At 37.8% G+C, this 144,179-nt stretch overlaps 9 protein-coding genes and 1 long non-coding RNA gene across 14 annotated transcripts in view; 7 read left to right on the top strand and 3 right to left on the bottom strand.

Annotated features, from left to right (window-relative positions):
* Positions 1 to 1,190: 1,190 nt before the first annotated feature.
* On the top strand, positions 1,191 to 2,096 carry cdc42ep2 (CDC42 effector protein (Rho GTPase binding) 2). Its single transcript, XM_056237830.1, has one exon. The coding sequence runs from the start codon at positions 1,332 to 1,334 to the stop codon at positions 2,079 to 2,081; it is 750 nt and encodes a 249-aa protein (XP_056093805.1). The 5' UTR covers positions 1,191 to 1,331; the 3' UTR covers positions 2,082 to 2,096.
* A 14,276-nt stretch (positions 2,097 to 16,372) lies between these two features.
* dpf2 (double PHD fingers 2) lies at positions 16,373 to 37,040 on the top strand. Of its 2 annotated transcripts, XM_056237833.1 has the most exons (12): positions 16,373 to 16,477; positions 26,444 to 26,604; positions 27,256 to 27,363; positions 28,262 to 28,440; positions 28,544 to 28,636; positions 30,943 to 31,027; positions 31,550 to 31,591; positions 34,534 to 34,671; positions 35,079 to 35,210; positions 35,295 to 35,407; positions 36,107 to 36,188; positions 36,654 to 37,040. In XM_056237833.1, the coding sequence occupies exons 1-12, from the start codon at positions 16,446 to 16,448 to the stop codon at positions 36,734 to 36,736; spliced, it is 1,248 nt and encodes a 415-aa protein (XP_056093808.1). In that variant the 5' UTR covers positions 16,373 to 16,445; the 3' UTR covers positions 36,737 to 37,040. The 2 variants fall into 2 exon arrangements, with proteins under 2 accessions (XP_056093808.1, XP_056093809.1); XM_056237834.1 differs by lacking the exon at positions 31,550 to 31,591.
* Positions 37,041 to 37,044: 4 nt separating this feature from the next.
* LOC130072643 (uncharacterized) lies at positions 37,045 to 39,730 on the top strand. Its single transcript, XR_008804147.1, has 2 exons — positions 37,045 to 39,421; positions 39,460 to 39,730. It is a non-coding gene; the product is annotated as an uncharacterized LOC130072643 (long non-coding RNA).
* A 70-nt stretch (positions 39,731 to 39,800) lies between these two features.
* Positions 39,801 to 43,154, bottom strand: chrm1b (cholinergic receptor, muscarinic 1b). The gene is made up of 2 exons (XM_056237832.1): positions 42,859 to 43,154; positions 39,801 to 41,715 (listed from the first exon to the last, which is right to left on the bottom strand). The coding sequence occupies exon 2, from the start codon at positions 41,600 to 41,602 to the stop codon at positions 40,124 to 40,126; it is 1,479 nt and encodes a 492-aa protein (XP_056093807.1). The 5' UTR covers positions 41,603 to 41,715; positions 42,859 to 43,154; the 3' UTR covers positions 39,801 to 40,123.
* A 9,056-nt stretch (positions 43,155 to 52,210) lies between these two features.
* myo1ca (myosin Ic, paralog a) lies at positions 52,211 to 85,755 on the top strand. Its single transcript, XM_056237831.1, has 32 exons — positions 52,211 to 52,558; positions 57,147 to 57,305; positions 57,897 to 58,012; positions 66,946 to 67,144; positions 67,224 to 67,304; positions 67,579 to 67,761; positions 68,076 to 68,174; positions 68,315 to 68,428; positions 69,335 to 69,406; positions 69,545 to 69,664; positions 69,837 to 69,919; positions 70,100 to 70,205; positions 71,100 to 71,180; positions 71,277 to 71,368; positions 71,481 to 71,575; positions 71,663 to 71,709; positions 71,781 to 71,861; positions 71,944 to 72,049; positions 79,156 to 79,273; positions 79,353 to 79,466; positions 80,088 to 80,164; positions 80,313 to 80,381; positions 80,469 to 80,553; positions 80,676 to 80,835; positions 81,453 to 81,536; positions 81,621 to 81,714; positions 81,813 to 81,871; positions 83,615 to 83,750; positions 83,987 to 84,057; positions 84,150 to 84,247; positions 85,212 to 85,311; positions 85,576 to 85,755. Exons 1-32 carry the CDS (start codon positions 52,541 to 52,543, stop codon positions 85,594 to 85,596), a joined length of 3,138 nt encoding a protein of 1,045 aa, XP_056093806.1. The 5' UTR covers positions 52,211 to 52,540; the 3' UTR covers positions 85,597 to 85,755.
* A 1,046-nt stretch (positions 85,756 to 86,801) lies between these two features.
* On the bottom strand, positions 86,802 to 89,254 carry LOC130072642 (uncharacterized). The gene is made up of 5 exons (XM_056237835.1): positions 89,242 to 89,254; positions 88,545 to 88,706; positions 88,291 to 88,401; positions 87,993 to 88,208; positions 86,802 to 87,430 (listed from the first exon to the last, which is right to left on the bottom strand). Exons 2-5 carry the CDS (start codon positions 88,704 to 88,706, stop codon positions 87,017 to 87,019), a joined length of 903 nt encoding a protein of 300 aa, XP_056093810.1. The 5' UTR covers positions 89,242 to 89,254; the 3' UTR covers positions 86,802 to 87,016.
* Positions 89,255 to 97,657: 8,403 nt separating this feature from the next.
* Positions 97,658 to 99,847, top strand: epd (ependymin). Its single transcript, XM_056237840.1, has 6 exons — positions 97,658 to 97,793; positions 97,950 to 97,984; positions 98,764 to 98,898; positions 99,024 to 99,210; positions 99,303 to 99,387; positions 99,527 to 99,847. The coding sequence occupies exons 1-6, from the start codon at positions 97,709 to 97,711 to the stop codon at positions 99,648 to 99,650; spliced, it is 651 nt and encodes a 216-aa protein (XP_056093815.1). The 5' UTR covers positions 97,658 to 97,708; the 3' UTR covers positions 99,651 to 99,847.
* Positions 99,848 to 112,248: 12,401 nt separating this feature from the next.
* On the top strand, positions 112,249 to 119,734 carry panx1b (pannexin 1b). 2 transcript variants are annotated; one of them, XR_008804146.1, is made up of 8 exons: positions 112,249 to 112,496; positions 115,295 to 115,431; positions 115,549 to 115,748; positions 117,860 to 118,065; positions 118,222 to 118,532; positions 118,666 to 118,816; positions 119,252 to 119,447; positions 119,501 to 119,734. XR_008804146.1 is itself a non-coding variant. In XM_056237829.1 (7 exons), the coding sequence occupies exons 1-7, from the start codon at positions 112,316 to 112,318 to the stop codon at positions 119,323 to 119,325; spliced, it is 1,260 nt and encodes a 419-aa protein (XP_056093804.1). In that variant the 5' UTR covers positions 112,249 to 112,315; the 3' UTR covers positions 119,326 to 119,499. The 2 variants fall into 2 exon arrangements, 1 of the variants encoding a protein (XP_056093804.1); XM_056237829.1 differs by lacking the exon at positions 119,501 to 119,734 and having other exon boundaries at positions 119,252 to 119,499.
* Positions 119,735 to 121,439: 1,705 nt separating this feature from the next.
* Positions 121,440 to 123,350, top strand: ins (preproinsulin). The gene is made up of 3 exons (XM_056237812.1): positions 121,440 to 121,610; positions 121,741 to 121,925; positions 123,078 to 123,350. Exons 2-3 carry the CDS (start codon positions 121,748 to 121,750, stop codon positions 123,224 to 123,226), a joined length of 327 nt encoding a protein of 108 aa, XP_056093787.1. The 5' UTR covers positions 121,440 to 121,610; positions 121,741 to 121,747; the 3' UTR covers positions 123,227 to 123,350.
* Positions 123,351 to 136,876: 13,526 nt separating this feature from the next.
* arhgap35b (Rho GTPase activating protein 35b) overlaps positions 136,877 to 144,179 on the bottom strand; it is an 18,163-nt gene continuing 10,860 nt past the window's right edge. For all 3 annotated transcript variants that reach the window (XM_056237866.1, XM_056237865.1, XM_056237864.1), the window contains exons 2-7: positions 142,373 to 144,179; positions 141,900 to 142,041; positions 140,441 to 140,518; positions 138,865 to 138,996; positions 138,568 to 138,673; positions 136,877 to 138,476 (exon numbers count right to left, since the gene is read on the bottom strand). The exon at positions 142,373 to 144,179 is cut by the window's right edge and continues 2,161 nt beyond it. In XM_056237866.1, the coding sequence (XP_056093841.1) occupies positions 138,110 to 138,476; positions 138,568 to 138,673; positions 138,865 to 138,996; positions 140,441 to 140,518; positions 141,900 to 142,041; positions 142,373 to 144,179 (2,632 nt within the window). In that variant the 3' untranslated portion in view covers positions 136,877 to 138,109. The remainder of the gene's footprint in view (positions 138,477 to 138,567; positions 138,674 to 138,864; positions 138,997 to 140,440; positions 140,519 to 141,899; positions 142,042 to 142,372) is intronic.

Raw genomic sequence — 144,179 nt, forward strand, 5'->3', positions numbered from 1 at the left:
CACACACACACACCAGGATATAGTTAACTGATTCAACTGCAGAAGTATGATTTAATGCTAAAGGTATGCGTTACGAGTCATGCTCTAGAGCCCCTGACGTATTGTCACACACATACAGGTCTTACGGTCTGTTAAACCTTTCAGCACACAAAGAAACACACTAACACATGCACTCAAATGTTCCCATTATACCGCTGCTGTACCTTTATAAGTTTTGACTGCTGAGTCCAGTATCACCAGAGACATGATAGCCTATTAGACCTATGTGTGCAAGTCAAACATGCCAAGACTAACAACAAACTCTGATTATTTGCTCTGACTCTTTGCCAAATTATAGTTTGTTTATCATCTCTCACTTCTTATTAAATTTTGTAAAAAAAAAAACTTTCTTTCTAAGTAAATCTCACTTTTAACTTTGACCTAAAGAACTCGTGTTGTAAGATGTGCCGCTCACTTTGAATTTGGATGGGTTTCATCTTTGTGTAATTTGATATAATTGTTTTGTTGTGGTTTTTTACTTTGAAGTAGCCTAAGTCTCAGTTCAGTTGTAAATAAAAGGCAAATGCCAAGCAAGCAAGCAAAAAGATCAGATTTTTGGAGCAGATTTTAAAATGTCTTCGAAAGTGTCTTAAAGCATATTGAAAACACCACATAGACATATAAACAACATAACAAACTTGATTTTCACCACAAGGAGAATTTAATAGATTTCAAAATGTCATTTATTCTTGTGAAGGGAAAGTCTATGATTAAATCAATGCTTTGTGTTCAGTTAGTATGTACTACAGCAGTGGTTCTCAATCTTGGTCCTGGGGAGCCACTGCTCTGCACATTTTATATCTGACACACCCACTTCAGTTAATAAAGCTCTTTCCTAATGAGCTGATGATCTGAATCAGGTGTGTTAAATGAGGGAGACATACAAACTGTGCAGAGCTGTGGCTCCCCAGGACCAGGATTGAGAACCACTGCACTACAGTATGTGCTAAACACTCTTTCTCTTTCTCTCCAAAACTGCAGGCAGACTGGACTGGGAGTGTCTATAAGGATGTCAGAATTGTTGTCCTGATACTGTCTTTCTCCATGTGGCCTGCCGATGTGGATTTTGGGCTTTATGTATAAAGAGACACTCTGAACCAATGAAGAATTTTTCATGAGAAAGAATCAAAAAAGCATCCTGACTCTGTCCAGTTGGATTGAATTTGAATGCTAAGTGCATTGTGTTTTTTTTTCTTCTTCAGTCCATTTATTCTCTTCGCCTTTCCTCTTGTCCGTTCACCCTGCTGCAAGATCTGTCTCTCTGTTGTGCTGGAGGACGCAGTGGGTCAGACATGTCGGCCAAGGCTCCCATATACCTTAAGCGACGAAGCCGTAAAGGAAAGAAGGAAAAGCTGCGTGACCTTCTTTCATCCGACATGATCAGTCCTCCGCTGGGAGACTTCAGACACACCATCCACATTGGAAGTGGAGGAGGTGCCGACGATCTTTTCGGTGACCTGTCTTTCCTACAAGGTAAATTTCACCTGTTACCGGGGCAGCAAAGTCATCAAGGGTCCTTCCAACTAAGTCGCACAGCAAGTGTAAGCAGTCACCCGCCAGCCAGCGAGAGCTCGCCTCTGTTGAAAAATGCCCTGTCACTGCCTATCATTGGAGGGGTGCAGGCGCTCACACTTCCGGCTGTGACTTCAGCAGGAACGGTGAATGCTGAGATCCCAACAGCCCTGATAACAACTCAATCGCCCCCAACATCTCCGTCTCTCGCTCCACCTCCCAAACCTCCCAGACTGCACCTGGAAGAGAGGAACTTGTCACCGCATACATCGCTTCGGCATACATCTCCAAACCGCTATCCACTTAATCTGCACACATTTGGGCAGAGTCCAGAGGAAGATGAGAAATTTGTAAAGGATGGGGATGGGGGAGAAATGCCGTATTTGTCCAACGCCGGCTCTATGCTTTCCCTCCATCTGGACTTGGGGCCATCCATCCTAGAGGATGTGCTTCAGATCATGGACAATGAGAGAACAGGGACGTTCAGTGGGCGACTTACACCCAGTGGACGACAAGAGATATATACCTGAAAGTGAACAAAGAGATGTGAGATATATAAATGAGCTAATCACATTTTTCTTCATGCATCAAAACATTTTTCCATCTGAGAGAACTCATTTACCTGCTGTACAATGGCATTTCCTGGAGACTTTGTCCTTTTTTTGCTCATTATGCATTTAATCTTTGGAAACTACATGATTTGAACCAATCAAAATTGAATCGGTTTCATCATTGGATTTCTCTGTTGTTCAAATGGATTGTTTTAATTCATCTCTGTTATTTTTGGACTACAAACAATGCAACAATTCTGGCTTTAGATCTACTCTTAGATACATTTTGAAACATTTGATCTGAAAGCATTTTAGTAAGCACATCTCAAACTTACCTGCATTGAGTGTACAGTATGTACTATTACAGAGCAACATCCTACATGCCTCCTGGATTCACTACAGGAAAAGAAAAACTGACATTTTCCTCTTTCAGAGCAGCGATGACATCATCTCCCCCCTCTGTGTTGTTGCAATTTGTGTAATCGGGTAAAAATGCGCAGCTCCTCCCTAATGATCTGGACACGCACACGCGCCAGGAGGCCTGTGCGTCTACACCCTGGGATTTTAACGTTCTCTTTTCTTTTTTTTTATGGGGAGTAGTCTTCATTGTTCAGAAACAGAAACCCAAAGGCTGGCTTTTCACTGAACAGGAATATGGAATGTTTTCCTTTCATAAAATACTCATTTTTTCTGTGTTTGGTTGTTATTGAGGTGTCTGCGATCCCTCAGGCATTGACAGATGATCACTTTTCATGCAGCAGTAGTTTTTCCTTTCTCCGATTGAGCATGAGCGATGGGGCCAAAAGAAGGGCTTGTGTTACCTTGGTATCCCCCATGTAACCCACCCCACAGGGGTTGAGAACGCTCTATGCTTGCCGTTCACAGATTTAGACTGTAGTATTATTTTCTTGTTGAATTAAAATAAATAACTCTTTACTTTTTTCTAACTTACCTTGCAAAAAGTGCTTTAAACTGTCAACGAGGTGGGCTTAAAAGAACAAATACTAACAGAAACAGTCATATTGCAATCAGCATTTTGTGATGCTATCTTTGCACTGTAACAGCACTAAGAAAACCTACTGTATTCATTTAAACTCATCAGTTCTCATATTAAAAGGTACACTATGTAACTTTTGATGCTCTAGCGGTTAATAAACAAAACTGCATGCATCTTGAGGCGTCCAGAGCTACTTCTCCGTTTATGTATGTCTGCAGCAGTTGTCGCCCCGCTCAGTCTGAAATAGTCCAAATATAAACACTTATTCTAGGCATACCGTACCATACTCACTATATACATTTTGAACAAAAAAAAAGTTACATAGTGCACCTTTAAAAAAAATCTATTTGAGATGTGAAACAATGTACAAAGGTTTTTTGTTTTTGTTTTTTGTCTGAAAAGTTTTGTTCTAAGTAGCCATTGTTTCTGACACTGTGTCTATACCGGACGCAGCCGTTGTTGTCACGCCGCTAGAAGCTGTCCGCAGTGGACCATTGCAAATCCATTTGTCCTTTGTAGCAGAAGTAGTTCGAGCGCTTGGAGTACATCAGAAATATAAAAGGGGAGCAATTTTCTGTTGGAAATTTGTTGCATCTCGTCGCACTGTATCCAGTGTCATCAGCATCACTGATTATAATGGGTTCTACTTGCTTTTGTCGCATCGTGCCACTCGTGTCTGATGTAGACACGGTGTCAGAGTATTTAGTGGGTCTTTCTTTAGGATTCTTGGTTCCTTTTTTCGTTACTAGTGAATTGTCTTCCAATTTTATCCTTACATTGTGAATTCCATTTCCAAAGCTGAATCTATTTACGAAGTCATAGTTCCGTGCACTTAACTTTGCTGACATACATCTGATCTAAAGACCAATTAAATCCACTAACAGATTAAATCCTATGGTGTACCTTTCTAATTTCAGTATTTATTTTTGTAAGCTTAAAGACTAATTTCATTACATTTATTATTCTCCTACTGAACAGGGACCTGAATGTTAGACATAGAATTATTGATCAAAACTCTTTAGTATTTATTCTGGATTTACTAAAACTTACCACTACATTAACCAGACGTATGTGAATTAAGCAGTTCTCACAGCCACTTTACTCAAAGGATTTGAAAGAGACAATATGAAAATATCTTCACATGTCATTTTTATTGATTACATCAATGTGTGTTAGTGGTTTGTGCCACGTGTATAACTCATATATGCAGTTATATTTAATTAAGACAGATGATCTTATGATTTTGCTTCACTGAAGCACAATTACAACAAGAAAAAAAAAACAATAAGTAAAAGTACAATAGAATTTTAAAGGTTAGACCGTTTAACAAGCAATTGGGTAAATATAGTAGATGTAAATTTAAATGATGCATTACTAAAAACCACACATGCCTTAATAAATATCTCTAAAATACTTTTCTACTCCACCACAGCAAAATACTGTGATCATTCATGTTGACTAATATTAATGCTATTTTTAGTTCATGAAAAATATAAACTTGAATTATTACTCGGAATTTGACGATTAAACTCAAAATTGCATAAATATATGACATTCCTGACAAAGACATTTTACCATAAAAATGCATCATGGTTTTAGTCTGAAGGGGAAACAGCTGCAAATGTTATCTCTATATTGTAGCGTAACGTTGCTGCCTTTCAGTAAAAGTGAATCATTAATAACTTTTTCTACACATCCGTAGAAAAATCATATGCCTCTAACACCTGTTCAGATTTGCACCAGAGGACATTTTTCTTATTGGGCTTTGTCAGATACTATACTGTGGATGTTAAGTGGATCTTTGCTGCTGCTGCTGCTGTACACACTACAATAGACTTACAGGATAAGATATAGAGACAGAAACATAATGGTGAATAAATGCTGATTCAAGTCTGGCTGTGTTTTTTTTCTTCTCCATATAAGCACAAAGGCAGTCAAACAATGGATGGTTTATGTGGATTATATGTGAAACTATATGGATTTGTACTGCCTTACCCTGCCCTATTTCATTGCAACCGAACTCTTTAGCTAAGACTAGAATTTATTATGGGTGAAAGAATGAGCAGAATTGCAGGTCAGTGCATGAACGACTCTGGTATTACTGCACTTACCTGTGAGACACTTTTTTCATCGCAAGTCTTATAGCATGCATGCCTCTACTTGAATCTGTTTTGAATACAAGCAATGTCTTGAATTTGCAATTTTGAGCCTCCTTTGGCTGGGAGCCAGCCTCGTGGTTTTGTGTGTGTGTGTGTTCAAGGCACTTTAAGAGTTTGAGAGTGTGTGTCTGTGTACTCTGTTTATTTGCAGTAGCTCCTCTATTTTTTGCACAGGCCCTGGGAATCCTTCCAACTGGCTTTATTAACAGAGCAGCCCGAGTCCCTGACCTTACGATCACAATACCATGGGAACACCAGCTAGAAAGAGGGGAGAGGTTGGAGAGAGTAGGAGGAAGGGAGTATAAGGAAAAGGGTTGAGGGAAGGTGAACAAGGGCCAGGATGAAGGAAAAGAGGAAGTGAAGAATTGCAGAAGAGCAGATATATCAGAAAGGAGACCATAGATCACAGTCTATGATTCATTAATTTGACAAAACGCATTGTTGCACTTTCTTCATACACATTACGTTAAAGAAAAAGAGGGTGAGGCTCCTACAATCAACTCTCATAAACAGCGGATCTGCATTCTGATTGTTATAAATCTATAGGAACTAATGTTTCACAGCATAGTATTGGGCCACGCTTGGCAGGCTGAAGCTGAATGAACCAGCTAATCAATGTCTTCAGGATCACTAGAAAGCTACAGGCAGTTGAGTTTTTATCAGGGCTGGAGCTTAACTCTGCAGGACAGTAGCCTCTCTAGAACAAATTCTGCCTATTTTAGCTCTGTTCCTCTATTGCTTCAGTTTAAAGGTGTTTTCACACCTGGCTCGTTTGGAGTGTTTGTTTCGGAACCTGGTGCGTTTTCTCCCTTCGGTTAATTTAGGCGTATGAACACTGCAATCGCGCTCAGATCCGCAGATCGCCTGGATGAGGTGGTCTCGGCCCTAATGAAAATTAACTCTGGGGCAGTTCATTTGAGGTGAGAAAGCAATTTGACCCAACGGACTAACAAACCAAACAGTATCAAAATTCATAACGGTAAATGTGTATAAAAAACCGCAAAAATCAGGCTTGATTTATATATGATATTTAGTGAAATATTAAATGATTAGAGTTCAGTTATCTGAGTGAGTAATTTTGCAGGTAATGTAGGGGACAGATAGGCTTGTGCGCATTTGTGAATCAAGGCCGCTGAACGACCGTCTTACAAGATTCCACAAATACAAAAGTGCATATTCATGGACATTCTTAGGGCAGAACAACCCTGCAAAAGACTCGTGATTTGTTGTGCATGAAGTTACAGTTACAGATAAAGCATTTATGGATTGAGAGCAAAGACAATAATGTATAATCATTTGTAGATTGGTGTGTGCACGTGTGTGGATCTCTTGCGTGCATTTGTGGGAGGTTTTGATACTGTTTTCACCCCATAGTTTTCAATGTACAGGGTGTGTATGTGCATCTTTGTGTGATCTCTCTAACCTAGGAGGGAATTACAGCCCTTATATCATAGCCCTTGCTATAATGTGTTCCTTTCTCTTTCCTCACTCCCATACTAACAGAATGTAACAGATAATAACCACCCAGGCAGCTTCTGCAAACACGCACACGCATATAAAAACATTTCCATGGAATATTCTGAAAGTGCTCCGAGGAAGGGAGGATACTGAAAAGTATTCACCATGTGCTCTGTTACTTCAGTGCAGCCTTTGTGAACGTGTCAAAGGCTTTGCTCTGTGTGTGGCTACTATTCACAACCTGTCAGTTGGTATTGAGCAAGACGATTAAAGGAGGGAAAGCGAAGGAAAGAAGAGAACATATGAAGAGGTTTGGAGAGGCAGAATGAAAAGAAGTTTGTTGTATGATATGGCCTATAGGCCTACCTAAAACTGGCTGGGTTATTTTTTTTTACCCAGACTGCTGGGTTATGGCTGTTTGTTGGGTTATTTTCAAAGTGTTGGGTAGTTTTGTGTAACCGACTGCTGGGTTATATGTTTCACTGATGGTAGAAATTATGCACCTCCTCACAAACTCCCCAGCCTGCTGGATCATGTAGAAACTCACATGGATCAGGTCAGAATTTCCTAGAATTGGTGAATTCAGAATTACAAAAGTGATTTACGAATGCCTATGGTGAACTGAACTAATTCTGACATCCTTTCTGACCATATCCTCTGAGCAAAAAGCAGCTGAGAGATGGGCTGAGACGTCATTGGCTGCGTCCAAAATGCTGAATTCATCATGACGCGTCTTCACCTCCTGTCTCCTGAGAATAGTTGTGTTCATAGGCGGAGTTTGGGGGGGGCTAGGGGGGGCACTGCCCCCCCAGACCAGAGCCAATTAATGCCTGCCTTGTGCTTTGAAAAAAAAAAAAAAAATACTGTATTCATATTTTCTCATTTTATTTGTCTTATCTTATCATTTTTGCGGGTATAATGAGTAAGTTAAGGCTAAATTATTTTTAATTACTGTATTGAAAAAGAAGCTAATTTTCTCACGACTGGCGGATCTCAAAGTATCGCGGTAAGTGAGGAATTTCCTGTGTGTTTTTCGCGTACAGACACGTCCGTTCACATGGATCCCCAAAAACGACTAAAACCGCTGTATTATTCATGCCAGGCCGACTCTCCATGAGAGGATAAAGAACAGGCTGCGGTTGACGATGGGAGCAGCCAGGTTTTCTTCTCTTGCGATCCTTCACATCGAAAGCGACATTACGGCCAAGCTCTCACCTGAGACCATTATCGACGCAGGACGCAAAAAAACGAAAATTACTGTTGCACTAGTCTGAGCAATATCTAGGTCTGTAAGTTTTATTTCTCTGCCAAATAACTGCTTAAGATGGAGAAAAACTCAACACACTGCTTTCAATATGCTGTTCAATATGTTTCAAAAGTGGAGAGTAGGCTATGTCCCACACAGCAGGAGACTCCTAAGCGGATCCGCGTTCAAGTCGCCAAACCCGCGTAACTGTCACATTCGTTTTGGGGCCGCCCAGAGGATCAGCTCCGCCTCCGGGAGGCGCCGAAAATTCTACTGTCAAACAACGGATCCAGTGCGGACCCATGTCGGATCCTAGGACGCGGACGCGCCTTTACTGTAGCTGCTAACGGTTGAACTAACGTTACAGCACACCAGGAGCCGATCATCAGTCGAGCCTTTCTTTGCTGGGACACGGTTGCGCTGAACCCTCTTTTGAGTAAGTAAGTTATTTATATATATAAGTTATATATTGCGACATTGACTGTAAACATTGTTTTTTTTATCATCATGTAAATTATCGTAATGTCGTTGTTTGAAATTATTGACAACTTAAACATGTTCACTCGTGGATAATGATTTAGCGCTAGCTTCTAGCTAGCTGTGCATTACATAGTTTAACAACAAATCAAAACGCTAAGTGAACATTATTAGCTAACGTTACGTTTATCATGTTGGTTTTAAAACAGTATCGTTAATACAGCGTGTCGGAGCAGCGTCTCCTGCAGCGGGGAGTCACAGGCAGAGGGTCCCTGCAGCGTTCGCTAACGTTAGCTTCTTGTCTTGGGACTGATAGCAGTAAACACTAAATTTATCAAATTCATAAATAAATTTATTTTCCAATAAACTGTAACGTTAGCTGTCATATTTCACGGTAACGCTACCCACGTGAGTGCGGATTTCAACGCTGTTCGTTACTTTGCCTATAGGCAAATATATTATAATATATTATATACACTATAAATAAGATTCAGTGACAAGTAGTAGGCCTACTCGCCCTGTTTAATTTGGTTGCCATGACTTCGCGTGGGACGACGTCCTGTCAGTTGCTCGAGAGGGAGGGATGACAGCTTATTTGACACATAAAAGTCAAGTCTTGTTCCGTATTGAACTGATACGGAACGCACTTTGTTCCGTATTTTTGAGAATCAATTCAGTGCAAATCCATGACAGACACATAGCTTCTAAAATATAAATGTCAGACAGACTATGAATGAACGAAGACCTGCTATAATGGAAAATTCGGGGACTTGGCGCCCCCTTGGCGGGCTCTGACGTGTAATGACGTAGAGTTGGCTCATTGGTCGCACGCAGCTCGCACGTCAGAGGCGCCCGCGCCATTGGATGTGCAGTTGCCCCAGCACAGCCAATAGCCGCCTTTCCACTGCACACGACATTCGCATACGATTGTCGCATTTCGCCTCCTAGTGTCACAGTCGAATGGAACTTTGAAATTAGTCGTGAAGCAACCGTTAAGTTACCCTCGGATATTCACAATGGTTAAATTAATGATTTTAATGAATGTGCTGTAATGCATGCATGAATATCCACACAAAACAAATTACCCTCAATACATCTAAAATAAAAACAATGTAGATTTTATAGAGCTAATCGATATAATTATTGATTTAATAATAATTATTTTTTTTAAATCTGCCATAATTATTAATAACCGTCATTTGACAGAAATAGCGTTTACAGAATAAAAATGATGCACTTGTTTATACAAAAACAGGTAATTAGTCAAATGTACTGTCAGTTATTAAAATGGCATATTACATGTGCATCAGATACCTGTGTGTGTTTACAGGGGATTCACGAGAGATACCTGTCCTAACTGTATTACATGTGCATCAGACACCTGTGTGTGTTTACAGGGGATTCACGAGAGATACCTGTCCTAACTGTATTACATGTGCATCAGACACCTGTGTGTGTTTACAGGGGATTCACGAGAGAGACGGACATTTTGCAGGCCATGCAGCAGTGAAGAAATGGACCAAAACAGTGGATCTCTTCCTCTATGATCTAGTTCTTGTTCCTTTGCACCTTGACTTGGCTGTAAGTAATTTATGAATAGTAATGCCTTTGTAACAGATTGTTTCCATATTTATACTGTATGATTAAAAGTGTAAAAAAATTATATTTACCTTTACACTATTTTTTTTAACCTTTGACCTCCATTGCTTATCACCAGGTAATTTATTTCCAGTGCTATGACTCCATGGTCAGAGACATGATGAGATCTGCCAGATATTGTTGTGAGTTATGTCCAATTACAACTTTGGTTTTAACCTCAAACGGCTTTGAAGGCATGTATGTATGTCTCGTGTGATTATTTAACAGGAAATACCTCATGGAGGAGAACAAAATCAAAAAAGCCTGCTGCTTTGAGGCTTCCAGATGGACCATCGGCCGAATAAGAACCAACGTATGCATGCCCTCATATAATAAGTTATACAAATATTCTTTAAACTGTGCCCATTTGTTTACCGTTATACTTACTTGGAATTTTGTTTCTAGGCAATTCCCAAACAGCCAAATGGAAATGACTGTGGTGCTTTTATCTGCAAATATGCAGACTTCCTTTCTCAAGGAAAGCCACTTACTTTCAGACCGGTACATGACCAAGCTACAATATTTATATTTCTCAGAAACCTGATTCTTAACACTTGTTTGACTTTATGGTAACACACTTTAGAATACTGTTTCTTACTTACTGCATAACTAATAAGGAATTAGGTGATTCTTTATTAACACTTAAGTCACTACTGTTAACTACTAAGGAAGATGTGTTAACTAATCAGTATGTAATATAATTTTATGATTGTGTTAATATCTGTCTGTTTGATTACAGGTGCTGTGAGAAAAAACTCGGTGACGCGGTCAGCCACAGATGCGGAGATGCACAGGTCACCAAGCATGCTATCAGGTGGTTCAACCTGGCTACAGATCGGGCAACAAGGAGACGTGTCCCGCCTCCATCCACACAAACTGAGTAATAGGAGTAATAGGAGAAATGATTAAACATTAAACCATCTTTTTATTGAACTTCTTGTTGTTCACCAGTTATTCATTTTCTGATATTTTAGCTGTACATAGTGCAGCATTTCATTGAAGTTGTAGCCTAATAGATAAAATATGTTATGTTTACACCGACCTAGGCCTATAAAGCACTAAATTAGGTTTTGACCACAAAATGAATGTAGATTAGCCTGGCCCACATAGGCTACTTAACAAACCAGAATAGGCTATAACCTATAACTTTCCATAAATGTAAATGTCAGTTTTATATTTCCATTGAGTAGTGATTACTTTTGTACAGTAAATTGATGTCTTGTATCGAAACTTTTATGTTAGGCCTATTTACAATATTGTTAGGTTAAAAATACAAGGCGATGCAGATTTAAGCTTAGGTCTATATTGCTGTAGTTACTAGCCTAGGCTAGCCCTATAGTTTTTGGTTTTATCCTATAGTTTAGTTTATCCTATTTTATCCTACAGCAAGAACAGAAGGGATTTTAAAAATGAGATAAACGGGTCCAAAACGGACCCGGGCCAGATGAGCCAGAATTGTATGAGTCCGTTGCGGGTCCGCGGCGGATGTATGTATCAATTTGCGGGTCCCAAACGGACCCGCCGCAGAGGTAAGGTTTTAATGGCGGATGCGGAGCGGATGCAGCGCGGAGCCACGGCGGGTCCGCGATCCGCCTTCGTTGCGGATCCGTCACTGCGAGCAAGTGGACGCCGATACGGGTCCGTTTCGCGGGTCCGTTCCGGAAGCCGCGATACCTCCGCGGTAGATCCGCCGCGGAGTCCTTTTGCTGTGTGGGGTGACCGTTAATTTTTCCCGTGTCTCAATGTTTTAAATGTTTCATGAAATGGCTACAACAAAATGCGAAATAACTTCTTTTTTTTTTAATCGCTCTCATTGCCACAATTGTGTTTCAAACGTGGAGAGTAGGCTATTGTGTGACTGTTCATTTTTCCCGTGTCTCAAAATGTTTTAAATGTTTCATGAAGTACAATAAAATGCGAAATATAACTTTAATCACTCTCATTGCCACAATGTGTTTTGAAAAAAGGAAAGAAAAGAAAAACTAAAAATCTTTTTGTTTTGGTTGAAGATAATATTTTAACAGTGCAAAAGTGGTCCACATTTCATTTATCCTAATTGTGTCCGAACGACAATGATTGCTACATGAATGAATGAATGAATGCTACAATGATTTTTTTTTTTTTTGCCCCCCCTGGCTCGAATGTCAAACTCCGCCTATGGTTGTGTTCGACTTCATGCAGCTCTGCGCAGACCGATCGGTGGCTGACTTGAAGCAGTGCATGCCGGTTAGAAATTTTGTCCGACTTGATACAGCGCCGACGACACTGTCACATGACTGTGACGAATGCCATCAAAGTACCGCGAGTCGCGAGAGACATGCTTAAAGTCACTTACATTTACAACCAGTCATTACTGTGAAAGAAAAGTGATGCATGCACTGATAATATAATGTACTGAGTATTTTTTTTATACATGTATGATTTTATTCATTCATTCAGAGTAAACACGACGAAGCTATCACTGCAGCGCTCGTGTTAATTCTTTATCAATCTTTTTATACTTCTTCAGGGGTAGGCTATTACATTTTCATGTAGTCGCGATGTTATATTGTGTCATGTTTATCAAAATAAAATGATTAAACAACGTTGACTCCACTTCATTGATATAGGCTTGAACTTTATTCTTGTTCAAACAGATGCTGTAGCCTATGAAGTAGTAAACTATTGAATGAAAATGTGTCTGAAACATCTGTGTATTTGGCAAATATTGCATTTATTTCACTTCAGCTGTGGTAAAGTATGCAAACACCACATGAGCGGTCACTACGGGAACCAGAAAGTGTCCGACTTCACGTCTCCGTTTGCAGCTCCTCCCCGCCTGCACGCGGCAACTCTCGCCGATCGGTTACATCCAGCCGCAGCCGATGTCGAACACACCTATAGCCTACCTGAAGGTATCACGTTTGAAAAATGTTAACAATTATGTTAAGTTTGAAGCATAGTATATATGAAGTCACCTGAAGTATCCTCCTCCGCTGCCGTTGTTCAGTTGAACTAGAAAAATAAAGATGCGGTTGGTTGTCAGTTTTTTGTGTAAATGTACTTTTTTGGACAACGTTTTCTACTTCTGATGTCATTTCTAGCGAGAAATTATTATTGTAGTAATTAATTATTTGTTTAGTTATCACCAAAGCTCGCTCTATTTTTGCTGTAGATCAACTTAGCGCTGCCTCAGAAGTCTGTCTGAACTGTCATTGCTTGACAGGGCAGTGAGGCAACAAGTTTTGAAGCGGTCACGTCACTGCACTGCAGTCAAATGACGTCCAGCTCCACCTCCTGGTCTCGTCAGATTGACCACTAGTGCCACATCGTGTCCATTCGTGAACACTACAACAATAAGAGTTGGAATAATATAACGGGTTTGGTTCTTTCTTATTGAAGTTAATTTCGCCTGTTTACACGTGTAGTACATACGTATATTCTTAATATATTATTTTTATTAGTTATTCATTATTCAGTGAAAAGCACCCCTTGCTAATTCATGAACGAAGCGTTCTTTTGAGTTGGATCTTGTCAAAATGATCTAGTTCACAAAACCCATATAAATAGGTAGTTCGGAACTTCGGACACGAATCGGTCAGATCTGGTTCTCGAATTCACTGCAGAGGTTGAAGTCTGCTGTTTTCCCAAGTGGTACTCACTGCAGAATCAAATGACATGATCCAGCTCCTCCTCTCTGGACGTCTAATGTGGAGGGATAGGGGGTGCTTCTCAATATCCCTCCTCGTCTCCTCGATCCTCCTTCCTCCATCCTATGACCCGGAAACCGATCGAGCTCAGCCATCTTGAAGGACATCTCAATTCTCTAATGGGCTATATGCACGCATAAGTTCCGCGTTTGACGCAAGGATGCTCTTGCGTTTCCGGTTGGGGAGATTTAAAGCGGAGGAAAACCGAGGAAAACGGGATTATGGCAGAGTCTTCAAAATTTACTGTCCTCTCGTCTTTGAAACGAAACTTTAATACGTTTAGATGTAATTTTATATATAGTTATGTTTATTTAATATAATAAACAAAGAAGCATAAACAAAATGAGGGGTGTCTGTTTTTGTGACTAACGTTTCTTTAGTATAGAAATAGAGTATAAAAACCAATATAAATTCTCGGAATAGCATTGGACTCTACGATCGGCGGAAGTAATCCAGCATCCTTAGACCTTCACCGGAAATACCGCCGTGCATAGAGCCCATTGCACCGCGAGGAGGCGAGGATCGAGGAGTGAGGAGGCTTCCAGAGGAGTCATGAGCGAGGATGCACAGTTGCATGCTTTGCGGAAGTGTTTTACCGACTAAACGTGACGCACGTATAAATTCTCCTCCCCCTTCACGTCGGTCACAATCATTTTAATTTATACTTTACCATTGCAGTTTAAATAAACCACACATCTCACATATTTCAACAGGGTATCTTGCTTTATTATTATTTATTACTAATTTCTTAAATAACCAAACTTCAACAACATAAGGGCAGATCCTTTGAGCGCTGCTGATGACGCAGTGAAGTGACGCTCGAGTGATCAAGTATTCCAAAGTATAAAAAAAAATTTCATTCGATTCCTCTGTCCTCATTTTCTTTCCTTGCAGCCTTCCCTCGCATCCTGCAGGGGGTGGAGCTGAGACGCGAGGAAAGGAAGCGAGGAAAGGAAACGAGGATGCACAAATAAGAATTGAGAAGCACCCAGGGTGTTTCTCAAACGGAAGGCTGCACCCTATACGAAGGCTGCATATCTCGGCTGCCACGTCATCAAACGTCGCCATCTCAATTTGAAGGATCCTTGGAAGGCAGCGTTCGTTTCACGTCCTTCATTCAGCTCATTTTGAAGGATGCATCAGATGTATCCTTGGGTGCTTCTCATTTCTTATTTGTGCATCCTCGTTTCCTTTTCCTCGCTTCCTTTCCTCGCGTCTCAGCTCCACCCCCTGTAGGACGCGAGGGAAGGCTGGAGGAATTGAATGAAAGCTTTTTTATACATTGGAATACTTGATCACTCGAGCGTCACTTCACTGCGTCATCAGCAGCGCTCAAAGGATCTGCCCTTATGTTGTTAAAGTTAGTTTATTTAAGAAATGAATAATAAATAATAATAAAGCAAGATACCTTGTTGAAATATGTGAGTTGTGTGGTTTATGTAAACTACAAAAGTAAAGTATAAATTCAAATGTTTGTGACAGATGTGAAGGGGGAGGAGAATTGATACGTGCGTCATGTTTAGTCGATAAAACTCTTCCGCAAAGCAGTACACCTGTGTATCCTCGCTCATAGCTCCTCTGGAAGCCTCCTCACTCCTCGATCCTTGCCTCCTCGCGGTGCAATTAGAGAATTGAGATGTCCTTCAAGATGGCTGAGCTCGATTGGTTTCCGGGTCATAGGATGGAGGACGGAGGAGCGAGGAGACGAGGAGGGATATTGAGAAGCACCCCTTCTTGGCCTTAAATCACCCACAATCCTTTGCACACACAAATTCACGAAAATAAACCAAATGGAAAATGAGTCGGTACTGAGCTTGTCTAAGTTTATTATTAAATGTAAGACAAAAATAATGTTTTCGGACATGAATATGTTGATGTTATCTTTTGCTTAGTCATTTATAATCAAAACTGCCAATAATGTAAGCCACTGGGAGCCACTCAGATGGCTGTCATTCACTGTATCGCATTAATAAAAGCCAGTTAATATAAAGATTTGTAATGCCAAGTATTTTCCAAAATTAAGTTTTAATAGTGTTTCCGTGTTGTGACCGTGGGGGGGAAACATGAGTGACGTAGCCATGCGCACTTACTAGACCGTCTCATTCTAGCGTTTAATTGCTGAGGAGGACATTAGCCTACAAGCCGCTAGAATAGACCTAAGCTCCATCCATGTGTTCTGCAGTGAGCAGACTCTCGCTACTTTTAAAATGTTGCAGTGGGTTGATTGAACTGTTGCAACCCTGGTAGCAAGCAGCACCATTTGCGAATTCAACTCACTGGCTCGATTTGCTGTAAACGGAATAATGATTTAAATTCAATTCTCTTTCTCAAACGAGCTTCAAAAGACTTTTATTATAGCGCACGAGTTGTATGAACAATTTAACTTTTATGATATTTTTTCTCTCTCTTTTGAATAGCAACCAGTACAGTATTAAAAACGTTCTCCTTTTGTGTTAATACAGTCGTACGGGTTTTGAAAGACAGCAGATATTTTGTTTGATTGAATAGACAGATTATTGTATTGTAGCCTACTGTCTTTATTTGAACATGAAAATAACCCTCATCTCTGCCTTCACGCGCACGCCTCCTGAACGCCCATGACCCGTGACCTTTCTCTCTAAGGTCCTTCATTCTGCGCAAGCGCAGATCACCCGCTGCAAGCAGCTCAGTAGAGCCAAGATGGCGGCGGTAGTAGAGAATGTTGTCAAGCTGTAAGTATTTTTCATACTTATTTGACTACATATGAGCTTTTCATGTTGAAATTTGATATGTAACTGAAGTAAAAATGCAACGTGATGGGCATTTCCATTATTTGCTGAAAGAGAGCTTAGATACACGTGTTTGACAAGGTTATCCGAGCTCTGGTTAAGTTAGCTGTAACGTTACTAGCAGCTGCTGTGTCCCGCTGGTGTGAATGCTTCATTTAGCTTCCGTCTTTCAGCATGATCAGGGAGCAACGCATGTAGGAGGCTTTCTCTGTTCCTCTAATGAGTGTGCTAATGACATTGTGTCATAAAGTTTTGCGGGAACCATTTTAAGCGCTCAAATGTTTGTTTCAGTTGTTTGTCAGTGCTGTGGTTGGTTATTTTGGTCTTCGGTTGTGGAAGCACCAGCTGTTTTATTTGATTTCACCTGTCATATGTGGATCTGAACATAAAAGACTGATTTATGCCACTTATTTTGACGCAGGTTACATTTATCTGACCCTTTCATATAATACTGTCGTTAATAATCAAATATATTGTTCTGACTGAAATGTATTTTTAATAAGGAGCTTTTTAGAGGAAGGGAAGTTGAAATGGTGAGTGAGTTATTCGCGATGGTTTCAGGTAGGGCTGCACGATTTGAGGAAAATGTCATATTGCGATTAATGAGGTCAATATTGCGATTGCGATATGCGATTGCGATATAATAAACAAATGGTTTCATGAGTCAACTTGCTTGGTTCTAAAGTAAAATGCACACACAGATTAGTGATCATTATGTGTATTAATGTGTATTTCTCAACTCAAACTAGCAACAACAACTAAATGATTGATAACACCTATAATGATAAATAAACCATTGATGTCTGGATAAAAATGACGACACCCCCCACATTTTAAACGTTAATTATAGCCATCCAACATTACAGTGATTCCATCAATACAATTGAAAGCTATCAACTTTTAAAATATTTATTAGGCTTAAAAAAAAAACAGCTTTTAAATTAAGTGAACTTCAAACAATCCTCACATAAACCCATAATAAATGCCATATTTACCTGTGCCCTTCCTGTCTTAAAGGGCATATTGCAGGTTAGAGGACCCAACGAGTCAATGTATAGAAAAACAATGTAGTAATTAGATTTTCTTTAAAATATACTAAAAAAAACGTTACATTGGCTTCTGGAGTCGTTTTTGTGAGAGAATTTTACTTCCGCATCTGAAAATGGGCGTGACGGGCGTGACGTAACGGGCGGGAGAGCGGTCGATTCAAACCATTCAAACAACAGGAAAACAATGGATCGCAATGACATTTCGGACTTACTCCTATGACAGACCACGGACGACAGCCTTACAATTATGAGCCTGCTATGATGCTGAGAGAGCAGGGACAGGCCAGGATTAATGTTAGACAGAACAACGGTCAGAGGAGACACACATTATTGCAAAAGTAGGCCTATTATTATAAAAAAAAACTTGCGTGGAGTGAGTGTGCGCAGCCGCAGTTTATTGCATCACTTAATCACGCTATTTTTGATTAGCCTAGCTGTCAGATACTGAGTAAACATTAAAAGAACAGGCCTTTTCAATCTTCCCTGGATGTTTTTTTAACGAAGAAATTAAATAATAGCAATCAGGAGAATGGAAGCAGCAATAAAAAAATGAGGACTGTAGTGCTGTCGGCAAAACATTATCACTGCAATAAAAACTGCACTGCAACAAAAAGGTAAGGCATATGTGTTTTTATATTTAATGCTGTTCACTGTGAGTTTTAATTAATAGTGCAATAGAGTTAATAGTGCATCGTTCATTCTGTTTGGTAAAATGTGGTGTATATCGTTCGATAATGTCGTTGTTCTACATGCACAGAGGGGAATGCAGGCCTATTTAAAACGCCGCCACGGCAGGTGTCGTGGTGAGAGACCACCGCTAACTTATAGATATATATAGCCTATATACACGTTCGCTAACGATATACATTGTGCTCACAATATTGTACAGATTATTACCATCGTATATCAGTTAATAGCAAAGCTATTATTGGTCATCTAGGAGTATTGGAATTTACCAATAACAGAATAAACTATAAGCTTTGATCAGGCGCGTATGTCATGCTCATTAATATCCATCCAGACTAACGTTACATGATATAACTTAGCGTTTTCTCATCGAGAGACATAGATATTTTTATTCCTGATATAGCCTACACGTTTTTGTTCCTCAGATCTGGTGTACGCTACACACGATCGCGTTTTTCGAAGCCGATGCGGAAGAGAAATCCTGTCTCGCAGCTGCACAAACCGCACACAGGCACGATAGATAGACAGCACCGTCCCTTTTCTTGTTATGAAACCTGTGGACTCGATGTCCTGACAGGCCGGAGTTTTTGCAACCTCCACAAACACAATAATTTACCATGACGATGATAAATTAAAATACAAAAACTATACCGAAAACACTGATTCACGACCGCTCTCACTGACTTTTTTTTTTTTATTCGATGCCACAAGAACAAGAGGTTTTACATATTCACAATATCACATTAACATTACCTGCCAGGAAATAAAAAATACAAAAAAAGTTTTACATAAAATCCAGTGCTTTCAAAGCATTACATGTTTTCATTGCTTTTTTGTTTTTAGTTTGTTCCAAGAGATGTAGCCTACATATAATGTGAAGTCATTTATAAAATGTGAAAAAAAAACGCCCAATTCTTTTTATGAATCAGTGTATGGTATTTTCCTAATAAAACAAATAACTGTATAATATGTTGTTCTTTACATTCCAAATTGTCATTCTGAGAATAAAAAAGCAAATTTACCCGCTTGTACATACAAACCTATCTGCGCTACTGAGGCTCCCTCCCTCTGGTGACGTAAAATGACGCGATGTTTAAAAAAAAAAAACGGTTTTTACGAGCAGTCAAAGAAATGCTCACTTTATCTACTAAATTTGTGCCCTTGTGTCGTTTTAAAACATTTTAAATCCTGCATTACCTTTTCATATGGTATTTTCATACAAGGTTATATATTAATTTAGATTTTTTTTTACCTGCAATATGCTCTTTAACAGGTAGGATTGAGGATTTATATACAGATTTATGTACAGAAATTGAATAAAGTTATCAAACAGTCTGCGCTGCATGAATTATAAATTATATATAGACTAATCCTTATTAAAGCTACAAAACTTCTTTAGTCAAGAGCAGTGAGTAATTTTCTGTTCCCTTTGTTCTTTGATTAACTTTACTGACGGAACGCTTTATTCGCTGCTGGCCCTTTAAGAGCAGCCGTTGCCGAGACGCGTATCTCACACGCGCCTCATTCTCTCACAAGCACAACTCTTTTCGTCCATCATAAGACTGCTCTTATGTTATGAAGATAATCGACAAAACGACATTTTGGCATAATTGTGTGTGTAATTGTTCGTTCAAGCTCGAAAGAGAACTGTATTCTGGCACCCGGTCTGTTTTTGCGCATTATACTGGCGCGCGTTTTTCTGAGTCACATTCAGGACATTCACAGGCAGCGCGCTCTCTTTTGACTTCTTGTCGTGCAAAATGGTTTTAACTTAAAGGAGCTGTATGTAAGAAATGTATTTCAATTAATCATAAAATGGCCCTGATATATCACTAGACATTAAGAAATCATGTACATTTCAAATACTTATATCACTGACAACAGTAGTCCGGCCAGGATATTGTCATTTAAAAAGTGCAGTTGCAGCCCTCAACTGATGTTGATGTTGTCATGTTGTGTTTTGGTCTGATGCTCCACCCTCCACCTATCTACCAATTACGAAGTCAGTAGTGTTGCGGGATCCGGGGTTGCCAGCTCTGCTCTAGTTACCACAGCTGCAGCTCGTCACGTTCCTGCTGGATCCTGCAGCCGATCTGGCAACCTCGAGTCAGGGGGGAGGGGGAGGGGATACACCACTCTACAGTAATTTGAAAGTGATTGCAGTACCAGTTTTGGCCACAATCTTACATACAGCTCCTTTAAGGCATTTGCACGAAGAGCGGGATCATGTAACACTAGTCAAAGGATGACAAAAAAGAAGAGATGCTGCGTTAATAGCCCTAATTTGTTTATTTCATATAAAATCGCGGCATTTTGCGTTATATAATCGCATAGGTTTGACATCGCGATTACGATTGCGATACGATTAATCGTGCAGCACTAGTTTCAGGCGATGCCGATAATTGCGAAGAATTCAGATGACACCAACTTTGGATTGACATAAAAAAAACTATAAAATATTATCCTTATATTTTAATACTATCCTTAAATTGTATACAAGTTGTAACTGCTGCCTAAAGGCTCGTACACACCGGGACGAATATCGGCGTGCGTTATTCGCCAGCGTTTTTCAACGCGTTTTTTGTGTTCACACCCAAGCGATTTTTGCTGACGATGAGCGGAGTGAACATGCAAATTCATTCCCTGACATTCCCATTTGCTCTGCAATACCACTCCATAACAGTTCTCTTTTATCAAGATTTTTGTAGTCGCTGTCGCGTTTGTCATATAGTTCTTTATGTTCCGACACCAACGAGACCAGCAGCTCTACATTCATCTTGCCTTGCATCTTCCTCGTCTTATTTCTTCCCGGCAGTGTAGACGCTACTTGGCGTATATCTTCTTCGCGTTACGTATGTGTGCTCGGCAAGACCGTTTTGTGTTTGAGCGCCCCCAAGTTGTGTTTTACTGTAACTTCAGAAGATCCAGACACGTGAGCAAAAGCGCCAATCTCATTGGTCGGATGGTTTTTGACGCAGCGCGTCAAACTATAAAAACTAACCCGAGGCGTTTTTTAAAAAATGACGCTTTTACGTGTGGCATTTTTCGCGTCGGTGTGCACACTTACATTGGCGTGCTTTGTTTAGTCACAAGGCGTTAAACGTCGGCGAATATCGCGCGCGAAATTCGTCCCGGTGGGAACAGGCCTTAAAGGGTTAGTTCGCCCATTTAAGACATGAAGTTGTATGCAATCCTTACCAGCACTATAGTGCATACACACTGACCCACTCTGTTGTCACCTCCCTGGTCAGAGTTCTGGCCGCTGGAAGTTTTGCAATAAAGTACTCCCGGTTATTTTCCGGTGCCACAAAACTGTGCGTTTTTACGTGAAAAAATTATTTGCGTTTCAAAGCTTGATTAATTTACCACACAAAAAACACGCCGGTCAAAATTCATACTTCAGTTTTAATCGGCACTATTTTCGATCCATTTCTATCAATCCGCGCTGCTGTCAACGTCAACAGTGCGCACGTTCCGATCAGCTGTTGATAGCGCGACTCGCTGACAACATGTCTGACTGCGAAACTTCTGATGATGAAACCAATTTTAGCACAATGTCAGACGGATCAGATGATGAAAGTAATTTTAGCACAACGACAATGTTATTGATTGCAACACAAAACCTCAATTGTGTGTGTGTTCAATCAAATAGTTTTCTCAGCAAATTGTACCAATATCCCTATAGCTGGCTGTTTTTATATTAGACATCTTTTCACGTGTTTTATAATGGAGTCTAAACATCAGTTTAATCATAAAGTTAGTAAATAGAGCTTACCCGTGGTACTGGTACAGCAAAACTCTTTAATTTTCCTTTTCCTCCTTGGTTGGGGATCGTCTTCGCTGAAGTGAGCACTACACACACGAAAATCCTTTATTCTGGATATTTTAGCTCCCGCAGAGTAGCCGATGGCAACCAGCCAAAGCTGTCTCATAGTTATATTCGAAACAGGAAAACGATGGAATCTGAACTTTGATCCCGGCACAATTGTGGTCACAGCCTGGGAATTTACAAGTTCGCACCATTGTTAATTTAATACTTTTTACGTCGTTGTCAATCGATTGTGTAAACACTATGGAACAGCTGATCGGAACGCGTGATTTTTTTTTTTTCCCCCAAACCACGAAATCCCGCCCTGCAGCCGATTTCATTGGTTTAGGTTACAGTGACGGGTAGGTTTAGGGATCAGTGTTTGGTGTAGGCAATCTGTACAGTGATTGACATGACCAATGACAACTTTAGAATCAGCTGCAGGGCGGGATTTCCGCTGAAGTGGTTTGGGAAAAAAAAATCACACGATCGGAACGTGCGCACTGTTGCCGTTGACCGCAGCGCGGATTGATAGAAATGGATCTAAAATAGTGCCGATTAAAACTGAGGTATGAATTTTGACCGGCGTGTTTTTTGTGTGGTAAATTAATCAAGCTTTGAAACGCAAATTATTTTTTCACGTAAAAACGTTTTGTGGCACCGGAAAATAACCGGGAGTACTTTATTGCAAAACTTCCAGCGGCCAGAACTCTGACCAGGGAGGTGACAACAGAGTGGGTCAGTGTGTATGCACTATAGTGCTGGTAAGGATTGCATACAACTTCATGTCTTAAATGGGCGAACTAACCCTTTAACACGTTCGTGTCTGCTTAACTGAGTACGTACACAACTTGTATTATATTATAGCTGTATATTACTGCCATATGGACATTATGTTGACAACTCATCTCTTACTGATAAAATAATATTTCCTAAATTATTGAATTGAATTAAACTTGATTTAGTAACCTCAAACCTGAGTTTGACAGTCCTGGTAACTCCTGGAGACACATTTCCTTATTCAGTCCTAAACGTGTTTCTATGAGTTTAGGACACTGTAGTAGCCAAATCCACAACATTGCATAACTGTTTTTGTCACACCTTTTACATTAAGGGACAAATTAGGGACAATTTGTTCTGACGTGCTCGGCGCCACTGCGGAAGAACGCGCTGATAACAAGATTAGCGAACACGAAGGCTTATCACAAGATTGAAATGGAGAAAACAGGACAGAGTAACACGGCGGATATCGCTCATATCATTTTTTTTTGACGACGTAGTTAAGGCGGCAGGCGTGTGTTGCTTAGGCGGCCGCCTTAGTTTCAAAGTGCTGCGGGAAACCCAGTAATCTATCAGTTATTTTTTTCTAGTCGTATGTTCACGTTTTCATAGACATGTTTTCATGTCATATTTCTATTTGTCAACATTAATTTTCGTAACAGTCTTAAAATATTTTCATTATCTTCATGACGGACACGCCCCGCCCCGCCCCCCCCCCCCCCCGAGTACTCGTTTATTGAGACCTATCACTGACTACGTTTACATGCAGCCAAATTTCGGGTTATGGTCGGGTTAAGGTCACTATTCGGGTTTCTGAAACATTAGGGATAACCCGTTTACATGCGTGAGCAGAGAGAGTTACTCCTGTATACATGGAATTGCAATATCCCGATGTAAACGCGACGCGCGGTTAGCGTCTGGACGTACGGACAACCTTAAGACGCAATATGCGTCATTTCCGATTCTTCTTCCTGTATCCAAAGACAACAACAACAGCAGCACGCGGATAATGAATAGTTCGGGGCAGATAGCGATCGCCTTTGTTTGCGCTTTGGTGCTGGTAACGTTACTGACCTCGCTCCAAAAGTATGCTGTGCTGTGTCTCGTCATGTTTACTTCCGGTATACTGCACGCGGGGTTTTGTATGCGCCGAGAAGTTTCTCTACTCAAAAGACCAAGATTCCTTGCGAATAGAACATGCGCAGAACACACATCACTATGGGGACATGCCGATGCGCGTTTACATGACCAAAAATTCGGGTTAGAAAAGGGGTACCCCAGGTATAATATCCCGGTTTTTAAAATCCGGGATATGAGCATATTCGGGTTTTTGCCGGTGTTTACATGGCCGTTCGCGACCGGGTTATTGCTAATATCCCGGTTTTGAACGGGTTATTGGCTGCATGTAAACGTAGTCACTGATCGAAATGAGAAATTGACAAAAGTGCCCATCCGTAGTTTCTTTTAAATGGTCTGTGATTAGAAGAACAAATCGAACACCAAGCAATAACCTACACGTCTTACTCAATTTGTCCACTAGTAGAGTTAATTTTGCTGTATCAAACGCTTACTCTGATCTATCAGGCACTCTTATTTTAGTATTATTCATGTACTATTATAGTGTTTCTTAATAATATGAATTGGCTTTTTTTTACATTTTAGTTTAGTTTTAATTTTAATTTTAGTTTGTCATTTTGTTGTGCTTTTTGTTATATTTTTTTATTTGGCTTTAATTTATTTTATTCAGTTTTAGTGATTTTAGTACTTCAACTTATTTTATTTCAGTTAGTTGCCAAGGCAACATTTCTTTCTTTTTTTTTCAGTTGAAGTATAATTTTTTTCATCTAATATTTATTTTATTTCCAGATTATTTCAGTTAACTAAAACAATTTTTAGTCTAGTTTTATGTTACTGTTATGAGTGCTTTAGGATTTAGGGTTAGTAGTAATTGTGTTAGCCTCATGTGTGCAGTCTTTTTTTTTTTAAGGGTCTGGTGTCTGACTTTGAGCCTGTTTACACTTGGTGTTATCTGCCTCGGGTGATAACTTAGAAAATTGGAAAAGCACATGCAAGAGCTGCACAATTCTGATTAAATTCAGAATCCATTTTTTTAACAGAGATCCTGATTCTCCTATGATAATAATTAAACAAAATAATCATTTTTTTACTAGAGGTTCTGACAAAATGTTAGTTGCTGCAGTTCTGTAGTATTTAAACACTTTTTTTTGTTTGAATGAATGATTCAACAACTCACTCATAAAGACTTGTTTCATTACTGCATGAATCAGCGTTTTTGAACAATTCTCTTCAAATACATTTTTTAAAAAGTTGATTGTGGACACCTACTGGTGTATCGATGTAAGCAATACAATCTTTATTTGAAGCATCAAGTTACTTTCAAAAAGTGATTTTCTCTATTTTGACCACTACTGTAGACATCATTGTTTATATCTGAACTATAAACTTTTATCCCAGTACTTCTGTGATCATTTGAATTATTGTAACCGAAATACTGATACTGTCTGTGAGGTTGAAATGCCTTTTTTGTGAAGCGGTTTCATATCTAATACATGACAACTGCTCTCTCTGGCTCAGCGGCAGCACAAATGCAGATTTGAATGTTCTTTGTGAATGTGATCGTACTTGTCAAAGGTTCAATAGACTTGGTGATTGTGAATCGTTGTGATTTAGGAATTAGATCGCATGGTGTTTGAATCGGGATCGTGGATCTGTTGAAGATTAATCGTGCAGCCCTACTAGCACAATAGCACATGCATACTTTCACAGCATTCATGGCTGGTTATGATTATACGTTTCTAGTTATTTTTCAATGTGGCTCATCCAATATGAAATTGGACTTTTAACATTTTAGCAGGTTGATGGGTGTATAGGCAGTCATTTGCTGTTAATGTTTACACTACCAATTCAGTGTGGTCACATTTCTGATTCATTGGTTCACAAAACACTGGACCCCATTTACACCTATATTTAGTGCTGCCCACAAGGTGGATCTTAATAGCAGGTATTAACGTTGTCCGAGTTGCTGGTTTGTGGAATATGAATCCCTTTTGAAGCTGTAGCTCTGTGATTTGGTGTCTTGGAGGAGGCAGGCAATCATCCCAGGGCTGTTTTGTTGTCTGGGCTCTAAACCCCTCAGAGCTCTTGGTTCTAACACAGCAAAGCTTTAAGCTTTTGTTTCATCCTCTGTGACATCAACGCCCGTCTGTGCTCTAATCTCACAGGCTTTAGCTGGCCTGTGCTCTCTCTCCGGGGCTCTTAGCGGTTGCCGGGGTGACGGGCGGGATCGGCACCTGCTAAGTGGCTGGAGTGAGAGAGTTACACTGACTGGGCTGCATGCCTGCAAGACCTCCCGCTGCATACAAACACTCACGGGCGGGTAAGCTGAACAGAGTTGAGCTGGTTTCAGGGTGGCAGTGCTAGGGTTTGTGTTGTTGAGACACTATCGCTTTTGCCCAACAGAAGATGGCTTCTCTAGACTCTGTGTGAGTTTCAGAAAGCCCCTCTGGTTAAACTTAGTTTTGGTTCAAGCTGTTGCATTTATTGTCTCTCTTGCTCTGTCTGAAGGCTGGGTGAGCAGTATTACAGGGACGCTATGGAGCAGTGTCACAACTATAATGCCCGTCTGTGCGCAGAGAGGAGCGTGAGGATGCCTTTCCTCGACTCTCAGACAGGTGTCGCCCAGAGCAACTGCTACTTCTGGATGGAGAAACGACACAGGGGACCAGGTGGGACACACTCAGGCACAGTGATCAGTTTACAGAACAGGTTTTCTTTTCTTTTCTCTGCTTTTTCAATAGAGTTGTCAAAATACCAATATTAATTGACCGAAAAAACTCTCTCTCTCTCTCTCTCTCTCTCTCTCTCTCTCTCTCTCTCTCTCTCTCTCTCTCTCTCTCTCTCTCTCTCTCTCTCTCTCTCTCTCTCTCTCTCCTCTGAGTGTTGTTCTGTGCTCGATTTTTAACAAAAAGGAAACGTTTAAATCACTTCAAACAGATGCGATAGCTGTTTCAAACGAGTGATGTTCGACGGATGCGGCATCCATCTTTGTAATGTAGGCTAAAATCTGCTTCAAAATTGGCTACCGGTTAAGTACAGAATTGATTTTAAAGTTTTATTTGTTTTTAAGTCTTTGCAGAACCAGGCTCCACAGTACCTATCTGAACTACTACATCCGCCCACACAGTCAAGATCACTCAGATCGGGGGACTCTGATCTACTATCTGTTCCTAGAACTAGACTTAAAAATAGGGATTGGATTGGATGTTTAACCCTCATCCTTCCCTCGGGTCATTTTGACTTCGAAATCTTTTTTTTTTTAGCCGAAACATAAGACATGACTGATTGCATGTATCTTTTTCATCTCCCTCTCACCAAAGGTGTTGCCCCAGGTCAGTTGTACACTTATCCAGCACGTCGCTGGAGAAAGAAGAGGAGAGCTCTCCCTCCAGAGGACCTTCGTCTAGCCTTCCCATCTCTAAAGTCCGGTATGCAGCCACTCTCTTCCTCTGTGAGAGATCGTGTTAATAGCTGGGTTTCAGTCACGTGATTATGATGACGCGCGAAATTCAGATGGAGGGCAGGGAGTGAAGAGCGCAATGGAGGAAAGTCCGTACTGTACTACTTTACACGCTATTACAAGAGAAAGAAATAAACAAAAAATCAAACATATGTTGGACGTGATCCTTACGTTATGAAGAGGAGCGATTTTTCAACTGAATTTAAAGATTTTCCTGCTATCGAGGTGGTAGATATCAGCAACTACCTCGTCTTACAGACATACTTTGACTTTACAAAGTTTGGAAACGTTACACGTTACACAAACATAGCCACTTAAGTTGTATTAACTCACCTTTGACGAAGTGATCACTGCACACACGGGTATTTTCCCATTCCGCGCTTCCCAACCGCAGACGTAGGTTTGCAAGCCGTTTTTCCGGAGTTTTTCGGTCAATTTCTTGCACCGAAAAGAAATTTTCGGTGCAAGAAATCCCCCCCCCCCCCCCCCCCCCCCCCCTTATGAACAACAACTTTTGGTACACGATAAAAACTCATCGTAGTTTGATCGATTTAAGTAACCATAAACGTCGCAAAACATAGGCATTTTGAGTTTGTTATAGTGCTTTCTAAATACAGCAAATCACTTCCTGCCCTCCATTTGCATTTCGCGCCATGGCAACGCAGTGGCGTGACGTCATATGAAAACAAGCTATAACATTGAAGAGATGTTGTTTGTAATTCCCTGTGTGTAGCCCGTTCATAGATTTGTGTCTAGGTATTTGTGTTTCACTTTCATGTAATTTAGATTTCTGTATGTTTTGGTGATATTTCTATCCATCTCTATGCAGTTGCCTATGGATGTGAATGTGTGTGTGTATGTTTCAGAGCTGGATCTGGGGCTTAAGAAGGAAGTTTTCTCCAGTGATGGAAGCAGCTTAGAGGCTCTTTTGAAAGGAGAGCCACTGGATAAAAGGTCAGGGTTGGAGCTCCGCACAGGGGAGGAGGAGCCCAGCTCTATAGAGCTCTCCACTGGGGCACTAAACCCCAGCAGCAGGGTCCGAAAGGTACTGAGAACAAGTGATGATTTGGATTTAGGGTGTTTTTGTTGAAATCTCACCTTGCTTGGTTATTCTGTCTGATTTATTTATTTTTTGTGTGTATGTGTAGAGAATTTTGGAGCCAGATGATTTTCTAGATGATCTTGACGATGAAGATTATGAGGAAGATACTCCGAAGAGAAGGGGAAAAGGCAAGGGAAAGGTGAGATCTTGATCTTCTAAACTTGTGCTTGTAAATATCATGTACACATACATAGTCTATGTCAGGGATGAAGAACGTCTGTCCTGGAGGGCTGCTGTCCTGCAGAGTTAAGCTCCAACCCTGAAAAAAAAAAAAACCTCACCTGCTTTATGCCGAATTCACACTGCACCATTTTCAAAGTAGTCGGGTCACTGTTCTATTCACACTGCACGATGGATCGGCGACAGGAGGTTTCACACTGCATGACTTTACAAAAGAAAGAATCGCTGACAACTTCTGTCTGGTCCAAAAACTACGTTTGACAACCAAACACAGGCGAGAAATGATAAGGAAATAAAACAAGATCACGTGTGTGTGAGACCGAAATTGTTATTAAAAATGATAGCCTGCAAGAAGATTTGCGATCCTAATTGTCTGTGCGCTGATTTGCAGCGAAAAGGAGAAGAAAAACAGATTATGTAGGAGGAAATGGTTGGGGAGACGAGGGGAGCAAGGATTGTGTGTTCTGTAAAGAGTAAATAAATAATTTTGCAATGTGCTGGTGGTCAAGCAAATGTTTGTGCTTTGTTTCTGTTTGATATATTTGTAAATATATCTATTAAAATTAGGGGTGGCACGGTTCACAAAACCCACGGTTCGGTTTGTATCACGGTTTTCGGTTCTGTACGGTTCTTGTTTTTTCTTTTTCTTTTAATCTTTAACACTCCAGAAATGTACTTCAGCATATGATATATAGCTTAATTATCCACAATTTAGGATACAGTATTAACAAAAATGTTATATCATGCAATCATGCACAAACTGAATTTGACTGGACTTTAAGCGCATTATTGGGACCATCTCCGAGGAAAGCTATGTGAGATTTTGATACAGCAAGAGAGAAGATATTGATGACATGCTTTTCGTTTATTTGGCAAAAGAAGTAGAATGTGTATCACTATCTCTACAGGAACTTATGTGCATTTTTAGCACACAAAGATTGAAATTAACTTGCATTTATCAAACTGCCAACTTAAGTGTAGCTCTTACAAAAATTGTATCTTTTAAAAGAAAAAGAGAGGAACTCTTAAAACTGTCTTTTAAATAAGTCAAAATACATGAAACATAATTGCCTGTAATTAGGCTATAGCAATAGCAAAGGCCATAATCATAAAGTGAAACATAAGTTTAACCTCAACACAAAAACAGTATCAACAATGCTTCTATTCCCTGAGAGTGAGGATACACTTTTTTTCACTTGAAATTAAAGTGCAGTATTTGGAAACATGACTGGAGTTCTTAACTAAACTTAAAGTGCCACTGTAGCTGCTATATATTTAAATATCATAACATGAAATCCAAAATGTTCCCACACACCGGACTTATACGACGCTGGCGCATCCTCCAACTCCGGTTAGCCTTCCTTATCTCTCCCACTTGCCACTTCTCCGCGTGACATGACCTGCAGTACTCCATACTCCACTTTTACTGGCGTGTTCGACTTGAACCGGCGCTGCACAGAGCGATCGGTAATGACATCAAAGTACCGCGAGAGTGATTGAAAAGCATACGGAGCCGTCCCGCTCGCTGTACTTTGATGTCATTCACCGATCGCTCTGTGCAGCGCCGGTTCAACTCGAACAAGCCTCATATGACTGTATGTCCACACACGTCTTATTTCGCGCGAAAAGGAAACACACGTCTGAGGTCACATACGGGCACGAGGCTACATTGCACATGCGTCGAACCGTGAGACACACACACACGCTGCGAACCGAACGGTTCGGATGTTTTTTCATGTACCGTGCCACCCCTAATTAAAATACTGATATTCTGGTCTATTACTCCTCCCCAAACATCCCGCTGTCCTGTTTCTTGCTCTCTCATTGGCTGTCGGTCATCGCCGATGTAGTTTTCAGTCAGAACACATTCACACAGCAGGATTTTGAATCACCGACAGGTCCAGATATTTAGCATGCCAAATAACTCACGGGCGTCTGTGATTCTCTCAGATCGCGTCTTTGATAATTCACACTGCGTGATTGTCACTCACGTGAACGAGCACCGATTTGCCTGTGATTTCGGGCATTTGTCGGTGATCTCACAAAACCTGTCGGCGAGCGAAAATCGGGCCTAAACTCGTTCAGTGTGAACTCGGCATTAGTGATCCTGAAGACATTGATTGCCTTGTTCAGGTGTGTTTGATTAGGGTTGTAACTAAACTCCGCAGGACAGCGGCACTCCAGGACTGTCGTTCCCCATCCCCTGGCCTATGTTAGGCACAACACCTGTAAAAGGTTATAGTTATGATGATAATGGTTACACAGGGTCGTGGTGGTGTCAGCAGCGCTCGGAAGAAGTTGGAAGCAGCAGCAGCTTTGGAAGATCGGGACAGACCGTACGCCTGTGACAGTGAGTCATATATGGCATTCAGGGGAACCACATGACTCAACCCGCTGACCTCTCGGTGATCTCATCTGGAGATCGACTTCTCTTTGCTATAAAAAGGCTGAGCTGTACTGTATCTGACTGACACACTAAACTTGAGAATCATTTCACAATCAGCTCGCTCTTGTCTATTCATGAAAGCCAGAAGTACAAAAAAATGCACATTTTTATTGAAAACATCTCAAAAAGCCTACTATTCTGTATGCTTTGGTTTACCAATCGCACATCTAGCCTGATTAAAGTAGTTATCTTAATCTTGTAAACCAGAGGACAATTTATACTTGATGTCCAATTGATTTCAAGTTTCATGTTGTACTTTCGTAGTTCTGGATCTCTATTCTCTGCATTTGTGTCTCTTAAATGTGTCATGATACTGTGATGCAAATGTTCTTTGAGTTTATTTCTCCTGATTTTCTGATATTTGTTTTCAGTCTGTGAGTCTTTCTCTTCTTTCTCTCTTTTTTCTTTCTTTCTTCTCTCTTTCAGACACTTTCAAACAAAAGCATATTTCAAAATCTTCCGAAAGAGGTATATTGCTCTCTTTCTCTCTCTCTCTTTCCATCTACCGGTAGTTCTCCTTCCCTGATTCTGTCTTTTTCTTCTCCTTCCCCATCCGCTCATGTCTTGGTTTTCCGCTTTCTCTTTATTTTGTGTGCATTGCAAACATGATTTGTGCCTGACAAGAATGTACCGAACTTTTTATTTGAAATTAGGTTGTTGTTTTTGGGGGGGGGGGTTTAAGAAAAACTGCCTGAACAGCGTTAAGTGTGACAGCAGATTCAGATGAAGACTTTTTCCACAGAGTTAATTTATTTTCCCCCCCCTAAACAAGCTGTACTGCCTTCGGGCCAGGTGAAATGTTCAGACACGTCCAAGCGGGTTTTTCTCGGCAGCATGACTCAATATAACTTCCCAGTCTGAGGAGTTCTAATTGTTAACTGTTTGAAAAGCACTTTATACTTACAGCAACTCTGTTACTATTTACTTGCATGCATCTTATGATTCGGCATCAGCAGGGACCTGCTCATACAATATTACACCACTGTTCAAAAGTTGTTTTTTATAGAAGTCTCTTATGCTCACCAAGGCTGCATTTATTTGATCAAAAATACAGTAATATTAGTAAAATATCAACAATTTAAAATAACTGTTTTCTAAGTTAATATATTTAAAAAATGTATTTTATTCTTAGGAGAATTTTATTATGCTGAAAATGCATCTTTGCATCACGTCTTCAGTGTCACATGATCCTTTAGAAATCATTGTAATATGCTGATTTTATGCAGTCCCCGGGGGGACTGCATAAAATTAATTACTGAACATTTCTCCTCCTACACTTTCTCGTATCCCCTTTTTCCCCAAAATAGTTGTGGGAACCGGGGAAACCACAATCCTAAATTGGCTGTTCTTGTCACAAAAAAAAATCACAATACTTTGAAATATCCCATCCCCGGTTAATACTTAGAAATTGTTTGACATGTAAATTGCTGCTTTTTATATAACCTCTATTCACCTCTTTACTCTTCATTACTTGTTCTGTGTTGTCTCTGTTTTTTAGTTCTTTTCATCGCTGCTTGTAATACTCATTCTTCTCTTCACCTCGAGGTTGCTCCCTGTTTTTCTCATTCCTTTTCTGATTAGATTCAAATAGTGCCTCTATTTTTAAGTTGCTTAAGGATTGATCAATCCTATTTCCCCAAATGTGTGATGCTTACGGTTTTAAAGGGATAGTTCACTGAAAAGTGACAATTGTCATCATGCCCATCATGTCGTTCAGACCAAATAACTTTCTAGTGTGCAACAGTAAGGGTGTTGTCTAAAGCTGCGGTGCACACTGTACAATTTATAATAGTCCTTTACAATTATTGCTTGTCAGACTGTACGAACATGATCCCAGTATAAGTCATTCCAAACTATGGGATCTCAGATGTCATTAATGTCAGACTGTACGCCAGTTAAGTAAGCAATACGGTACGAGAGGCTGTGCTGTATCGTGAATAAGTAAATAATTGCCTGCGTGCCTGCAATGCCCTTCAGCCGTGACTTACTCACGATACATCACAGCCTCTTGTACCTTAATGCTTACTTGACTGGTGTATAGTCTACAGATGATGGCTGAAATGGTGGCTAGCAAAGAAAAACTAAAATCTTGAAAAGACAAAAAAAAATTGTGTGTGTGTGGAGCAAGTGGTGGTTTGTTGTCGCCAGGTTCGGCGCTCCTATTGGTTTTTGATTTGACAGTGGTCGGAGGAGAACTCATGCTGCATGACTGTGCCTTGACTTCTGACACTGCCAGAATTGAATTGTAAACTACAATCAGGAATCTTTTAGGATTTGCAAAATTTGTCTCCGAAGGCAAAATCATGGCCAAAATCGTACAGTGTGAACCTGGCTTAACAGAATGACCAAGCTTCTCTTCTTCATACAATGAAATTGAATTTGGGGACCAATCGTATGGAAAAAGGCTACTTGGTTGTATGCAAGGAAATAAGTCGTACCATTTCGGAACGACGTGGCTAAATAAATAACAGAATGATTATTTTGTGGTGAACTATCGCTGTTGTTTACAGGGTTCCTACGCAGGAAAAGTATGGAATTTGAGTCATTTCTAGGTGTGGAAAAGTATGGAAAAAAGAAAACAGAATATGGAAAAATATTTGTGTTTCCAGACTATTGGCCCGTTTCAGTTTTCTAAAATATAAAATTAAGAATTTCTAAAAAAATGTATCATACATGCATTGGTTTCATGGCAAAAGTTTAGTGATTGTTGAACACAATTGAATAAATTCAAGGCACACATTTTCATTTTTCAAAGCTCTGTCTTTTAACATAAGCGAGTCTCTTTTGAACTTCACTAATCGAATGTGCATGTGCCACTCAAACCAGCAACAGATAAAGGAACAAATGATTTGTACTTTGCTGTTTGGTGATCATTCAACATCAAACCACGATTATAGTATCGAACTGATGTGTCAGAGGTGAATATATGCAGGTTATAAAGTGCTTTCGGTTTCTTCTCATTTAAGCACATCACTTTGAGAAAACCAATGGAAAAAGAGGGAAATTAAGAATGTTTACAGATGACTGTACTATACCAAATGAAATGCTGAACATAATGCTGCATGATCCATTTATTTTAAATATGGTCTGAAAAATCTACAGAAAGGTTTTTGAAATGGAAAATGTGTAGGAACCCTGTGTTTAAGTGATCTTTTGAGTAAACATATTAACATTTGCCGTGGTGTTGAAGAATGAGAATTAATGAAGATCAGAAGAGCCAGGAGCGGTGGAATGATCTCTCAACTGTCCAGTAGCAAGCATGTGGGCATGATAATGGTGCATGCATGAGAGAGCTTTTGGTGTGAAGCAGTCATGCCCCATTTGCTGAAGTACAGATGATGTTTCGGTGCATATGACCACTGAGGGCACTTATAACTGTCATTTTGATCTCTGTGTGTGTGTGTGTGTAGTCTGTGGGAAGCGCTATAAGAACAGGCCTGGTCTCAGTTATCATTACGCCCACTCTCACTTGGCTGAGGAGGAGGGGGAGGAGAAAGATGAGATGGACATTCGCGAACCAACTCCACCCCAACAGGATGAACCAAAGAGTAAGCAATTGATCATGCTTTGTTGTTGCACAGACTCTGGTAGCCAAAGAAGCAGAGGCCATTTAACTTTGTCACTTGGGAGTGTCATGAAATATTTTAGTCAATATATATAGCCAATAAAACCTATTATAGATTAAACTCTTAACTGGTTGGCAGTGTGGTACACAAGTATTGATAGAATGGCTTATTTTAAAACCTAGTGGGGTACCTTGCCTGCCATCTTAAATGGAATGCTGTACATAGCCAGCATCTCGTAGTCCCTTCTACAAGGCAGCTAACTAGATTTTGAATAGATGTTTTAGCTTTTAGGGACAGTGTTGGGTTGTATAATTTTCAATGAACACTGATTGGTGTGTTTTGAAGTAATGTTGGGTATTCTCTGTTCTCTTTCTCTCTCTCTCGGGCAGCTCCAAAAAAGGGCCCAGACGGTTTGGCTCTGCCGAACAACTACTGTGATTTCTGTTTGGGAGATTCCAACCTGAACCAGAAAACTGGCCAATCAGAAGAGCTTGTGTCCTGCTCAGACTGTGGTCGTTCTGGTAAAACAAACACTCACACTTTCTCCTGCTTGCTGCTTTTAATTTTCTTGACCAAATGATTATTAATCTGTTCTTCGTTTTCAGGTCACCCTTCATGTCTGCAGTTCACTCCAGTGATGATGGCTGCTGTGAAAACCTATCGCTGGCAGTGCATTGAATGCAAATGCTGTAACATATGTGGAACATCAGAAAATGATGTGAGTTCGTTTACCACTGTGTAGTAGGGGTGTAACGGATCATCATAGTTGACTGCTGTACCTGAATACTGTTAGACCTACCTGAAAAACTTAAAGCACTTTTTATTTTATTCATATCTTTGTTCTATTGTATTTATCTATGCTTATATTTTTAGGCTAGTAACTTTTGCTGTGGTATTCAAGTACTCAGTGTTCTGTAAATAATAAATAGAAAGCAAAATGAAACGTAACACACTTTTTATTTGTTGCTCAGCTGAGAAACTATCCGATCCATGACTCAAAAACCGTAATAAGATTTGAACCATGAGTTTTATGACCATTTTTGAGTTACAAATAAATTTACTTAACCTCCTTAAAACTGCACTATGTAACTTTTGGCACTCTAGCGGTTACTAAACAAAGCTACTTCTCTCTGTTTGTCTATGACGAGGCACGCAGCTACTGGGCTACTCCGCAGTGGTCTAAAATAGTCAGAATATAAACACTTAAAGGTATACCGCAGTGATTCAGGATAAGACAAAACACGGTTTGGAAAAATGTATTCATGATGTACTCGCTCATATACATTTTGTAAATTTTGAACACAAAAAAGTTACATAGTGCAGCTTTAAGGAAAACTAGTCTTGTGTTGAAATTGCTCCCTCCCTCGGTTTATGATGCCTATGTGGATTCTCAGTAATGTAGTATGCTTTTTCACAGGACCAGCTATTGTTCTGTGATGATTGTGACCGAGGTTATCACATGTACTGCCTCTCGCCCCCCATGTCTGAACCTCCTGAAGGTAAAGTGCCATGCACTAATGGCTCATACACGCATACTCTGCCGTTTAAGTTTGGGGTCTGTGAGATTTCAAAAATAACAGTAAAACATTTATAATATTTCAAATAATTTATATTTCAAATAAACATAATAATAATAAGAAGAAATGTTTCTCAAGCATCAAATCAGTGTGATTTGATTTCTTGTGACAAATGATTTCTGAAGGATCATGTGACACTCAAGATGAATTATGGCAGCTGAAAATACAGATTTATCATCACAGGAATACATTAGATGTTAAAATATATTTAAAATTGTATTTAGTATTTTGCAATAATACTGTTTTTGCTGTGTAAATGCAGCATAAGGGACTCATTTTTAAAAAAAAACCTTACTTGCCATTCATTTTTGAATGGTAGTGTATGCTCAAAGCACATAGAGTTGACTTCCATAGTGCTAAATCACAGATTTGGGCTTTGCTTTACAGGAAGTTGGAGTTGTCATCTGTGTTTGGCTCTCCTGAAAGAGAAGGCCTCCATATACCAGAATCAGAATGCTCCGCCCTCGTGATGGTCCTTTGGGAAAGACAGATCCTCGATCACATAGTTCCTGCCAAGATTTGTTTGTTTGATTTAAGCAAACAAAATAGGTGGAACAGAAGTTGTAGTGGAACAGAAAAGGGACAACCACCTCGCCCAGGCCCTCAGACACAAATAGCAGGAGAGAAAGAGAGAGGGAGTGAGAAAGAATGGCCTCCTTCTCTTATTCCTCATTTACATCTCAGCAGGTTTGATCTCAGTATGACTGTTACACAGTTCCAAGTTTCAAACTACCCTTGCTCTTTGTTTTCAACTATTGGCCCCCCACAACGAACACACAAACTCTTCTGACCCTTTCAGCAGTACATACTTGGAGGAAGTCATTATGAGAATATTATGACTCTGTTTTGGAGTTCCTGCTCATATTAGACCTGATATTTCCACCTGTTTCTGCAGACACTGTTTAACAGAAAACAAATAATAAAATGCAGCTTATATCAGCCAAAATAAATATTGCATACTCAGCCATATTCAAAATACTCTGACAAGATGTGCTTATCATGGAGAGGAATAGTTGAAACCAATCAGCATGCCAATGCTTGTTCATAATAAGCGAAAAAGAAACTATGTGTTTTTGTATATTTATATATTTGTATAGCATATAAAGGTGTGTTGTATTTAAGATCTTAAACAATAGAAATGGTTCATTATTATGATGGGAGTTGCTTGGGGATTTTTGCCCCCTGTAATGATAGCGTCTGCATATGCCACTGAAGCACAGAGTCTAGCAGTCGGTGTGTGAGCTCTTTACTAACTAATGGGTTAATGGTGCAGGTAAAGGTAATGATTTTAAATTATATTTTTATATTGTTATTATTTTTTGTTGCTTTTTTTAGGGTGCCCTTAAGGTGTTCAGAAAGCAGTTCAAATTTAATGAAAGATGGTTATTTAAGATGTCGGGTAAAGCAATGAGAAAGAGGGGGCTGAAAAAGAAAAAGTGCAGTTTAAAAGAACGTCCAGAAAATATAATAATTGTTGGCAGTTAATTGAGGCGTAGTTAGAATAATGTATTACATACCACGCTGAAATCAGTTTGTCAGGTTTGATAGATTCTACTAAGACTGTTAAATCCCTTTCCATGTAATTCCGGAAGATTTGCTGTTGAGTAAGAACATGAAACATGTATCTAGTTTAAGGAAATACGAGGACAAAAAACTTTAATGCCATAATTATCATCTTTACTGTGATTACATTTCATTTATTACAGCCATACATATATTACATGGGCATTTTACTCCTATGTGTTCATTAATCAGATTAATGTTAAATTGCCAATTGGTTGGAGTGAGCAAAGGTTCTTCTGGCACTCAAAAACAAAAAAATGCTCTGCCTCTGGATGTCTACTGTAACACGTTTACACAAATAATTTTTCTAGGAAAAAAAACAAAACATTTATACCCACAAACCACCACTGATGAAAAGAGATGCCAGAAGGACTTTGTGAGTGTCACAGGCTTGGTTATCTGTTAAATTGATTTCACTGTTGTTTTACTGAAAGTTTACTTTCAGTCCTTTAATCTGGGGTCTTTATTGGCGCTTTATGGCATCAGATGTGTGCCATTTCATCCATTTTTTTTAAAGAAAATTGGATAAATTATTGGTCCCTTAAAGGGATGGGAAAAATGAAATTATCGTCATTACTCTTAAAACTGCATGACTTTTTCTTCTGTAGAACATAACAGAATATATTTTGAGGAATGTCTCAGTTTTGAGGACGATTGGCTTCCATTGTGTGGACCAAAAAAAAAAAAACTACCCAACATTCTTCAAAATATCTTTTGTTTTCCACAGAAGAAATTTAGTCATAAGCCAGGTTTGGAACAGCATGAGGGTGAGTAAATGATGACAGAATTTACTGGTTGAACTGTCCCTTTAACTTATAGGATTGACTTCCTAGTAGTGAAGGAAGGTTGTTCAAGTGATCCAGTGCTAAATTCAATACAACACAGATGTGCAAGTATGGTATTTGCTAAATTTGCCAGAGCTTAGTTTGACTTCCTAGAGCAAGCTGAGGCAGATATACAGCCTGCTTCAAATGTTCCCCTATTTTCCTGTCTTCTATTGCCATTTCGCAATCCAGCCAAAACTTCCTTTGTTTAAAGAATAAATCTAGAGCAGTGTATGCAGCTGGCTCTTTCAACCCTGTTCTTTGTAAATGTATACTGAATGAAGAAATGAATTGACCTGAGATGAGTTCTGTGTACTCTGTAAGTCTTCAGTTTCAATATAACGGCAGACCTCCATAAAGGTTTAGGCTTATATCAGGTGCTGATACATTAATTATTGCTCATTCATAACATGTACAGGATCTTATCGTTGTTTTATTTTTCATTCTCAATTTAGTTACTGCATGTTTACCTTACATGGTTGTTGATACATTACGCACAACATTTAGCTTAAACTCACTCTGTTGTACTCTCACAGTGCAGGCATAGTAAAGGATTATGGGATATTTGATAATTTAGCTTTATGGTATCAGCCAACTAACTATTATTAAAATATAACAAATATAAATATACCAGTTTACCTGAATCTTTCTAAAAACTACACAGTTTATCTAGAGAGAAAGTGGCCATTTATTGTTTTGTTTTTTACCCCTTTTTTCTTTTTGTTGTTTGTTAGGTTGCTTTTGGGGGATTCATTCATTTTGTTTTTGGTGTATGGTATTTTTTTTTTCTTTTTTTTTTTTTCTAGAAAAATAAAGCCTTCACAAACCATACATGTTTTGTTTAGAGTATACTGTTCATCACTTATTGTTTGCTTGTTCAGTGTCTGTATTGTGTGCACATTTACATTTCAATAGGTACACCACCTTTTTGATTTACAGAAATTCGGATTGTCCATAGATAAAAATACATAGCTAAAATAAACGTAATTAAATTGTAGAATTCCAGATGTTTGGGGGTGAATTAAAGTGTTTAATAAAAGAGACAAAATCTTTACAATAAACTAAAATTCTAAGACATCTTGAGGCCCCGTGAATGAGAACCATTGCTCTAAACATATGTCTGTGTATTTACGAAAATATTAATGATTTACAAAATATATATTCCATGCAAATTTTTTTAAAAGTACCATTTAATAAGCACAATGAAAATGGCCAAAAATTATTTTGATGTAGCCAAAGAGCTATGACCACCAGGTTAAGTAATGACTTCTCATTAGTGTCTGACAAGATTCAAATTGTGTAAAAGCAGAGGCACACAGAAATGTAGTTATAAAAGTTGATTCAGGCCTATTCAGAGTTAAAACAAACCCTATGTTGTTCCTTAGTAAACTATTGTCTGCCAATTGAAGCACTGTATCCTGATCTTTGAAGGCACCCATACCACGGAATGACAAATGGTAAAGTGAAAAATTACACTGTACAAGACTTATTCTGCCTCACAGAGGCATGGCGATTCCAGCTGTTTGTGTCCCACTTTCGTTTATCTCCACGCCGACAAAGTAGCAGAGCCTTGAAGGTGACCCGGAAGGACTCATTGCAGAGGGCATAGCACATGGGGTTGACAGTGCTGTTTACGTAGCACAGCCAGTATCCCAACTGCCAGAGTTTTTCAGGAACACAGTATGAAATGGAAGCTAAAACCATGATGTTGTATGGCGTCCACGTGAGGATGAAAGCCAACAAGATGGCGCTTAGCGTCCGGGCTGCTTTTTTTTCTTTAATGATCGCACTGATGCGATGTTTTGCTCTGAGCTGATGGCAAATGCTTTGTTCTGACTTTCGAGGTGTTTTTAAGTGGCACTGTCTGGTGGGATGCTCCGCTGATGAGTTGAATTGTTCTTGCACACCCTCGGTATCCCCTGATCTACTGTCCAGGTCCTTCAACTTAATTGCTGCTGGATTGGAGGAAGGTGCTTTTGCCCTGTTGTTCTGCTCATGTTCCTCGTCTGTGGAAGAAGACAAGGTGCTATCATCCTCATCTCCAATGTTCCAGCTGCTGTTGCAACTCTCTTGAGCTGACTTCTGCAAAATTGCTGCTGTTTTGTTTCTCGTTGTATTGAAACACCCAACTGACATTCCTTTGGCAAAGCCTTGTCCCTTTATGGAATTTTCTTCCTTTGAGCGACTCAAGTTACTCTTGGTACTGGTTTGGTGCATTGATTGTTTGTCCAACCCATCCAGAACACCTGTAGTGCTTTTCACAGACCCAACTAAACTAGCAAGTCCTTTCGCTCTGTTCTCAATTTCCCAATAAATTTGCCAGTACAGAATGATCATGATGCTGACGGGTAGGTAGAATGCAGCGATGGCCGTACCGTACGTTAGTGGAGGTACCTTCAAGAACGGGATGGAACAGGTCTGAGCTTCAGCTCCCGATGGTCGTCCCATTACATGAGGCCAAAACAAGATAGCTGGCCCCCATAGCACAAACGATACCACCCATGCTACAGCGATCAATACCACTGCTGTCTTCGGAGTTCGCTTTGTCCGATAAGTCAGTGGTCGGGTGACTGAGAAATAACGGTCAAAGCTTATGACCAGCAGGTTCATTACGGAGGCGTTGCTCACTACGTAGTCAAGTGTCAACCACAGATCACAAGCTAAATGTCCCAATGTCCAGCGGCCCATGATTATGTATACAGCATATAGGTTCATTGACACCGTACCCAAGATCAAGTCTGCCACTGCTAGACTCAGAAGAAAGTAGTTACTGATAGTCTGTAGCTGACTGTTGACTCGGATGGAGATGACCACCAGGGAGTTGCCCAGGATGGTAATTAAGGAAAGAGGTCCAGTCACAAGCACAATCAGAACCACCTCCCACACCTGATGACCCCCGAGAGGGTCCGTGGTAAGGTTTGTTGCCGGAGAGCTGCAAGTGTGGTTCATGTTCCCAGGGGAGACACAACATCAGATCCTTGAAGGGCCAAATACATTCTTCAGGGGGAAAACCAGAAAGTGTCTCCTTCATTACTGATTGTGAACACCAACACTCTGTGACTCTGTTTTCAGGTAAGAAAGACAGAAAGGTATGTTTAATTTAAAGCACCTTCAGTAAGTTCCCAGACCTGTTGAGATTGACTTTGATAGTTCTATAATTTTAATCGGTTCTCACTTAATCCTTCTCTTAAATATGGAGTTAATAACTAGTTTTACTGTTTACCGGTGAGCCTCGTTCACCATTGAAGGTTTTATTCCTGAATCTTTACATTTTGCATTCCCTCCATTTTAGTACCAACATTTAGTAGTAAATATGTTAAATGATTAGGGCCAAAAGTCTTTTGCCCTCAAACCACATTATTTGAAAAAATAAAATAAAAACATGTAAAAGGTTTTCATTTACTTTATTTTCTCAAGTGTATTATATATCTAATATGTGTTGTTTGGAGACACATTTGAGTTGACAATGTATGTATGGCTTATGAGCTATATAAGATGCCTGTTAATAACTTTAATGCCCATCTGTTTCAGAACATCATTTTTTCATTTAACACAATTTAGCAAAGCACAATGAAAAAAATTATTAAACTCTCAGTAATGTTGCTTCCTGCCTGCCGTGTTTACTCTACGGAGTATAACAATATATTTGAATTTAAATAAAATGGATAATGATTCTAGTTTAGGTTCTATTGTATAAAGTATTAAATTCTTGTCTTTTCATTGTGTTTTCAGATAATTATAAAGAGTTTTTAAACTTCTTTGTCATGTTCATTAACACTGCAGAAATTGATTGTTTGCTTTCTCCTTGAAGTCAAAAGAGCACAAATGAATTGGCTGTTTGGCTATTTAAAATGTTTATTAGGCCTTCAAAAGATCCCAGCTGTTTCATGGTGGTAAATTTGTGTTGCCATATACAACTCACAGGTTAAATTTGAACTTTCTGAATGGTGAATGAGTATACAAGTACAGTTCCTCAGTTTCTTTTTGGATTCTCTGATCATCGTCATGTTAAGTCATATTATATTAATGAGCTGGATACAGTCTTCTACATGGCTTTCCAGTGAATGTAAATACAGCAATAATTCCCTGTGTTTGACCTGAAACTCTTCAGAAAGTAAGTTTTTATGCATATGATAATTCAATCTAATGACCATGAAATGGTTGACAATATGAACATACCAAGTGCATGATAAATGGGCACTTACCTTTTTGGAAACGGCTTTTAAAACTTCTTTTAAAGTAAGATGTGTATTTATCCGTTTTCTCCAGGTGTCCACTGTGTGATGATGATCATTAACACCTGATGCCATTTGGAATCTACTTTACACTATTGGATTTGATGATCACCAATACTCAAACGACAGCTACATCCACAGGAGTGTTTGACTTGTAAGATGTCCTAGTAATAGAGAATAATTTTTGTAGTTCATCGTAACACCACACCCCACTGGCTCATCCACCTCTTCTGGCTAGAGGTGGCAATGTGTCGTCCTCTTGCTCCAGCGGCGGAAATAGGCGACTGTCATAATACGTGTAAATACTGAATGAGAGTCTGCCAACTGTTCATACTCAAAGCCGGTGACGATGTGCAGACACCTCTCTCCATGTTTACCTCAAATGAGCTCTGAACTGATGAGCTAGATGGGATGGTGACCGTTCACCCTCATTTATAAACAAGAAAATGGTGTATTATAACAATTGCGAGCCACACTGTTCTCTCTCTCTCTCTCTCTCTCTCTCTCTCTCTCTCTCTCTCTCTCTCTCTCTCTCTCTCTCTCTCTCTCTCTCTCTCTCTCTCTATTTATGTATGATACTTGATGTACAAATGACCTGGGTTAAATCTCAGTGATGGTTTAATACGTACACTATGAGGTTTACAGTTTACAGTTGGTGAGGGATGTAATCCACAACCATAATTAAAGAGAAATAAAATAACACAATAATGATAATAACAATACACATTTCATTTAATGTTTGGATTTATTTTACTTCCCATGTGGTTTAATTTAGGGATACTTTATCAGTCAGTAAGTCGAAACACATGTTTTGTTTCTTTTATTTAGTTTGTGGGTTTTATGTGTAGGCTACTTATTTGGATAGAATTATGACATAAACTGATAATACAGGTGAGAGGAAATGACTTTATTAAGCATGTTCATTGTACACTTAGCAAACATTCTATCTGCTTGTTTTATGTAAAACAAATGAGCAATTCACAGTTTTTGTTTGCACAATTTTTAATTTCCTCTGTTATAGTTAATATGACGCTCTGTGAGTGATTCAGTATAAGTGTGTGTGTGTGTGTGTGTTTGCCTTTATAGACGTATTACAGACCAAAACACCTTTGAAGTTAATGAATAATCATCTCTTTCTCACACCCCAGTCACTTCTGCAGATTAGAGGAGGTAGGATTTACTGCATTTAATTAAGGTGCAGGTGAGGAGAAATGAGACAGTGGTAAAAGATGCATTTATAACACTGGGCCACCTGTTGTCAATTGAATAAAAAAAGAAATTTCAGACAAAATATGAAGTGTAAGTTTTTATATTTTTTATATCAATTAACCATTAAGAAACATGTTTAATATTGATAGTGTTGTGATGTTTTACATTTTGATTAAGTGAATATCACCCAGATTTTTGGACAATGAGCAGGTTTAGGAAAAAAAACCAAATTCCATTTCTTTCACTTTTGTAACGGGTATCCATGTGTATCTGTTCACTAATCCAACCAGGAATGAAGGAAAGTATACCTGTTGCTTCCTCCTTGCAGTTTCCTGGCTTTGTAAGAATGCCATGTCTTTTACTAGCAACAACTGACGTTTGTGGAACAAAATATAATGCATAATTTCCCTTGAAAAAAAAGTGGCTAATTTCACCTAGCAAGTAGTTTGTTCAATATAACCAAGTCATTAAGTTCTTTTTTTCTTCTTTCTTCATTGTAAGGTAAATGAAAGTATTATGTACGAGAAAGAATCATTTTAAAAGCTGAACCACATGCACCGATTTTGGGGACCGTGCCTTTTTAAGTAATTCTAGCTAATTATTAATTAGGTATTTTATTTTATTGTGTTTACACATTATTTCACCTTCAATTATACTTTGACATGCAAAGAGCACAGAAAATGTTTACCAAATCCCAAATCTGCTGTCTGGTAACTTAAAAATTGTGCACTGCATGCTCCAGTAACCACCGTTTCATCTCACTCTCCCCCTATGCATTAATGAAACTTTTTTTTTTCTTAATGTATTTCCAATGAAGACTAAAAGATGCCTACTTGTAGACTGGGTAAATGACAATAAAGGTCTGCTGCTGCTGGAACTGTGTAAGACCATATGAACATTGCAAGGAAGAGATGAGAGCAAAAGGGAAAGGTAAAAAAAAAAATGTAAATAAACGTATGCTTAGGATGTCTGTGTTTTGTCTCGTAAAACAGGCTCGACAGTTGTGTGGCTGGTCACGCGAACTCTAAGGTAAAAAATTTACAGTGTTTCCATTAGTTTTTAATAGGTTGTCCAACCCGATCTCACGACCAATTCCGCAATTCGTCCGAATTTGACGAGTGATTAAAAGATGGCTAATTCGTAACAATTCGTACGACCTCACTCGTACGAATTAGTACGATTTTTGCTAAAACGTAGGCTACATATTTGACGAGTTGCCCAATTCGTACGAGTGACCTACCCCTGACCCCGCCCCTAAATCTACCCATCACGTGGGTTTAGACAAATCGTACAAATTCGTACGAATGAGGTCGTACGAATTGTTACGAATTAGCCATCTTTTAATCACTCGTCAAATTCGGACGAATTGTGTCACGTGCGCAATGCACATTACAAGGGTAAGAAAAACTGTTTTGGAGGAGAGATGGATTTCACTATGTGTTTTCTCACCTGTGTGGTTGGTGCTTCATGCTTGTATATTCCCCCAAAAACTGCTATTTGAATCAATAATGATCAAATGAGCTAGTTTGCATAACGTATAGGCTACCTGTTCTGATTCATCACAGCAACTTACAAGCCAAGCAGCAAGCCACCAATCTTTGTGTGTCCGCAAATGTTCAGGCCATCAGATTATTCATTGCAGGGCTTTTGGGAGGTGCCATGAACCATTATGATTAAACCCCGTCAGACCTGAATTTTTTTCACTGAGCAAAACTTATTTCCAACTCATTTTTTATTAGTTTTTTTACATGTCCACTGGACACCACGACTGAAGCAACATAAAAATCCTTATATTTTAACCAGTTTAATCATATGTGAACTATAGCGTTGACGATTTTGAAATATACATAGGCCTACTGTAATAATAAGCAATGCAATAAGAATGTAGAAAAAAGGTAAGATGATAAAATGAAGTCTCAAACTTGTTTAATTCTTGTTCAATTTTGTTTGTTGTGTCTATCTGTGGGTGTGTGTTTTGATAATATGATTGTGTGCATGGCATCAAAGCATGCATCAGTGTGTGTGTTGCTGTGTATTCACTCATTTCACATTCACTGTTGGTGTTTTTCACTAAAACTACTGAAAAACTGAATGGCAGTTTGGTCATATTAACATGTTTCTTGTTTTTGACTGGCATATGTCTCTTAGGTGTTGTGGACAAGTGCATCTTTGAGCCTATCAGTGCGACTGCGAGTAGGCTACTGTTAAAATCAGATACTCTAATAACTGGTTAATAAGGTCAGACAAGACAGACAAACAAAAAAATAAAATCCTAATAATAAAAATTAATTTCACAACCTGGCACACAACTAGGCCTACGTTATGAGGTTCCTGAAGTTATTCAACACCTGATATCCATTGCGATTGACTTTTAAATTTTCAAAAAAATCCTGTTTTACAGCTCTAAAAGATCTTCAAATTAACTTTGAATATTATCACTTGATTCTATTAAGAAAGCGTGCAAGTTAATGACACACACACACACACACACACACACACACACACACACACACACACACACACACACACACACACACACACACACACACCGATCTGAAGGGGTTAAAACACTGCGCTGTATAATCTAGCCACAGACAGCAGGGGTCGCTAGACTCTTTCTCCACACGATGAGACATTCTAAATAAATTTTTGATTGTTTTGCTGTCCTCTTTTGAGCTCGATATTGGCCTATTATACAGGCTACTGTAGTAATCAGTGCAGTACTCAATATGTGTATTTTCATTCTCGTCTACAATTTTTTATTAACCATTGCTCTCTGAACATTAACTGGACGTTTGAGTCCTTAGGATGTTCTGGGGCGCCAGAGGGGCTGGACCGAAAATGGAAAACCATCTGAGAAAACTATTTTGTGGGGTGTGTGCGCGACCATCGGCATTTTCCCATTGTTTTAACCGCTCATATGCGGGACAGGAATTCCACAACGACTCCCGCCCACGGTGTCATGTCATGTTCGTAGTAGTAGCCTATAGCTATTGAAATGGCTCATTAACAAGGTAATTTGTTTCTGCTTGTCTTCCCCTTTCATCTATTTAGTCAGGTATGTGCTCGAGCCACAGGTGGGCTGTGCTTTCTACACCGTTCTACACCTGTCTGGAATGACATGTGATGCCCGTGAAGCATCACTGAAGCGAAGCGGACCGTGCGCGCCTTCTCTGCATTGCGCGAACGTGACCTTTGGGAGACTTGACTTGAGGCTGCTGTGCTATTGAATCCAGTTCGGAAATCTTACAGGTAAGACAAATGCCTTCTAAATTTAGATTTTTATTTTGAGTGATACCTGAATTTGATTAATTCAGCCATTTTAACAAAACTTAGTAGATTGTAGTTTGGCGGCTGTCAGTTTTAACTTCTCTCACGGTGTCTCAGTTTATTTTTAATAAGAGTCCTGTGGCATTAGGCTACACCTCGATTGAATTAGGTTAGATTATGTTCACCAACACTCTGCGTGCTCAAATGACTCTTGTTGTTACTAATGAAAAAAATAATCCTAATATTTTAAACTGTAATGCCTTGGGATTGGTTTGATTGAAACATTTTTTTTGTTGTTATGTGAATGTTACATTTAAACTGCATGTCGTGCAAACTTTTTATCATTTATTTTTGCTTCAACCCTTTAGTGAAATAATCATAAACTATTTCGATATTTATAATTTTATTTATATTATTGTATTTATGTTATTTTATATATATATATATATATATATATATATATATATATATATATTCAAACATTGACTATCCCACAATTGTGGCATAATTTCCAACAAAATGAAAATTTTTACATCCATATTCTTAGTTTTTTCTAAAAGTAGCGTAGGTATTTTTTGACCAATTGGATGCAACAGTATTAGTGAAGAGAATGTATTTAGGATACATAACATGCTATTTGAAATGTGGTGATAATTGACATTGTGGTGTAAATCAGAAAGAGTGACAGAAATCTCGTCATGCATGTCCACTGTTAAAATGTTTTAGCTGGTAAATTAAATAAGCTAGTGATAATGTGAATTGTGTTTTAAGAGTTTCCTCTAGAATTGTCTAACAATTCACAAACATGTTTGAAGAAACACCCATATGACTATTCATACCCTGTACCCTCCCACCTCATTTCAGAACAAACAAATTTGTTCATAAGTGATCTATAAAGTATGATCATTTACATGTTAATGTACACACAATTTACATTGCTTCAAGCTATAATGTACCCCATTACCCATAGTGAACTGTTACAAAACTGTCTAGATCTCAGTGTTTCAAAGTGTGACCTCTGTTGCATTATTATGTGTTTGCAGCCTAAACTAAGCTTCAGTGATTACATTACACATATGTGTCCTTGTCTCAGTTTCAATCTACTTCTCTCATATTTCTTTTCCCCATCATAGCTGGTCTAATGATTTTTAAATGAACATTCTTATAGCATTGACTATTGTGACAATGGAAACGGTAGGTATGGCAATTGTGTGTGACACTTTTTCAGTCGTTTTATGATTTGTATCCTGGTAACTGCCTAAAGCATCTCTGAATGGGAGTTTTCATCAAAACTTACCCTAGAACTAATTCCAACTGTTTTAAATATTCTAAGGGTGATGCAAGGGATTGCAGTTTGTTGAGCAAGTTCACAGTATTTGCCTAATAACAAAAGCAGAACCCATATATCAACTTCTTCGGAGTCAAATATAACAAATATATGTCAAACTAATGTGTGCACTTTGAAATGTAATATGAATATTGCATTCGAACATAGGAAGTATTATTTACAATGTCCTTCTTTATTGTCAGAGAAAGCAGGTTTCTCCATCAACATGTGCAGTTTAATGGAATGTAGCACTTTTGCAACTCTTGCAACAGAGTATTTCTGCATTGCTCTGTTCAAAGCCTATGATATTACCAGGGGTCATGTCTTCATTCCCAAATAATAGAAGTCTCATGTTGGGACAGAGTGGAATGCAATGTAATTGGCTCCATGAAGCAGTCAAAGCAGGGAGCATTTGTAAAAAAGCATTAATACTTATCCATGCGTGATGGGTCAAATAGAAGAAGAAATGAAATATTGTCCTCTTGCTTTAGAGAAATTCTTGCAATCATGATCAGCCGTAGTGATTTGACAAATTACATTATTTAGAGCAAGGAATTTGTTAAGGTGTTCTGGGATTGAAGCTGTTCGAAACAAACTGTACACTTGATCAAGAATCCAACAGCTCAACAGTGTAGTTCACCCAAATGAAAACTCTGTCATCATTTACTCACCCTCATGTTGTTCCAAACCTATACGACTTGCTTGTGGATCTCAGAGATGTCTCAGTGGGGTTTTTTTGTCCATACAATAACAACGATCTTTTGGACCCCATTGACTTTCATTATTTGGACAAAAACAGTTGAAGCATTCTTTGAAATATCTTCTTTTGTATTATGCAGGTTTGGAACGACATGAGGTGAACTATTCCTAGAGCATAAATAGCAAGGGGACAAAAATAATTTACTGGCAATTATTAAATAAAGTCATGGGCCTCTAAGAATATCCACAAAAAGTATATGAATATATATATATATATATATATATATATATATATATATACTCAAGTTGATTATTTCCATTACAGCATTTCTTCTGTGTGGTCTTGTGGTCAGTTCAAATAAAGACAGATCCCAACCTTTGCCTTTATTTTGTTTAGCCTGTATTTCTGTCATCCGTACAGTGAATCTAAAATTAATTCAACGAACATACAAAGATGCCATGTCTGCTCAGAGATGCTTTCAGTTAAAAGTGTGATGAACACTCAAGTTCTAGAAGATTTGTTGTGTGTTTTATGTGTGTCAGCGTGTTGAGATCTGTTTTTCAAGTGATCAGTGATGTGATGATTCAGGTGGTCAGTACAGGATGTTTGTGCATGTGTTCTCATATGTCTACATGTTTGCTTTTAAGTGAAAGACACAATTATGTAGAGAGGGGAAATGCCAAACCATGCTGAAGCAAAAACAAGACAGCAGTTCTGAAGTGAACCTACAGTGCACACACAAACTGTTTGTTTATGTGTGAGTTTGAAAGGGCATTGCATGAGCCTGAAGGGGGTTGGCATGAGTTTGTCTTTATCATGTGTTCATCACCAGATTAATTATGTACTAGATGTGTGTGGGCGTGTTTATGTGTGTTTGTTGTCTGCTTCCATGGTTACCATGTCCATCACTGCTCCATGTTTTCTATGTCTGATGCAATGAATAATTCATTTAGCTCTTCAGATGGCAATATGCATGATCAGCTCATTGATATCCATTTTGCATTTAAATTTGAATAGGAGATTATGAAAGTGCCTCTGTATACTTATTATAAGTGGCACGCTGGATTGATTAAAATCTGATCTTCTTGTTTCCCTCCTGCTTTCCACAAGCCTATAAACACAACGAATGAGATTGTAGGCTACACCAGGCCTCCTCTACACAAGCCAAGTGTTTCCAATTGTATGATGGTTTGGCTAAACGCAGGCAGTCAGAAAGTTTGGAATGATTTTCAAAATAGAGAAAAGGAGAACAGAGGAAGAATTCTTGAAACTCGATCTTGTTTTATTCCCCATGATTTTAAGCAATGTCACACTTGCAGTTTCACTCTAGTACTGAATATCAGCATGGCTTTAACTTGGCCACTGGTAATCACAGCTGTACTTCTGCATACAGTACAACAACTGTGTGATTAAAGTGTGATATCAATTAAATATCAAAGAAAATAAGTTAATATTGAGTCATTTACAGACAAAATTTGCCAGGTCATGTTTTTCTTTGCTAGTGGATTGCACGATTGCTTCCGCTTTTGGCCTCGGTGGCCATCGCAACTTCCAGTGCAGAACAATGCATGGCATTTTCTCAAAAATTAAGCATAAAATTAAAGTAACACATTTTTTTATATATATATATACTAAAATGTTATGTTTACTATGTACTATATTGTAATGAAATTTGTTGTTAATTAACAGAAAGAGTTTGCTAATTTGACAAAGAGTTTGCTAATACCACAGTTCAATGGAGGAATACTATACAGGAAGGTCACATATAGCACTAAGAAAAGCAGTAGGTATGCATAGAGTCCATTAAAATAGTTCCAAACGAATTATCAGTCTTTGCATGTTGCTTAGAATAGAACACAGTTGAGAATGGAGTACAGCAATTTCCCTTCCCTGCTAAAAATGTTCAAATATACTCTTTAATCCACTTTAGTTTCCCCCTTTCCTGTTCTCTGCCCGCTCTGAACCTGGTGTGAGAAAACACAGAGAAAACTCTGCAGATACTTGCACTAAAAACATTGAAATGTCCCAGTGCTGTTGTAATCTGTATCAGCACTCTGTAAGCACTGCTTGTCCTATGCAACTGTTAAAAAAAAGAGAAGCTTTTGAAAGGCTTTGTTGTGTTCGCAGTGTTTCTGTGCTTCATCTGTTTGTCATTTTAAGAGAGAGAGAAAACAGGCAAAAGAAAAGAGACAAATACCGGTAGTCTTTTGCTGACGAATGATATTTGTGCATCTGACAGCTATTCAGTGATCATTTGTTACGAATGTGCCTGAGTGTGTGAGGAAAAAGAGGGAGGGACTGAAGAGGGAAAGAGCGAAAGGGAGGAAAAAAAATGTTTTGAGGTTGAATATATGACGGTTCTTTTGTTCATTTTAATAGCCTATAGTCAGGTTTGCGTGTCGTGTCAGCAATCAAATGTTAGACTATTTTTCCTGACTCTCTCTCACTGTTTATTTGCTTCATACTAGCACAAGTTAGTTTGTGCAAAAGTTAAATGGGAAACCCTTTTTCTCTTCCCTTCCTTAGTAAGGGATGACTCAGCCCTGCTTTTTTTCTGTGTGCAAAGGGAAAGAGAAGGATGGCAGATGGTGGAAATAGAAACTAAGAGATCCTACTGAAAATAGGAAAAAGTGAGGGAGAGTCTGACATGGATTGACTTACAAAGTAATGCAAGAAAGTCTGATAACAGGAGTGTGAGTGTGAGAGCGAGAGAGAGAGAGAGAGAGCGCGAGTGAGAGAGAGTATTTTGTTTGTGAAGTTTTTAAAGTGGTCTTTTGACTAATCATCTGTGGGTGGGGCTTTGGGTGTGGGAGATTGTCATCAAAGTTTTCTCTTCATCGACTTCTAGAGCAACAGAGAAGAAGAGAACGAATACATTTGTTTTAGTTAGAGAGAGAGAGGAGAGGAGAGCTCTATTACTGTGCAAGCGTAGCAGATGGACCGTGAGCATGTATGAAAATGGATGTGCGTGTGCTTCAGAATGACAGTGTAGATTTTGGAGCGTCACATGATGAACCAAGGAACTACCTGCATATGTGATAAGATGCACACACAGACTTGTCAGACACACCCTGAAGATTATTAGTGCATAAACACCAGGAGTGAGGGATTCCCTTAAAGAGCAATAGAGAGAAAGAGGAAGAAGGATGAAGTACCGCCGCAGGGTAAGACTTCTTGTTTTAATTACATCTGTCTATGTGGTCGTCGTGTCTCTATTCCTGTGTTCAAACAGTGATGTTTTAGTTCATAAAGATGAAAACCAATGTCACACTTGGTATTTTCGATGTAAGTGGTGGATTACAAACATATTTTTCTGATTGTTTGAGTGAGTGCAGGGGATTTGTTGTTGATTTGCCACTCCTTTATGCACAGCATGTCATGCATAGCTATGGTGACACATATCTCTACGAGGCCAGTCTGCCTATCTTATTGTCCTAGCCAGAGATCACTCATATGGGCTGCAGAGCACAAAACGGCCCTTATATGGAAGAGCTGGAGGAGACATATAAACTCAGAAGCCCAGTGAAACGGCTCAGTGCCAGATTATACAGCAAAGCTGTACACCTCCCTCAGGGAGTACAGTACCCACATTCTCAGCTGTAGGAATGGTGTCCACAGGCTGCTGCTTTTGAAATACAATATAGAGCACTCAAACTTAATCAGAATTCTTTGTAGGATAGACAACGTGTGACACAACATACAGCAACTGGTGATTTGAGTCATACAAGCAACTTGAGATCTGTTTTGCATCTGGTACTTCTGTTTTTTTGCAGATGTAAAAGGGGTCTAAAATGTTTTGTGATCCAGTCACTCAAACTTTATTTGGAGGCAGTTAAAATGCATGTGGCCATATTGTATCTGTAGTGTAATGCTAATCTGTCCTGATGGATCCTAGGTAGCAGCTAAGGACAGTCTACTTAATTTTTGTAACGTTTATTAATATGCCCACTGTAAAAAAAAAGTTGAGGCAGCCAGCTTCAGGACTTTGAGTACACTCAACTTATAAAAAAATTTGTTGTATAAACGTAATTAAAATTGGTCTGTACTTTCACCAAACATAATATAATAAATTCTATAAACTCAAAATAATGTTTTTTACTTCTGGAAGTTCAGCAAGCTTGCATTTTAAGTTAAGATGAGCATTAGCTTTACATAAATATGTAGAACTTTTTTAGTTTAACTAAAAAGCTTGTGTATCAAAGAGTTACTTTCTACAGACACCATTACAAGTTGTTAAACTCATTGAAATGGAAGAAACGTCACTGAAGAGAACACTGAAAATAATCACTTAAACATAACTTTTAAAACAAAATATAATCAAAAACACTACATAGAGCTAAAACATGTAGTGTTTAGTATTTACATGGTTCATAATAAATGGCATAAAAGTTAGCTTTAAAATAGCATTTGTCTGATAGAAAATGGAAGTTGGAATTTTTACATTAATTGATACACTATTGTAGAAAGTGATGGATGCAGTCATGAATTTAGAGACCCTCCCCTTGATAACCCATGTAAACAGGTGTAAACAGTAATGTGTCTCGGCTGACCACTTGCGATTCGATCACCGGGACGGATGTTAATACCAGGTGTAAACAGGCTCAGATCCACAAGGAGGCCTGTGATTGTGAGCTTGGCCCTCCCTTCCAGACCTCCCACTCCCTTTTTTTCCGCAACTAAGCTGGAGCCGAGCCTGGGTGTAAACGGGCCCTGAGATAAATAGAATGGCAAAAAAGATCCTGAAACTGCATGTAGTATACACTTTGTCATTAGTTTCTATCTGCTGTTCAGCTGTGTGTTGCCATCTTCAGTTGGTTCATTAATATTGCTCTATTAAAAAGTTGCTTTCTCTAATAATCACTGCCACCCATCAGCTCTGCATCTTTGAGCAGACCTGCTCAATACATTCCTCCAGCTGAATAGTTTGTGGTATCTGGCTGCCTACTTGAAGTCTTTGCTGTGATATCCATGCTGTTTTTATAGAGAGGTCCTGTAAGAAATCCTTCATTCAGGCAAAATCTGAGAGCCTGTACCCCTGAGCTGTTTGAGCAATCCTCACTTTTGGCTTAGCAACAGCTTGCATTGAGCCCCTTTTTAGTCATGCAGCCTTAAACTCCAGCAGCTTGGAATCTGTATTTTTTATCTATTGCAACATTTCTTTCATGTCGAACATTCATATCAGTATTCTGTCCATGTTTATCGATGGTATTCAGTTGACTAGTTCTGGGTGCCTATAGGGCGCAGCAGGATGAGAAATCTTTGAAGTCCACTTTTATGCTCCATTTCCAACAGTTAAAATAACAAATGCATACTCAGAGCGCTCCACAAGATATGTTTGAATATACCATCTGGATCGGGTGAATGCCTGTTTTAAACAGCCTATTGTACACGTATGTTAATCTGCATTCTAAACTACTGCAAGTAGGGCTAGCTGCATTTTCCGGTGGACATCCAACTCCGTCCACATCCAAGTGTGACGTCAGAAGCTGGAAACCCGATTTGTTGTATGTAAGTTTCCGATTGAAAAGGTTTTTTAGGTGTAAAGGTATAGGTTTTGAGTTTTTTTTTTTGGTGCAATCTGTTATAAAAAGAGAAAAATAAGTAGTAAATAAGAAAGAATTAGGTGAGAGGGTTGATGCTACCTTCATGTGCTATCAGAAATGTCCTACTTCCCAGTTCTGAAGTCGTGATTACAGGTTCATCGCATTCAAATTTTGACTTGAGAGGTCGTTAATGTCCAATTTTTTTACCTTTAGGAAACTAGTATTTACGATAAATCCGATAGCATGTGAAGGAGGCATAAGTCTTCTCGATGCTTCTTCCTGTTTCAAAGTTAATGAGGAAGCACAATTTTTTTGCCCCCAAACCACTTCACCAGACATTGACATGACCGATAAAATCTTAAGAATCGGCAGCAGGGCGTAGTTTCCGCTGAACTGGTTTTGGGGGGGAAAATCACGCTAATGACAATGTGACGTATTTGGACATGGGCGTGGCTTATGACGTCACACTTGGATGTGGGCTGGGTTGGATGTCCACCGCAGGCTGCAGTGAGACGCTTATCAACGCTGCTGCATTGTAACGCTAACACACAGTACTGTTGCTCGCACATCACGTGCAGGTATCGCGCACAGAGAAACATTCAGTAGGCCAGAAATGTTGTCAACACTGTTCTTTGATTTATCAATAAAATAGCTTTTAGTTCAAGCATATTTTCAAGCAAAAACAGAACAGTGTATACGTTTTTATAAGCTGTCGACCCAAATAAACGAGCGTTTAAGGACACAAATGTGTATGCAATTGAGACAGAGCGCAACTTGTCATATACTCTGAGAACTACGTCCACTGGAGGGGAATGTAATTGGCGACAGGATATGCCAAAAACCCCCCAAAAAACATTCATTATTTTTAACCATGTCAAAGGATTATTTCACCACCCTATGTGAACCTGAGAGGAGGACTGAGGAACTTAATTTTATTGGTCTATGTCAGTGCCCCTTTTCCTTACCTTCCTTTTGTTGGAGAAATGATCCAACTGCTACAATTGCTCACAAACCTTAAACGAACAGAAGTTTTTTTTGAGTTGTTAGGGGTTGTTTTTTTTTATTTAGAAGCAGTCATAGACTTGTTTGGTATTAATATACGCTTGGCCAAATTAAACACCACTAATGGAACAGAGAAATCATGAGGGACACAATGAGGAGAGGAATTTATTTTAGGGACAGATATCATTATCTGCTGGAGCTTGTTATTGAGTGTGTACAGTATGTTTGCATCCTACTGTGAAGTGTACATAAAAACACACACAAAAAAAAAAAAACACACAAGACTACGAGAACAATGGCAGGTGTCTTAAGAGGGGGTATCTGGTGAGTCGTTAAAATCTTGTTAGGCATTTTAGGCGACCCTTATCACCAATTCATTGGAAAAGAATCTGTGGAACAACAGTGGAGCAGAGCCAAGGAAAGTGAACATCCACTCACACTCCCAGCAGGTTATTGTTCTTGCATGAGCTTCCACAGGTGACCTTCCTGCCTCTCTCGCAAACACACACACACACACACAAAAACCCCCTCTCTCTTTCCTCACTCCAAAGACACACTTCCTCAAACACTTAAAGTCTTGTCAGATTTTCCACTGGATTCACATGCAGAGTCACTAACTCTGAAAAACAGACAACTGTGTTTGTATGTCAGGAACCAATGCCAAATAGTTTCATGGCACCCTTTCTTAGGGAATTTGTACTTGCATGAATGTGTGCGGTTTGTCTTTTGTTGAGTTGTGCTTATTCTGCCATTTGCTGTGTATATCTGTGGTATTTACTTATAAACAGGTCCATAAGGAATCTCCACACTTTTGTGTGCATTTTTGCACTGATTTTGTGGGAAAATCTGCAGAATTCTGTGAAATTGGTTCAAATATTTAAAAAAAATGTGCAGTACTAGATTCTTAGTTTAAATGGTTAACTAATTACCCAAAGCATTTAATAAACAAAAACACAAGGGGCGGGGATGTGTACAATTTTGTGATTGACGTGCATACCAATTCTGCGGAAATCTGTGGAACTTTCTTCTGAATTTCTGTGGCCGCAGATTCCAAGTGGGCCCGGTTAAAAGTCTACATACACACACTCTCAGTTCCTGTACTGTGACTCTGCTGCGTGTAAGTGTTTGTATCAGTGTTCTTTTTGTGTTTTTTCACTTTCTATCTCTCTCTCTCTCTCTCTCTCTCTCTCTCCCTCTCTCTCTCTAGGCAGTTGATGTAGAGGGGGGTGTACGGTTAGTGATGGAGAGCACTCTCTCTGCAAGAGATCGGGTCGGTGTCCAAGACTTCCTGCTCTTGGAGAACTACAACAGCGAAGCTGCTTTCATTGAAAACCTGCGCCGACGGTATAGAGAGGGCCTCATTTATGTAAGACATAGCCTACACAAGCACCAGCTTAACTACACTTACACAGAATATACTAAATATGACAATGTACATAGTTTAGTATAAATATATAATGCTATTTAAAAGTTTATGGACTGTAATATTTTTTAAATGTATTTATTTATTCAGCAATGACATAACTATTTCAAATAAATTAAATATTTTATTTATGAAAATATGATGGTTTTCAACAAAAAAAAATTAAGCAGCAAAGCTGTTTTCAACATTGATAATAATAATAAGTGATTTTGAGCAGCAAATCAACATATTAGGATGATTTATGAAAGATCATGTGACACTGAAGACTGGAGTAATGATGCTGAAAATTCAAATATGCCATCAATGGAATAAATTACATTTTAAAATATAAAATTCAAATAGAAAAGTTATTTTGTAACAGTATTTCTATTTCACAATATTACGTATTTTTGATTAAAAAAATGCAGACTTGGTGAGCAAAAGAGACTTCTTTTTAAAACCTAAATCTTACCGAACATTTGAACAGTAGTTTACATTATGTGGTTTTCTGCTTTCATCCACCTTTCTGTTTCTTTGTCTCTCTCTCTTTATAAGACGTACATTGGGTCAGTGCTGGTGTCAGTGAATCCTTACAGAGAGTTGGAGATTTACTCTAAACAGAATATGGAGCGCCACAGAGGAGTCAATTTCTATGAGATCTCACCTCACATGTGAGTGTTAAGTGTGTGTGTGTGTGTGTGTCATGGCCATGAGAATCCCTGAGAACATTCCGCCAATTCTCTTAGTATGACTCACTTTCCTGGAGATTCCGGAGACTGGACCATACATACAACTTTCCACTTCCACACACATTCACACGCACACACACACACACCCACAGACTCATTATAAAAAGCATAAAATACTTCCCCACACCCATGCTATTCCAAGCTGTTTGATATTGTTGTGGCAAAAACTCATCTCAAACATACATCACTGCGTAAGAGACACTCAGAGTCAAATTATATAAAATAGAAGTATTTATTCTTGCAAGAATAGGAGCAGTCTAATACACAGTTGTTACCCTGTGCAGAAGAGTGACACACCCCCAGACAGACTGAACCAGCTTTTATCTAAGTTTCAAGGCCTTCTTTCCCCCAGAGCCTTCCTCCCAGTAGTTTTCCATAGACTAAGCTCCCCTGCACCAAATGGCCTTCCGACATCTAGGTCAGAGGTCCCTGTTCGTCTGCTCCCTGGAGTGTCTCCCCCTTCTGCTTCCCCAGGTACATAAACAGAATCTTGTCTCACTACAAGTGAGAGACACACATGTGACATTCTTTGAATCATCTATATTTTACACATTGAATAGGTTCTCTCTCTTATGATATCTGTTAGGGATCAATGACTATTAAAATTTCCACAACAAATTCCCGCTTTTTATCATTCTGATTACCCATAATCATAACAATAAACAATAAGACAAATTTTAAGTCATATCATCACACTTATACTCTTCATCTCTGATTTTTTGCATAAATGATCACTCTCCTTGAACCTGTGAAGAAAAGTTTAGAATGAAGAAGCATAAGGCTGTTTTTGTGGGGGAAAGCCCCGTAATATTTTAGCTAGCAAGTAAATATTTTCACGACGCCGGGCTGAACGAGAAATCTCTGTTCCTGCGCTCCTGTAAACAGACCCTCAGTCACGCCAGTAAGGAAAAGGGTAGTTATAACATAGTAAGGAAACAAACAGATAAAAGTATAATAAAAAATCACTCAGTTTCAAACCCTATCTTTGTACGCCATCTCGTAACACGGATGACCGCTGCTTGTAACCTTCTTTAAATCTTTTGCCCTTAATCTTTCTCAGAAAATAAACAAATAGAAGAAAAACAAACAGAACATACATTTAACACATATCTCACTGTAGCTCCCACTAACTGTATCGTCACATAATTTTGTTCATCCTTGGGATAGACTGTCATTTTCACCAATTGAACAGACAGCATGTTTCACCTGTCACTGTAATCATATTCACCCATGAATAACAAAATTATTAGAATAACAATCCTAACTCCTATCATTAAGCCTTTTCCATTAATCTACGCCCATCTCCATATTTCACCTCGGTTTTCCTAACCATATTTTGTTCACTTCTAATTCAATTTAGTAAGCTCTATTTAATGCCATATTTAACAAAATCTAACCAGAGAAGTCTTATAATTTATCCATTCTTCTAACCAATGCAGTTGTTCAATATTAACGGACACAATCAATATATTTCTACATTTACAATCAAATCAATACCTAGTTTGATTCAATCAAACAAAATCATCACAAAAACAGATTCTTCTGTTAAACTTAAACCATCAGTTGTGTTGATCATCTCGTTCGCCCCACGGACGTTCCGTGTTCTTTTACCTCTAACTTTTAATTCAAACATGCTGTGGTTCTACTTAATAAGCTTCAACAATTATCCCTATAATTTACATTAATTAATAGATCTTCTCTTCCCAAAAACATTTTCCTTAAATATTTCCTAATGAATAAGTAACCAATCAAATCTTTTGATCTAGTGTATATCAATACTAAGCCCTATTTTGATTTAATCAAATAAAATCCTCAAAATAATCACAAAACCACATTCTTAAACCATTAGTTGGTTCACATCCTCCTCCAGGCGTGTTGATCATCTCGTTCGCCCCATGGACTATGGGATGATTGTGGCCTGTTGGTGTTGTCTAAGGTGAGAGGCTTGGACCCAGGTGACACACTGATCTCCTGAGATCACCACCGCACCCCCACTGGAATGAACCATTTCCTGCTTCCCGTCACCTGTGAATGGAGACCTTAAGTATTTTGTTAGTGACCGCTTGTCTTGCCGCTCGTCCCCTTTGGTGTGACCTGTGGATTCAACAATCTGAAACATTATCACCGGATAATTTCTTGCTCACTTAATAGCACTCAGTCCTTTTCCCCTGAAAAACACATATCCACTTTGCTTACGTTAACAAGTCAATATCCATACATTTGGAAACACAATCAGTTCAGCTTGATGCAATCCATCCTGACATTCTGTAAAAGGAAAATTTTAAGTTATGCGCTGCGCAGGTGTAGCACCTTTCTGCCACAATAATAACCCAGGCCAGGACAGTTAGCCAAATTCATCCATAACCATTATTTTATTGGGCACATTTTGCCCTGTCTCCCAATCATGCATGCTCTCTGTAAAGAGAAACAAATTTCGAGGTTATTGTCAGATAGTAAAGTACGTAGTTTCTTTTGTCTACTGTTCCCCCGTGTCCTTCGATGCCCTGGCGTTTCCTGTTGAAACAATCTTTGTTATTGGTGTGTGCAGCACACTCACAGACATAAATTTTGTTAGGCAGAAAAATGGCTTCTTTCAGGGCTTTTATCCAAATACCCCTAGTGTTCTCCCAACATTTATTCAGCAAATGTGAACCCCTTAATAAACCATATTTGGCAATTGTTATACCATCTCCCTCTTGATGCATTAATCAACTCATGCATCAATTTAAACTAATTTGATTTGCCATCAACACCAACCCAAACGGCGTCCTTCAGCCAAATTTTCCTCCAGACATCTTTCCCTGTCTCTGAAACAAAAATATTACATTCTTCACTTAAAGCCACAATCTCATCATCTTCTCGCAGTATTTGAAGGACAACGGCCCTGAGTCTCACAGCAAATCCCGCTTTTCAGGCCTATTGTTTGGTCTCTCAAGTCAGTCATCTACAAACATTTCCAAAGTCATCAATTGTTTCTATCAGGTCAGGTCGTGCTGTACAGACTTGGTCATTGTCAGTCAATCATTTCTCCCCCTTTGTTCACAATAATCATAAATGTGAGAGGCTCTCTTGATAATTTCATGTTGACTTAGCCAATATGTCACTTTGTTGTTTCCCTCAAATCTACAACATTTTCATTTATCTCAGCCCATGCCAGATGGTGATCTACTACAATTCCAATTTACTGATCTTCAAATCTACATTATGTATGACAAAAGTATTACTACCAGACAGAGCTTGATGGCCAATCAACTTAAAGCTTGTCCCATGTTCTGTATTGTCTTTTCATCAGAATTATCAGCTTCTTTAAAATTTTTCATTTGCCTTAACCCATCTGTAATGATAAACTCATTCCAGAGGTTAATGACGCAATATACACACCATTCAGGTGGAATATTAGTGCCCCAAACTAATACATACAAGACATAAAGTGCGGTCACTAGCACACGCACTCATTCTAGACACACATATGTTAACTGCTCATTCTCAATGTTCACTTTTCTTTATATTATTGCTTAAAGATTTAAATTTTAAATAAGATTTTAACCTTTTCATTTTTCCTGTAGCTTCTACCTAATTTTACATCTGTTCATTATTCATTTGATTTTTAGACAAGTCAGCTGGGTTGTTTTGTTTCATTATCATTATTTTGCTTCAGCTTGCTCTAGCAGGCCGATAACAGAAAGACAGACACAGTTACCATCCCTTCCTCCAACTCAGGCAGTCTCTCTCACTATAAACAAATAATATTTCCCCCCCCCAGCCTCCTAAGGCTGTAACTTAGACAAAATTTGTATTCATTACAATAACCTTTGACCATTCACCTTTGTTATCCAGACTTTTCTCAAATCTACAAAAGCTGTCTTCATCTTTAGCCACCACCATGTCTAACGACCTTCAAGAGTTAAAACTATGTTATAACATATTAGTTCAAAATCAACACTATGATTTTCCTTGCCCATAAGGCAACCAGTACATAAAAAATTTTTTATTACTGTCTCCACAACAACTAGTGGGAATCACTTCATGGCCTCAGCTGGCTCTTGAAAGCCCACTCCTGTTCGCCCTTTATCTATAATCTCCATCAGGGTGTTTTCCCCTGGCATATTTGCAGACGCTTGTCACAATAAAAAAAACAAGCCATACAATGAATGCGGTTTCTTCTGGCGAGTGGTAAATAGAGGAACTCACATTTTCTGGGTCAGACCGTCGTGACTCGTCACAGCGCATCTCACCTCTCAATGCTCTGCTGACCCCGGTGGCCTCCAGTAATCAGCGCTCAACTCTCATACCTTTCTCACATATAACACCTCCATCCCGGAGGTGCCCAATGTTCGTGACCCCCTGCGTTAGGCTGTCCCCTGGCCAGGAAGATCAAACCCGTCATTGAGTAGCCACTGTACACACTGGTGACCGCTCTTTCCCATCACAGGCTGTTTGCTTCAACAGAACTCAGCTGTTTTCTAGAGCTTAGGAAAGGCACGTTAAAGAGTCACCAGAGCCATTCCGATTGCCTAATAGTGTTCACACAGGGAGACAGATTAATAACAACAGTATTTAATCACTTAAATCCCTTTAAGCATCTTAAAAGCAGAAACCTAGCTGCTTAGATTTATACTCAGTGAATTTAGATCACAACCGTACATTCAGTGTACTTCATCTGTAGCCGGAGCCATCGGTCCTGAATGGTGGAGACTAAATGAGACAAAGAAGTTACTGGTCCTTAAAAAAACCTAATCAAAATGTCATCTCTATCTGTATTATTATTTTAAATACTTCTTTAAAGTCATTCAGTTTTACTTCTAAAACAAATTGCTCTCTAAATGGTTTCTTTTACCATCTCTGTGTCTATGATTCTTCAACTGAAACACTGTGCTTTACACATTATCACAGATACCAGCTTTTAGCTGACTCATTGAATGAGAGAGACTCTGAGACTCTATTGGATGGTACACTGCTCTCTCATATACTTCTAACATCAAACATTTATCTATCATCTTTTAACTCTATCCCAGCTTAAGGCATCTTTGCCAGAAATTACATACGGTTTCAAATAAACATATTATTTATATTTGTCTTTTGCCCACCTCAGGGAATTTAGACATTACAAATTTTCCACTCAGATTGAGTCTGTTGCACTGGCAGTTTCAGCCACAGCACACATCAGATTTTAGATAAGCGAACTGTTTCATTACAGCCCATAACAAACTTATCTTTTGAAAGCAAAACATCAGCTCTGTTCTTTTCATGGTCAACACTAGCAGGCCTTTTTTGTTTAATCAAATGCCTTTCAACACATTTTACATTTAGCAACTGTTAATTCAGTAGCCTACTGCTTCTGCTTATTTGTTCTTACATAATGGTAATTATTCTAGTTCTCAATAACATTTCACATTTCTCAATCCCTATTTTAGTTGTCAAGTTCTCAATTACCATAACTTAATATCTGACCTCAAAGTTTTCTCTTCTAGGAGTTTATCAGTCTCCAATCAGGATTCACACTAACTTTTACAAGGCTACTGCCTCTTTTGCAGTTATTATAAATCATCTGTGAGATTAGTCTCTCTATATCATCTAAAATCTTTTTAAAATTTTTAATTGCAACACAATCATCCTTTTAGTTACTTTGATATATTCTGCAACTCACATTTGTTGGAGTCATTAATTTTACATCAACTTATAAAAATTACTATTATAGATCTTTTCTTCAAAAGGATTCACTTTAAGACTTCAATCTTTTGACCTTTTTTTTTTATCTCTTATTTCTCAGACCAAAAATTGTCACTGTCGTCATTTAAACACTGATCTATTTTCAACCCTACATTATTATCAGAAATGTGTCACGTGTCAAATGGTCCTACTGACCACAGTCAAGACAATCTCTGTCATCTGGTTGGTTCGTGTGTCAGCCTCAACTACAGCATCAGACACCTTGCAGTTTGATCACTGTGAGCTTCCAAAGGGCTTCAACTAACTGCACACTCTTGAAGCAGTGTGTCCCATTCAGGAATGTAAACAGACCCACTGATAAGCAGTTCTCTGTATTCCTTTGACCATCCACCAATGGCGGATTCAAATCACAATAGCCAAATCATACTCTTTATCATTATTATTGGCAGAACATAATTTCATGAGCAGCACAGAAAATGCTCAAAATATTCGAATTTGTTTTCTGTCTTTACCTTAGTAATTTGGTATTATCATCAACAACACTAATTACAAGTACTGTTGCTGTTATCCCAGCTTATCTTTTACAAAACATCATCTGCAAATCTCTTCAAAGTGAGATCTTCAGAGCAGAGCTGTTTACAGCATTTGCTCTCTTCTGTCTCACTATTTATTTACTTATTTATTTTCCCGGACTGTTCCGTTACTCTTCATAAAGTGTAACAATTTGTACAACTGGTTTGAAGCCTTTTTTCCTTCCATCACATTATTGTCTCAGTCTTATCTCTACTGTTTCTCCAAAACAGATTATATTACTCAGTCCGTAAATTACACAGACAACCATTATAGCTACTTGCTTCAATACCCTTATTTTCTTAACATGAATAAAATAAAGCAGATATATCATCATTTTCAATCATTATTTTATCAGAATCTAGAATTGTTCCCCATTCTGCTTAAAACATTCTTCATATCATGTTAATCCCTGTCAATCATACAATGCCTTATTTTATTCTAAAACTTTTCATATCATTTAAACAGTTAATTTGACTTCTATAAATTCTGTCAGACATTTTATTTTCATCACATATAGTTTTCTACTATATTTCTTCTCAATCTTTCCCTACATGCCAGTTCCTTCATTATCCTCTCCTTTCTTTTCCCTACATGCCAGTTCCTTCATTATCTAACCAGTACATGATTGTTTGCTTACAATCCCCACACACACGTGTCTCAACCTTTTGTTTTTTTTTCACTTCCCTCTTCCACCAAGTCTCACTTACAGTTCAGTTCCCTCTATTTCACACAGACAGGCTTATTGCTTCTTGCTACTTCAATCCTTGTCATATAAATTTAAGTTCTATAGACATCCCATGTCATGCATCCATTATCTGTTCACATTTTTACACACATGTTGAACGCAGCCACAACAACCTTTTGTCCCGCTGCCCTGTTCCACTGATTCTCGCACACTCTTAGTCTATTTGTGCTCAGTGTTCCCTCCCTGGGGAAATCATGGTATTTTCTCAGTTTTTTCAATATCTAAAACATACATTTTCCCCCATACTTTCCTAGTTCTACAGAAAACCGGTGTATCAAATTTCGCAAGCTTGCTTTTGAGACATCCCCATACTGGCTGTTTTCTGTTCTCTGTGGATTTCTCTTCAACGCGCGTTCTCTTGGTCTGAAAGGCGTCCCTCCCAGACCCGATTTTTCTTTTAACCCAAATCGGTCGGGTTGCACTATTAGTGCCCTCCTAATTATGGTTTACCAAAAAATCTTTTCTGGTTCCCCCTAATTAGCCTCAGCACCTAAAAACAATTTGCTCCGTGGTGGAACAACTGATTTTCAGGTTACCTATCTGTTTGAAATCTCTTGGTCTGTTACAGTTCTCACTTAATCCCAGATTATTTATCTGCTTGAAATTTCTTGTTCTGTCACAGACCTCAATTAATCTCAGATAATTTTCTCTCGTATCTGTTTGAAACCTCTTGATCTATATATAGATCTCAATTAATCTCAGATTACGTACCACAGAAACAGCCTTCAGCCAATATGGTTCAATTTCACTCTTCTCCCCAATTAAACTGAATTTAATTAACTTACCCAAAAGAAAATAAATTGAACTGTCTCTTACCAGAGATGCTTCTGTTGCCACCTGCGGGTTCTTTAGATTCCAGTGGTCGATTCTCCCGGCCCTGATATCGGTCGGCCCCTCTCTCTCAAGTTTACGAGGTAGAGCTGGAACTTACTTAGTCCAGGTGGCCAAACACCGTCCGATCTCAGGTCCAGGAGGCACGTCCAAGGAATATCACTTCTGACACCAAAACTGTTGTGGCAAAAACTCATCTCAAACATACATCACTGCGTAAGAGACACTCAGAGTCAAATTATATAAAATAGAAGTATTTATTCTTGCAAGAATAGGAGCAGTCTAATACACAGTTGTTACCCTGTGCAGAAGAGTGACACACCCCCAGACAGACTGAACCAGCTTTTATCTAAGTTTCAAGGCCTTCTTTCCCCCAGAGCCTTCCTCCCAGTAGTTTTCCATAGACTAAGCTCCCCTGCACCAAATGGCCTTCCGACATCTAGGTCAGAGGTCCCTGTTCGTCTGCTCCCTGGAGTGTCTCCCCCTTCTGCTTCCCCAGGTACATAAACAGAATCTTGTCTCACTACAAGTGAGAGACACACATGTGACATTCTTTGAATCATCTATATTTTACACATTGAATAGGTTCTCTCTCTTATGATATCTGTTAGGGATCAATGACTATTAAAATTTCCACAACAATATATTTAGAGGTTGCCAGTTATCGAAAATTTTAGAAGATCACTTTTTTTAGTCCATATCTGTTAGCTTTGAGGCTAATGCTAACATACTCCTAAAAAATCAAATTTTTTCACTCAGATTCAAGCAAATCATGGTTCATGGCTTTAACTAAAGCTTACTGGCTATTTAAAGAAAGGGAGTTCAATGATGTGTCGCACATATATTTTTTTAATTTCAACAGAAAATGTCAATACAATAAAGAAAACCAACTCTGCTCGTCAAACAATTTTTTACACACAAAAGTTTTTACACATGAATAATAGTTTATGGCTTTGAAACACGTAATTCTTAACTCTAAATGGTTTTATTAGGCTATCTGTGATTAAACTGTCTTTATCTGTCTGTGTGACTTCAGTTTTGCCCTGGCAGATAATTCATACCGTGCACTACGAACTGAGAGAAGAGATCAGTGTATTCTCATTTCGGGAGAGAGTGGCGCTGGAAAGACTGAGGCGTCCAAAAAAATACTTCAGTACTACACACACATCTGTCCCACTCGCAACAACACACACACTATTCGAGAGAGACTGTTGCAGTCCAACCCGGTACTGGAGGTAAGCACACCCGAACACTGTAAGGATCCTCTGTAGTCTACACAGCATGCTAAATGTCAGTCTCACTCTGTCACAACAGGCTTTTGGGAATGCTAAAACTCTCCGGAATGACAACTCGAGTCGTTTTGGGAAATACATGGATATTCAGTTTGACTATAAGGTAAATGAAACCCATTTCTACCCTAAAGACCACAACCGTTTGCTGAAATCCAGCCCAAATCTACTGGTCTTATTTTGGATACATATGTTTTGAAACTTCTTTGCCTACACTTCGGTTACGTTCACACTAGTGAAAGTGTGAGACCGATATATTTAATATTTCAGCAGATATTTGGGCATTTTCAGATTATTGTCATAGGCTTAATACACAAAACAAAGTTATTCCTCTTTTGTGCACCATTATAAAAAAAATGTCTGTTTCTGTCTCTTTTCAGGGCGCTCCAATCGGAGGTCACATTCTGAACTACCTGTTAGAGAAATCCCGTGTGGCCCATCAGACCCATGGTGAGAGAAACTTCCACATCTTCTATCAGCTACTGGAGGGTGGAGAGGACCCACTTTTGAAGAGACTTGGTTTGGAGAAAACCAACCCACAACATTATCATTATCTAGTTAAGGTGTGTTTATGCTAAATGTTTGTATATATGTCCATGGAAGAGAGCATATTTCTTTACCGTTATCAGGCCCATGGCCATTGTTTGCATGTTTGTGGTGTGTTTGTTTTTTGTATGTGACAGATACTCTCTCTCTCTCTCTCTCTCTCTCTCTCTCTCTCTCTCTCTCTCTCTCTCTCTCTCTCTCTCTCTCTCTCTCTCTCTCTCTCTCTCTCTCTCTCTCTCTCTCTCTCTCTCTCTCTCTCTCTCTCTCTCTCTCTCTCTCTCTCTCTCTCTCTCTCTCTGTCTCTCTGTCTGTCTGTCTGTCTGTCTGACAGGGTAACTGTCCACGAGTGAGCTCTATCAGTGATAAGAACGGTTGGAAAGTTGTGAGAAATGCTCTCACCATCATTGGCTTTCATGAGGAGGAGATACAGGTGAACAGAACACGCATGCATGCACACACACACACACACACACACACACACACACACACACACACACCCTTTGGACATTAAATATCTTCTGTCACAGTCAGGACACAGACACGCACTCACAAAGTCCTTTTCCTCTGAAGGAGCTGATGGAGATTGTGGCCTGTGTTTTACATCTGGGTAACATACAGTTTGGTGAGGATGAGGAGGGAGAAACACACGTTACCACTGAACCACAACTGCAATATCTGTCCCAGGTGAGCTCTGAGTACTCATGCTTGAAGTGAGTTAATGTCCTGTCTCAAGTGATATGTCGATATCTGTCTGAAATTTATACCTGTTTCTGGGGAATTAGATACCAGTCTCATTAGAGTCACTTGTCTCAGGTTGGTTGTGTGCTATTGTGTGAAAAACAGTGTCCTGGGGTTGTTGGGATGCATACTTTTCAAAGCTTAAATGCGATTTAGGTCTCCATTTCAGATACAGATGTCAGGTTAATTTGGGGGAGACCTGGATCATAACTTTTTTCCCATTATAACTCACAGACTACTGCAAATGTACTGTACCTGCCACAATTTTTTGTAAAAGTAATGTTTATATGTGGCAAAACTGCTGAACCAGTTATAGAATGAACATAAAGTAGCTACTGCTAAATGTAATGAGAAAGACCAGATTATGACATTTGGTCGTTGGAGGTAATTGTAAAACCTGAAAAATAAATAATATAAATCCACAGTATTTTAAATAAGAGTATGCTTCAAAGTTCTAATAATAATGTTTTAATGCAAAATCCTGCATTAACAAAAAAAGTTTTAATGCATATTATAATAATTAAAATAATACGTTATTGGTGAGTCAAAAACTGATTAATATTCATAAATACATTTTAAAGATACGATTTTTCTATTCAGTCATACAAGTAGTATTACAATTCCTCCTGACCTCACAGACAATAAATATTTGAATGGCAGCTACCAGCTCGAGTGACAGCATCTGACTGAAACCTTGAGATAAAATAGGCATTAGTTTGAATTCAATGGCAATATGACAATTCCCCCTTGTCTCTCCTACTCAGGTTTGCTCAAGCTTGTTATGTGCTTGATGTCCTACAAACATACAAAAACACAGGGAATGTGCCTTATTTTTTTTTTTTCTATCAACAGCTGCTGGGTGTGGACGGGTCAGTCCTGAAAGAAGCTCTTACTCACAAGAAAATTGTTGCCAAAGGGGAGGAGGTAATATCACAATATCTCTGTCTGTTCTGTCTCTCTTTCAGCTTTCAAAATTCTTGATCTTTGATAATCTCCACATGTGGTCCGACCGTTAGTAGATGCCGTGTGTACACAGTTGTTTTTGTGTGTGTTTGATTTCAGATGATTAGTCCCTTGAGTTTAGAACAGGCGCTTTCTGCTCGGGACTCAATGGCTAAAGCCATATATGGTCGTGCCTTTACCTGGCTTGTCCAGAAGTTAAACCAGTCACTGGCCTTTAAGGTGTGTTCTTCCTTTCTGTTGACGAGGACTGTCCTTGCTTTACTTTAGTGGGCTTATTTGTCTGAATGTCGTCTTGCATGTACTGGATATGAACTGGAGCCTAGTGTGCTTTGTTGGTTTTTTGATGTGCCCTCTAGTGGAGGGATTTGTAAGATACAATTTTTTTTTACAGGATGAAGTCTACTACTCCAGTAAATGTTCTTCTATTATTGGTTTGCTGGACATATATGGATTTGAGGTCTTTCAACGCAACAGGTGTCTTTCTCATTTTTTGACTTCTAGAACTTTGCTGAAGAATTTATAAATTCGAAAAAGATCATTTTTTAATAGTTATATGCATCATTCAAAACATATCACATAAGAAAATGTGAAAATAAATGACAGTGAAAGAAAGAAAGAATTAATCAGGACATTCATCTCTTTTTCTCTCTGTAGCTTTGAGCAGTTCTGCATCAATTACTGTAATGAAAAACTGCAGCAGCTGTTTATTGAGCTCACACTGAAAAGTGAACAGGAGGAGTACGAGGCAGAGGGGGTCGTGGTGAGTGTGTTGGAGGAAAATAATACAAAAAATTGCGAGCAAATATTTCTCACATACTTTTTTATTAAGCAAGTACACGAGGTGTCTTCTGTTATGGGCAGCCTTTGTTTAGATTTATGTTCTATTCAGTATTATTATTTTATTATTATTATAAATCCTGCAAATGTAATTTCTCTAAATGAATAGAATGTTATATTTCTGTAAATGTGAAACAAAACCATACACTACAGTTCAAATGTTTGGTGTCAGTAAGAATTTTTGAAAGAAATTAATACTTTTCTTCAGCAAGGATAAATAAAATTGTTCAAAAGTGACAGCAAAGGCATTTATAATGTTACTAAAGATTTTTATTTCAAATACATGATGTTCTTTTTAAGCTTTGTATTAATGAAAGATTCTTGACAAAAGACTCTCCAAAAATATTAAGCAGGACAGAGGTTTTCAAAATGTATTAATATTAAGAAAGGTTTGCTGTGCAGCAAATCAGCATATTAGAATGATTTCTGAAGGATCACTCAATGGTGGTGAGATCAGATCTCTGTGTGGAGCATACAGGCTGCTATCAGACTCCTTGTGCATACAAAAATCTCACTGGATTATTAGAATTAATGGCAAAATAAATGTTTGGAAATGTAAACTGATATTTCCTACTGACACACTACAGCAAAATATATAAATAACTGGCTTAAAACCATTTTGAGTGCCTAAGACTTTTGCACAGTAGTATATTCAAATAGAAAATAGTTATTTTAAATTGTAATAATATTTCACAATATAGTTGCTTTTAGTGTATTTTGATCAAATAAATGCAGCTTTTCTCAGCATAACAGACTGCTTTCACATTTCACTTTCATTATACTTGGGTAAAAATGACATGCCTTGTTTTCTGGCCAGTGGGAGCGAGTGGAATATTTCAACAATAAAATCATCTGTGACCTGGTGGAGGAGAAACATAAAGGCATCATCGCCATTCTGGTCCGTCTATGCTTTTATCTTTGGAATATTATTTTTTTTCCGTTTATCCAAGTTGGGCTGAAATGAACTAATTTGATTCTAATGTATTGTAATCAGGATGAGGAGTGCCTGAGACGAGGAGATGCCAGTGACATCACCTTCCTGGAGAAGCTGGAGGACACACTGGGAGGCCATCCTCATTTTGTCACGTAGGACCACTAGCATGCTCTGTGTTTCCATTGTTGGAGCAGCATGAGTGATGTTTAAGATGTCTCTTGGTTGTTGTCATCTGGTTTCTGATTGGTCTGTTTCATGTTCTAGTCATAAAATGGCCAATGGGAAGGTCCGCAAGGCAATTGGGCGGGAGGAATTTAGACTGGTTCATTATGCTGGCGAGGTCAACTACAACGTCAACGGTGAGGAGAAAACATCCATCCATTCATCCATCCATTCACAGTTAATTTTTCTGGTGCCATGATTGACCCCCCCCTTCCTTTTTTCAGGATTTCTGGACAAAAATAATGACCTGCTATACAGACACCTGAAGGAGGTAAAGTGCTTTACAGTAGGTTGATGTTATGACTGAAAACGTGTATTTAAACCCACTGTATCTCATTACAGGTGCTGTGTCAATCGGGAAATCATATTGTGAGTCAGTGTTTCCATGCAGATGAGTTGATGGATCAGAGAAGACCAGAGTCGGTTAGATGAACACAAACGCAAAAACATAGAGACACATACTGTGCATAAACTTGATAAGAAATTAAGCCTTGTCTCTGCTCAGGCTGCCACACAGTTCAAGCTCAGTTTGGCTAAACTGATGGAGATTCTGATGTCTAAGGAACCATCGTATGTCCGCTGTATAAAACCCAATGATGCCAAACAGCCTGGTAAGACCATAAAGTATCTCACAAAAGTGAGTATACCCCTCACATTTCAGCAAACATTTTAGGATATCTTCTCAAGGGACAATACTATAGAAATGAAACTTGGATATATTTTAGAGTAGTCAATGTGCTGCTTGTATAGTAGTTTATATTTACTGTCCTCTGAAAATAACTCCACATACAGCCATTATTGTCAAAATAGCTGGCAACAAAAGTGAGTACACCCTAAGTGAACATGTCAAAACTGTGTCCAAAGTGTCAATATTTTGTGTGAGCAGTGAGCACCATTGTTATCTAGCACTGCCTGAATCCTCTTAGGGTGTACTCACACTAGGCACGGTTGCCATGAACCGGGCCCGAGTACGATTGTCCCCCCTCCCCACTCCCCCTCTGGCCTGCACTCACATAGGGTTTCAGCATTCGTGCCGGAGCACGCTTACGTCATTATGGTGCGTGCGACGGTTTCGGGATAAACAAGAAGAGCGGCGCTCTCTGAACACAATGGAGTCCATCGCTCTGTTTTTTTTTGTGGATAATTTTGTGTCGTTTGGTCCACGGTGGTCCACAGCCCTCTCACAGCCTGTTGTTAAACAGATGCGTCGCCTTAGTGGCGCGAAAATTTTCACGTAATCGTGCTGCTCGTATGAGGAGGTTTGCAAGGTACCAGCTGAAGTGCAGCAAGGACTTTGCCGCTTTGATTACGGACTGTGTTGGTTTTGGAGCGTCGCAAAACCATGACGTCACGCGTCCTGTTCCGTGCTCCAGCACGGTTAGCGCTCACACTGCATGCGAACCGCGCCCGAGTCCAACTGAACCGTGCTCTGGCCCACCTCTTCCAAGCGGGCCAGGGCCGGCTAATCGAGCCGCGCCCGGGCACGGTTCGGAGCACTCACACTAGTCAAACGAACCGCGCTTTGGTGGTCAAACGCACTCGGGCACGGTTCAAACTGGCTAGGCATGGAGTACACCAGAGCTGCACAGGTTGTTTCTGGGATCCTCTTCCACTCCTCCATAATGACATCATGGAGCTGCTGGCTGTTAGACACATGGCGCTTCTCCACCTTCAATTTGAGGATGCCCCACATGTGCTCACATACTTGGCCACTCCATCACCTTCAGCTTCCTCAGCATGGCAGTTGTCATCTTGGCGGTGTGTTTGGGGTCGTTATCATGCCGTTCGGCCCAGTTTCTGAAGGGAGCGCATCATGTTCTGCTTCAGAATGTCACAGTACATGTTGGAATCCATGTTTCCCTCAATGAAGCGCAGCTCCCCAGAACCAGCAGCACTCATGCAGCCCCAGACCATGATGCTACCACCACCATGCTCGACTGTAGACACAGTTTTCTTGGTACTCCTTACCAGGGCGTCGCCACACATGCTGGATACCATCAGAGCCAAACAAGTTCGTCTTAGTCTCATCAGACCACAGGCCAAGGTTCCAGTAATTCATGCTCTTGGACAGGTTGCTTTCAGCACACTGTTTGTGGGCTTTCTTGTGAGCCAGCTTCAGAAGAGGCTTCCTTCTGGGACAACGGCCATGCAAACCAACTTGTTGCAGTGTGCGGTGTATGGTCTGAGCACTGACATGGTGACCTTCCGCTTCTGTAACCTCTAAAGCAATGCTGGCTGCACTCATGCGTCTGTTTTTTTAAGCCAGCTTCTGCACCTGACGCACAGCACGAGGACTCGACTTCTTTGATTAACCCTTGCGAGGCCTGTTCCGAGTGGAACCAGTCTTGGAAAACCTCTGTATGACTCTGGCCACTGTACTGTAACTCAGTTTCAGGGTGTTACCAATCTTCTTATAGCCTAGGCCATCTTTGTGGAGAGCAACAATTCTAATTCTCAAATCCTTAGAGAGTTCTTTGCCATGAGGTGCCATGTTGAACATCCAGTGGTCAGTATGAGTGAATTGTACTCAAAGCACAAATTGTAACTGCTCTAATACAAGATACACAAATTTGCATGGTCCTGTCAAGCAGACAAAAACATGAACATGATGAATAAGACATGTGGCTTTGCATGGTTAACCCTCTGGGGTCTGAGGTGTTTTCGGGGTCCTTGAGATGTTTTGGCATGCTCTGACATTTGTGCATTTTTCAGTTGCTTATAAACATATTAATGGCACAGGTGAAATTACACTCTATATAGCACACACAGGGCTACCATTATATGTGAGCAACATGTATGTACATGTTTGTATTTTTGAGAGAATATTGTTTATGCGTGGTTATTGAAAAAACTAAAAAATAAATTTTCTAATATATGGCCACAAATAACATACTAAATATCTGTCCACAAGACTTTTGACTAGTGGATGTTGTCGCCTAGAGTATTTGCTTCAAATTGATCTGAAAATCATTCTGGCTAATCATTCACATAAAACAATAGATTGTTTTAAATTGTGAAAAACATTTTTTTGTTTGCAAAGGCAATATGCGGATGGGCGGATCGGCCCAACCCCCTCATGAATAATTAGGCAGTTCTCACCTGAGCAGACTGCATACTAATGAGCCTTTCATTCAGGGGTGTCACACAAGAAAGAATGCAAGGACAATATATATATATAAATAAATAAATATTTATATACACACACACACACACACACACACACACACATATATATATATATATATATATATGTGTGTGTGTGTGTGTGTGTGTGTGTGTGTGTATATAAATATTTATTTATTTATATATATATATATATTGTCCTTGCATTCTTTCTTGTGTGACACCCCTGAATGAAAGGCTCATATATATATATATATATATATATATATATATATATATATATATATATATATATATATATATATATACATATATATATATATATATATATATATATATATATATATATATATATACATATACATATATATATATATATATATATATATACAAACAATCAAAATATAAATGAAAGCCAAAAGCACATTTTTAGTCACACATTTTAGCCATCCACATACCATTTTTAGCCATCCACCGCGGTAAAAAATAAACCAGTCGCATTTCAAAGTCGTACGCGAAATGACCGCCAGGTGGCGCAAAGGGACATTTAGCAAAACGTAAGTGGGGCTAATGTCTATTAACAGTAGCCTAAGGATGAAATACTACAAGTTATGGTAATTTCCAAATAAGCCTACAACAAATTGTTGGTCATACAGATAAGATATAATCTTTTAAAACTGTAAAAGGTTAAAGTAGGCCTACACTCACAGGCTAAAGACAAAACGTTTTCTCGCTCATGTGAGAATCAAACGTTTGGTTATTTCTCAGTAACAAAATTCATAGCCGAGCGGTAGAACTGATGGTTCATCATCAAGATGACACAGGTTCAAATCCCGCACAAACATGGTCTGCTGTATATTTTATATTTATTATTGCAGAGAGATTTGTCTAGCTCTAAAACTCTGTTACACCATACAGTTTTGTTTTATATAGGCTATATATATTTTTTTATTTATTTATTCCAGGCTCTCACGCCACCCCCCCGATTTCTCACGCTGAAGTGTCAACCCGGTCGGTCAAATTCCTGAAAGATATAGTTTATCTATAGATCTACCTGTTGAGCCACTCGTGATCGACTAGTTATACCGTAAATTAGTTAAAATATCCCGTAATCTATTTAGAGCGAGCGTGCATGCGAGACAGATATTGTGCTCCAAACCGTGCGCGCGCATGGCAGAGAGGTCTGTTCCCTACAACCTAGAGTTTTTAAAAACATGGTTTTAAGTAAAGTGTGATTTGCCAGGGGGGACTGGGATTTCCTTCTGGTCTAAACATCCCTACTTCTGCTGAATTATTTTAATCCCCACACCCCTCCCTCCACAGCTAATCAATGCTATAGGCTACTTCACCAATATCAAATATATAAAATAGAGATATGCAACAGGCACGTTTAAACGAAAAACAATAAAATCAAAACCAGCGTTTCAGTTGTTCATTAGTTCCAGTGGCCTTAATGCATGCACGGCTTTTCAAAATTTCACAAAGCGTGTTGAGATTATTTTGAATGAAATATTGAAGTTTATAATTAAGTGTTTTGGCACACCACGCCGAGTGACCCTATGCATTTTTCTAAAGTCGGGTTTTATTCTGGCATCGTGAGTTAGTGTTCGACAAACGCGGCGGCGCGTTCATTTAGATTAATTTATTTATCTCATTATTACAGCTAAAATAACTTAATAGGCGACTCCGTAATTTTTTGGTCATACAGATAAGAGTAGAGTAGCTTACATCGTTCAAAACTGTAAACTTGTATTCATATTAGGCTAACGACAAAAACAGTATATCTGTCCTCTCTGTCTCCGGGAACTGCGCGTCACAAAAATGAACCGAAAGCCACTTCAGCTCAGTCACGATAAGAAATCGGCTATGTCTAAAGCCTTTAAATGTCTAAATATTTAGGCTAATAAATGTTATCTGATTATGTAGGCTAATCCATATGAAAACGAGAGGTACAGAGGATCTACTCAAACATGCGCTTCCCAATGAGAAAATGACAAGACATGGGTGAAAATCTCGCTCTAATTAAATGTAGGCTAAATCGCCCTGAATTAAAATGTAAAAACATAATAATGTATTTGTCGAAATGTTGCGATATTGTTTCATTTAAGTTCATAATTATTCTATAAATGTTATTTAATTTAGCAGCATTACCACGAAGCACCGTGTTTCGATATTTATTTGAATAATACAAAATAAAATAAAAACTTAATTCACAAATTGCATGCCTGGTTGTAAGGATCCAAAGATCCCTGTAGACTTTAATATTAAGTGACAACAAATTCACAAGCGTTTTTTCAGATTATATTTAGTTTTGCTTGGAAAAAGCTGCCCCAAACCAGTTTTATTTCATCAATTATTGAAATAATGAAATATTTAGTAATAAACTTTTATGACAGAAATATCACTAGGCTACATGTAACTTAAATCATTTAATTCCTTCATTATCAACACTGTCTAGAATGGCGATTTAAGTGTGAATTGCGACTTCTCTTTGTGTTAAGTCAGCCTCAGACTCCGATAGCCTGGGGGGTTGGAGGGACAGTTGCTGGACAAAGGTGTTAATGTTCCTCTTTCATATGGAGAGTGTCGGATAGCCAGCCTGATGAGCAGGCAAAATTATTGTAAGGATAAATCTGTGTCCAAATGTAGGCCCCATATCTTATTAAATTATAAATATTGTAGTTTATTTATTGTAGCCTATTTAAAGTTTTTTTTTCACACAAAATTTCAATTGAAGTTATTGTAAGGTGAATTCAACAAGGCATGCTGTGTCTTTGAAGCAACAATTAAAGGTTAAATAATTTTTTCGTGATTTGTATGGCTGACACGCAGCGACATATACAGTATTATCAGCTGTATGATGTGTTTTTACCCTGAAATGATTAATTTCGAGAGAGAGACCCGCGCGCGCAGCGAGGGAGACTAAATAAACTTGTTAAAAAGAGATCCAGCGCGAGAGAGGCAAAGAGAAACGCATGTTTTTAATTTAATTATGTTTCTTTGGACAATTTTCGTTTTGTAGGCCTACTGTTTTAATTGTTTAATTTAGCTGTAATTTCTTTGGCAATACAAATTTAAAATGTCGCAAGAATAAGATTAGCCTAGTGTTTCTTATTTTGCATCGCAAAAGAAATAAACTCTAAACAAGATGCAACCCTGTTTTAAATTAAACAATTTAAACCTTGAAATGTTCGAACTTGGTTTCAAACTTAAGTAATTTTAGTGTTCTTTTACATTACACAATAATTTAGCAGACTAAAGACGAGCTTCTTCATTTTCATTTTCTGATCGGCTGACAATCTTCATCAGTTTTTGTCGTTTGTGCAGCGGCTGCGGTTCTACAGGAATGTAGCAAATTTATGTTGTAATGATAATCAAACAAAACTCTTGACTTTAAATAAGTAAACAGATATAAACAGTTACCTATTTAAGCATCAAGGTGGGAAAATATAAACGTAGGACAACATCGGTTAACAACATCTATGCTACATTGAGATTCGATCTCGGGTCTGTTGAAGCTCCTCGAAGCTCGTGTCGTTGCGTTGATCACTGAGCTATCGTCTGTACGCTGTTAAAGTTGTAAAGCCTCGTTCATGTAGCCTAAATGTTTTTATTGCAATGTTTTATGTTGAAATGTTTTCATTATTTATTCAATTACATTTCAGTAGCCTAATTTCAGTATTGTGATTATGAATTATTTTAACTACGTTTCACTTGTTGAATTCTTCTGCTACCAGCTTTCAATCGCTCTGAATCAGCGCGGTGCGGCAGCAGATTACGCATTAGAGAGAATAAACCGGAATAAACGAACACTTTTCAGAGTCTATGATTGTAGCGCCTCTTAGCGGTAAAAGGCAGCAAATACACCACACATTTTACCGCCGCGGTGGAACAGCTGATGTGGGCGTTGTCATGGCTTGCCTCGACATTTGCGTTTTGCCTGTGTGACAAGTAATCGCGGAGTTACAGTTAATCTTAGGACGCGTTTCAGAATGGACTTCACTGACAGAGAGAACGCAAAACTCGCATCATGTTTGTTTTTCTTTATTTGGTGAAAAGCACAACACTTTGTTTTTATTGTGAGTATCCACAAAAAAAATAGAAACTTAACAGGATCTAATGATGTACAACACTTATATGTAAGATCAAAATTAACAGAGTAATTTGAGTCTCTTTTGCACTGATAAGGAAAAAAGTGAGCTGGTATCGCCGGCGAGACCGCCGACCCCAGAGAGTTAAACGACGTACTGCTATTATCACTTAGGGTGTACTCACTTTTGTTGCCAGCTATTTTGACAATAATGGCTGTATGTTGAGTTATTTTCAGAGGACAGTAAATATAAACTACTATACAAGCAGCACATTGACTACTCTAAAATATATCCAAGTTTCATTTCTATAGTATTGTCCCTTGAGAAGATATCCTAAAATGTTTGCTGAAATGTGAGGGGTGTACTCACTTTTGTGAGATACTGTATATGTAGACCAATAAATCACCCACACAAATGATTATGCTTATATTTCCATGTTTTGATATTATTGTCATTGTGTGTACTGTTTCCCATCCTTCGTCTGCTATCCCCTGTTTCTTCAGGTAGATTTGATGAGGTTTTGGTCAGGCATCAGGTGAAGTATTTGGGGTTGATGGAGAATCTGAGAGTAAGGAGAGCTGGATTTGCCTACAGACGAAACTATGAGGCATTCTTAGAGAGGTCAGTCTCTCAGAAACACTAATTTTCTTACAACCAAATGGCCAGGTTCCTTTACTTTGTTTTGTACTTTCTTGCACAGGTATAAGTCTCTGTGTCCAGACACCTGGCCAAACTGGCATGGGAAACTCCCAGAGGGGGTCGACATTCTGGTCAAACACCTCAACTACAAACCTGAAGAATACAAACTGGGCAGGTGAGAGGCGAGAAAAGAACAGACATACACGCTACCGTTTGGGGTCAGTGAGATTTTTTTTTTTTTTTTGAAAGAAGTCTCTTATTCTCACCAAGGCCGAATTTGTTTGTTCAAAAACACAGTAAAACCGCAATATTGGTAAATATTATTACAATTAAAAAGATAAATAATTTAAATATATTTTAAAATGTCATTTATTCCTGGGATGACAAATCTGAATTTTCAGCATCATTACTCCAGTCTTAAGTGTCACATGACCCTTCAGAAATCATTCTAATTTGCTGATTTGGTGCTCAAGACAATTTCTTATTATCAATGTTGAAAACAGTTGCATTGATTAATATTTTTCTGGATAGCGTGATGGATTTTTTTTCTTCAGGATTTAATGAATAGAATTTAGAACTTAGAAGAACAGCATTTATTTGAAATAAAGATCTTTTGTAATCAATTTAATGTGTCGTTTTTTTTTTTGGTCCAGAAACCCTGAAAATATTGACAAACACAAAAAAAACTACAGAGTTGCTGGAGGTTTTCCTTTACTGGCTCTGGGACAGCAGTGGAAGAGCTGGGGTGATAATAATCGATAATTCAAAAATTTATCTTAATTTGCTTTCTATTTAGGTCCAAAATCTTTATCCGCTTCCCAAGGACCCTGTTTGTGACTGAGGATGCACTTCAGGCTCAGAAACAAACCATCGGTAAGACTGTGATGATAATGATGTTCCTTTACTGTAAGCGCCTATTTGTAGTTGTGATCATTTGCTCTTTTTTAAACCTCTTTTTTGATGTGTTATTATTTATATATCTTTTAAAAGTACAATAAAAAAACGGCATTGTTTTTTTTAGCCGTCACTCTCCAGACGTCTTGGCGGGGCTACAGGGAGCGAGCCAAGTACCACCGGATCCGACATGCAGGTAACCTTGACAAATAGACTGGGCTAAGACAGACATGGATATCAAGGGAAGGCAACAGCCAATCTGTTTGTCTGTTTCATCTTGCAGTAATTGTTATCCAGTCATGGTGGAGAGGGGTCAAAGGCCGCAGGAAAGCCAGGCATCGTAGACAAGCAGCTGACACTATACGCAAGTATGAGAGTATTTGTATTATGTGAATGAATGACATTGATCATTGTATTGATTTTGTCATAGATTTTTTTTCCTCGTTAGTCCATCAATGTTTTCTTCTTTATGTCTTTCTGCGCTCCACAGGTTTGTCAAAGGCTTCATCCTGCGCAATGAGCCCCGTTGCCCTGAAAATGAGTACTTCCTGGATCATGTGCGATTCTCCTTCTTGATGAAAGTGAAACGGAATCTGCCAAAAGGTGTTCTTGACAAGAGCTGGCCAAGACCACCGCCCTCACTAACTGAGGTATGATACAACTATGATGGGTATTATAATAATTTGAGCCATTGAGCTTTGTTTGATCAGACCAACTGGAGAATGAAGAAATCTGTGTTTTGAGGATGTACAGTCATGACTACACTACTGTTCAGAATTAGGTTTAATTTTATTTAGGAAGGGCGTATTAAATAGATAAAAAGTGACAGTAAAGACATTTATAATGTTATAAAAGTTTCCATTTCAAATAAATGCTGTTCTTTTCATCAACTTTCTAATCATCAATGAATGTTGAAAAAATGTATGATGGCAGCACAACTGTACATCTTTTACCAACATTAATAATAATAATAATAGGAAATGTTGTTTGAGCAGCAAATCAGAATATTAGAATGATTTCTAAAGGATCATGTGACTTTGAAGACTGGAGTTGACTGCTGAAAATTCAGCTTTGCCATCACAGAAATAAATTACATTTTAAAATATATATAAAATAGAAAAGTTATTTTAAATTGTAGTACTATTTCACAACTGTATTTTTTATTGAATAAGTGCGCATAAGGGATTTCTCTCAAAAACCTAAAAAAATCTTTCAGACCCCAAACTTTTGAATGGTAATGTATGTAAAACTTTGTTTTCCCCTGCAGACATCTGAGCACCTTCACCGAATATGCGTACGAAACCTGGTCAATGACTATTGCAGGAGAATCCAGCCAGAGTGGAAGAAGCAGGTACAGCATTAATGCAAGAGCAAATCTGCACACAAACACACACATACATGGATAAACATAACTCTCTTTTTTCGCTGTCTGCAGTTGGAACAGAAGGTTGTAGCCAGTGCGATCTTTAGTGGTCAGAAGGATTGCTACCCTCGAAGTGTTCCCAAACTCTTTGTAGCCACCAGGCTAGGTAATATTTACACGCATGAAAAAACATCTATGCCAAAAAACACACATACAAACACAAACAAAATACAGATAGTCAGTGACACATTTTTCTTACCACAGAGACCGAAGATATCAATCTCAAAGGACTGCAAACTCTTGGGAATGACAACAAGGTGAAGGTAAATGTGTTTGTATGCTTTTGTATGGGGAAAAAATGCAGAATGTTTGTGTGTATTTCATATAAATGTATTATGCAGTGACTATTAAAACATAGCGAAGTTCACCCACTGGGGAATTTTTGGATGCTTATTTGTTTGGTAATTGGGTTCCATTGTAGTATTCATTAAACTCCACGTTGAATAGGTTGAGTTCAAGGTTCGTATATCCATTTCAAATGTTACAGTATTTGAAATAAACTGATGAAAAATACAATATAAACAGCAAAGCAATTTTAAACTGTAAATGAAAAGAGGACAACTTAAAAAAGATCAAATAAGATAAAGAAGACTTTGTGCTCCTATTGAACACGTGACTTTGTCCTGTTGTTTCCCCTGTAGAGGGCGCACACAGACTCCAGAAAACAAACATTAGACAATGGCTGCGTCCGAAATCGCATACTGAGTAGGTACTTAATATCAACATGTTCTTACTTAGCGAGTGCTAAAAGAGAACGTACTAAATAACCTGAATGCGTGTAGTATGAATGCGATCCGGACATTCATCTGCCATGTTGACTTTATCCTCTGACCTACAACATAATAACAAGCGCAACAACTTAAAAGGAATGAGTGACATGTACTAACTCGACAACCCTACCTAGTACGGTTTTCCTCAGCATTTGCAATGTCTGCACAAAGGAGGAATGCATGAAGCTCAGTAGAGCAAGCCTTTGGCATGCTGAAAACACGCTGGTGATCTATTTTCTTCAAGGCCTGAGGTTGTTGCATGCTGCGCTGTGCTTCACAGTCTCGCTCTTCTCAATTGGGGCATTGATGAGCTAGACTCTAGTAATAAAGCTATAACAAAAATTTGTATTTAAAGTTTTAACCTGTTTAAATGTTTTACAGGTAGTCATGCTCATGGAGAGCAGGCACACGAATGTTTGCAGCCAGATTGACCCCCTACTCTTGCTTCAAGGTTGTGGGGTTCAGGGGGGCCATCCTCATGGTCTTCCTCATCCTCTAGAGGATGAGGAAGACCATGAGGATGGCCCCCCTGAACCCCACAACCTTGAAGCAAGAGTAGGGGGTCAATCTGGCTGCAACTGTGTTTACTCCAAACATTCGTGTGCCTGCTCTCCATGAGCATGACTACCTGTAAAACATTTAAACAGGTTAAAACTTTAAATACAAATTTTTGTTATAGCTTTATTACTTTTGTGGTGTAGTGGGCTAAACCACTGAACTTGGAAGCAGAAGGTTGCTGGTTCGATCTCCGCAGCCGCCACCACCACCAGTGTGTTCTTGATCAAGGCACTTGACTCCAGGTTGCTCCAGGGGGATTGTATTCAATGCAACGTGCAATGCATATTCGGACATACGATTTGTTCACCTACTGCTTTTTGCCTGCTATATAGTAGGGAAGTATGCGGTTTTGAACGCAGCCAATGTGAACAAAAATTTATAAATGGCTCCTACTGAACAGACTTACAACAAAATGATCAGTATTTATTAAAAGTTAATATTAAATAGTCATTTTTTTTACTATTGTGTTTCAGAGATTGTGGGTATTTTTTTATGTTCTGCTGTATTGTTGTGTTTTGTCATCGTGTTTATCTGCTGGCTGTACAAAACATAAAGTTACCTTGACCTTGAAAGGAGCCAGTCAATATAATTAAATTAATCTAATACTTATGTTTTTTCTTTGTTGTTGATTTTGGAGGGGTTGAGGATCTTATCGTATATTCTCCTCTTCTTTTTCAGTATGGTATAGCGGTCACTAAGTACGATAGGCATGGTTTCCGTGCACGTGTGCGGCAGCTGCTGTTGACTGCTTCATCTGCTGTGCTGGTCCAGGAAGCAAAAATCAAACAACGTATCGAATACGGCACATTGCTGGGTAATGTTACTGTAATACAGCTCTCTCTATTGTTGCCTAACAATACTGTACGACAACCAGGCTTATTAAAGTTGCATACTCCTGTTTTTCACCGTATCTAATTCTTGGGTAATCATACTCTTCCCTAGTACTCAACCCATAATTTCTCATTAGTGTCAAACTACCAGCAAACCATTAACCTCACACTGGGTAACACTTTGCAATACTATACAATATTACTTTGTATTATTTTGTAGGTATCTCTGTCAGTTCCCTCAGTGACGGATTCTTTGTTTTGCATATTCCCACCACTGACAGTAAGCAGAAGGTGAGAGAAGTCCTATCATGCTCTGCGATTGTCTTGGTCGTGCAGTTGGAGCTCTGTTGTTTCACTTTGACTTTTGGCCTTCTGTCCTCTAGGGTGACTTGGTGCTGCAATGCGATCATGTGATTGAGACAGTCACCAAGCTGGCCATCATGGCAGACAAGATACACAATGTCAACATCAGCCAGGACAGGTGTGTGTGTGTGTGTGTGTGTGTGTGTCCCCGTCCATCCGTCCGCACATTGGCAAGTCCGCACATTGGGGTGTCTTCGTGCTCTAGGGAGGCAAGGGCACCATCCCACAGGGGCACACAGCTTACTTCACTGTCAATGTGGAATTTATTTAATTTGTTAAAAGCTGCATTAATCTGTGGGCAAGAATCTGATTCAACAAGCCTTGAGCTGATGATTTTTTTTAACTATCGTTCAAATTTTTTGTCTGTAAGATTTTACTTTTTTGAAAGAAATTAATGCTTTTTACAGCAAAGTGACAGTTACGAATTTATAATGTTACAAAACATTTTAAATAAATGCTGTTATTTTGGATTTCTATTTGTCAAAGAATTCTGAAAAAATAATTTCATGGTTTCCACAAAAATATTAAGCAGATTTCAATATTGGTAATAATTATAATAACAATAAATGTTTCTTGAGCAGCAAATCAGCATATTAGAATGATTTCCGAAGGATCATGTGACACTGAAGAATAGAGTTAGTTAATGATGCTGAAAATTCAGATTTATCATCACAGGATCAAAGATACAGTAGGTCAGGGCCCTCGAGGTCAACTCTCCTGTGGAGTTTAGCTCCAATCTTGATCAAACTCACCTGCCTATAACTTTCTAGTAACTCTGAAGACCTTGATTAGCTTGTTCAGTTGTGTTTGATCAGGGTTGGAGCAAAACTAGCCCTCGAGATCCACTTTCCTGCAGAGTTGAGAAGCCCTGCACTACTATATCTTTGATAAAATAAATGCAACCTTGGTGACCTTAAAAGACTTCTTACAAAAACATTTACAGAACTAAGACTTTTGAACAGCAGTGTATACATTTTTATCTTTGTTTCGTCATTGTTGTTATTGTATTTAAGTTTAGTTTATAGCAAGTATATGTATATGCACATTTACACTTTTCCAACTGAGTATGCTTTACTCTCCAGTATCAGGTTTGCCATAGCAAAGGGAAAGGAGGGAGTTCTAGACTTCACTAGTGGATCAGACCTGCTAGTGGTGAAGACCAAGAATGGACACCTGTCTGTGGTGAGACACACACACACACACACACACACACACACACACACACACACACACACACACTTATGATTAGGAAATACAAGGCTAAAGAATAAAATGGTTTTAGTTTGAAGGGTATAGAGACAACAAAGTTTATTAGAGTTTGCTTTAAAAAGAAAAAAGAAAAAAAAGAAAGGTGATCGTATTTCAGAGAGGTGAACATGATGTTTTATTTAACAAAGTTTAATTTGTTTAACATGCTGTTTGCAATAACTGCATTTTCTTTTCTAGACCACCCCACGAATCTCATGAACAGCCAATGACAGCTGACCAGCAGTGGGCAGATCATTTCACAGCAGTGCTTTAGCCAATCACTACACAGAGCCAGACTACACTTTTTTTAAAATTCATTTTAGTCTCACTCCAAAAGCACATATTAGCAAGTGTATACTAAATGGCATTTTTAATCACTTTTTTGAATACTGATTTTAGATTACATTTAATTACGATTTTGTGGGTTAATTGATGACTTAATTGTATAATTTCTCTCATCTAATCAATCAAATGAATATATTTCAATTTTGTTAGTAATTCAAGCTTAACTAAAAAGATATACTACAGATACGTATACAGATATGTATATAAGATATATACTAGTATTTTTGAGAATTTCTCATTAACTACATAATCTTTCCAAATGTAATAAAAGTCATTTACAAATAACACTACTACCTATCAGTGGAGACATTATATAACTCAATTATTGTTAAATCATTTGAAAAAATGTATTAATGCAATGGCTTATGGGTAACATATTATCTTTGGTTTGCTCTGTTATCTTTTCTAACACTTCAGACAGATGCCAAAAAACGGCTTTTTCAGCCAGTGTCACAACATGCCTTAATTTAGGTTGCACCAAGTGTTCAGTATGACTTCACATACCATCTGTTGTATGGAAAAAACGTCACATAAATACACATGCAATAGAAGTGCTTCACAGTCATTTTATTCAGTACACATGATTGTACAAAACATGTTTCAATTTTGCACTTATTTATGAACAATAAATATTGTATAAAAAAGGTTTTGCACACATTTCACATAAATAAAATAAATAACTTAATAAATAAGACAAGGTGGAAAGTACAGGGGAATGAAAAAGAAAAGCGGATGTAACGTTAATATCTTTCTGACCTTTGAGTTGCTGATTATCAGTGAAGGAGGGAAGTGGGGTGTTTGGGGAATTTTGATTTTCTTGAATTGCTGACTATCCTTTTTTGTTTCAGTCTAATATAAACCAAACATGTACTGATTTTTTTAATGTGCTTGTTTAAATGATGCTGGCATTGTGTTAATACAAATAACACAATAATTGTATTATCTAAAAATACTTGCTTGTCAAATAATACTGCTTAGGCAATCTCATGATAACCTACACTAGCTGCCTGTTCATGTACTTACTCCCCTGACTTATCCCATACAATACTCATTAAATATAAAATACTGAAATTTATCTGTCTAGTCTTTTGTAAACAAACGGTAAATAATAAATTATTCTCATAAAAAAAACAGTTAATGAGCAAGGTAAACAGCAACTATGACATGAAGTTCTTTAGGGATATGAATGTTAGTGTATTCAATTATGCATTTCCTTGGTTGTGTTTTATAATTTAATTCCGTGTTTGTCCAATACTTGGTTTTTCTTTTTTAAAGGTTTTTCTTGATGTGTTTTTCAGTATTTGGCTTGGAGCACAGTGTAATCTCGTGCCAATCTGCTCAAGAACCGTTCTAGATCTCTCAGTATCATGAACCCTCTCATATGTTGAATCCAAAGTGACTCCCCTGCTGTTGTGGTCTGCTGGGTCGAGGTGAGCGTCGATGCCCGGGTGGTGGGTTGCAGGAGGCTAACAGTGGTCTTCTCCATTGCTGAAGTCAATCTTCTGTCGGCAGAGTTAAAGGTCTGAGATGATTGTACGGTGAAGTGTGCGGAGCTCCTAGGGTTAACAGTGGGTCTTGGGCTCTGGAGCTTTCTGGTGCTGTCTGTGGAATGATGCATGCTGGGAAACGGACTGGACAATGAAGTGGAGTGTAGGGGATGGAGAAGTGGAGATTTTGTGGATGCAGACAACCGTGCAATACTCTTCAACTGCAGATAGAGAGAGAGAGAGAGAGAGAGAGAAAAAACAAGAGTCTTAAACTGTCAGCCTGTTGTTTTGTCCCAAAAGGCTAGATTTCTTTGGTAACACTATAATAACTCAGTCGTTTTGGCAAACAGTATAACCTTATAAACTCTTAACAGATCATTAATGTTAGAAATAAAGATTTACATTTTTTTGGGATTTAGAATATTGCAATATTATGTAATATTCTAATGTAATATTATTTAAAGTCTCAAAGTAACCTTGAATCAAGATTTGGACTGTATAAGGTCAACCAGTTAGAAAATGATTACATGGAGATCAAGAGGCAGACCAGACAAATATGACTAAAACAGTCATTATTGTTACTATTCTTAGATTTAAATATATCACAAATATTTTCTATATACCCTATAAAAATCCCCTTGGGATTTTCATAAATATTCTGGTAAGAGCCCCTATGTTTTGCAACTTTAACGGGGGCATGACGAGTTAATCATCAGAGTTGTGAAATGATGATGTGTCTATGGCTGGGACGTTGTTGCGTATCTAACAAGTCTGCACTTGTACCTGTGAGTTGACTTGTCTCATTAGATCCCGCAGATCTATTTGCAGACCGACAAAACTTTGGCACAAGGTGGGCTGTGGCCTTCCTCGTTTGTCTCTTCGCTGCTCTCTTTTTTCTTTCGTCGCATCTCTTTCTCTCTCAAGCTGCTGCCGTTGACTTTCCAGTTGAGTCCAGAAAGTTTGGAGGTAGTGAGAGGCCAAACGCAAACGCTCAGTGTCCTGAACCAAACAAAACTGTTAAAACATATCCTCATGCAGTAAACCACCTTAAATACTACGTGATAAAGATATGCGTGCACACCTGCATGTGTAGCCAGGTCTGATAACTGACAGTCACCGTGGGTAGTGTACTCAGCTTCATTAGGCCTAGGTCTCCGTATTCAAAGAGCTCGCCTCTAAACACCTGTTGTTTCTGTCAAGAAATCACATGGTGTGGAACTTTAGATACGAACTGAATAATCTAATCAATAAAATACAATAATAAAACAATACAAATCGTAATGTTGGCGTTAATTTGTTTTGGTTACTATAGAAGATATGCATTAGTTCTCTTACGTATCGGGACAGCAGCTGTTGAACGCTGGCGCGGACAGTGCGCGTGAGGCGCAGTGAATTGGAGAAGGACAGCGCTCCTCTGTGGCCGAGAGGGGAAGCGGTATTTGTAGTCGACACCATACACATGATGATGCAAAAAAGAGTCTGACATCGCCGAAACATCTGGGAGAATGGAGAGTGAAACTGTCAGATCATTCAAAGTAGTGATACCTCGTATATTAGATAGGCTTCAATTATCTTTCACGAGACACAATACGGTTTTATCACAGTTAGCTTTTTCGCCAGCTTTTTTTCGAGATAGGCTAGTGATCATATTTCACGTAAGAAAACCTCAGTAGCCTACTGTCCTGGATATCTAAATGGATATTATGCCTAGAGTTAAGGTAGCATACTTTGAATTACATGGGCTAAACAGACCTTACATATAGCCCTATTAGATATCAATAAAAACACAAAAATATTTTCAGTCTATGCTGTCATGTTGCTGTCAAACGCGTTTATACCAGTTGCCTACCCAATATTGATGATTAACCATCGATAGTGATCAATATCAACTGCATTAAAGCGTCTTATTTTAATGAAAAACAATTTACTTTAAATCGCTTATTATCATTTTAACAATTAAAATAAATCGCCTGTTTAGTTTCTGGTAATTAGTTTCTGGTAATAAGGGAGTTAAAATGATATTGGCTCTTACCTCCGTTTAAATATATTTGAATATCAGACCTTGATTGTTCAGTCGTCGTCAGTGATTTGAGATGATGATGCACCAGAGATTTTATCTTTATATTCTCTGTAAATATCGTTTCGGTTTCGATTTTTTTTTTGTTCTTTTTTTGGGAATGCCAGTAGCCTATTTTGTTCTTCTTTTTCAGCTATACGTATTAGAACAGTTCCTGGAAGTACAGTATAGTCTTTAAGATGGTACACTATTTTAATGTATATTGTAAGCCTTAAAAGCTCGTATAGGCAGTGTATGTGTGTGTGTGTGTGTGTGTGTGTGTATACATATATACACAGATATAATGCAAAAGTGTTGGTGTTTGGGTTAGTCTTTAAGAGTTTGCAATTAGCTGTATAAAAACAATAGAAGTTATATCCTTATTTAGATTAAGCAGTGTGTGTGTGTGTGTGTGTGTGTGTGATATGTTAGTCACCCAAAGTTTGTGTGAAAGACAATCTGCTAGTTCAGATGATATCAGTTTTGGCATTTAACATTAACGTACTCCAACCAAATCATAATCTAGGTGTGAAATTGTACTTGGAGATGTTCTGCTGTCCCCTCAGGGAGATGGTGCTCAGATTGTGATTTCACCACTGTAACTCATTTCTTATTGGTTAAACTGATGGTGTTGCATTGGAATGACAGGTAAATTGACTAAACAAAAATTAAACAAATATAGAGACATTGTAAAAAAAATGAATCTTCATGTACTAATAATTACATGAATTATTTGATTGTGTTTTCACATTGAATTTATATTTTAAAAATGCCTGCATCTGTAATTAATTTAATTACATCTATAATTGCACTGTTGACTCTTGTCTTACCACCTATAAACCTAACCATACCACTAAACCTGTCCCTGCATGACTCGAATCCCACCTCAGTAGCAGCAACAGTGATTTTTCAAAACACACAATAAGTAGCCTACATTTAAAAAAAATTTGATGCATGTAGTAAAGACACCAATAAAGTGTGACCCTAAATTAGGATGTATAGATGCAATTGAAGTTAATAATATATACAAAATTATTTTTCAAAGCATCAGTTTAAAGATGTTGAATTTTAATTTAGTATATATTCAAAACAAATTACACTGATACGCTCTCAAAATAGACTTGTATATCTCACATCAGGGAGTGATTTCAAACATGTAGCAGAAAATGGTCCAGCTAACGTGAAAATTAAAAAATAAGCATGCATAAATGTGTGGGTTGTTGTTACATAAAATGATATTTTACAGTTCATGGAAACTCACAGTCCCTGTGGGGAAGACCCTCCCACGCTCTCTGTCTCTTTCTGATGTTACTCAACTGTTGTTTTCCACATGAGAATGACATTTCTGTTTTGCCCCATGACCAGCTGGGCCGTACATTCACAAAAAGTACCTTCTTAAGGAGACCACAATATCTTTATTAAAAAACCCACCCAAACATCATGGTTTCACATGCATTGCACCCTTATATTACCTGTACATATCTGCAGTATAGCACATCTTTTTTCTCCCAATTTTTCTCTTCTTTTTTGTCTTTTATAATAATAGCACTTTAGAACTGATTTATCTGATTTTGTAATTTGTCTGTAATTAAAATGTTGTGCACATTTATAAGCCTTATGTACTCTATATATGCTATAAAAATGAATGAAATCATTAGATTATTAATAAACCTCTGAAAAGTAAGTTTCTTCAGCAATGTAGATGTTTTTTGTTTTTTTTAACAATTCTTCAAAAAAAAATTGATCTGCATGCAAATCAGAAAACAGTAGGTAAACAGGTACAATTCAGTCTTAGCACATGCATCACATTTTGTTTTGAGGAACAACTGAATTTAACTATTTAATATAAAAAAAACAGCAGTTTTAAAAGAAAATCCTCTGGGCTGTTCTTGTACATCCCCTGTGTTTATTAAATTTACTTTCTTTCAGTCTGTCTAAGCTGGGATATCCTAATACTACAAAACCTTTTTTTCGTTCTCTCTCTTTTTTGAGGGAATATCCATTCTAACGACACAAAGCGATTTCATTTTTTCATTTGCTGTGAAGACATAGAGTGTTAGACATGCATCATGGTGTCACTGGATGTTTAGGTAATCACATGACCATCGTTTAACAGAAGATGCCACACATTCTGACCACTGCTGTTATGTAAGGTGACATATATAGATTACAGTGAGTGTGTGAGTAGAAATGCTGAGGTTTATGTGGTGATGCAAATCCGCAGTTGCACCACATGAGCGTATCACTTCATGTTTTTCTTCATTAGCATTAGTTTTGGGTTGAGCAACACTTCCTTTCTCTAGTGCTCTCTCTCTCTCTCTCTCTCTCTCTCTCTCTCTCTCTGTCTCTCTCTCTCTCTCTCTCTCTCTCTATCTCTCTCTCTATCTCTATCTATCTCTATCTCTATCTCTATCTCTATCTCTCTATCTCTCTATCTCTCTATCTCTCTATCTCTCTATCTCTCTATCTCTCTATCTCTCTATCTCTCTATCTCTCTATCTCTCTCTCTATCTCTCTCTCTATCTCTCTCTCTCTCTCTCTCTCTCTCTCTCTCTCTCTCTCTCTCTCTCTCTCTCTCTCTCTCTCTCTCTCTCTCTCTCTCTCTCTCTCTCTCTCTCTCTCTCTCTCTCTCTCTCTCTCTCTCACACACACTCCGTCACTCTTCTCTCTGTCATTCACTCTCTCTCAAGTGATGTTGTCTGAGACAAAGACTGGAAGGTCCATACAGTACATATCTTTACATGATTATAGAGATAATTATACGTTACCTAGGCTACTTGATTTAAAATACATTTTCATATTTTGTTTTTATTATATAGTTAGCAAATAAATACTTTGCAATAAGGTTTCATTAGTTAACTACATTTCTACAGCATGTATTATTCTTAGCTAATGTTAATCTCAACATTTACTACAACATTAAGGCCCGATTTCACAAACAGGGCTAAGATTAAAGGTGCTATATGTATTTTTTAGCGGCCTCTATCGGTGATCTTTCAGATTGCAACCAATTTTTACAAGAGCGCTCGTGCTCTTGCGCGTGCTCGAACACAAGAGCGAGCACTCATGGCCACACTGAGACTTTCAACACACCGGAGAAACATGCTGGAAACTCATGTAAACTCCCACTGCAACGTTACAATAATAGGCTACTTTTATCAGCTTGACGTTGAACTAATGCTCCATGCTCGCACCAGATAACGTTACATTGACTGCATTTAGCCGTCAATGGTGTTTCACTAACTATTCGTGTATCTTTCACAATCAGCAATGTCAACATAGGTGAATGTATAATATGATAACGAAAACGGTTAGTGAACTAGACTGAACAATTTCAGTGTAACAGTAAGATCGTAGGAAGTAACATTACTGTACTGAACGTGTCTGGAAATGTGTATTATAAACAATACGATAGTAGTTGGATGAGTGACAGTAGATCTAGTACATAAAATAAAAGTTACATCCTAAAGCACCCACTTTTTATTATCCTGGAACAGTCTTTTGTGTTCATTTCATGTCTCATATATGTTGTAGTTTACCTTGCTATTTCATTACAGTTTACCATTATTTCAGCATATCTGAAAACTTGTAATTTATCACAATAAAAATAGCGGAGGTCTCTCCATAATTCAAACGCTCTGCCGATGTTGAAACTGTGGCACTGACATTATTTAAGATATGTCAGTGCAAGTTGCTTTCAGTTAAAACAGCTCAAACATGCAAGGCTTAAGCCTTGTCTGAGAAACTGGGGGTATTAAAATCAAAACGTGTATCTGTTAACATTGGTTAATGCATTGTAAACTATAACATGATTTGAAACGTTTTAGTAACTCACAACAAAGGTCACTAACAAAGATTAATAAATATAAAAAATATATTGCTTCTTGTTTGTTCATGTTTTAATATGGTTTCAGACTTTTGAAAGCCAATGTGTAGATGTACTATAGCACTGGTACTTTTCTCAGTTTGGCCTTATGCCTCCTCTACGGAAGTCTCGCAAACACTATCGTCACACACGTTTCTTCCTGGTAATCCCTTGAGTGATCCTCTGTGGAGGGGGCAAGAACAGAGAAGTATAGGGCAGAAACCACAAGGGTGGAGGCGGAGCAAAGCGGTGATGTACATTTTGTCATTTCTTGTTGCACAGTGATGACTCGTGGGAAGGGGTAGTTCTCAACTCACAGACACCCACACAGATTTCACTGGGGGTCACGATGTCTACGGGCACTTAGGACTCAAATGACTGTTCATGCATGAATAGGTCATTCAGAACATACACATGTTATACTCACACATTTAATATTTTAAGTGGATTTAATGCGGGCGAAGCTATACGTTTGCATAGCATCTTACAATATAAACAACATGAGACATAAACACACTTTGACTTCAACTTCCCTCCTGATATGTTTCCGGTAGTTCTTCCTCATTTCTTTTTTCCAGTAGTGTCTCTACTTCTGTCTGACTCATCCAATACTGTATATTAGTTTTCCTTATGACACATCAGTTTTATTACATTTCTCAGCTAAAACCTGTGGTCTCACTTCTCTCTCTTTCTCTTTCTCTCTCAATTTCTTTCACCCCTTTTTTCTGTCTCAACTTCTCTTTCCCTTATCCTCATTTCTCTGGATGTTTTAAACTGCATCTTTGCCAAGTTGGGTTGTCAGGACATTCGATCCAGTGCTGTAACCCAATACTTAACCAAGTGACAGTATGCCATTATGTTTTTTTTTTTGTCAAGTGCACTAAATGAGTTTAATGGCCATCAAATGAGATCAGTCAGTATATATTCTGGTTCCTGGTATCTTCTTTTGTCTGGTATCACAATGTCTGGTATTCTCCTTGTCTCTGAAAGTGAACTAAAAAGACACTCAAAATTCAGGGATTACATTAAACACAGTCAGACAAACTCTCTGATATCATGTGTAGTTATTAATAATACTAACTACTACTAATAATAATACTATTAATAATATTAGTTAACATTTTATTGGTTGAGTGACAGTATTGTCAAGAAAAAAAAAAACATCTCCACAACTAAAAAAATTAATGTAAAGTTAACAGGTTGCTTTTAATTTGTGAGTTCACTGAAATTCAAAATTTGAGTTAATACAATGAAGGAGATTGGTTTAATAAATAGAAACTCAATATGTTATGTTATCTGAACCACATTAATTATCTATAAGTTGATTTGACAAAAGAAAAATATTGCGATAAAAAATTATATATATATAGAGAGAGAGTGCAAATAACAATACTTGATCCTGTGTAATCCTTGATCTGATACTGGATTCCTAAAGGTGATCCCAGATCCCAAAACTGCTAAACATGCCTTAGCTGAACTATGTTGTTGATAAGCACCTTCAGTCCCAGAGAAAAGTGCCCTGCTCAGTGCCTGGTAGCCTGATAAATGAGGCCGAAACCCCTTGAGTCTCTCTCCAGTCTGCACACATTTAGAAGTCGGTCATTGGAAAAGGGGCTGTTGCTTTCAAATGATCCACAAGATGGCAATGAGATCCTAAAGCTATATTGCTGATATTAGAATATTAAAGCCCTCCTCTTATATGTTTTTGGCCTGATTCTCCATGGGCCAGCAGACCTCTTGCTAGAGCTTTTACATTCATTCACTTTAATATCAAGATGCATATACAGTATATTTCTACAATTAGTGTTGCAAAAAAGAGACACACTTATTCTTAACCAAAGTTACAGGAAAAACATTCCTGAAAACAATTATTTCCAATTTTCGGGTTAAGCTGAAGTACCTCAGATGCATTCAAGGACAAATTGTTATTAAAAATAGGATACTTTTTAAAAACATTTAGTTGTTTCTATGAATAAAGTTATATTATACACTGTAAAAAAATATTTTCAGTATTTATCACAACATTTTTTTTCTTTTGTCAAATCAACTTAGATAATTAATGTGGTTCAGATAACATACAATGAAGGAGACTGGTTTAATCAACAGAAACTCAAAATAGTATTAACTCAAATGTTTAATTTCAATGAACTCAAAATTGTAAGGCAACCAGGTAACTTACTTTTTTAAGTTAAACCAACAATATTTTTTTTTACAGTGTAATAATGAAATATTGATGTGTGGAAAATGTTCTGAGCATGGTGGTACATCTCTCATTTAGCTTTGCCTTTAAAATGTGATTTTGATTTTCCTTCTGGTTTGATGTTCCCTTTTGCCTAGAAAACAAGACTGCATCAAGCAGGGAAAGCAAATAAACAAAATGTCACCAAGTATCCCGCATTGACTCCAGCAGAACAGAGCTCACAAAGGTGAACATCTGGGCTCACCAAAGATAGATGGTCAACTCCTCTTTTGGTATTCATTACATATATTATGCTTTCATCTTAAATTCATAAATGCACTTGCTTTAAGGCTTTAGCATTTATACAAGCCAGTTTAAATAACAACATGGTTTTTGTACATAATTTACAGTTACACAGGCAATGTTTGTACCAAACAGGAATTGGAACTGTACTTAGTCTGACTCTTGCAATCTGAGTAAGAAAAGCGCCTAATGTGTTTTTTGAAAGATCCAGATTACACAACATGCATCAGCTAGTATACGCGAAGCAGTTCTTTAAAACGGATTTCAGAACACTTTTCCACACCCAGATCTTTACCACCTAAAAGCAAATTTCAGAAACATTTCCTGACAATCCCTGTCATAAAACAGCAGTAGTGAAAGTGGCCTGCAAACATTTATATGGGGATTTCTTGTGTCCTCTTTACAAGAAAACAGAATCAATTATATTAAAAACTCTTTTTAATTTCTAGATATGCAGTTGAGTTTGTGCATGTCTCAGGTGTGAAGATTCAACAACAGCTGAATTTAACATTTGAGTCTTGTCTTTACCTTGTGTGACCACCAATTGTACAGAAATATGTTAAATTGCATGGGTGATCAACCGACCAGAATGTTTCTGTTTCATTAATAAATAATTAACAAACGTTATAGAATTCTTAATGGATCATTAGTTAATATTCAAATAGATACAAAAATGAGATAATGTGATAATGTTTAACTTATGATTAACAGATCTTTATTTATGTAAATTAAAATTACAAACTGTTTGCAGGCTTTCTTGTGAGCCAGCTTCAGAAGAGCCTTCTGGGACGACGGCCATGCAAACCGACTTGTTGCAGTGTGCGGCAGGGGGCAGATTTGAGAAGTTGCAAGTGCCAAATTGAGCTTGTATTGCGAATGTGAATGTACGAATAAATGCAAATATATATTACATGTTTGTGACTGTCATTGTATTTTTGTGAATGGCATTTTACACATGTGTGACTACTTGTCTGCAGCTTCAAATTTTTATTTTCAGATTTTTATTTTACAGGTTTTCACATTGGAGCTGTGAGTGTAAATGTTCACATACAAGTACGAATATATATTGTACAAGTTCTCAAATTCACATCTACGTGCTCTCGAGTTTTGCTACTCTTTTACCTTCATATATTTCTAGCTATGTGAATATTAACTATCTGTTAAGCATTGCATAATGTTTGTTATGATTTATAAATTAAAGTTATAATAAAGTGTTACCAATGTTTCCTTCACATTTATTCAGAAATTACAGCTAGACAAAAAAACATTTTTAATGAAGAACCAACATGTTAGTAAGGAGTGAGTATGGAGTCTTTGTAAGCTCTGTCATTAAATTCAGTCTTTTCCTTCAGTAAATATTTTCATTTCTTTATTTCCAGAGTTGGTCACGTTCTTCCACATTTTTACTTATTTTACATATTTGCATACTTACAATGTGTAAATGTGCGGATCGTACATATTTTACGAGTAGCCCAATTCGTATGAATTCATACGAATGACCTTTGACCCCGCCCCTAAACCTAACCATCACGTGGGTTTGGACAAATCGTGTACGAGTGAGGTCGTACAAATTCAAATTTGTACGAATTCGTACGAATTGGTCTTGAGATAGCGTTGAAAAATCAGATGCAAATGTAGACCTTTGATAGTAGAACTGAATGACAAGAAAAACCCAGATGGGCTTTTGTTTTCACACCTGTATAACCCACTTTTGTTTTTGTTTAGTTTTTCCTTGATTGAGACTGCACAATCATCACCTTACATGAACCAAAATCATGTGATGTGATACCAACTGTCTCTGGACTTGTGGTCCACCAGTATGGAGCCAGACCCCCTGAGTGCCGATCAGAGGCGGACGAGGGGGATTGTTTGCTTGAATTGAGCTTTTCTTTTTGACCCTATTTGTCTTGTAAATGGTTATGTGCCAATTTTGTCCAGCGTTCTTATTTGCACTTACAACAGAAGATGATTTCGACATCTTTTGTTTATTGCATTGCTGGATGTCCAAAAGGGAGGGGGCATTTATATGGGGTGCAGGGGTTATATATAAAAAGCACAGTCTGGAAGTGTCTGGACCTGAAGAAAGTTAGAGAGCAATGATGCATACAGTCAAGCTGCTCTGTGTGGTGTTCTCGTGCCTCTGTGCTGTCGCATGGGCTTCTTCTCAACGCCAGCCATGTCGTAAGAACTTTATATACATTTCTTGTCTTTGTGGTTAAAGAATAATCTGCTTTTATAATTTCATTGGTTTTTTGTCTTGAGAACATTTTGAATTTGAACATTCTCAGAAGCTGCAGATGATGTGGAAGAAATGTTACTTTTTTATTTCTTTTTCAGATTCCCCACCTTTGACCAGTGGAACAATGAAAGTGGTGAGTGTACAAAATTTCATTGGGATGTTTAATAATTATAGCAGGCTGTTAGGCCGTACAATTTGGCTCAGTAATGAGAGAACCTTTAAAAATAATGCTGCGTCATCTGAATATAAGCACAAGCCCTCATTTTTTCACTATATGAAACATTCTAATTCAGTGATGGGCACACAGCTTTTTAAGCTATACAAAAACAAAGTGTTTAGTGATGGTATTCCCTATAAAAGCATTCTAGCCTTTGTTATAAAACATTTTGGTAACACTTTACAATAAGGTTTCATTAGTTAACCACATTAGTTAACATTAACTAATGAACTGCACTTCTACAGCATTTATTATTCTTTGTTAATGTTAATTTCAACATTTACTAATACATTGTTAAAATCAAATGTTGTATTTGTTAACATTAGTTAACGCAGTGTGAACTAACAATGAACAATTGTATTTTTATTAACTAACTTTATCAAAGAATAACAAATACAGTAACAAATCTATTGCCCATGGTTACTTCATGTTAGTAAATACATTAACTAATATTAACAAATGAGACCTTATTGTAAAGTGTTACCAACATTTGCTTAACACAAAGCAATGTGGTGGAGCACATATATTTTGCCTTTGCAAAAAGGATTTGACAGTTGTATTTGAATCTTAAAACCTTGTATTTAGTTTCATCGCCCGAGACCCTGAGAGTTATTTGAAACATCTTAATTATTAAAATGACTAACTTTAACATTTTTACTGTTGCATTTTGTTTGAAATGCAAAACACACATTCAGGTTTCAACGGGGGGTCATGATCTTGCATCTGGAGAGTTCAGTTATGACTCCAAAGCGAATAAATTTCGTTTTGTGGAAGACACTACTCATGCGAACAAAACTTCGTATATGGATGTGCTCATACATTTTGAAGAGGTAGGCCTAGTCAGCGGTTTTCTCTCTCTCTCTCTCTCTCTCTATTCCTCTTCCTCTTTCAGCTTGTGATTGAATTTTTGTTGAACCTTATAATATTATATAATAAAGTACTTTTTTTCTCATAGGGTACACTTTATGAGATAGACAGTAAAAACGAGAGCTGCAAGAAGGAGACTCTGCAGTTCCGTAAGCACCTGATGGAGATTCCACCCGATGCCACTCACGAGTCTGAGATTTACATGGGCAGCCCCTCAGTCACAGAACAGGGACTCCGAGTCCGGGTCTGGCATGGAAAGTTGTCCGAACTTCATGGTCCTTCCCTTTTTTTTCCTTCTATTTTTACTTACTTAGTTATTCTATTGCTTTTCAAAATAAAAACAATCATGTTTTGATTTTCTTTTCAGCTCACTACTCTCTGTCAACCACTTCCTGTGGCTGTTTGCCGGTCTCTGGATCCTACTATGGTGAGAAGAAGGACCTTCTCTTCAGGTAAAGCAGAGACTGAATGCACTACAGGAACACTATTCAAGTTTCTCAGAAACACATTTGTTTCAAATCTTTTGAGGATGACTTCATTGTATCCTGCAGTTTTGCATACGACAATTAACTGAGCTATTTTCTGCTTCAGTTTCTTTGGTGTTGACCCAGAAGTTGATGACCCACAAGCCTTTGTGCCCCCGGCCTATTGTGAGGGCGTGGCATTCGAGGAGGCCCCAGACGACCACAGCTTCTTCGACCTGTTCCACGACTGAAGAAATAACATGACATGATACAAACTGCCAAAGATGGCTGCACGCAATAATAAAAAGAGCATTTAAATCAAAATATATCCTGTATCCATCTCTCTTTCTTCAGAAAATGCCTGCAGTTTCACTAACCTTTTTTTTGTGTCTTTTGGAACTTGTTTCTTCACTCTAATCAAGTCAATAAAGCTGAGCTTTCACTGAAATCCATTTTCATGTCTGTTTGAAAAATGATCATAAAGCTGTGTGGACATAGCGGTGCTAAGATAAGCGGAGATTCTGTAAAGACTTAATGATCCTTGCACAGAAAAATGCAGTGACAAAAAAAATTCATACATCCATTTCATGCACCATCAACCACGTTATTGAATATGCTTCTAAAACTATAAACACGGGAGGACTGAGTAAATGTTACAATTCTTATGGTAAATGAACTGAACCTCTTCACTGGCTTGTTTGTTTGTTTCAATATTACTGAATACCCCCAAATTCACAAAAAAAAAAAAAAGCTGTTGAACAAACTTAATTAAATTAAGGAAAACTTTTCCACAAAATTAAAAATTACATTTTTCAAAAACAAAATCGAATTAGTTTCAAATGATTTGTTGTAATCGTGTTGTATTAACTTAAAATAATTTAGTCAAGACTTTGTCATTTCCTAAAGTTTTGCCATTCCTACACTTAAAAAAGTGCTCACTGGCATTTATTGGATGACCATAAATCACTCATTTTAGATCAATTTAAATGTTATACATTTATAAGCAGAGGAATATGTATTTTTTTTTATAAATGTAAATTGACTAGGTTGCACATGTAATGAGAGTGAATTTACTTGGATTAATGACTGAAATTTAAGTTTGTGGCCTGACCACGCCTACTGCGCATGTCACTGAGAGCTGTTTGGACTGTGTGCAAGAAACTTTTTTGCCGCCATTCAAGAACTTACAACGGATAGCCTACTGCTAAAGTTGGGTGATTATTTAAGAAATTTGTAACAATAACATGTAATTTCTTACCTAGTCACCGTTAAAATAAGTTAACAATAGTTAAACAATTAAAATGCCTTGTTATTTTTTTCAGACACATTTATCATTGGCCTATTGCTCAGACCCTTTCTGTAGGCTGTGGTTCCAGAGACATAAATATGGCTCTTCTCATTCAGCACTGCAGGACAAATATCATTTCCAGGTTCTAATTTGGCCTTAGAAAACCAGTAAAATCTACATTTTTTCCCCATATTAATTTGTGAATATTTTAAATGTTTAATAAAGGGGCAAAAAGTCATAAACAAAAATCTGAAAATCCGTCAATATTTTTTTTTTTTTGCACAGCATTTGGTGTGTACTGTTCAAATTAAAATTTTGATGTTCAACTTTGTGTTTTAAAAATACAACAACCGTTCATTTTTCGTTTTGCAATTAGCCTACGGGTTAAAAAAGGAAAAACGAATGGACACAAAAGTAGGCCTACCGTTTGGAGAGAATACGAGATAGATTCTTTATTAAATTCATAAAAAAGAAACAATAATTACAGGAATACTGGATTCTAAGCCTCAAAGAAATGCCACAATCAAGACCTCGGAGCAGAAATGTGGGAGAAACACCCAGAAACTCTTTAGGCTATATGAGCTGTTCGCAGTATTTAGGGTCTTTCCCTGCCATTAATGGTTGGATAACACACCAAGTCTCCTTCCATTAATAATAACAATGTCTATACGGTGGCTGTGATATAGGCTATAGACCTACCAACGTCCGTTGCCATGATTTTTGGAATGACTTATCGCGGGCGCATCGGTTAATGGAAATGCCGTCATTTCGCAATAGTTTTTTTATCGATATGTAGAAAGAATCGCAAAAGTTTTGCGCAAATCTGTAATGGAAACGCGCCTACTGACAGTTCTCCACACTTTTCAACGGTCGTGATATGACCTCACATTCTGCGGCATCTTTTTCAAAAGCATAAATTCAGTAATATATAACAAATAATAATATATCTAAATGTGTAAATATAGAATCTACTCTAGTGATGCATCGTTTATTTTGAACAAATCATTTACTCGGGAGTAGTGAGTCACCAGAGTGATTCGAGGTGCGTTCCAGTCGACCTTAGTGGACATAACAGAGGGCATTCCGCCATCTTAAGTGAGATTCGAATCCAAAGGGAACATGTTCAGTTCGAAGGGCTGCTGTGAACAGCATAGGGAATATCGATAGAGATAAACGTAGAGGTAAAATCACCCAACTGTCATTGCGCACTGTGTCACCATCTGACTGATGGTCCACACTTACGATGGTCGACTAGTCGGACCTCTTTCATATTCATTCAGATTATGAATAATCAAAGTAGCCTACCCGTAACCCGTCTAAATGGCCGTCTTGACAAGTAGGCCTATCCTCTTGTTTATGTCACTAGTGCAATGCCCAGACAAAAACAATTTTTGTGTGTTTTTAGTAATTGTTGGTTTGGTATGTTTGAGTTGCTGAATAGGCTAGGCTACTATTACACTAAACTCTGGGAAAACGATAATGTTAAGCGGTTCAAAAAGAAATCGCTAATTTTTTCAAAAAGAATAATGTAACAAAATAATAATGTATTACATTGTAATAAATGTATAATTACATTGTAATAAATGTATAATTACATTGTAATAAACGTAAAATTACATTGTAATAAACGTATAACAAGACTGTAACAAATGAATTACATTTATTACACTACTTTTTTCAAAAAGAATTGCTACATTGATTTCCAAAAAGAATCACTACTTTTTCAGAAAGAAATCGCTACTTTTTCCAAAAAGAATCGCTACTTTTTCAGAAAATTGGTACTTAAAAAAAAAAGAATCGCTACGTTTTCAAAAAGAATCACTAAATTTTCAAAAAGAATCACTAAATTTTCAAAAAATATCTCTACTTTTTCAGAAAAGAATCGATACTTTTTCAAAAAGAATCTCTACTTTTTCAGAAAAGAATCGATACTTTTTCAAAAAGAATAAAGTAACAAAATAATAATGTAACAAATGTATAATAACACTGTAATAAATGCATAATTACATTGTAATAAACGTATAACACTGTAATGTATAATAACACTAATGTATAATTACATTGCAATAAACATATGTACATTGTAATGTATAAGACTGTAACAATTGTATTACATTTTTTTACACTACTTTCCAAAAAGAATCGCTACTTTCCAAAAAGAATCGCTACTTTCCAAAAAGAATAATGTAACAAAATAATAAATGTAACAAATGTATAATAACACTGTAATAAATGCATAGTTACATTGTAATAAACGTATAATTACATTGTAATAAATGTATAATTACATTGCAATAAACATATAAGTACATTGTAATGTATAAGACTAACAATTGTATTACATTTTTTACACTACTTTTCCCAAAAAGAATCGCTTCTTTTGTCAAAAAAAATTATTTAACAAAATAATGTAACAAATGTATAATAATAATGTAACAAATGTATAATAACACTAATAAATGTATAATTACATTGTAATAAACGTATAATAACATTGTAATGTATAATAACACTAATGTATAATTACATTGTAATAAATCTATAACAACACTGTAATAAATGTATAATAAGTCTAACAAATGTAATTACTTTTTTTACACTACTTTTTTCAAGAATCGCTATACTTTTTCAGAAAAGAATCGCTACTTTTTCAAAAAGAATAATGTAACAAAATAATGTAACAAGTGTATAATAAAAATAATAATAATGTAACAAATGTATAATAACCCGGTAATAAATGTATAATTACATTTTAATAAACATATTATAACATTGTAATGTATAATTATATTGTAATAAATGTATAATTACATTGTAATAAATCTATAACACTCTAATAAATGTATAATTATATTGCAAAAAACGTATAATTAAATTGTAATAAATGTACAATAAGACTTTAACAAATGTATAATTACATTTTTTACGCTACTTTTCAAAAAGAATCGTTACTTTTTTCAAAAAGAATCGCTACTTTAAAAAAAAATCACTGCTACTTTAAAAAAAAGAATCACTACTTTTTTCAAAAAGAATAATGTAACAAATGTAACAAATGTATAATAACACTGTAATAAATGCATAATTACATTGTAATAAACGTATAATAACACTGTTATGTATAATAACATCGTAATAAACGTATAATTACATTGTAATAAACGTATAATAACACTAATGTATAAATGTAATGTATAATTACATTGTAATAAATCTATAACACTCTAAAAAATGTATAATTACATTGCAAAAAACGTATAATTAAATTGTAATAAATGTATAATAAGACTAACAAATGTATAATTACATTTTTTACGCTACTTTTTTCAAAAAAGAATCGCTACTTTAAAAAAAAAACGCTGCTACTTTTTAAAAAAGAATCACTTTTTTCAAAAAGAATAATGTAACAAATGTAACAAATGTATAATAACACTGTAATAAATGCATAATTACATTGTAATAAACGTATAATAACACTGTTATGTATAATTACATCGTAATAAACGTATAATTACATTGTAATAAATCTATAATAATACTGTAATAATTACAATGCAATAAACGTATAATTACATTGTAATAAATGTATAATAAGACTAACAAATGTATAATTAAATTTTTACACTATACTTTTTTCAAAAATAATCACTACATGTCTCATTTTCAAACACTCATAAAAAGTGTTCCTTCATAGGTTTGCTCATTATTTCAATATATTCCCGTTCAGAGTGACCCTGCCTATTACTGTATTTATTGTCATGTCATTTTACTGTATAGTTTTGTAGAAAAGTAAAGGCAAACTCACCCCAATCATCAAAGTGCATTCAAGCACTTGCACCATGTTCAAACACTCATACAAAGTGTTCCTTCATAGGTTTGCTCATTCATTCATTCATATGATTCCTGTTCAAAGTGACCCTGACTATTACTGAATTTATTTTCAAGTCATTTTACTGTATAGTTGTGGAGAAAAGTCAATGTGATCATATTCAAGGACATGACACTGCATAAGTTTAATTTCTCTTTCCTTATCTCTGTGATCGGACACTTGCTGTATGCGTATTTTAATTTAGAAAGAATTTTAAAGTACATCTCAATACCATATGATTGTAATGATTCTGTCAAGGAGGAGGGGAAATGACAAATTCCAGTTGAGATTCAATAGACTGAAGATTAAGGTAAACATAAAAAAACAGTTTTGCAGACTTATTCATCAATAACAAAGACAACAAACAACAACAAAAGACTAAACTGACAGGGATATAAAACGTAGACATAAGAAACCAAACTAAAGGTGAGGAATTAGTAACCATTGACAAAAAAATGACTTCTCAAACGGATGAACAGTTTCTTATAGTAAAAAACAAGGCTTTCACGAAATTAAAATGACAATACGACGTAAAATGCAAGACGACATTGTGTATATGATGTATTTCAATGTAATTTTTTCCACGACTGTACATTAAATGAGTCTTACTTACACATGTGGCAATTATGAAATACGAAATAATCATGGTATGTTTGCACAATGCCTTCAAAAATGAAAACCATTTAGTGTTTAACTATGGTACTTAATGAAAATTGACAGTAGTTATTAGGGTCACTGAACAGGAATCCAATGAAAGAATGAGCAAACCTCTCAAGGAAATTCACTTTGATGATTGGGGTGAGTTTACCTTTACTTTTCTCCAAAACTATACAGTAAAATGACATGGAAACGATAACAGTAATAGCCAGGGTCACTCAGAAAAGGAATATATTGAAAGAATGAGCAAACATATTAAGGAACACCTTTTCTGAGCGTTTGAAAATGAGACATGGTGCAAGTGCTAGAATGCACTTTGATGATTGGGGTGAGTTTGCCTTTACTTTTCTACAAAACTATACAGTAAAATGACTTGATAATAAATACAGTAATATTCAGGGTCACTCCGAACAGGAATTTATTGTAATAATTTGCAAACCTATTAAGGAACACCTTTTATGAGTGTTTGAACATGGGACATGGTTTAAGTATTAGAATGCACTTTGATGATTGGGGTGAGTTTGCCTTTACTTGTCTACAAAACTATACAGTAAAATGACTTGATAATAAATACAGTAATATTCAGGGTCACTCCGAACAGGAATTTATTGTAATAATTTGCAAACCTATTAAGGAACACCTTTTATGAGTGTTTGAACATGGGACATGGTTTAAGTATTAGAATGCACTTTGATGATTGGGGTGAGTTTGTCTTTACTTGTCTCCAAAACTATACAGTAAAATGACTTGAAAATACATACAGTAATAGTCAGGCTGACTCTGAATAGGAATATATTAAAAGAATGAGCAAAGCTATAATAGAAAGATTTTTCTGAGTGTTTGAATAAACATGGTGTAAATGCTAGAATGCACCTACATGTTTGAGGTGAGTTTGCCTTTACCTTTCTCCAAAACAATGCAGTAAAATGACATGAAAATTATAACAGTAATAACCATTGTCACTCTGAACAGGAATCAATTGAAAGAATGAACAAACCTATGAAGAAACGCCTTTTATGAGTGTTTGAAAATGGGACATGGTGTCAGTGATATAATCCACTTTGATGATTGGGGTGAGTTTGCCTTTACTTTTCTCCAAAACAATACAGTTAAATGACTTGAAAATAAATACAGTAAAAGTCAGGCTGACTCTGAACAGGAATATATTGAAATAATGAGCAAACCTATGAAGGAAGACTTTTTCCGAGTACTTAAACCATGTCCCATGTTCAAACACTCATAAAAGGTGTTCCTTAATAGGTTTGCAAATTATTACAATAAATTCCTGTTCGGAGTGACCCTGAATATTACTGTATTTATCATTAAGTCATTTTACTGTATAGTTTTGTAGAAAAGTAAAGGCAAACTCACCCCAATCATCAAAGTGCATTCTAGCACTTACAGTGTATGCAAATAATCTTGAAAAATGTATGTTCTTGTAGTGGTAGTAACATATCCATATTATGACTAATTACACTTGAATTGTACAATTTTCCAATCCAATCCACCTTTATTTATAAAGCACTTTAAAAACAACACTGTTGACCAAAGTGCTGAACACAGTCTAAAAAATAAACAATAACATACAACAGAAGCACAACAAAAGAAATAATATACAAAAAACAACAACAATGAAAATAAATACAACAAATAATACAAAACTGAAAGTCAACCCTCAAACTGGGTTAAAAGCCAAAGAAAATAAGTGAGTTTTTAGACAAGATTTAAAAACAGAAAAAGACTCAGTCAATCTGATGTGCAAAGGCAGCTCATTCCAGAGTCTTGGAGCTGCCACTGCAAACGCACGGTCGCCTCTAAATATACGTTTGGTCTTGGGGACGACCATTTTTGTAAGAAATATTTATTTTAATGAGTTAAATTAACAACGAATGTATAATGATTTCCTAAGCATATGAAATATTTTAAAAAAATTTCAGCGTACCTGTCACAAACTGCTCTGAGACACGAGAATAGAGTTCCAATTGCAGCTTTAATTAAGGGGCAACCCAGACACGTAATCCAATATACAGGCAATGGGTCAAAACACAGGTTGGCAGTCCAAACAAACAAACAAAACTGGCAGGGGTCAGAGACAAAAGAGTAATCCAAGGAACAGGCAAGAAATCCAAAAACCAAGAGGCATAAAACCAGGGAAACCGCTCGGAAATGCAGTGCAACAACATACAAAACTTCGCAGTAAGTGAATGAGTGAACAAGGTTGAAATAGGCTGAGACTAACAGGGTAATGAGACACAGGTGAATGCAGTCAGTGATGATGAGTCCGGGCAGTGAGTTATGGGAAATGTAGTTTGTGAGGGAGTGATAATAGTCTGTGTGGAGTGCCCTCTGGTGGCTCTCAAGGGCACTCCAGCTGGTGACCGTTACAGTCCCAGCACAGCACCGGAAGCTGTCACAGATTTGAATAAGATCTAAGTTGCAATCTTTCTTTTACTGTCTATGGTTGCAATGGCAGCCATCCATATACTGTCCCATGACATTTTACATATTTCTTTCCCAATGGCAGAGAAAAGTAAGTGTGTTCTAAACAAAAATAGCTGCTGCATTGAATTTTTTACAATGTGTTATTAAAAATGCAATAATAAAAAAATATTGTACAGAATATGATGTAATATTATGAAGTGCCACGTGGGATTTAAATCAAACTTCGCTTATCAATACACACATAACACACGTGCATATACACCTATAAATTACTCGCATATACATACATATTGGATGTTCAAAATACATATATGAAATACACGTGCACACTAATATGAAATCCATACCAATACATATTATGTTAGTAATGAATGCATATACACTTGTGAATAAACTTGACGCACGCATACACCTATAAATACTCGCATACAGGCTACATATAAACTTCCATGCATATACACCTATAAACACTAGCACATACATATACACTCGCTGCACGCATACACACCTATAAACACTCGCATATACATATAAACTTCCATGCATATACACCTATAAACACTCGCACATACATATAAACCCGATGCGCCATACACATCCATAAAACACTGCAAAAAATGCAAACATACAAAATAAAATGTGAATGCATGCTTTAGTTGAGTATGTATATGCGAGTGATTTCATATGTGGATGTGCGTGAACTTTTCAGTGCAAACGGAAGGCATTTCAGTGTAAAAGGAAGTCATTTGTGCGTACACGGAAGTAACCTGCCTATTTACCGCATTTGCAATCATGGAGAGGGATCGTGCTATAACTGAAGCAATTAGCATTTTGAGAAATGTGCTTGCTTCGCCCACTATTATAAGATCAATTGGCTTTATGCACAGCTTCACTACTTCCTGAACTTCAGCCAGCCCTTTGTTTCCTGTCTGTCATTATTGGACAAACTGATTAATCCAGGTGTGCCTGGCCTCTGTAACAATAATCAGGCACACCTGGATTAATCAGTTTGTCCAATAATGACAGACAGGAAACAAAGGGCTGGTTGAAGTTCAGGAAGTAGTGAAGCTGTGCATAAAGCCTATTGCTAATTCAGTTGAATCGAATGTGTTGCCTTCGGCTCAACTGCAGTCAGAATCTGAATCTGAATTGTGCACTTTGTTTCGGCCATCGGCGCCTGCTGTACAAAGGGGATATTCCAAAACGCTTAACGTGAAAAACGCTTAAAGGAACACTCCACCGTTTTTTTTTAAATTGGGGTTATTCACTGTCTCCCCTACATTTGGATAGGTGGGCAAATGCATTTTTGTCTCAGTGCATGCATTGTCTTAGTTGTCTAGCTTAGCTTAGCATAATGAATGGAATCATACGTTGCCAGGTCGTGAGTAAAAGTGATAAAAAAAAATAAAAATAATTACTTCTTTTGGCCTGCTTATTCACAACGAGTACAAATAGCAATGTAGATTAAGACTTGGTGATTTCCTAGGCAGAGATTGATTTGGGACTATATGGAGGGGGGGGGGATGGAGTATGGAGCTATACATCACTTATAGCTCTATTCTCTACATGATTTTTATTTTGATCAGTATGTGCAAGATAAATGGCAATTGCTGTTACATTTTTCAGGTGCCATCCAAGTCACAACCCCGCATCACAGAAGCTCCCTTTGGTAGCCTGATGGCCAACCATTTGCGCGCTGCACCGGACAGAGTAGGGGGCACTGGGCGCCGGAAGGTAGGAGCTGCTGCAAACAATGTAGATTTAGGCCCAATCCCATTTCTCTGTTTTTATCCTTCCCCTTCATTTTACCCCTACACCGTGTCCTTCGAAACATAGTGGCAAGACATAGGGGTAAAAATATTCCCCATGGAAATGAGACACCAATAGCCTATAGGGAAGAGCCCGGACGAATGTGATGTTTTGAAATCACTGCTCTCTGGCTTTAGATTAGATTAGATTAGATAATACCTTTATTTGTCTCACAAGTGAGAAATTTCAAGAGGAAAATACAGACTATGCTTGTGTAAGGAGTACAGTGTGGGAACAGGAAAAAAACCACCTCAGCAACATTAGCACACAATCAGTACACTCTACATGAACAAGACTTGCAACAGGGGTGGGGGATGGATGTAGCCCAGCAGAGGCGGTCCTGCAGCCATTTCAGGCGCTGGTCATAGACCCGCCTGTCAGACTGGGGGTACGAAGCACCCGAGGGATGGGGTGTGGGGATGGGATTCTTTGAATGAATGTTCACATTCTACAATTCAGTACAAAATGTGGACTGATTACTAGCAGTGAAATGAGATCCTGACATATGACACTATTAACAGATATTAACAAAAGGTTTGACTCGATCCATTATCATATATTAGTACACATCTGCACCTCTGACTACTGCATGTGATTAGGCTATAATGTGGATTATCTTTTAGTTGTCTATATACTGTAGAGTAGCCTACTACTGATGGGTACTAAGCGTTAGTTATGTTAATGGCCAGGGCCCATTTTAATGTTTGCTTTCTTGTTCCCTTTTACGGGCACTTGAGAGCCCTGGAAGTGTGAATCCATAGCACCCCCACTGTATTACACTGCTCAAAAAAACAACAACCCAAAAAACATATCAGATCTCAAAGTATGTGTATATTGTCAGTCAATGTACATTTAGGTTGAAATTGAGTGATGCTTGGCATTGAAATGATATCAAAATATGTCAATAAATTGATGTAATTTAATTTTGACATCAATGTTTGATGTCACATTTATGTTGAATTGATATCGAAGCTTGATATTGAATGATATCAAAATAGCATTAAAATGACATCAACATCATGACATCTTGACGTCAAATAAATGTTGAATTGACATCAAATGCCAACAAAGCATGACATCAAAATGACATCAGCAGAGGTCAAAATCGTGACATCAAATTCACATTGTCACTTTGACGTCAATTTGACTTTCATTTTTGACCTATTTCATGACGTAATTTTGACATCAATGTTTGATGTCATATTGATGTTAAATTGACATCAAATGCCCACTGAAATCATCATGGCGACCCTTTTTTTTTTTAAGTCTCGCGACCCAGGGTATGAAAACCTGTGATGGATTCAGCTGCCTTCACAAAGTGTTATGTTTTGTACTTCTTAAATCTTGCCCCTGAAAAAAAAAAAAACGAATTCTGTGTTTCTGTTTGTAATGCAAGTTTAGTGGGATGTTTTGTTGTTTTAACCACACACAATGTTTGTTTCTTGTGCTTTTTTCTAACTTCAAGGACTGTGACCAGGCTGAGAAATCAAAATGATCCTTGGGATCTGTGTGGTCCATCCAGAAGGTGCACAACAACCACCAAAAGTGTTAATTGTAATTGAAGGAGCTGAGGTACTCTAGGAAATTCAGACTGTTGTGTGTGCCATCACTTTGCTTATGGGCATCATTTATGCTCTTGATTTGAGGTACCCATCCAACCTGCAGTTCGAGGTCTTTCAAAAACTGTTTCTAAATCTGGATGGACAAAGGCTGTCAGACAGAGTCAATGTTTGAGTAAATCAGGGTGGTTTTTTTTGTTTTTTTTACATGTTTTGTCTGCATTTTCTGCATTAAAAAAATTGCTAAATTGTAAATGTGAACTAATTGATTACCTGACAGAGTAGATTGAGTGTTGACAATTGTTTTTAGCCATTGTACAGTTCTTAAATTCATGAAATGAATAAACAAAGGCTATTTGATTTGTTTGCTTTTTTGGTGTGCTTAATGTAATTGCATATTTTTGAAGGTATGGTAATGTTTAATAATAATAATGCATTAGATTGTGACATTCTTTACACCTACAGTCTAAATTTCTATTAAAGTAATGTCCCCATGACAAGGACATTATTTTTCTATTAATTTTAAACAGGATTTTCTAAATAACTGCATAACCAAACAAACAATTTCCATGCAGTTTTATCAAATAATAAGGCCAATAAGGTCTTTGCCCATTTAGCCATTTACATGCAGTGGTTTTGGGTGAAAATGGGGGCCTCTTGGCAAAAGAAAACAGTTGCAGCTTGCATAACAAATTAAACAGAACTAGCAAGCATTTGCACTATGTTTCTTCAAATATCGTTTTCCCCCTCAAACAAATAGGCGTACGTGTGTACATATATTAGTTGGTAAATATTTTAATAGGTTAAAATTATCTTGTTCATCATACAATTAATTCTCCTTTGTTCATTTTTATTTTCCCTGTTTATATAAATGCTTTGGCAATACAATGTACAATTTGTCAATAGAGCTCATTTGAATTGAACCACAATAACTGTATAATCAAAATATTGTAATATTCTCAAGGTTTCCTCATTATTATTATCTTTGTTTACTACTAGACAAATAGCCTACAATCCCTCTTACTTTATTGCTACCTTTATTTGACTAGTTTTCATAAGGTCGTTTTTCTTTGTTTCATAAAATAAGTAGCCTAACTATAATAGAGGGTATTTATGTCAAAGTGTGTAATGCGCTTTTTAATCTTACAGAAGATTGAATAATTCTAGTAGGACGACTGACTAAATCCAGTTTCTGATTCCCTCTGGTGTTGTTGTTATTGGTCGGTGAACCGTGCGCGTAACCCTGCCCACCGGAACTAGCGGTGCACTTGACAAAGCCTTAATTTCATCTTAACAATGGCTATAGCGCGCGTTGCGACTGAATATGTGTTTTCTGATTTTTTATTGAAAGAACAGAGTGAATCTAAGTATAAAGGCGTGCGGCTGGAACTGGCCACAGACAAACTGGTCAGTTTTGTCGCGGTTGGGCTTCCTTTGTTACTCATCTCACTCGCCTTTGCGCAAGAAGTCTCTGTGGGTCAGTAAAAACATTTTATCACAGCTACCGGGATTTGCGTAAAACGTCAACAAGGTTTACTTTGAAACGTCCGATAAAGATAGAGTGGTTTGAACTTATGGAGATAAACAGGTTCAAACTCAAAAACATGAAGCCTTAATACCTTTTAACGGATTTGTACCAAAAGGCTGCCAATTGTTGAAAGACTGGCTAAATCGAGAATAACTTTAGGCTGTAACAGAATATTATTAAACATTCTCCAAAAACAACGAAGGACGTATTTTTTACACAACTTATTGTCGATTACGTTACTTGAACAAAGACCATCATTGCGGTTTTGTGTGTAAATCCAGAATGGGCGCGTCAGATATGCGCGTTAAAAAAACATGAGATGAATAGCGATTTATAAGCATGCTGCAAACTGTTAACATCGTATTTTGCAGTGTAAATGCACTTAATTAGTTTTAAATAATTATTGGGGCCGGCCAGTCGTGCCACTCACATTGTGACCGTTGTTTATTTTCTTATTTTAGCCACTGCTATCGAGGGCGTGTTATCTGTCTCAGTAAAAGAGAGGCGGGGGCAGAAGTAGGCTAGCATCAATCACACAATCACAACCAAACCAGACTATTCTGCTAAGACAAACTCTAGCAATCAAACCCATTTAGGTAACACTTTACAATAAGGTTCCATATGCATTAGTTAACATGAACTAACCATGAACAACATCTCTGTACAGCATTAGTTAATATTTGTTAACGTTAACTCACACATATACTAATGCATCAATTCACGTTAACAGCCCGGTTAGTTAACATTAGTTAATGCATTAGTTAACATGAACTAACCATGAACAATGCCTGTAAATAGCTTTACTGTTTTGTAAGGTTAACTTAGTTTACGTAGCAGTTGACACACACTAAGTATGAACATTTCTAACTCACCATGTTACCCTAAATGTAAAAATACTGTTGTGTACCTTATCAACACTCTTTTATAAGGCATTGATTTGTTGGTAAACATAATTCTGCAGCGGAAAAATATGTTGTTCATGTTTATACGCACTTTACTATCATTACTTGTATTCAAATAAGTATTTATTATTGGATTGAGTGAAAAGTGTACACTATTTCAACATTGACTGATGTGTTACTAACATTCGTAGACTCTTTATTAACATTAATTACCATTAATGAAGCATTTATTAATGGAATTTATAAACCTTATTGTAAAGTGTACACTATTCAACATTAACTGATGTGTTACTAACATCTAGACTCTTTATTAACATGACTTTCCATTAATAAAGCATTTATTAATGGAATTTATTAACCTTATTGTAAAGTGTACACTTATTCAACATTAACTGATGTGTTACTAACATTTGTTTTCCGCTGTAGAATTATGTTTACCAACAAATCAATGCCTTATGAAAGAGTGTTGATAAGGTACACAACAGTATTTTTACATTTAGGGTAACATGGTGAGTTAGAAATGTTCATACTTAGTGTGTGTCAACTGCTACGTAAACTAATGTAAATATGTACAGTAAGTTAACCTTACAAAACAGTAAAGCTATTTACAGGCATTGTTCATGGTTAGTTCATGTTAACTAATGCATTAACTAATGTTAACTAACCGTGCTGTTAATGTGAATTAATGCATTAGTACATGTGTGAGTTAACGTTAACAAATATTAACTAATGCTGAACAGAGGTGTTGTTCATGGTTAGTTCATGTTAACTACTGCATTAACTAATGTTAACTAATGGAACCTTATTGTAAAGTGTTACCCTAATATCTGTTTGATCTATTTTATCTCTTGGTTGTTGCAACACTTGCAGCCATACAAGATTTCATTGTTGTCATTGTAAGGTCTATCGTTACACTATTACTGAAAATAAAAATAAAATATTCTAAATTAAAACCAATCGTTATTCCATCAGTAGTTCCAGACTTTACTCTAGACTTTTGATGTAAAAAGCTGTGCTCTTTTTTTGATATGCAGTGGATATAATTTATATTCCATGTGGTATAATCGCCACAATGAGGATGATTGTAATACTTTGACTTGTCAAAGGGATAGTTTGCAAAAAAATTAAAATTGTCAACATGTGCTCTCATTCTCATGAGATTCCAAAACTGACTTTATTTCTTCTGTGGAACGCAAAAGATGTATTGAAATGTTTCCCCCTTTTTTTCTCTCTCTCTCTCTCTCTCTCTCTCTCTCTCTCTCTCTCTCTCTCTCTCTCTCTCTCTCTCTCTCTCTCTCTCTCTCTCTCTCTCTCTCTCTCTCTCTCTCTCTCTCTCTCTCTCTCCATACAACGGAAGTCAGTGGCCTCCAATATTGTTTGGTTACCAACATTATTCAAAATATCATCTTTTGTGTTCTGATGACATAATTTTCTTTGTTGGGTGAACTATCTCTTTAAGAATCACTCCAAAATGTTGATGGTACCGTTGCATTTGGAAGTACTTCACAGACATTAAGAAACATTATGTACATTAGTAATCTGTAAGTTATGAAGGAAGCAATTGTTCCTGGTCTCTTCTACTGCTCCTATGGTGATGAACATAAGTTGGTTGTTTTGAAAGAGATTTATACATAGATACAATTATCACAAAGCAGGCCAACATAATGCACTTACTTAAATACAAAGTTTAATCAGAAATATTGTTTGCTCATAACAAAGATGCAAAAACACTGTAAGTAGCATATTTGAGGATTTCTTTTAGATAAGATTAATCAAATTTCCATCATATAGCTCTTTCAGTCTCTTCAGGTAAGAAAATGACATGGTCTTGTGTAATTCCTCTAGGTACTCAGATCACATGTTTTCCACCCACTAACTTCACATTGAGACAGGCTGCGTATGTGGACTCCTTTTGCTGGGCCGCAGTGGAGCATCACCCTACAGACAATGGGGCTGATAGCGCCCCCCTTCATCTACACAAGGTAGTGTAGGTCTACTTCACATTCAATGTACTTGGTCATGACGTGAGCAACAATGTCGTATCAAAAGAGGTCCCTTGTTGCTTGTGTTTGTCTTATACTCTGTCTCTTTACCTTCAGTTCTTCCCTTATATCCTTCTGCTGGTCGCCGTCCTCCTGTATATTCCTGCTCTCTTCTGGCGTTTCACGGCTACCCCTTCCCTATCCTCTGATCTCAGTTTTATCATGGAGGAACTTGACCGTTGCTACAACCGTGCCATCCGCCTGGCCAAGAGCCTCACAATCAAACAAGACAAAGACATTGCAGAAGACCCACACAGGTGTAGTGCTGTGAACATTGTCAAAACTCCAGCTATTAAGTTTAAATTTCCAGTTGTGACAAATACAGTTTTTGATTCTCCCAGGGTTGGTATCTGAGAGCTGCCTCTAAAACGGCCTAATTCATTATCAACACTGTACAAGTGCACATTCAAAAAACAAAGACTTGTATTTGAATATATTTTAAAATGTCATTTATTCATGTGATGGCAAAGATGAGTTTTCAGCAGCCATTTCTCAATTCAATTCAATTCTCATTTGTTTGCATAGCGCTTTTCACAATACACATCGTTTCAAAGCAGCTTTACAGAAAATTCATCCGTCTACATTACAATTTAGAGGGATCTGTTATCAGAGGTGACCGTGTCCAAGTATTGTGTTTCAGAAATGTACATATACAAATCATGCAGTTAGTTAATATGTATTCATTTTAGGCAGAGACAGTGAGCTCATTGAAGGAATTATTACAAGTTGTGATTTCAATAGAGGTTTGGCATTGGTGCATGTTGATTCAGAGTTGGCGTCATCTCAAGTCCTCGCAGGTGTTGCCGTCATCTGTTCACAGGTGTTGGGGCATCTGAAATCTTCATATGAGGCTGGATCCTAACTGGATCTAATGTACTCTCTAGTTACCTTGAGATTTGCATCCTGAGATAAAACAGAAAAGCAAATGGAAAATAATTAGCGTAGCTGCTGTTCATATAACATTAAGTAGATAATCATGTGCATTTGATATGATATAACTGGAGTACAAGGTTACGCATTATGTGAATGTTTGGCTAAAGAGATGCGTCTTTAGTCTAGATTTAAACTGGGAGAGTGTGCCTGAGCCCTGAACATCATCAGGAAGTCTATTCCAGAGTTTAGGAGCCAAATGCAAAACCCCCCCTCTGCCCTCTCCTTTAGTGGACTTAGATGTTCTAGGTACCACCAAAAGTCCAGAGTTTTGTGACCTTAAAGAATGTAAAGGATTGTAGGGCGATAGAAGTTTGGTTAAATACACAGGAGCTAAACCATTTAGGGTCAGTAGCAATACTTTGTAATCGATACGAAATTTTAAAGGTAACCAGTGTAGAGATGATAAAATTGGGGTTATATGATCAAATTTTAACTCTTAGCAGCTGCATTTTGGACTAACTGTATCTTGTTTATTGAGGATGAAGGACAATCACCCAATGCACTACAGTAATCCAGTCTAGAGGTCATGAATGCATGAAACTAACTTTTCTGCATCAGAAACAGATAGCATGTTCCGTAGCTTAGCGATGTTTCTGAGGTGGAAGGCTGTTTTTGTAACATATGAAATATATGAAATATATTTTTGTAACATATGAAATATATTTCTCGTCTAATATAACACCCAGGTCTTTTACTGTAGAGGATGAAGTAACAGTACATCTTTCTAAATGCAACTTGTATTCTAAGAGATTCTGTGTACAGGTTTTTGGTCCAGTAAGTAATACCTCAGTCTTATCTGAATTTAATAGAAGACAATTACAGGTCAACCAATATTTTATATCTTTAACACATTCTGTCAACTTGGGTAATTTAGAGATTTCATCTGATCATGATTCTCCAGTGTTAAGTGTCACATGGTCCTTCAGAAATCATTCTAATATGCTGATTTAGTGCTCCAAAAACATCGGTGGCATCGGAAGTCTAAAAATTGCAGGGACCCTCAGGGGGAATCTTTTTTTGTTGTAGGAAGTAGAACATTTCAAAAGAACAGCATTTATTTGAAATAGAAATCTTTCATCAATTTAATGCATCCTTACTTATTAAAAGTATTATTATTTTTTCATTTCTTTCAAAAATCATACTGACCCCATACTTTTAACGGTAGTGTATTTTAAAAATCACTGACAAAAAGTCTTTTGAGGCATCAATTAAATTCACTAATCATCTTACCTTTTATTATTTTAGTTAATTTCTTAATGCTTGTGAACAACTGACATCTTTGCTATTTAAACTTCCTTTCTATTTCCTTTCCCCCCCTCAATCAATCATATCCCAAAACTATAAATCCATAATAGCCTATTCTGATTCTACTGATCTTAACCTTAATCTTAAAATCTCTTTCTCTCCTCTCTCTCTCTTTCTCACTCACTCTCAGTGGTCTGGAACTGACTGAAGCTTGTTTTAAGTACCCTCTGGTAGAGCAGTACTTGAAGACAAAACGCTTATCATGGGCTTTGGCTGCAAAATATCTACTTTGTCGGGTTTTAACATTCCTCACTTTACTGCTGGCCTGCTCTTATCTGACCTACTACATCCTTTGGGTTTCACCCAGTGATCAATTCTCCTGTAACCTGCGCAGAGGTGTGTGCTAGATAGTGTGCTTGTGTAAATTTCCACACACGTGACGTGATACACTTCAAGAATGAATATAAAAATATGAGAGTGATTGGTGTGTGTCTAATCATTTTATGATGTTTGTTCTCTGAATTGTGTTTGTGTGTGTGTGTGTGTCTCCAGGTATTTTAGTTAACGAGAGTGTGGTGCCAGATGCAGTTCAGTGTAAGCTGGTGGCAGTGGGTGTTTTTCGTCTCCTAAGTTGCATGAATCTGGTGGTGTATTTACTGTTAGTGCCGGCTGTGGTTTACGCTGCCTTCCAACCTGCTCGCCAGCACCAGCGCGCTCAGTTCCTCCGTCCATACCACCTACTGCCTGCTTTCGGACACGTGCTGGATTTGCAGCCTACTACCCGGCGCTATGATGACCTCAGCATCTACCTGCTGTTCTTGGAGGAAAACTTGAGTGAGCTTAAGAGCTACAAATGTTTGCAGGTTTGTGCATTTGAATTTTATTTCTTTGACAGTGTTATGTCTGGTGAAAATGCACTAATATCTCATTCTCAGATCTGGATGCTGGTGTCAGTGAGTGAAGACTAATACATTTGTTTGTTATGTGTGTACACAGGTTTTAGAGCTGCTGTCGGACGGAGGGGAAGCCCCGTTTGACACCATGTGTCTCCTCAGGACTCTAGGACAAGTGAGGACTGACATGGTGGACAGAAAACAAGCCCAAACTGTCAATGGAAATGCAGAGAAAGAAATCTCTGATATAAAGGGTGAGTGTGACATCAGGATGACACACAGTGTAACTTAAGTCACAGTTACCTGCTGTAACATCCTAGTTTTAATAAATGGCCAACTCCTCCACTGATGATTCACAGTTTGTTTATTAACTCACAATTCTGTAGATTCATCACAAAGCAACACACCATGAACCGCTAGAAAATAATGTGTTGTGTTTTCTCTGGCATTTTGTATAATTTATTGATGATATGATTGGTTTATTAAAAGAAATAAATGTGAATCCACTGAAATACAGCTTTGAACAAAAGCTTGATTATGAGATTGAATGTGACATATTTCTGATATGAAGAGAATGAACACTATCCATGTTATGTTCTCTTTGTCGGAAAGTAGAAAAAGATAAAGCACTCAAGTAAAACACCAACTGTTGCTAAAGCAGCTCTTATGAATGTGTTTTTTGTCTCTAGATGTCTCTTCTGTTTTGCTGGATGATGGAGTAAGCTGCAGCTGTGTGAAAGATGTAAGACACAGGGTGGTCTAACATATTACACTAATAGTGTACATGTATGTAAGCATCTATAATCATCAGGTAAATCCGTTTTCAAAAGCTGTACTTCTGACATAAACTGTTAAAGTCAGTCAAATCACATTGCAAAAAAATGAGTTTACATGTAAATTGAATGTGAAGGTAAGATTATATAATGCAAAAAAATGAGTTTACATGTAAATTGAATGTGAAGGTAAGATTATATAATGCTTGAATATTACACTGAGATCATTTACTAACTGCAAAACTGAGCTGCATGTTTTCTATGCTTGACATGAACAGAAATTAGATGAATGTTTTTTATTACTTCATCAAGTTAATATTTATTAAGTTGATGAAATGTTGCTTAACATTTGAATGCATTGTGAAAGAAATGTTACAACATATATTCTCGGGTGTCCTTTGTAGGCAACAATTAACTAATTAATCGAAATGAATAAATAAGATGTTACTGATGTCAAAATACTAACAACTAACCTCTGCCAATGTTGCTTCTTGGTATCAAACACATTTAAGCAATTCCTCCTTTCATACAAATAATCTATGTATATAACTTTGAATGTTTCAAAGTGAAGTTTACTCAAACATGCAAATCTGTGCATCATACATTTAAAAAAATACTAATTTTGACTAAATATCCATCAAAGCCATCTCGTTATTAAAACCATTTTATTACTATCTATCTAACATGAATCATGTTCTTGCAAAGTGAAGAAAATGGGTTTGTTTCCCCTGAGGCAACCTCATAAAAACAGGGTTAAGCTAGAAGTGATGTATTCATTTAATATATAAATGATGTCTTATGATGCGTGCTAACCAAGGGTTTGGCTGTTTAATTTAGGGAGATGGACTTAACACCTTTATTTCAAGAGGTAATAACTCGCCATGGAATAACCCACTGCCTACGTAAAAGCAATAATCAAATAAACAAACTATAATGTATGATATATGTAATATAAATTATATTTCACTATTTTAAATATTTTGCTGTTTTATACATTTATTTGATATGGACTGTTTTATATATTGTGCAGATGTGTTTCAGTTATTTTGTAGCTCTTATTGTAATTGTTTTCATGCCTTCTTACCTTAAATCCTTCAGATATGTTAAAATTGCATTTTTTTGTATGTTTTCAGAGGTGAGCACTTCAAACATTGTCAAAAAAAGTTGTTGTAAATAAATAAATAAATCTCTTTAAATGACCGTTGGTGTTTGCTTATAGCCATGACCTTAAGAAGGTGATTTTTAGTGGACTGCAGAAACGTGTTGTAGAATACATACTTGTAATGTAAAATAAAAAGCACCCCCATAAACTGTATTTTCCTCTCTGTTAGCTTGAATCCATTTAGCTTTGGCACGTTCACTACATGATGACAATCACTACTATAAAAACAGCTTTATTATAAGATAACCTTAAAAAGGGCCAAAAGTCATGAAGTACAGCACTAATGTCATACTAACACTAAACTAGCTTAGTAGCTTCACTTTCTCATTTAATGCTAAATATGATAAAAATACTACAATATATTCTAAAAATGTGGCAATTTTATGGGGGAAAAAGGCAGACACATCACATGTACTGTAGATGGAGTCTCATAAAAAGCTGTTTTTGCTAAATAATAGTAGATTTTTCCACATACATTTTGTGGCTGAAAATGCTATCTACAATTTTTAACCTGTGTGGAATGTCTTTTAACATTATGAACGTTTGTGGTGGTTTGCTATAAAATCTTCACACATCTTCATTGCTAAAAAACGTGTCAGTGAGGATGTCATAAACATTACTAATGACTAATGAGACATCTGATCCCATTTTCTCGAGAATGAGATACCTAGAGATATTCTGCTGTTTCACTCAAATGATCTTTACACAGAAAAGCACCATCTGTCACCTTAGCAGATCCATGATCAGGCCATTCTGTGTAAACTTCTGTCTCCAACACTTATTAACAATTAACCAATACCCACTTGAGATTGACAACACAGGCTACTAGACCTGCGTGAGCACCAGAATGTGTTTGTCTTCCATGAGCGTAATATCACTCAGGAGTGCATGTGAATTGGTTGGGCAAACACAGCTAATGTGGCATGTGTAATTGGACAGTCCCTTAAAAGTGTTAAAGTGTGTTTGCGCACAGGATTAGTTTTCTGCTGATTCAGGCAAAGACTGCATAACCTGTCTAAACGCATGTATAAAAGTGAGAAGAACACGCTGTTTGTCCCAAGCAATCTCTCCTCTACCATCTCTACCATTCCTTGTCCTCTGCTTCAAGTACAGGTAAGTGACCAGCAGGATGGTAAATCAACAGAAAATGCTATTGTAACTGGTGTATTGTTGATGCAACTTTGTGCATGTAGATGTACGTTTGTTTTATCAGTTAAAGAGCATATATCTGTTTTTCTGTCAGCGTGACCATGGCAGTGTGGCTCCAGGCTGGTGCTCTGTTGTTCCTGTTGGCCGTCTCCAGTGGGAACGCTAACGCAGGGGCGCCGCAGCACCTGTGTGGATCTCATCTGGTCGATGCCCTCTACCTGGTCTGTGGTCCAACAGGCTTTTTCTACAACCCCAAGAGAGATGTTGACCCTCTTCTGGGTAAGAAAGACTATGTTTCTTGTAAAGGAGCTTTGAAAAGTAGTGCTGTTCACTACTCTGGATAAGAATGATAAAATGATAAGAAAGTAATAATACTCTGGATACTGCAAAGATATTCGACCTATACTGTAAGTAATGTATTTAATTTTGTAAGTGTACCTCAGCCAACATTGCACGGTGGGGCCAATGTAGGCACGAGATGTATAGGCTCTACATGGGTTTGTCTGCGGGTTCCTTGTCAGCCCTCTCCGAATTAGTGTATATCATGCCCATAGTCTATTATGCACCTTTGAAATAGCATGAATAAGACAGAGAAATAATACTGATTAAAGCTGGTTTTCATAATAATAATGTAAGCTATTTAATTAAATGAGCTGCAGAAAGGTGACGGAGAACCTGAAAATGAATTGTACCCCATATCAGAGGGTGATGTCTAAAGTAATGATCACTGTGAAAGACTGGAAGACAAATAATGAAATGTACACTACTGTTCAAAATGTTGGGGTTGGAAAGATTTTTTTTATGTATTTGAAAGAAGGCTGAATTTATTTGATCAAAAATACAGTAAAAATAATATTATTGTGAAATATTATCACATTAAAATAACTGTTTTCTATTTTATTATATATAAAATGTAATTTATTCCTGTGATGGCAAAGCTGAATTTTTCTTCAGTGTCACACGATCCTTCCGAAATCACTCTAATATGCTGATATGCTGATTTGCTGCTAAAAAAACATGAATTATTATCAGAATTCTTTGTAACATTATAGTTTTTACTGTCTTTTTTTTATCAATTACATGCATACATGCTGCTGAATAAAAGTATTCATTTCTTAAACAAAAACTGACCCTAAACTTTTAAATGGTAGTGAAGCATAAAATATGTATAATGTGTAAAACAACTTGAGTGTGTAAAATAGGCATCACAGTATCTCATCAAGGCTAGGCATATATTATAGCGGTAATTCAGAATTATTTTAACCCCAGTGTCAATGAATAAAGGTTTGATCTAATTGTCTGAATTTTTCTTTATCCAAATGAATGGCGAACTACAAAGAATCAACTTCCAAATAAGAATTGGCTCAGTTGTACACTAATATTAGGCTAGACTAATGTCAAGTTTTTCCCTATTGTTGTATTTTCCCCCAGGTTTCCTTCCTCCTAAATCTGCCCAGGAAACTGAGGTGGCTGACTTTGCATTTAAAGATCATGCCGAGCTGATAAGGAAGAGAGGCATTGTGGAGCAGTGCTGCCACAAACCCTGCAGCATCTTTGAGCTGCAGAATTACTGTAATTAAAGAACCTACATGTCCTGTGACTGTGGTTGTAGCTGTCAATGACTTCACCACCTGTTTGCACACAGGCATCAGCCTTAATGCTCTTGATTGGTTTTTCATAGAAAATAAAATTTTATCAAATGAATGCAGGAGTTTCTGTTTTGATTTAAAATTCCAGTTATTTAAAGGTGCTGCATGTAATCACGCTAGGGCACGGTACAAGACAACCGTACCTAGTGTGAAAACACCCTAACATTCTAAGTGGACAATTTAAATTAGAAGTGGACAACAAATTGTAGGCTACAATGTTTCATATTTCCTGAATGCAAGGTTTATTTTATTAAGTCATATCACGTACGTTATGAAATTCTAAAGGTGTCAAAAGGTATAGGCCTAAACTAGTTGCCTATACTATAGACTTGCCACTTCTTAAGACACACACTTAATTCTTTTTTGTTTTCATGACCTCTTGTTAAAAATTATCACAGTAGGTGTCAAAATTCAGAATATACAATGGTATTATTGGAAAGATAACTGTTTATAAATACACTATTTTGGGGATTTCGTTTTGAATAAACGTAATACTTTTATTCAACAAGGATGCAAAAAATGGCCCAAAAGTGACACTAAAGACATTTATAATGTTACAAAAGATTTCTATCTCCAGATCCAGCCTTGACAACACTCTCCACATCTCTCTCTTTCTCGTCCTCATCCTCTTCCTCCTCGTCCACTAACTCTTACAATTACTCTTCCTCTCCTCAGATTGATTCCATCTATTGTTCGTAATATCAATATTCAGTGCACCTGTGCACTCTGAGCTGGCTTATTTTGTAGTTGGTTTGTTCACGTCAATAGAAATGTGTGAACAATTTTGAGCCGTTGTGTGTAAACGATGACAACTGTGTTTTAGTTGTGTTTAACTTTTGCCTGCCTGTGTTAAGAGTTTTGCAACACAAGTGAATCACAGTGTGAATTCAGAAAAACTGTAATACGCCAAATCGTTGCAGAGATAACACCTCAGGTTAAAGAGATATGACGTGCTCTTTGTCAAATTTATTGATGCACTTTATTTTTAATAACTTTTAGCCAGAAGATGATCTGAGTCAATTTTGGGAATAATTGAACAAACTTCCTAGGAAGAGGTTGCAAAAGTATGTCTTTCATAAGATTTGAAATGGAAAACAATGTCATCAATCGAATCGTCATGAGCAAAGGAATAAAAGGAATTTAGTTTATAGCTCTTACAGTACAAAAGTTCAACTTTGAGCAGTTGGTGGTGCTAGAGGATTTGAGATAGAGACTCCATCAATTTGTTGTGATTAATGTTGAGACTGTCTTCAGTATGTGTGCAAAATTTCATAACTTTCCCGCTAGCGGTTCTATTGGCTGTCATAGACTGAAGAGTGAAGAAAAATAAGAATACTAGGTGCCTCGAACCTTGTGGTGCTTGGCCCCTAATAATACACTGAATTGTGAAGCAATATAGTTCACATAGGTAAAATTGTTCTCATTATATCATGCAACAATCTTGTTTTTACCCTTCATTGAATGAAACATACTGAATTACAAAAAAAAAAATGCATCGGTTTGAACATCCGTGACATTCCTGTCAAAAAGCACAAATAGGCAAAGCATTTCTTAGCCTGCCATTTTGATCAACATCGACAGAAAGAATAGTGATATATTTTTCTTAAAATATACAAAAATGACCACACAATTAGGCCTATATTAGAAAAAATATTGCTAGTGTAAATCTATAATGATTATATTTTAGTTATATATTTTCCCAGATATATGTTTTGGCCACATGTAACTTAAATAGACCAGAACAGAATGAACAAACATACACATTACTAGGGGTGGCAATTATTAAGAAGATTTTATTTCACAATATCAGTCATTTAATTTTATTATAATGACAGTAGGCCTATATATATATATCACAATATAGTTATTTTTTTTATTTAATCTTTGTTATTAAAAATAAGAACAAAAATGCAAGTTACAAATACAATATAAGAAAGATAGGCTACAAGTTAAATTGGGCTTTACGTTTTTTAAGTAGGCCTACAGGTCTATTTAACAGTAGCATTCAATAGGGTAGGCTAATACAGAAATTGAATAATGAAATATAAAAAACACTGCATAGCCTTTACATTCACAGTATGATTTAAATATACACTGAATCATATTAAAGCTTCTAAAGTTATTCAGTAAAAAGAAGTGAGTGATTTTCACATTTTATCTTGTTGTTTGAGGACCTATTATGCAAAATTCACTTTTTGAACATAAATGTGTGTCGGCAGTGTGTACACAACCACCCTATAATGGTAAAAATCCACCCACTCCTCTTTTTTTTAATCCCCATAAATCATAAGCAGTGTTTCAGAGTTTGCAGATTGTAGCATATGTGACGTCACATTGCGCAGTCCCCACCACGACTGCTGATGGACTCGTCGTATTAGACCTCACCCACAGTCCGCCATGTTTATCTCCTCACCAGAGCATTTAACAGCAGCATTCAAGTAAGAAATGTATTCTTATTAAAGCTACTGAAGTGAATTAAATCAAGAGCAGTAAACACATGCGATTTCTTTATTGCTGTTTATGTTCACAGACATAACTGACTGTGTTTATGTGAACTTTGATTCACATGGTTTTGACATAACCTTGTGTGTATTTGACAGTTTAAGCACTAACATGTGAAAGAGAACTTAGTTTAATACTTCCGCGACGCTCCGTCTGACCCTTCAGTTTTCAGTGCACATGTTTCGGATGTGTGTGCTCAGAAAACCATATATCAGAAGTTTACACTGCTTTGGCTTTAAAACGCATGCAGTAATAAACTTTCATGATGAGGAAGAACTGCTATGTCACGTGAGCATGACCACGATAGAGATAATAATCAAAACCAAACAGATGTTTTAGTTTTTGGCAGAGTATTGGAAGAACGAGATGTACAAGCTCTTCTGGAAAGTTTATTTTTTATTTTTTACATTGTATTGTCTTCTGGTTCTGTTGTCAATCCGCGTTTACGAGTCCGCAGTGACGCTGCTGACGTAAGACGCTGCTGACGTGTTATCTGGTGCGTCCGTGTATTCGGGTTCAAATAAATATGGCTGGGTAAAAAAATCCAAGTCTTCCTCTGTGTCGAAATCCTTAGACATGTTTGCGAAGATTGTTTTGTTTACAGCGTGTGTCTCTCCCTCAGACTGTAAACGAAGCTCGGGCGCACCAGATTACACGTCAGCAGCGTCTTACGTCATCAGCGTCACTGAACGCGGATTGACAACAGAACCGGAAGAGAATACAATGCTGAATAAAGTCGTAGTTTTTGTTATTTTTGGACCAAAATGTATTTTCGATGCTTCAAAAAATTCTAACCCACTGATGTCACATGGACTACTTTGATGATGTCTTTATATCCTTTCTGGACAAGGACAGAATACCGTATACATACATTTTCAATGGAGGGACAGAAAGCTCTCGGACTAAATCTAAAATATCTTAAACTGTGTTCCGAAGATGAACGGAGGTCTTACGGGCTTGGAACGACATGAGGGTGAGTCATTAATGACATAATTTTCATTTTTGGGTGAACTAACCCTTTAAGGACAAACAGCAGCAGGTTATATTAGGCTCACTTTAAGACCTAATTCACAATGTTTGAGGAGATTTCTCTTACAACTGTTTAGCTTCACTGCAGACACAACAGATTGTGTTTACATTAATGTACTCGGAAACACATTCTCATTCTCTCTTTTTTGCATTCTCATCCTCTTTATGAGCATTTATGACATCACAAATCTTTATGACAATTAGAACATCTCACCAATGACAGTATTTGAAGGCATGAAAGTCTCTTGCTCATTTTGTAGGTTGACGTTTTGGAGTATCTGATATCAGAGTGACAGACGGTTTTATCATGGGACAGCAAAGTTCACGACAAAACAAAGTGTTTGATGTAGAGTGTACATGAACTCTGTGTCTTACTCAAATACACTACCACCACGTTAGAGAACCATCCTCATCGGCTGTTGTTACTGGTGAGATTGATGGAGGGAGAGAAGAGAAACACTTCTTTCTCTCCATCTCCACTTTCCTCACTAAAAAATATGACCTGACTCAGGCTCAGGAGTAACAGAGTGAGGCAGGAACATCTCAGAAACTTTCTGATGGAAAATCACATGAACTTGTCATGATGATACAAGTATTGATTAATGGCTGATTCTTCATTTACAGGAACTTCTGTTCTTCTTTATTTTTATAACAGAATTATAACAATTTATAACAGAGGCACTTTCCCAAATATGCAGTCATTATCACACCAAACATTTTAGAGTGACAGTTTAAAGGTCAGAAATGAAATTAAAGATTTTTAATCACAACATGATAAGAGGATAGCTTTATTAGGTGTCATTACCAAACCATAAATATGTGAGAATTTAAATTCAGAAACAAATCGAATAACATTGATTAGAGAAGTCAAACGTGCCCCTAAATGAAGAACCACTCTAATTTAAGGGTGCAATATTTTATTCATAATATATATTTGATTTAAGATGTAGCTCCAAATTCTGAAGTCCTCCCTGTTGCTGAGGAACAGCTGGAGCAGGACATCATGTACAAGGGTAAGAATAATCAATCAATGAGAATTAGAAAATGCTTTTATATGTGTATACACTCACCTAAAGAATTATTAGGAACACCATACTAATACTGTGTTTGACCCCCTTTCGCCTTCAGAACTGCCCTAATTCTACGTGGCATTGATTCAACAAGGTACTGAAAGCATTCTTTAGAAATGTTGGCCCATATTGATAGGATAGCATCTTGCATTTGATGGAGATTTGTGGGATGCACATCCAGGGCACGAAGCTCCCGTTCCACCACATCCCAAAGATGCTCTATTGGGTTGAGATCTGGTGACTGTGGGGGCCATTTTAGTACAGTGAACTCATTGTCATGTTCAAGAAACCAAGTTGAAATGATTCGAGCTTTGTGACATGGTGCATTATCCTGCTGGAAGTAGCCATCAGAGGATGGGTACATGGTGGCCATAAAGGGATGGACGTGGTCAGAAACAATGCTCAGGTAGGCCGTGGCATTTAACCCTCTGGGGACCAGAGTGTTTTTGGGGCCCTTGGGATGTTTTGACATGCACTGACATTTGTGCTTTTTTCAGTTATTTATAAACATGTTAATGGCAAAGGTGTAAATTCACTCTATATAGCACAAACTTGGCTACCATGATGAGTGAGCAACATGTATGTACATGTTTGTATTTTTAATAGAATAATGTTTATGCGTGGTTATTGAAAAAAATAAAAATGAAAGTTGCTGAAATAAGACCACAAAACACATATTGATTATTTCTTCACAAGACTTTTGAAAATTGTATCACATAGCCTAGAATATTTGCTCCAAAACTATGTGAGAATCATCCTGACTACTCATTCAGATAAGTCAATAAAGTCTTTTACATTTTTAATGACGTGTTTTGTTTGAGAAAGCTTTATGCGAGGAGGCGTGGTCTCTCATTAATATGTGTGGAATTTCACACCTGAGAAAGACAAAGACCCTCCCCATAATGGCCCTATTAGGTGCTATCAGGCCATATCATTACAGGAGCTTTGCACAAAGAATGAGGAGATTTAAAAAAGAATGGCTTTTAGATTGTTTGGATTTATATAAGGAAAATACAGGGTGCATAAGTCTGGACACTTCTATCACACACCCTTCACCGTATAGACATGGTTTTATTTCAGTTCAAAGTTAGAGTTGGAAACATCTTGAAAAGAAAATTGTCTTTCTCCATAAATGTCTTAGTTTGATCATACATATTTCAAAGTTGAGGATTCATTATTTTGATAGCTTGAACAAACACTAAAACATCTTAGTTGATTAGTTTATTGACAAAACATACTATATATTTAACATATGAGCAGAAACTCCTAAAAAAAGCTTATTTGATGTCTATTTTAGAGTAAAAACTTTATCCAAAACGAGTCAACGAAATGTTATTTAGTCTGTAACAGTGCGTATCTGTGCGTTCATTCATTCATTCATTCACACACACACACACACACACACACACACACACACACACACACACACACACACACGCACACACACACACACACACATGATTCACATTTAACAGTACGCTATTTTTCCGTTTACAGACACTACGTTATTCTATATCGCGATTAGAACAAAGCACTTGCAAAAAACACTTACTTCTCAGCTGAATCTGTTCATCCTCGCAGTGAAAATAAACCCAGTGGTAAATGTCCCAGGATTGTTCCTCATATAGCCGCGCAAGACGACAGTAGATTAATCTGACTAAAAAATAATGTGTGTTTTCAGAGTTTATGGGCGTTCACGCGTCTCAATGTGTTGCTTCACATATTTGCGTTTGAATAGCGCGTGCTCTCCGTGGGCGTGTCACATTACCAGGGATAATCAGCTGAGAGAACGATAATGAGACGGGCTGACACGTCTCTCTTTTTATATAGATAACATAAACGGAGAATATTAATTTTAGTTTTGAATCGGATCATTTAAAAGTACAAACTCAAACGATTTAAAAGATATATTGCTTATGGCTGGGTGAATAGTATAAGCTGAGTTGTGTTGAAGATTAGAGACGTGCTCCAGAAAAAAAGTTCACGGTGACTGCAGGCAGAACGCACACCCTGTTTATTTTCTTTATTTTACAAAAGCACAATATTTTATTTCGATTGTATGTGCGCACATAAAAAAGTAGACATTTAACAGATTATTTTCTCATATTTCTTAACTCTATATGAACAGAAATGATGGTAGTACTTTAAGTCTATTTTTCTGCTATGTGAAAAAAAACGAGCAAAACGCGCCCGCGCGTTTCTGGTCCCCAGAGGGTTAAACGATGCCCAATTGGCACTAAGGGGCCTAAAGTGTGCCCAAAAAACACACCATTACACCACCACCACCAGCCTGCACAGTGGTGACAAGGCATGATGGATCCATGCTCTCATTCTGTTTACGCCAAATTCTGACTCTACCATCTGAATGTCTCAACAGAAATCGAGACTCATCAGACCAGGCAACATTTTTCCAGTCTTCAACTGTCCAATTTTGCAATTTTGCTCTTGCAAATTGTAGCCTCTTTTTCCTATTTGTAGTGGAGATGAGTGGTACCCGGTGGGGTCTTCTGCTGTTGTAGCCCATCCGCCTCAAGGTTGTGCGTGTTGTGGCTTCACAAATGCTTTGCTGCATACCTCGGTTGTAACGAGTGGTTATTTCAGTCAAAGTTGCTCTTCTATCAGCTTGAATCAGTCGGCCCATTCTCCTCTGACCTCTAGCATCAACAAGGCATTTTCGCCCACAGGACTGCCGCATACTGGATGTTTTTCCCTTTTCACACCATTCTTGGTAAACCCTAGAAATGGTTGTGCGTGAAAATCCCAGTAACTGAGCAGATTGTGAAATACTCAGACCGGCCCGTCTGGCACCAACAACCATGCCACGCTCAAAATTGCTTAAATCACCTTTCTTTCCCATTCTGACATTCAGTTTGGAGTTCAGGAGATTGTCTTGACCAGGACCACACCCCTAAATGCATTGAAGCAACTGTCATGTGATTGGTTGATTAGATAATTGCATTAATGAGAAATTGAACAGGTGTTCCTAATAATCCTTTAGGTGAGTGTACATACACTATATTGCCAAAAATATTGGGACACCCTTCCAAATCATTGAATTCAGGTGTTCCAATCACTTCCATGGCCACAGTTATATAAAATCAAGCACCCAGGCATGCAGACTGCTTCTACAAACATTTGTATAAGAATGGGTCGCTCTCAGGAGCTCAGTTAATTCAAGCGGGGTACCGTGATAGGTTGCCACCTGAGCAATAAGTCAATTCGTGAAATTTCCTCACTAATAAATATTCCACGGTCAACTGTTCGTGGTATTATAACAAAGTGGAAGCAATTGGGAACAACAGCAACTCAGCCACGAAGTGGTAGGCCACATAAAATCACAGAGCGGGGTCAGCACATGCTGAGGCACACCATGTGCAGAAGTCGCCAAATTTCTGCAGAGTCAATAGCTACAGACCTCCAAACTTTGTGTGGCCTTCAGATTAGCTCAAGAGAGAGAGCTTAGAGAGCTTCATTGAATGGGTTTCCATGGCCGAACAGCTGCATCCAAGCCTTACATCACCAAATGCAATGCAAAGCGTTGGATAAAGTGGTGTAAAGCATGCCGCCACTGGACTCTAGAGCAGTGGAGACGTATTCTCTGGAGTGACGAATCACGCTTCTCTGTCTGGCAATCCGATGGACGAGTCTGGGTTTGGCGGTTGCCAGAAGAACGGTACTTGCCTGACTGCATTGTGCCAAGTAAAAAGTTTGGTGGAGGGGGATTATGGTGTGGGGTTGTTTTTCAGCGGTTGGGCTTGGCCCCTTAGTTCCAGTGAAAGGAAATTTTAATGCTTCAGTATACCAAGACATTTTGGACATTTTCATGCTCCCAACTTTGTTTGAAAAGGTTGGGGATGGCCCCTTCCTGTTCCAACATGACTGCGCACCAGTGCACAAAGCAAGGTCCATAAAGACATGGATGAGCGAGTTTGGTGTGGAGGAACTTGACTGGCCTGCACAGAGTCCTGACCTTAAAAAGGACACCATAGAGGTCAAATTGATTGACTTTGGGTGAAGAAATCTGCCTTCAAAGTGGCGTGTTATGAACCCCTTTGGTAATTTGCTCACAGAAATGCATCCTATAATATATATATAGTCAACATGTACTGTACTGTTCTCCAAAGGTTGAGTTCAACGGCAGGTACCACGCAAAGTCGACTAGGGATCGTCATGTTCGTAATGGTGTGGGGAGGTTATCCCACAGCTCACAACCTACTCTCGATCTATGCGAACATCTGAAGCAGTCCTGGCCTGTCACAAGGTGAGATCTTCATCAAAGAACAAAGATGGATAATTTGAGTTGTAAATCATACAAAAAAGACCTGTAGCTTCAAAGAGAGCAGGTGTAAAATAAAATAACCTAACAATCAGATGTCTATCTCATTTTTTTTTTTGCACAGAAAGCTGCCAGATGATTTGCACTTGTCTGTAGCCTAAGCCACAGAAAAGACTGGAGATCTCATTCTGGAGATGAAGCATCTCCATGACTGGTTTAAGGTACTGAGTTTAGCTAAATGTTTTTTTCATTTTTTCATTTAGTTTGTTCATCAATCATATAATCAATCACCATTAACTTGTTGCCAAGTCATATTTGCACTAAATATAATGCATTTAGACAAATATCACTGATATATATTTGTTTCAGGCCATGGAGTAAGAAAACATCAGCAAACAACTCCTGTCACTTTCTTTACAGAGGTTTTTTTTACTTCTATTTTTAACTAACATTATCACTAACATGATTTCTTTTGAAAGTCAGTTGCCCCTTTTCACACCTGCATGTGTACTCTGTTTAATCAAACCCTAACTATAACTGAAGATTCAAGAAGGACTTTGCTGTAAAAACCACATCATAAGATATTGGATCGGTAATCATTCACATGCGCCATCAGTGCTTGGACCCCATTATTGGTTATTCTTAAATTGAAATAATAGTTCACAATATTACTGTCTTACAGTATTTTTTGATCAAATAGATTCAAAAACATTAAAAAAATCTTACTGACCCCAAACTTTTTAACATTAGGCTACTGTATAACCAGTATTGGCATAACATTTAAGCTATGACTACATATGTACCGGTATGTACCAAGTCCATCAGGCTACCTGGTAACACAATGAGAAACAAAAAATTGAGAACATCATACATGTAACAAAATTTATTTATTGTTTGTTGTCATTTATTTAAAGCCCTCCTGTCCTGACCCTCTTTCATCACAGGATAAATGTTTTCCCCAACTTAATTAAATACATTTTTTTTTTTATCAGACTCGTATTCTGAAATACTGAAACCAGCAAAAAACTCCCTGTATAGACCTTCGGTCATGCATGCTACCTATACTAGACTAACACCATTAAAAAAAGCTTAAATAAGAAGCAAGAGACTAAGCACCAAGACTTTTTTCTTTTCTTTGTATATGAAAGAAACAACGTTTTCAATTACGTTCAACGAAAAAGCCGGTGTGTTTTGCACTTCTAACACACAACCAGGCCACCACTACAGTAATTCTGGAAAGTCCTTCAATTGAGTTTTACAAACGATACTATGTGAGCCCTGTGATATAGCCTTTGATATATAACTTTTTTTTTAAAGCATAAAGGCTGTTTTTTTCTGCAACATGAAAGGAAATAAACCAACTACGCATAGCAGAAAAAGCTGCTAATTAATAAAAACTAAAGGCACCAGGAAGAGGATGAAACGAGGTGGTCAAGAGTCTAGACCCTTCTCTCACAAACTAGCCCACATTCAAAAATCTAGTAGCTATGAACAGGTTCTCTCTTTAATTTAAATGTTCAATTATGAAACTGCGCTCATATATTCATAAAAAAACATACCTGCTGATCAACTTACAGCCACAAGAGGGTAGCAGAACATTCATTTACAAAGAGCAAGGGTTGTTAAATTATTATGAACTGACCCTTGATATAACTTGCATTCAATACAGATGATCTGAGTCAGACTCTTTCCGATTACACTAGTGAACTTAAAATTATGTAAAATATTCTATAGAGGCTCAATCATTCAGGTAAATTCAAGTAAAAAATTTAGCTGAAAGCAGCAATTAAGGGGCCAAGCACAAAGAAAGCATAAATCACACCAGAATGGCTGGGAGTATCAGACCAACTGCAACAATGAGTAATTAAAGACATTTTAAGAGGAATTTAGTTAAAATCATAATAAAAAAAAAAATCATAAATACAATCACTAATAATATGATTAAATGGCTTATCATATTTTACCAATAGTTGGCGCTGTTACCAAACTGATGGTCAGTGTGAGGTGACATGACACACATAATGTTTGGGGTCAATATGTCAAAGCTTTGCAGAGATACAGCCTCAGATGCAGTTTGGAATTATGCCATCAAATTCATTGATGCGAGGAACAAAAACAGTTTCATCTACCGCCAGGAAAACCATAACTTTTTGCCAGCATGGTCAGAAGATGATCAGACTCGAATTTTATGAAAATATGACAAATGGATTAGTATGTTTTAAAAGAAAATCAAAATCTGACTATGACAAATTTGGTATCTATGTTCTTGGCATGACCAATTTCAATAGGTAATAGGCAAAGCTAATCAAAAGCTAGTAGAAGTTTTTTTAAATTTTATTATAATTTGGCCACAAGGTGGCACTGTCTCGAAACCTTTTGAGAAACTTCAGCGCATGGTGATGATAGCACATACCAAGTTTCATAATGATACGTCAATGCGTTTGTAAAATATAGCTTTTTACAACAAAAAGGTCATTTGACATGGTGCACCAAATCTAGAGACCAGTTTTGGGATTTTTTTTCCCAAAACATTCAGAAATTATAAGCAAAAATAGCCATTTTTTTCATATATCCGCACCACTAGGTGGCACTGTGCAGTTACCGTCAGGTCATAGTTGTCATAAAACACACCAATTTAAGTCATAGTTGTTATAAAACACACCAATTTTGGTCAGAATATGCTAAAGCGTTTAGAGATATAGCCTCACATCCATTTTACCGTGTACTTCGTCAAATCCATTTGCGGGTTATTCGAGAATGGTTTGACGAATAATCTTGAATTCCATAACTTTTTTGTCGCCATGGTCTGAGCATGATCTGGTTAAATTTTCATGAAAATCAGAGCAACGGTCTCACGGTCTAGGAGGAGTTTAAAAAAGTAGGTTTCTTGGAAAATTCAAAATGGCAGAAAAATTCATGATGAAAAATGACATCATAGAGTGCAATCGTATCATCTTGAGCCAAGGAATCAGAGGAAAACATTTTTTTTTTTATTAGTTATTGGCATAAACGTGAGTGCAAATTTGGACAGATGGTGATGGTAGAGGGATTGAGTTAGAGACTTAAAATTTGCTATGATAACATTTCAGACTAGCCTCTATATGTGTGCCAAATTTCATAACTTTCCCACAAGTGGTTCTAGGGGCTGCAATAGACGAGCGGAAGAAAAAGATGACAGAATAATAATAATAATAAGAACACTACTATGATACAATAGGTGCCTACGAACCTTCAGTGCTTGGCCCCTAATTACAAGTCTGAGGAATTATTATCGAAATTTATCAGAAAATGGCAGATCAGAATTTCCAAAACCATCACTTGTATCCCAGAATTTTGACTAAAGCTCAGCTAGCAGTTTCTAGGGCAAGTTCATTTATTCAAGGTAAGTAAACTCAGCAGGACAGATATTGTGAGGCGCAGCTTCGCACACTTTGATTGTTTAAATGACTCCTAATTCTGCAGCATCACACCTAATCAAGGTTTTGCCAGTATTCCATATTGTGGCTTCAACACAATGCAACAGCAGACAGAGAATAAACAAGTTCTCATACTCAGACTTTTAGGAGATAATAATAATAATAATAATTAAAAAAAAAGTAAAATTATTAAAATGTCTACTTCTATAAACAATTCTACTTAACAGAACATTTCATGGCACTCTTGAAGGGCCTCAATTCTTGAACCATTATGATAACCATCGCAGTTACCCATCATTTTCTTGACTAATCACATTAGCTTGAAGAGAAATTGCACTCTTACAAGTATAACACATACAGATGGCTGTATCAACACCTGGACTAGCTGCTAATTCTAGAGTTTTCAAGCAGTTTGCTCAAAATCTCAATATGAAAGGAAAATAGTACACTTCAAGTAAAGTTGGGATTCTTACAGTTTTGTTCAGCCTGGTAGAAAAGCAGCAGATACACAGAATGAAGAGGATTATGAATCAAAGCATTTTCAAATCATCAAAGATTTGCCATATGGGCTATTTGTCAAGTATTTTAGTTGAATCTGACATACTCATCACCAACCCCATCATCAAAATATGTACAACTGCTGTTCAACCCTCGTCAGCCATATTGCACTACTTTGGTACTTCAGCTTTTCTACCTTGGCTGGATAGAAATAGGAAGTGGCATTTCAAGCAAAATATGTTCAGGAGTAATTTCCTTCACATTAGAAGATTTGTGGTTTAAGAGAAAAAAAATAAGGTAATATGGTAATATACATACAATATATACTTGATGAATCATTGTGTCTTTATACATCATGGATTTGTCCATAAGAGTTTAGACAGAACATGAGTTGGTAGAAGCAGAATAGGCAAATTGTGTCATTCCAATTAAGTTAAATGGAGAAGACAATGTAAAATAGGTGATTTAAGGTCCACGTTAGTCAGAATTCAGGCTGTACAGGAGGTCCAAAACCATAATAGTGGACAAAAGACATTACTAATGAATGCAGATTCATCAAAAGTGAACTTTAGTCCAGGATTGGGCTAAATCTGTGTGACAATTCCACATTCACCTCGAAAAAGTCCATTGATCTTTTAAACATGGTGGCAAAAATGTAAACCAATCATTATTCATTGTCACGGTTCACAATACAGGTCTATATAAAAAGACAAAAAAGTGCTTTAGATTAAGTAAAAACGATGGAGTTCTTAAACCAGTCAGACTAGGCATCATTAAAAGGCCTTCAATATGTTTTTTTTTAAACTCGAGTCCAAAATTAAGGAATGAGGATTTTGAGTTGCTGATTCAGAGTCTAATGTTTAAGGGTCAGAGTAAATCTGCAGTCTCAGTAACCTCAAGCCCCTCACTAGCTCTAACTGGAAGTGCATTCCCTAAAACCATGTGATATCTCTGCCATTTAAATCGCAGCCTTCAAAGAAAGGGCACGTACACTCCCATTAGGTGAATTTATGAGCAAATATCCACAGGAGACACCTCCTTCTAGGTCACCTTCTAGGCTATCAGGTGTCAGAACTTCAAGTCTTGAAAGCAAGGAATAAAAATGTCCTCTAAAATCCATGGTACGTTTAAAGTTCGTATAACTTAAAATAGAGGCATGGGATAGAAACCAACAATGGTTGAGTGGAACACAACAGCCAGGCAAAGTGGTGAATATGGTTGCAGCTAAAGTGATTTCATTCTTCTTGAAATAAAATAGAGTAAGAGAAAAATGAAGTTAATTCTATTATTCTCAACAAAAAAAAATAAAGATGAACGACTGAACAAGTGCTTCATGGTTTTCATGACTATAGTGTCCTCTATATCACAGATCCATGTAGAAATGTAAAGAGAAAGAATAGAAAGAGAACATGTACTGTTGTAAAATGAATGTAAGCCTTCTACTGAGAGGAAGAGAACAGGAATATTTTAAAGTCCTTCAAAACGGTTCATATCCTTCTTGATTAGAATATCTATATTCACTCTCAAGAAAATAACACCATCCCCTTCTGTAATAAACTACATGAAGGCCAGTGCTGACAAGGTAATTGAAGTCTTTGTTGGTTACACACTAATAAAAAGTATGTTCATAAGCACACAGACCTTCATCTGGTGTGTGGCATGTCTTAATAACTGTAGATCAGTCCTATAAAGAGTTCAGATAGAAGCCAAATCAAACACACCTGAACCAGATAATCAAGGTTTTGGGGTACATTAAAAATTACAGACATATATTAGAGCAGACTGGAATTAACTCTGCCTGAAGGTGGATTTCAAGGAGCAGGACTGAGCATCCCTGATGTAAGTACTGAGAGTTCAGCGCAAATTTTTTCACATACAACACTGACCTAAACAAGCTACATGTTTTAGAGTCATTTAGATGTGTGTGTGCAGAGTGTGTATGCAGATGTGTAAGCATGCATTGAAGTTTGTGTGTGTGTGTGTGTGTGTGTGTATAGTTGACTAAATAACAGGCCACATTTTCTCACAGCGTTTGTGGTTCTGCAGGGGCTGTGTGAGGGCTCTGGGGGGGAGAATGTGGCGGAGACTGCAAAAGGGGGGTAAAATGTGGGTTCGGAGGGCAGTAAGAAGGGGCGCCTGTGGGGGATGGGGGCAATCCGGAGGGCACCAGAGGTCCAGGGAGTCCGAAGGGGCCAGTGGGTGACTCAGCAGGAGGCTGGTTGTAAAAGAAAAAAGCACACTGATGGATGAATGTCTCGATGATTGTCTGGTAGGTGCGCGTGGCTGTCAGGGCATCCATAGAGGTGAAGTCTGGCCGCATTAGTGTGGGCCAGAAACAGATGGAGAGATTCTCACTGGTCATTAAGTTGACTCTGTTCCACTGACTAACCCTGAGAGAAAGAAACGGGGAGATAAGGTTAAGAGTCTCTCCACTTTAACTGATCTCTAAAAGTTTGTAACTGCAGGTGGTCTGACACTCACTTGTTTAGATGGCTCATTACATATTTAAAGACATCAAAATTCTCCCTGGGAAATCGTCTTAACACATCCTTCATTGTGTGAAGCCTTTGTTCCCGATCATTAATTTCTATGCACAAAAAAAAAAAAAACTTGATCATTCCACAGGCTTAGACAGTCAGGAACTGTGTTATGGATGACATAACATTCAATTTTGCTACCCTTGCATGCAACATTTTAATAGTTTAGAATTCAAGTGGATGCATTTACATTATTATATTCTTCACAAATGCATTTAAAGAATGCTAAGTGAAATCTTACTGAAAGCTTCCACCAGTTCTTCCTGAGAGCTATAAGGAACCAGAGGTTCAGGCAGCTCAGAGAAGAAACTTTTCATTGCCCCGGCAACTGTGTTCACAGTGAAGTCCTTCTCCACAAGGTCCAGATTGTGGTCTAAGACAAATGAACAAAGTGAGAGTGATAGAGAGGTATAGAAAGAAAGGAAGATCAAGACAAGAACTTATCCATCAATTATTATTAGTGTGGAATATAACAAATAGAATGAATTTATTAAAAGCGTTCACATGCTGTTAATATGCACACATACAAACTATATTTAGCCATGCGTGCCTTAAAGGGGTCATATAATGCCATTTTTGTACACGTTAATATGAATGTTTAGGGTCTAAATGAAAACTTTGTAATATACTTTTATTAAAAATTCTCATTAGTATTGTAAGAAAACACTAATTTTACCTGGTCCAAAACAGCTCAGTTTTCAGTACGCCGTTTCAGTGCATATGCCTTTAAATGAAAATGAGCTTTGCTCACTCCGCCCCTCTGTTCTGCTGGCGTTTTGATACAACACACGTGGAGTGTTGCCTTGACAACAGTTGAGGGTATATTTTGGAGAAAGAATGGCAGCGGATTCTTTGAGGACACATCTGTGCAACCGTATCAATTTGAACCAGACTCGGACCCGGAACAAGATGACGGCCACAAAGAAGTTCGACAATTAAGCACATTCTTAATGGCGCGAGCACAATTTTGAATCAACTCCTGGTAGAAGAGCTGCACGATGTGTGTTTTATCTTGATTAATTATTTATTTTTTTATGTTCATTGAATAATAGCTGATGTTTGAACGTTAATCAAGTAAAAGTGCCTATCACGTTGAGTCTGTTATTTTGTTGTAACGTTATCCGTTGTCTAGGCAACTATGTCACATAATACAATAGTATTTATTTAGCTAGCGTTTAGCTAACCCGAGTGAAAACAGCACGGGGTGAAGCCATGTACATTAACGACGATTTGAGACAAATAAATGTAAATTTTATATAAAACTATGCAAATGGCGCTCTGTGGCGCGGCAGGGTTTTGAACAAGGTCCTGAGCCGTAGCTGGGCGCCGCGGACAGACGCCGAATGGCGCCGCCGGTGTGTGTACACTCATAGAGAATAATGTGTTCGAATTTCAAAGACCTGGCGCTGCGCGACGCGGCGCTGCGCTTCTCGTCCGGTGTGCGACCCCCTTAAGACACCATTTTGCTCCAGTGTATCAACAATGACGGACTATGACAGCTCGCTCAGGGCGGGTCTGTGTTGAAACGCTGCTGTCAATCAACAATCGTGGGAGGGGCGTCCGACCGTGTGACGTCACACGGTCGAACGGCTCGATTTGAGACAGGTGAAAACATATAAGGAGATTAAAACAAAAACACTGGATGGATTTTTATCATTATATGATGGTTGTGTACAGGCACTGCCAACACACATTTCAGTACAATCAACTTGTAAAAGTGCATATACCATTATATGACCCCTTTAAAACCACATAAATCCACTAACAAAACTATAACCCACAACAATTTTGAAGTATTGAAATCCTTCTAAACTTACCCTGTTCAAACTGTCTCTGCGTGCTCTCTATTTCTGCCTTATTCCCACTTACCCTGTAGATACCCTCTGTTGTCAAACCTGAGAGAGAGATTTGATTAACAAGACAATTTCGAGGCAAGTCATCTTAACCTCAAAATGGACTCTTAAGCATTTTAAGACATTAAGTACGTCACTCTACTTTAAGTGTCCAATATAATTTAACTAATTTAACTACTACATACAGGTCTAATACTGCAGCTATTAAAAAAGCTCAAAAGTAAAAAGTTCTTAAAGGGATAGTTCACTTTGAAAATAATTTTTGGTATGTTTTAGCTTACCTCAAGGGCATCCAAGATGTAGGTGTTTTTGTTTCCGCAGTAGTTTCAATTTTGATATTTTTAGGTCAAACCGTTCTTGTCTGTCGGTCATATAATGCAGGTCTATGGGGTCCACCTCAAAGAGCATGCACAGAGAAGTCCAAATTAAACATGATTTAATGACTCGTAAATGTAAGTAAACATTGATGGCCTAAGACACGAAACGAGCGGTTTGTGTGAGAAAATGAACATTATTTATATAATGTTTACCTCTTTTAACCACAGCCACGTCCAAGTACTCTGAGGGCGCGGGCGCTTCTGTCTGCGCAAGCGCCGGCAAGCGCCGGAAAGCCCCGGAAGTGATCTCTCGCGCATGTACTCCCGGATGAGTTCGCGCAAGCATACCCAATTGTTTTCTTTTACAACGGTTTAAACATCCCGGATAAGCGCAAATTCGTACCATTTTAATTAGCCGTCTTACCTACAATCTCTGTTCTGTGTAAACAATGAGTGACGTACACGCGCGAGAGATCACTTCCGGGGCTTTCCGGGGCTTTCCGGCGCTTGCCGGCGCTTGCGCAGACCGAAGTGCCCGAGCCCTCAGAGTACTTGGACGTGACTGTGATTACAAGAGGTAAAAACGATATAAATACTGTTCGTTTTCTCACACAAACCGCTCGTTTCGTGTCTTAGGCCATCAATGTGTACTTACATTTACGAGTCATTAAATCATGTTTAATTTGGACTTCTCTGTGCATGCTCTTTGAGGTGGACCCCATAGACCTGCATTATATGACTGACAGACAAGAACGGTTTGACCTAAAAATATCAAAATTGAAACTACTGCGGAAACAAAAACACCTACATCTTGGATGCCCTTGAGGTAAGCTAAAACATACCAAAAATTATTTTCAAAGTGAACTATCCCTTTAAATTCACATTAATATGGTTCTACAATCTTTATTATAAGACCATAGCTGAAACTCAGTCAAAAAAAGGGAACTACGTGCAATACTATGCTGTGGTGTGATTTATGACAGCTACAGCCCATTAAGCATCTAATTTTAACTGGACACTGCGATAATGATAAGCTTATATGGTTCCCTAAGAACAACTGTTATGGGGTGAGTAGGTTGGTGAAACAGAAGCAGCAGCAACTGTACCTGTGGCTTCAATATAACGAATACACTTGTCAATGAAAACCGGAATAGGTCGTTCAAGGGAAACCACATTCACCAGAGGCACCCCGAAGTAGTTACTCTCCAAAGGCTTAGAGATAGAATGACGAGGCTTTGGTCTTGTTTTCTACGAACAGCAAGACAAATACAGATTATTTGACAATTATACAAGACTCCTTTAATGAAGCCTTAAAAGCTTCCAAAGCTAAAAAAAAATATTAATTTAAATATCACAATAGATGCCCTGAGGATGGTCTTGTGACCGAAAGCTTGGCGATTAAAATTGCTTTAAAGGATTCAAGTGTGCAGACAGTTTATTTATTTTCTGAGTTGTTTAGTTGTGTCTGTCTGGCACCTTGTTTATCGTGAGTGCGGTGAAACGCCTTTAAAATATCACAATGTTAAAAACAGACGAGCATACTTTAAAAAGCCATGTAAAATAAATAAATAAATCTTACTTTGCCTGGTCGGCGAAGACTTTTCAGTATGTTCCTCTTTTTAGGATCTTCTCCTTCTTCATTGAGTATGTCTGTCTTCAGTGCTGAAACATCATCGTCTTTTGACCTTGTGAGTGTGCCAATCTCATCATCGCTACCAATGGAAAAACTAGTGCGGAAACTGCTGAACTTCCCCAGACGCTTGGAACGATCACGGTAAAGCCGTGGCTTTACCCTTGCTGCTGAAAATTTGCGACGTCTCTCCAACGAGCTGCCATCCCCTTCACTGTCTGAACCATTGCCTCCTCCATTAGAATGGATCCGATTGGAATTGCGGATGGTAATAATTTTGCCCTGTGTGCTGTCATGTGGCACAGAATATATGCTGTCCTCGTAGCTGGGGCGTGGCTTAGAGACAGCATCCATTGGCTCAGCATAGTCTGACGGATCGTAATCTCCTCCTAGAGGCCACGTCACATTGGATGTAAGTGAACGCCGATGGCTGACTGCATCTACGTACGGGTTGAAATTTGGTTTTCTAAGGTCAAATGTGACACTAGGCTTGGGTCTCACTTGTGGAGGAACTTTATTATTTAGCTTGTTTTCAAAGGTGCTAAGGTCAGAGATCACAGAGAATGTGTCACCTGAGTCCAGGTCAGGCAGTTTGAATCCACCATGAGAGGTGAGTGTACCATCATGGTAAGGCGGGGAAGCTTCCATGTCTTCCTCAGAATCTAACAGCATTGTGACAGGGCTTGGGGAGCCACAGTGTGGTGAATACACATTCTCATTTGTGCTACTGGCTTCTGCAATGTTTTCATACATATGACTGGCCTCAACAATGGTTCTCTTTTCTAATACCTCTGTGAAAAATTGTTCCAATAGGTCTAGTTTGTGAAGTCCTCCAACAACTCCCCCAGGGCCACAGACAATACTGCAAAACCGTCCCTCAAGTTCATGGGCCAGTTCTTCACCTTGGACTAACATCTCATGAGCCATCTCAGAGTCCAGAAGCTCAGTCCGGGTTTCTCCAACTGCAAGCAGCTGTACTGGTATGATGTCCTGAACCTCACACAAAAAGGCACACAGGGTTTCAAAAGAAGCCTTGCGGCTAGCAGAGTATACAGCGATGTAGCCATGGACCAGCCGACTCTTACGAGTGGCAAAAGAAGAGTGGTATGACAGTAGGGACAACTCAATTGTATGCTTGTGTCCACCAATTGTTTGTTCTAGCAGCACTGAAGTGCCACTTGTTTGGGGAGAGGTCGGCTTGCAATGCTGAGGAAGCAGGAATGGAGCAAGAAGTTGATCAATGTCGTAGGAGTCTCCACACATTAGGCACAAGACAATACGTAACTCAGCCTCTGGGCTCTGGTCCTGCTGTAAGTCTCGAATACAAGGAGGCAGCGGAGGTGCAGGTGGAGAACAGCTACGAAATGTAGAAGTCCTCCTTGTTTCAAGTAGAACCTTTAAAACCTGGTTGATCTGCTTTTCATTCACATTTCTCCCATAGCCAGTGCCTGGGGAGGCAGGTTCCAGGTAGTTACAATGCAGTTTTAGGGCTACCTGCTGACCCTGTGAGATTAATGCTTGAGCTGTCTCGCCACCAATGTCACCCAGTCCTCCAACACCTCTTTTGGTTACTAATAAGAGTGACAGGGGAAGGTGAGCCATATGGTTGTCCTTTCTGCCAAGCGTAGATTCTCGCAACTTCTCAATACTTTCTACAACATATGACAAGGACTCTTTTGAATTGTATAAACACAGGCATCCATGAGGAGTAAATGTAGATGTATGAAACGAATTAACAGGAAGTCTAACATTGCCC

Source organism: Rhinichthys klamathensis, unplaced genomic scaffold (assembly GCF_029890125.1).
Source record: "Rhinichthys klamathensis goyatoka isolate OS25496 unplaced genomic scaffold, OSU_Roscu_1.1 h1tg000501l_1, whole genome shotgun sequence".
Taxonomy (NCBI): domain Eukaryota; kingdom Metazoa; phylum Chordata; class Actinopteri; order Cypriniformes; family Leuciscidae; genus Rhinichthys; species Rhinichthys klamathensis.

Coding starts and splice junctions, on each gene's coding strand:
- panx1b (XM_056237829.1), top strand. CDS start 112,316: ATGGCTATAGCGCGCGTTGCGACTGAATATGTGTTTTCTGATTTTTTA. Junction 112,497..115,294: donor TGCGCAAGAAGTCTCTGTGG/GTCAGTAAAAAC, acceptor TAATTCCTCTAG/GTACTCAGATCACATGTTTT. Junction 118,066..118,221: donor CTCCTGTAACCTGCGCAGAG/GTGTGTGCTAGA, acceptor GTGTGTCTCCAG/GTATTTTAGTTAACGAGAGT.
- ins (XM_056237812.1), top strand. CDS start 121,748: ATGGCAGTGTGGCTCCAGGCTGGTGCTCTGTTGTTCCTGTTGGCCGTC. Junction 121,926..123,077: donor AGATGTTGACCCTCTTCTGG/GTAAGAAAGACT, acceptor ATTTTCCCCCAG/GTTTCCTTCCTCCTAAATCT.
- epd (XM_056237840.1), top strand. CDS start 97,709: ATGATGCATACAGTCAAGCTGCTCTGTGTGGTGTTCTCGTGCCTCTGT. Junction 98,899..99,023: donor TGCTCATACATTTTGAAGAG/GTAGGCCTAGTC, acceptor TTTTTCTCATAG/GGTACACTTTATGAGATAGA. Junction 99,388..99,526: donor AAGAAGGACCTTCTCTTCAG/GTAAAGCAGAGA, acceptor TTTCTGCTTCAG/TTTCTTTGGTGTTGACCCAG.
- myo1ca (XM_056237831.1), top strand. Junction 57,306..57,896: donor ATAGAGAGGGCCTCATTTAT/GTAAGACATAGC, acceptor TCTCTTTATAAG/ACGTACATTGGGTCAGTGCT. Junction 70,206..71,099: donor ACGAGGCAGAGGGGGTCGTG/GTGAGTGTGTTG, acceptor TTTTCTGGCCAG/TGGGAGCGAGTGGAATATTT.
- LOC130072642 (XM_056237835.1), bottom strand. CDS start 88,706: ATGTTTCGGCGATGTCAGACTCTTTTTTGCATCATCATGTGTATGGTG. Junction 88,209..88,290: donor AGACCTGGCTACACATGCAG/GTGTGCACGCAT, acceptor TGTTTGGTTCAG/GACACTGAGCGTTTGCGTTT. Junction 87,431..87,992: donor TGAGACAAGTCAACTCACAG/GTACAAGTGCAG, acceptor CTCTATCTGCAG/TTGAAGAGTATTGCACGGTT.
- cdc42ep2 (XM_056237830.1), top strand. CDS start 1,332: ATGTCGGCCAAGGCTCCCATATACCTTAAGCGACGAAGCCGTAAAGGA.
- dpf2 (XM_056237833.1), top strand. CDS start 16,446: ATGGCGGCGGTAGTAGAGAATGTTGTCAAGCT. Junction 16,478..26,443: donor GTAGAGAATGTTGTCAAGCT/GTAAGTATTTTT, acceptor CTCTGTCTGAAG/GCTGGGTGAGCAGTATTACA. Junction 28,637..30,942: donor GGGGAAAAGGCAAGGGAAAG/GTGAGATCTTGA, acceptor ATGGTTACACAG/GGTCGTGGTGGTGTCAGCAG.
- chrm1b (XM_056237832.1), bottom strand. CDS start 41,602: ATGAACCACACTTGCAGCTCTCCGGCAACAAACCTTACCACGGACCCT.